General features: G+C 41.9%; 2 protein-coding genes across 4 annotated transcripts; both read right to left on the bottom strand.

The window, feature by feature from the left end:
* Positions 1 to 6,674: 6,674 nt before the first annotated feature.
* abhd17c (abhydrolase domain containing 17C, depalmitoylase) lies at positions 6,675 to 41,614 on the bottom strand. Its single transcript, XM_071920851.2, has 3 exons — positions 40,759 to 41,614; positions 22,094 to 22,273; positions 6,675 to 9,920 (listed from the first exon to the last, which is right to left on the bottom strand). The coding sequence occupies exons 1-3, from the start codon at positions 41,241 to 41,243 to the stop codon at positions 9,701 to 9,703; spliced, it is 885 nt and encodes a 294-aa protein (XP_071776952.1). The 5' UTR covers positions 41,244 to 41,614; the 3' UTR covers positions 6,675 to 9,700.
* A 23,452-nt stretch (positions 41,615 to 65,066) lies between these two features.
* Positions 65,067 to 125,339, bottom strand: arnt2 (aryl-hydrocarbon receptor nuclear translocator 2). 3 transcript variants are annotated; one of them, XM_071920841.2, is made up of 20 exons: positions 125,153 to 125,339; positions 119,149 to 119,260; positions 115,986 to 116,033; positions 114,256 to 114,303; positions 112,691 to 112,904; positions 111,188 to 111,401; positions 100,967 to 101,069; positions 95,894 to 95,959; positions 95,446 to 95,531; positions 92,806 to 92,882; positions 90,878 to 91,012; positions 89,160 to 89,234; positions 84,631 to 84,782; positions 74,918 to 74,993; positions 73,634 to 73,757; positions 73,239 to 73,341; positions 72,663 to 72,801; positions 71,938 to 72,088; positions 65,547 to 65,692; positions 65,067 to 65,279 (listed from the first exon to the last, which is right to left on the bottom strand). In XM_071920841.2, exons 1-20 carry the CDS (start codon positions 125,181 to 125,183, stop codon positions 65,181 to 65,183), a joined length of 2,199 nt encoding a protein of 732 aa, XP_071776942.1. In that variant the 5' UTR covers positions 125,184 to 125,339; the 3' UTR covers positions 65,067 to 65,180. The 3 variants fall into 3 exon arrangements, with proteins under 3 accessions (XP_071776942.1, XP_071776944.1, XP_078138704.1); XM_071920843.2 differs by lacking the exon at positions 114,256 to 114,303; XM_078282578.1 differs by lacking the exons at positions 65,067 to 65,279; positions 65,547 to 65,692; positions 71,938 to 72,088; ... (2 more) ...; positions 73,634 to 73,757; positions 74,918 to 74,993 and having other exon boundaries at positions 84,627 to 84,782.
* Between the last annotated feature and the right edge of the window lie 18,840 nt (positions 125,340 to 144,179).

Below are 144,179 nucleotides of genomic sequence, written 5' to 3'. Positions count from 1 at the left end.
TAATGACTTAGCGCTCTCCAATTAAAGTCTTGTTAACATTCAAACCCACACGAGTGCCTGGACTTGGGTATTTTTAAGCCGTGAGAACATATTTGTGGTAACAATATTTTCTGTCTTTCCATGGTTAGAGGTATGTTTCAATATTTACAAAAGAAATTGGCAAGAGAAATGTATCTGAAATCTGTATTTGAGCTTTTGGACACTGAAAATACATGTTTCCTATTGGCAACATATATATCTGCCAGTATATGTTACTCATACATTATGTCACCTAGATGTACAAATACATTTTTGGACATTTTTTGCATATTTTGAAACATATATCTAAACATCTTCTTAAATATATGCAAAATGTCTTTGTTTGAGCGGCCCAGCTTGTAATTGCACTTAGTTTTACTTTAATGAAGACAAGTAACAAGGTTGACAAGGTTCATCAAACTAGCGCCTTTAAATGCACCTCAGCTCAACTAGTCAAAAGTTGAGCCAGAGAATCCACTACAATAAACCTATAATACATTTTTGAAGAACACCCTAAACATTTAAAATATTATGCAGCTATAGAAAATCATATAATAATACCATAATAGATTAAAGAATTACCATAAAGGACGATAAAGTCACTCATTCACTACTGTCTCATTATACATCTCTATTGGCATATTATAAGCCTGGTGATTTTTCATTAGGGAAGAAACAGCATAAATTGTGGAAATTGTACAAGTTCAAATAGGGACAAGGCTCAAGAATGAATTCTGAATGTTGTAGGTAGGATCTGATATGATACGGGCTTTTGAATGACGTGTTTGGATTGAAACTGCTGATAGCTGATATTTTGTACAGATATTCAATATCATTAAAATGTACCTAGATTCAGAAAATTTCAGGGTGGAAAAGCCTCTGAAACAGCATTTAGATCATCATGAGACACTAAAAGTCGAATGCTAACGAAATTATTTGAGGTGGGTTAGCAGCTCCTTAAGGCAAGGCATCCTTTCCTCTGCCAATCTCACCATCTTTATTCATACAAGGAGGAGCCAAGGTCTTTTTTTTTTTTTTTACACCATTATCCTTCAAGCAGCGTTCACAAAGCAGGTTTGATCCGGGAGCTATCAGGGCAGAAAGAGAGACAGACTGAAGTGCAGAGAGACTGTTAGCTGCAGTCAGGCTGAGTCACACTGAGCTCCATTCAGTTCCCACAGACTCCTGAAGAGGTTTGTTGTTCTAGAGATCAACTTACCTCCCAATAGCCCCTCAACTGCATCCTCCCATCCGCTCACACACATTTATTCTTTGTATTGTGACACAATGTGTGAAGTACTAGATATTTATTCATACAACTGGTGTCAGCTATGTGACCTGTTCACACAGTGCAGTTAAAAAGAGTTAGGAAGAATTAGGAAAGATAAATAAGTCAGTTTAAAACAACATAAAATGTAAATTCATAAAGAAGATAGGCTACTGTACTACTAGCGCTACTATACACATAATAAACTTTATTTGTATGTTAACTTTTTTTAAAACAGTTCAGAAAGTGCTTTAACAATAAAATGAAAGCAAAAGCATAAAATAAGTTAAAGGTGCACTATTGCTGCTTTACTGAAGCATAATATGACTAGTAAATATCAGCAGGTGTTGCCTAATGGTAGTGAGTGAAACAAAATCAACTCACAGAGCTGCGGAGATTTCTACATTCAAAAACAGGAGCGGGCCGAGGCTGTGTTTCTGTTGTTAGCTCCTCAAGCTAACGTTATGCAGCTTTTGTGACTAGTTAGCCTTCTAGCTAACCAATAGCAACAATAAGTGGCTTGTAAATAACAATTCCGCCATTACTAAATATGTTACCTAACCTCGCTAGAAAAATGTCTTACACGATTTGTAATTCATTATTTTGTTATTGTGCTCGTTAGCCTTTGTTACGGCTAATGCCTCCACGCTGCTTGTATAGAGAACGTCAGGCCAAGGTCCATTCAAAAATCTGGCGATTTGTTTCTGCAATGCATATCGGAAAAACATATATCGGAAAATATAACTTGACAGTTTATAACTAACCAGTAGGGTGTTCTGGTAAATTCTGCATGTATGCTATATAATCCTTCAAACAGCTCGAATTTTAACAGACCGGCACATTTATGGGCCGGAGAACTGGTGCTACTCGACACACAAAGTGCCTCCTTACCTTCGATATGTTCCAAAATTCCACAGACAACAGCAATCGTGGTAATGTCAGTTTCCTAATAACAGCAAGCAATGCACTAACTCGGTAAAACACTGATAGAACGTTCTTTGTTGTTGATTCTCAGACAGTCCCTTGGTATTTGCAGCCAGTGCCACTGATTCCACGGCAGTTAGCTAACATTACCATAAAATGCAACATGCCTTGTAGCATAGCAAAGCTCAGCAAGTGTCAAATAGAAAGAGCTTCACAGTTGCAAAGCTAAACATCTGTAGCTCTAACGTTACCTTTGTAAGGACCACAGTCACAGTCAAAAACACAAGACATTGCTAAGCTAAGGCAGTATGGTAATGTAGCAATGTCTTTCATTCTGTTTTTGGCTGTGACTGTTCTCCAGTTTGTTCCTTTAGGAAAGAGTGGTGCATGTTCATAAATGTTGACTGAACTGTCCTGGGACACAGGAATAACATGTGAATTCTTACAAATTGTGCCATATTTTTTTTGGCATTTTTGCCTTCATTCGATAGTCTATAGTGAAGAGAGATGCCTTGTGTGAATATAAGTAAGTGTAAAATCCGTCATGCAAGTTCTCAGGTGTGTAGCTACAAAACCACCATCCCTCATTAACCTAGAGAAGAAGCGTCAGATCTTCTTCTTTTTCTTCTTCTTACCTCTGAAAATCAAAAGAGCACTGTCAATGCCTCAACCTACCTTAATGGAATTAACTTGAGTGTGGAAGGACTGGACAATTCAATTCCCCTGAGCAGCGGCTGCAGCAGCGCTGCTCAGGGGAACCGATGTGATGTCCACAGAGTCAGAGTCCACAGCTGGAACAGCTGGAGCTCCGGCTTGAGAGGAAGTTTTATTAACAATAATCACATTCATTATTTTTCTACTGTACAATATTGCTAAAATATAAATCACGCTCAGCAAGCGGCGATTCTTGTAACTTGTTGTTAGTGGATGCTTGCCCTGATAGTGGCGAACAAAACAGCTGCACTGTTCGCATACTATTCCTTCAAATGTTATTTGTCACAACACCATATAACAATCATGCAAATTTCTCACATAAGTGCACATACTCCCCGATCTGCTCACATTATGACCTAACTTGACCATTTCCCTCCTCTTCCAGTCTCATCTGAGGGATGAGTGGAGTGACCAGAGGAAATAATCGTACCTAATTTGGTGGCTATCACTCTGCTGTTCAGTAGTGTCCTCCTGCATGCTGTTCATGGAGGACATACGCCGAACAAAGATGGCACGATGCTGTGGTGTTGTGGAAGTTCCCTAATCCAATTATATCAAAACGGTATGGAATATCCAAAAAACTGCTTGATAACTTTTGTGCTGGACATGCTGTGTGTCTGTGGCCTATATGCGAAATGACCCAAGGAATCCAGGGAAAGTGGAAACACAAGAAGAAGAAGAATCCAGAAGAAGAAGAATCCGAACAAATACCATAGGGCTCCGGCACCTGCGGTGCTTGGACCCCTAATAATGAAGGGCGGTAGCAACAAGACAGCAACAATAAAAAAAAACAGTAGATACAAAAGGGCAAACAACAGGAATCATAATGAAAAACAAGGACATTCAGATATGTCATTAAGATGCAGGCTGTGTGTTTATTCACTCTTGTGAATGATGAAGCCTCATAGATTGTGTTCATTTATTGAGCCCTATTTGTCAAAGTGTTGTTGAGGGATTCAAAAACATGAGCAGCTGTCTAGCAGAGAAGCAGTCAGACAGATTTGATTAAAGACAGACCACAACGGGCTGTTAAATGATGGATACATACATCTCTGTTTCTGGTTCAGCATCTGCTTGACATATCACATCACAAATAATATGGCTATAACCAACAATAATTAGTGCCGGTGCGTAAAATGGGATTAAAATGAAAATGTCAGCGAGAATTGATTCTTATTCCAGTCGTCGTATCGCAGTAACAGAAGGAGTCGTGAATTATTTGCGTTGAATGAAACAAGGCACTGAAGGGAAGGAACAGACTCCTCCAGCAGATGAGAGAAATTCATTACTTTTCAATGCATTTTGGTGAGAATGTGAGCTTTAAAGGGACATTCCCCCCGGATCCTCTTACACTGTTAGATCTCATCAATCTGTGATGCTCAATGCACTCCAGGAGTTATTTTGTGATGAAGTGTTGTAATTGACCTTTTTTTTGGTGTAACCAGTTTCCCTCAACCTGCCTCATCTACTTCTACTTAAGTTAGTAATGTCCTACATTTCCCAGAATGCCTTTCGGCAACCCCCAGAGAAGGGGCGTGAACTTGTTGCTTTCAATCAAAGGTGGGCGTATGGGCATATAGCTTGAAAGTGTGATCATTCATTCAGAGAGTTCTTCCAGTTGAGAAACAGTGGAAATGGAGAGACAACAATGATGTGGTGTACAGTGCCACATTGTTCAATTCCATGACTTTCCCATGACTAAGTTGGAGGGCATCCATGACCTAAACATTTGATTCCTTCCTGCTTTGTTAATATTGTTTTTCTAAAGGGGTAAACCGTCTGGTTTCCACTACGTCGGGCTGAAAACCACCAGTTAACGCAATGAACCCACTTCCTTCTTGAGGAAAGCTACAATATCCACTACACACAGTTCAGGATCCAAGATGACAGCATTATCTATCAATGCTTCTCGTCCAACAATCCCAAACCAATGTTCTAAGGCCATATTGTTCATTAAAACGAATGAACCAGTACTTGCCATCAGATGATACTTAATTTTAGTGCTTGGAATCAGCATCGGTAATGCAAAAGTGTCATCAGTGCGTCTCTACTACCAAGTTTAGTCCAGCGTTCTTCTTTGTCCCTCCAAATGCAGGTAGAGATTCTTGGAGGATAGGTCCAGTTTAGATCTTTTTCCTGATTGTCGAAGGAAGAATGGGAAGGAGGAAGAAGGAAGAATAACACAGCAACAGTAATGGACTTGGTTAGGCATTTCATATCACCCATATTGCCTTAAGGCATTCTGAAATTATGGCCTATTCAACCATTTAATTCTCAAAGCTGAATTTATCCGAGGTTATATTTAAATGAGATAATTGCATTTAGCTAAATGGAATTAAAGGAGAAATGAAATATCGCTTGTGTCCTCTTTAGTGAAGGGAGAAAGTGGCAGACCGCCTTGATTCATAAGTGCAAGGTCTGTATTCGTTGTCTAAATAATACGCACTCAAGCACAACCACTCACTGAAGTTAGTGGCCGACAGAGAAAAGCCAGTGAACTTTGGGGGTCTAAGAACAGGCCAACAAGCTTGATGGACAATTTGAAAGCGGACATATTTCGATCAATACGGGTTTTTGAAAGCCATACTCATGCATACTTATATTACTATTTTAATACTACTACCTCTACTACTAATGTATTTATAAATGCTTGTGTGGAATCTGATCAATATGTTGTATTAGAATCAGTTCAGGTTAAGGTCTTCCCACAGACAACCAGTGCAGTATTGATCAATTCTACAATAAATATGTAATCAATCAAACTGCATCATATCCATCATATCAGAGGTGAACGACACTGACTGGACCAGATTTGAGTTTTAATAAAAGTACAATATCAACCAATTTAACAGCAAACACACATCAGTCTAACCCTAATTTTATTTGTAAGATTTGAAACTGTCAGGCAGCCGCAGGATGCTGCACCGGTTGTCTCCCTCCACCTCTGTTCCCTCCTCTCCTACCTGGCTGCCTTCTTAACTAACCCCATCTACCATCACTACATGAAGGGAAGAGCCTCACTTTCACAGAGCATGGAAACAATAGCTTCGTTTCCATCCAACTGTCAAGCAAAATTTGAGAAATGTCACAGAATTAAAAGCAAATCAGTGTGTTTCCATCGGCTGGGTTGAAGTGAATAAATCAGCTTCCTGAAGGGTGGAAAACATTCATGAGAAAAATAGATTGCTCAATATAATTAATGAGTAATTTGTTGCTTTTGTTCTGTGTTAAGCTAATGTTGGCTGTATGAAGATGAAACAAAAATGTTCTTGTAATATTTTTATGCACAAACTAATGGTCATACATTGATGATGGAGACTCTTTAAGGTTGTAGTGGACAATGAGTATGAAGCTATTTGTTGCATCATTATTTGTCTTTTCATCGCTGTTTATCTAATTTTTATTCCTATTTATTTAATTTCTTCAACTAAAAATCTTTTCTGCCTCAAGCAAGTGTAAAAACCTCTTTTTATGACATGAAATTTGATCAAATTTTCTCATTCCCATTCATCTTAATTCACACAAAAATGTAAACAGGATGACTTGGATGGAAACTCGGCTACTAACATACTCAGTAGGCTGGACAATCTCATTCATACCTTTACTGGGTGTTCCTCTTCTGTTCAGCAGTCAGGAATTTAAGAGGTAGTAGAACGCCCTACCAATACGCTGCATCCTTATTAAATGAGACGCCGTTTTCCTACAACACAGTAAAACAATAATGAGATAAGACACATAACTTCCATGCATCCTTTATTCCGTTATAAGCATTAAAACATACAGTGTGCTGCCTTTTCGCAACAACACCCACATGAATGACATTAATCTGTTTTACGGCACATTTAAGGCTTTTATTTCATCTGTTTTACACACTATTACCAAAATCTGACTCTACTAGCTTTTTCTGCATTTCATTTGCATATCGTGATTCCAGTGTTAAAATCAAGAAGACTAGAACAGCCCTTCGTCGGGGCTTATATGTATAGAGAAGATATTGAAGTATACCATTACACAGGATTATCATACAAACCAGCTTGAGAGACAGTGTAAATCTATCAACATTTATACTGGAAAACCTCGTAAAAATGTCAGTATCAAAACAATAATTAGGACTAAAGCAGGGTTTTTGTTTCCTTTAAAAAGAGGAGCTAGAGTAAATATACTAGAGATGGTCGAGGGGCTCGTCTTCCAAAAACGTTGGCCCGACATTAGCTATGATGAGAAAACACTAAAACCCAACTGACAAACCACCTCACAGCAATACACGGATCAATCAAACGATTATCACAAGTTGCTATGCAAATATCCTTCAAATACAATCCTTCTTTGAAAATGCGGTAGTGTTTCACTTTTTTTTTTTTCTTCATTTGCGAGTGGCAAAAGACAATATGAGTCAAATACAGTTGATGCGAGCTGAAATGTCCACCACTATGAGAAGTGATTTGCATGCGTTGCTTATTTCCACAGCATCCCGTTCCTCTTCGTGGTTCGTTCAGACGTCTTTGGAGTTAGAGCTGGGATGAGAGCAAACTAATACAGGGGCTCAGCGGACAATGGTGTTGGTAAAAGAGTACATCCATGGCTATTCCCTCCCCGACTGCAGACGGGGAGGGACGCGGCTGGAAAAAAGGGGGACTGACGCGTGATCAGACTGAATTTGGTTTTAGTACCTTGCTGTTGTTTCAGTATTCCCCAAACTGTCTGGTTTTCACAGTGATCGACTGATTGATTGACCGATTCCTCCAACGGATAGCAGCAGTTGTCGCTTCTCCTGAAGACCACGAGAGCCCCGCTGCGGTCGACAGGAACGTTTGGGTGAAATGTCCACAGACATAAGGCTTCGTTTGTAGTGTGAAATGACTTGATAAATACGCACACACCCGAACCCGCCGACAGCATGTTGACGCTGACAATCTTCAAATGGAACAGATTCACAGATCAATGAGGGAACATCTACACATTGCAAGCGCTCTTCTCTTCCATCCACAGGTAAGCCCAGCACCATGCTCCCTGGCTTCAGTTTACAGTACAGAGTCAAGTGTGTTTCTGTTTGAAACAGCTGTCAAGTGTTATTATTACCACAAGATCTCCAGTTAACAAGAGCATAGCTCCAATACCTGCTGTTTTCTCTTGTATGGAGGGAAAAACACGCCAAACTCCATTCAACAATTGGGCGATTAAATGTTGCCTTGCGCAACAGCAAAGGCACACACCTGGTGGAACATGACTTTAAGATGCAATAAGTAAGGTTTTACTACCCCATAAATGAGCATATCTGCGGAGGGCTGATAAGGTTGATGATCAGTAAAAGGACTCAACAATGACTTCACCAGGTGCTGAGATTTCTGGCTCTCAAAACTCACTTTCCATCCCCCTACCCACGACATTTTGTTCTCAAGCCAACAACGCAAATGACAAAGCAGTCTGTTCGAACTACCTAGCTTACTCATCTCTTTGGAAAAACGTGACTATTATTTGTGTCAATCAAAGGCCACTGTAAGCTGTGCCAGAGACCGGTCAATATTGTTGCAAGGGTTTGTTATGATCGTCTGGTAAATTCGGCATATAGATCCACCAAGCAGAACTTATTTCAATAAAATGTATTGAAATATTTCACACTGCTAACTACTGCCCTCCATGGTATATTTAGGTGAGAATAACAGGTGAACCAATTCTAAAAGTTTGAATTTGATTAAAATAAGTGCTGAGTGTATGCTGAATTTACCAGTGGCTCCAAACGATTAGTTCAAGTAATGTTCTCCCAGGTATGTGTGTTTGCCGATAAGCAAGGCAAGATTTTTTACTTTTTATTTGTTACCCTCTCTCCATACAAGAGAACAGCAGGTATCGGGGCTACCAAGAGCACTGCTACAAAGGCCAGATGCACAGGGGTGCACTCTGGGTAATGGAGTTTAAACACACACACACGCCTTCAAAAACAAAATTAGGATTTTGTTTTTCTCGCGATTAAGAAAAACATGGAATGCCAATAAGATAACAAAAAAAATCCCAACATATACATATTGAAACATAGAAAAATGATTACCTGAAAATATCTGCACGTTAAAAGTGCATTTGTTTTAATCAACCCTGAATGGTAACTTAAAAATACAGAAAAAAAGTAAAAAACTTCAATTGTGTTTCTTGAGGTGCAAAATTTGATAATTCTTCACCAGGTATAAAAGAATACAAAAATCAAGCATGAGCATTGCAAAGCCTCTCAGTCAAAAGGAAAGGAGCGATTGTGTGTGAGATAGAGGAAAGAATAAGTAAAGTAAAATCCGACAGGTTGAAACTCTGGCATCAGAGTGGGAATCCTTCGCTCCACACGGAGAGGGTGAGAGTTGGAGAGGGAGACAGAGAGTGAGGAGAGGAAAAGGAGGACAGAGAGGCTGAGTGAGCTGGAGTGGGAAATGAATCCGGATTGAGGAGCGAGTGCAATCACTGACTGGGCCCATGCTCGTTGGCAAACTGGGTCCAGTCCACATGTATGAGCACCACCCAGGGTTTGGGGAGACAAGTTGAGCCTAAGCTACACCTTGCCTGGTCTGGCCGAACCCACGGCTGCACCTCAACAATCCAAAACCACCTCCTCTTCCACTCTTTTACATTCCCACCCTGAAGTGGCTCCTAGGACCGAGGAGAGTGGTGTGATCAGTTTCGTTCCGTCCTGTCCGATCCACTAAGAGAAAGAGAGGGAGTTGGGGGAGAAGAGGAGGAGGAGGAGGCTTCCGGAGCTGTGTCGAGGTGAAGCCTGGCCCGAGTGCTGGCCTTCCCTCAGGAGGTGGGGAGCTCGAAGGAGATGAACTGTTTGAGTCTCTCCAGGTACTGGGCGTAGAGCTCGATGTCGTTGTGGCCGGCCCCCTCCACCCAGAGGGGCTCCACGGCGCGAGGGCAGCGCTCGTACATGGCCAGGCCGTGGGAGAAGTCGATCACCTCGTCCTCAGTGCCGTGGATCACCAGCACCGGCGACGCCACCTTGGACACCTTGTCAATGCTGCCGGAGGTGAAGAGAGACAGAAAGGTTAAGGTTAGCATTACTGCAGAAGAAAGAGAGAGAGAACATTCTGCTGTTAAGGACAATAAGAAGAGTAGAGTTTGACTGATGGGCTTTTGACAGCCGACAAAGAAACCAATATTTTTGGCCTGAAACTGCCAACAGCTGATATTTTGTGCCAATGTCCAATATTTTTGAACATTGGGTGGAAAAGCCTCCAGCATTTAGACCATCATGGGACACTAAAACTCTCAATTGAAACAGAGGAAGAGGATGATGCTGATAAACAGGAATGCAGGATAACACTACTACTAATAATAATGTATTCATGCATACATGTGGAATCCGATCAAAATGTCCAGTTCAGGTGATGGGCTTCCATTACGTTACAATACGTCATTTAGCTTTTGTCCTAAGCGAATTACAGTAAGTACATCTTCATTTCATTTACATTTTCTATGGCTTCCCATAGACGACCAGTGTGGCATCCTTGAATTTTATTCCTGCAATTGCAATAACTCTATAATCACACAACAGATATCAGAGGTGGACGACACTGGCTGGACGATATCTGATTTTTAATTAAAGGTCAAAATCAACCTCATATTGGACATCTAACCCTTAAAAGAGGTCTGTGGAAAAGGAGTACTAAAGAGGAGGAAGGAGAATGCAAAAGGAAACACTGGTGTCGTTAGTTAAAGGACTTCTTTCTTGGGTGGGAGTCATTGTTATGCCAATAAATGCATTTATCCATACCATATCAAGTGAAATGAGCCTCCTTTTAGGGGGGTGTGCTATCTTTCTATATTGTGGCAGTGGCACAGCAGGGCTTTGCTGCTGAAAGACTGCTTTACACAGCAGGACAAAAAGCTATTAACGATAAATAAAACCACACCTCATCACTGTCCAACAGCCTGTATGGCAGCGGCAAAATATTATAATGCACCAGCAGTTCTAGTCAACAGACAATGTCTTGGTGCAAACAACAGGAGATGGAAGTCTGAATGAGTTTATGCATAACACACACACACACACACACACACACACACACACACACTCTGAATGAGCTAAATGATGATCAGCTCTTTCTTGTTGCCTCTGTGGAGAGATCTCTATGCAAACCTCCAGTGCCTGCTATGCATACTAATTCCTTGCTAATCGCCCTAGCCCATAACTAGGTGTGGTAGCTCAGCCTCGGCGGTGCCCTGCTATTCAGATAGAGGTTAGTTGGAAGATTAGCGCAGGGAAATCATCGTGAGCTAATTGCATTCCAGATGGAATAAAACTATTATCCTGTTCACTTCACAGCTGGGATGTACAGACAGAAAGACGACAGACATGGCCGTCACATGCACAGATAATCTCTCCAGCATATGTACAAATGTGAGTGCATTCAGAGGGGGGAGTAAATTACCTCCGTCGCACACATGTAAACACTCTAGGGTTAGACTAACATATTGGTTTGCAGATATTGGCTTTTTATTAGGAATCAGATAGGGTCCAGTCAGTGTTATATGATGGAGGTTCCTTCCTGAACATAGCTAGTGAATATGTTTTTATTATTATTAACATAAAACAGTAAAACTTTTTCAAACTTGCCTTCCCCCTGTCTCCTTAAACTCTGAGCTTTATGCTTCTGTTTTGTTGCGGTCTTGCGATATAACACTTTTTAATTTTGTGCATGACTGTACAGTGTCCTTGGCTATCATGAAAGGCACATAACATAAAAATCGTCCTTTTTTTGGGGTCAAGTTGTCCAGCAGCACCATTGCTTATTAATCCACCAATCAGAGCCCATATTCCCAGAGCCGCGCTGCATTTTCTGCCGGTCCGCTCTTTTCCGCTTCTGGTCTATTTTTCCTTGGCCCGCTTGTGTCTGTGAAGCACGGAAATACACTATTTTGACTCAAACTATTCACAATAAAGAAATAGGAAATCAATATATTAACTGATCTCTTTATTTACTGTTGCAAAATGTCAGTTTCCTGATTAACCAATGAATGAATGAATTATGTATTTGCCTAAGTTTTTTTTCTCTGGGTTAGACTGTTCTGTAGCCTAGTTTGTTGTCTTGTCAGCTCTGTGCCTATAAATTAATTTAAAAAGTAACCTATTTGTTGTGCCAGGAGTTCATTTTCCTGATTGAAGCCACTGACTGAAACAAAAAACAGTGAGACCAATTAAAATATTAAAAAGAAACCTACATTCCGGTGGATGCATGGCTCACCCATAACTGAGGTAAGACAGACATATTTCCTAAATGCTTAATGCTAGACCGTCCAAACTTCACATAGCTGTTTGCAAGGGGCCCCAGAGTGCGTCAGACCACATTTGACCATGCTGAATGGTGCCACCATTAGGACAAATAGGCAATTTTTCAAATGGCAATATGTCAGGCACCATTTCACCTGCAGTTGCTGGACGGTCACGGAAATGTTCTATCTTTGAGATGTAGAACTTCTCCAAAATGATGAATCAATCTTGGACCTCACTAATGGACGCTTGCAGCTATATTTTTGGATTGAAGCTGCTGACAGCTGATATTTTGTGCCAATATTCAATGTCTTTAAATGTAACCATATTTGTGCCAAATATATTTGAAAGAATCATAAGTATTCAGTGTTTCCCCAGAATGTTATTCTTGTCTAGGGTGGAAAAGCCTCTGAAACTGCATTTAGACCATCATGGGACACTAAAACTCTCCATCTCCACTAAAAATCTCCAAGCACAGGATACTACTACTAGTATAACATATTGCATACATGCATACTTAAGTGGAATCCGATCAAATGTCACATTAGAATCAACTGACTTTAAGGTCTTCCCATAAACAGCCAGTGTAATATTGACAAATTCTATAATAGATATGTAATCAAACTACATCATATCGATCCTATCAGAGGCCCAACACACTCAATTTTTAATAAAAGTCTGCCAATATATCGGCAACCCGGTTATATTGGTCTAACCCTACTTCACAGACCATGGGTGTTGTGGCTGAAGTGCTTAAGTATACACACCTGCAAATGCAAACACACACACAGGAAATGCTGGTGAAATCTGTGGCACTGAAGTAGAAATGGAAGTTGGTGCTGGGAGGGAGGGAGATTATAAAGTAGTGTTGGAAGAATCAACATTCCCAACCTTCATCTCTCAGCCGTTTCAGCTGTGAAACGACTTACCCAACTTAACGCACACATCTTTACATCACACACAAACAAGCGCACATGTACAGTCTTATCTTACAAACACATTTTCCCCGGAACCAACACTTAATATTCCTAGCCATGCTACACTGCAGCCTACAAATCTGTGGAGACACAGCAGACTCATTAAACTTTAACATTGTCTGACTGTTCGTAACTCGTTCACACATGGGTTCTCCACTGGGGTTGCATGACACTTCAATACCGACCACGTCTCATGGTGCCAATCCTTGGCTCTGACGTAGCCCAAGTATCACAGTTCATGGCCCAAACAGGACAGCAGTTCATGCTGATGCCGTGTTTGTCATGCAAAACACGTAATGGTCCTGGTTAGTGTGGCATTTTGTGCTGTTAGCCTGCTTTAGTATCTTGGATAGCATACAATCAGAAGTTTGGCCGACAGGATCGTGCATGTGGGAATTGTGATTTCTTCCTCCACTCCAACTTCAGCGTTAGCCAATTACTGACTCCATTCCAGCTGGCTACTTGAATAGTAGTTTTGGTCATATTAACATTAGGGGCTTTGTTGTTGCATATCAGACACTTAAATCCAGACTTCAATTAATTTGGTTTTAGTGCTGCGCCAGAGCAGGAGAAAGTAGTAGAAGCAGTAGTAGTAGAAAGACTTCTAATTTGAAAACAAAAAATATGTATGCCGCAAACAGCTCAAATGTGTTTGAATGTGTGCTAGGTAGTAGCTTGACACCTGAGTGATGTGAAAAATTGCTCAACACTCAGATATAAGGTGAACATAAGTTCAATGCCACCCAAGAGTGCATTGCCTGACTCGCCAGTTTGATTCGATACACTGCACTGACTGGCAAGAATGATTAATTAAGCAATAAGTTACAACAGGTTCTGGTATATTGACATAAAATCACAGTTGAGGTGCCTTGTCTACTCGATGTGCAGATAGTCAGCTTTTTGTTTAGTTGTTACATACTGTGTTCCACTTTCCAGCATAGTTTAGATTTGTAATTCTGGTAGTCTGTGACAGAGGGTTTCATCCATCTAATGTGGTTTACAGCCTATTGTATTCATCTACCTAATACCAATTGCAGTCACTTGTTATATACCAATGCTCAACACCACAAATCATAACTAAACTGGAAAGTAAATCATACGGTTTGTGAGCTAAACATTAAAAAGTCAATGGAATTAATGCATGAAAAGACACCAAAATAGAGCTTATTCATCATAGTTTTCCTGGCTGGCTACAGTATGCTTGTGGAAAACACAGAGTTGTTGGGACGGTCAACTCTAATTGTTTTTTCCTCCATCCCTCTGCCACACCAACAACTGTTCATTGTATTTCACCTGCTTGCAGTCTTCTGTGTCCTATGTGGGTACAACAGCAAATAAATACTAACTGACATGCACCCATAACATCATAACCTCCCAGGTTTTCAGTAATAGCCTGGATTATTGTGACTAGTTAAATGTCAAATAGTTAGTTTATGCAGGTCTAGATCCAATTATGTTAAAATCAAACCTGGCAAATAGAAAAAGCAATATCAAATGTCCAAGCGCCTTTACTTTGCATTTCAGCTACAATTCTCACTGTGCCTACCTACACTTGGTCAGCACACAAATTAGGTGGGATACATAATAGGTCAAAGTGGTAGGTGTCAAAGTAGACAAAATCTAAATGAGTGTAAGAAAAAATTCAAAGCGTTTATGTCCCCATCAACCTAAACATTAAACAGCATAGGCTTGTTTACTCAAAATCCTGTCTGTTTTTCCCGTTCCCTCCGTTTACCATCAATCATCTCCACTCCACGTTCCTGTCTGCTGTGCTTTTATTGCCTCCAGATTCAGCCATCTTCTTAATCAATCCAATTCTATGGTCAGTGCCAAGTAATAATCTGACACAAACTGGGCAGTGTGACAGACTAGCATGTCGGTAGATATTTTGGATACATTTCTAGGATGTTTCCTGACAGGACGAGACGGGACACAGCAAAACGTCCTGTACTGTTTATTTAATTTGGGTTTGCAAAATTTCAGTTTATATCTCGGCCGTGGCCTTGCAAGTTCAGAGAGCTCGATAAATGAGTCAGGAGTCTGATACATGCTCGCAATTTTACATGGGCTGACTTGATAGCCAATCAGAAAAGGGTCAGGCAATGACATTTTTAGCCATTTTTTTTTTTTTTAATAGAACACAATTTTCAGGGACCCACTTTTTGCTCTAGGCTGTTGAGTTTCAGCTAGTGGTGAAAATTATTGAGAAAGTTGCCCACTGGGTCTTTAAAAAAAAGAATCATTCTCTGGATGTGTTTTTCCACCTTTATTCACACTTGACAAATGCTTTGAGACAGACATTTCTCCTGGCGGTGGTACAGTGGTAAAACCAAGTGAAGCAAAATGAGGATAGAGGTCTAGACAGCCTGTTCTCCAAGTTTTGACTTGACCTCTCCCCTCACTTTGCTTCACTTTGTTTTACCGCTGTCCTGCCTCCAGTAGAAATGTGGGTCCAGGGAAAAAAAAAAGTTATTTTAGGTACGGCACCACACACACACAAAATAGTGAGGCGTCCCAAGGCTAGAGACTAAGACTAAGGACAAGGACACGTTAAACTGGTAATCTGTGAGTTCCTATTGATTTGTTCTCCATCTTTGGTGTTAAGTTCTCATTGCTGTGGTGTTTCTGCACTGCACTGAGATCACCTTTCAATCAAACAGTGTGTCCAGTACTGTGACGTCTTTTTCCTTGGATTTTCTGTTGATGCAGTTTGAGTTTCTCTTTTCTTTGTCTGTTCAGCCATGGTGGCTATCACTACTCATGCTAACTACCCAGTTCTTCTTCTATTTATTCCAAACAAACCAGATATGTAAAACGCAGGATTTACCACCTGTAAGGTCTCAGGTTTGATCCCAGTGAGAGTTACGTGTCCAGTCCAGGTGTCCTTGAGCAAGACACTGAACCCCTAACCTGCTCACTCACTGCAAGTCAGCCTGGATAAGAATGTCAAAATAGAAACCGTAAATGTTCGGCTCAGAATGAGAATAAGACACAAAGAGAAACAAAAAGTGAGAGACAGAGTAACAGTAGTGTGGTACCCTGTTGCTTTTTCATCACAAAAAAATCCCCCACCCGCCCAACCCATGTAATCATCAGTAGAATGAGTTGTGTGAGACGAATAGTGTCATACCATTGTACTATATCGATCGGCCTCCCTGTGGCTATCATTACTCTACCTCTCACCTGCGCCTTCTCCTTTCCTCTCTGAAAACAGAAAAGTGAAAGAAAACACTACGATGTCTTGCTCCTCTTTTCCTGTAATTATTCTCTGCTGGCAGAGCGCTCCTTCCCTCAGTCAGCGGAAGAGAACGGGGTCGACAAAGCTGCATAGATCTCATACTGTTTTACTAATTGCTGGAGAGAATCGGTTCCACGGGTCCGAGTTACCCCACAAAGTTCACGAATGTTTTTGGTGGAGTGCTGGACTGTTTGGTGTGTAAGCCTTTAATTAACAAGTTTCGAAATGAGGACATTGGAGATGCATCAAAAGAAGAATAGATCAGAATCTGTACAACTGGGATTGGCAAATGAAGTTATCCCAATATTGCTGCCGTTTGTGAAGTTCATAGGCATAGCAGCTTTTGTTTATAAGTGGAGCCTTGGCTATGCAGACCAAATGCCATTCTGTTGTATCAGGTCCAACTCACCACACTGTTTTTCTGTTAACCTGCTTTGAATAAGCTGTTTTTCTCTCTTAACCTTTTCTGAATACATTTGTTTTTATTTGTTAACCTATTCTAAATAAGCTGCTTTTATCTGTCAAGCTATTCTGAATATGTGTTTCTTATCAGTTAACCTATTCTGAATAAGCTGTATTTTTCTGTTAACCTGTTAATAAGCTATTGATGCATTTGTTCCTGTAATAGTTTTATGATAGGCCAATACTAGGCAGCATGAATGACTAAATGGTACTTGCATTGGTACTCATATCAGCCAATTTACTTTACAAAGTACTCGGTACTCGTCTCGGGTATGAAAAATTGTATCTGTGCACCTCTAGAAGACACAGCTACTCAAGATTGGGGAGAAGAGGATCTTCTTCTAACGCACACACGCACACACACACACACACACACACATACACAGACAGAGTGGTTCTGCTGGAATTCCTTCACTCTGTTTTCAATCATGGATGTGAATCAATATGTTTTCACTTTGCCTCAGTTCGGTGGGAGATAATTGGGGACTGTGGGACAGTCATGCCTCTGTCAGGCTTTCACAGCAGCAGGCCTGAAATATCAAAGTGGCTGAAGTTGCTAATGGGGAGGTGTGTTATCACCTTGGCCCAGAGGGATTGTCAGACAGGCTGGGGCCCTCCCACTGAGATCCTCTTACTGATGGACACCACACACACACACACACACACAAAGAAATCAGCTGATATGGGAAAAGAATCAACCAAATTGAAAATGGGCAGCAGGAAGAGGCAGAGAGCAGCTCGAAGAGGGGGTTCAACAAATCGGGGCGTGAGATGAAGAGTAAGAAACAACCAGAAAGACGGAAGGATGCTGATGAAAAGGTAAGACTAGCATTGTCACAATAACTGAAATTTCAGTACTACTTAAATACCGTTGAGAAAGATTGATTTCAATGTTGAATTATATAAACGGTCTAAAGAGGTCTCAGAGGAGCATGCAATCCTTCAATCAATGTTAAAACATGAAAATCATCAAAATTTAAGTTACGAGGTTTTCACAGGACAACAGCAGATTGGATTAGTAAAAAGAAGGTGGCTTGGACTAAAGGACTATAGCAGTCAGAGTCAAGCAGCTGAAAACATCACAACAGCACCAAGCAGTCCACCACGTCTAGAACTGGATCCAAGTTCACCTAGAATGGTTGACAAATTGGTGCCAGGAGCCAAATATGGAACTATTAAGCTTATAGGATTGAAAAATACGGACAAGTAACTTTGCAAAGCATCTTAGTGACTGTTGTTCCATGACTGTGCTTAATGTTCTTTCTTGTTTACTGTGGTATCGTAGTAGCATTGAATTTCTAGATATTAAACTTGTGGTGTGTTCACGCCCAGCATGTTTAGAGAGGTTTATCTGAACTCTGGAGTGTTTACTTTAGTATGGTTCATTTGGGCAGGTGAGAACAATGCCATTCAAACTCAGGTGGCACCAACTAACTGCATCTGAAAATGCAGGTCTCGGTCCTGTTCAAGAGAACTGCAGTGTGATTCGTTAGGCGGGAGAATCCAAACCAACTATAAGAAATGACCCCAAAATGCGAGTTTACTGGTACAAGGAGACAGATGTTGACATTTGATAGCCAGCAGTTACTCATGCTTGGAAAGCCAAGCATAACAAAATGAACCGAGGGCAAATATTCAGATTTGTTTTGATTCCTCCCGCTGCCAAAATCTCGAACCTTGCGGGATGACAGGTTATCACACTGTCCAATACACAAGCTACTTGTGAGTCCATGTGACTTTAGTTTACAAGCCCTGGTTCACTTATAATTGGGCAGCGTGAACCTAAACAAACCAAATACAAAAATGTAACAAAGTAACCTTTCAACCCTGGTTCAGACCAAAAGAACTGTAGGTGTGATCATACACTTCATATTGATAAACTCAAATTTCTGGTACGGTGACAACTCTAGGTAAGGATGAGGTAATTGCTGCTTCCCTCGCAAAAATATGCGTGACATTGATAATGAATGCTACATGAGGCTGTCTAACATCCACACACAGATTGTGGATTTTCATAAATTTTCACAGATGGCTTAAGTGATGTAACTGATTAAAATGATCAATCCACCCCAATAGTCTACTTTGAGAACACTGTTTAATATGCAGTAACGACAGGCTCATTTTCCCAACACCTAAGGAGGAAATATGTGGAGAACAATCTGTAGCAAGATGGATTTAATTGAACAGAAGGCCCAAGATGGCCTATGTATATTAAATGCCATTAAATTGCGCCATGTGGGCTATAAATTCCATAACTGCACAATGGTCTTGGACAGTGGCCAAGTCCAACCAAAATGATTCGACACTTTTCTGTCCTTTCCTAACAAGCTGAAAAAATAAATCACAACCCTGTAGTTTGAAGTGAGTACTGACAACATTTTTTTCCTTCTTCATCACAGACTATCACAAAAGTTAATGTTTTTCCAGTGACAGCGATGTTACCACAAATCATCGTAAAACACTTGCACAGCACTAGCACAGGGGCAGGCATGAATGAGGACCAGTCATAGGGTCTGAAGTAAAGACTGGAACGAATCGCAGGAACGAATTAACTTTGTGCTGAACCAGAGTTAGCTGGATGAAAGGGTTAGAAAGAATGAGAATGAATAAAAAAAGATGATTAAATCTGACAAATTATTCTACCAACTTAACCAAGAACACAATTAAATCAAAGTTTTTCTAAACATCTGCAGGGCTTGACATTGCCATTTGCCCGGAGGCATATTTCTAGACCTCCGGGCCAGTAGATTAACCTTTTAAGTAGCCTGGTCCGGCCAGTAGATTTCAAAGTCCTAAACGGACAAAACACATATCTCGCATAATTTTCTTGCAGTAATATAGTGGTGCGTTTTCCATAAATATTCTGTGGTTATTGCAAGTTTTAATCGCTCTTAAAAACAGTTACATTTCAAATAAAAAACTTTTGGTACCACAGAAAGTGAAAGCATCAGCACTTTACCTTGCTTTATTGGTTTAGGATCGTCCCTAATAGTGAATGGATGCCATTGAAATTGATGCTGGATCTGGCTGTCTCCAAATTGGTTTGTTGCTATTGTCATTACCATGTGATGACACTTCACAAATGTTTCTTTGAACGAATGCTTGTGCACCGGTAATTGAAAGCAAAGGCGGACTGGCCATCTGGAGTAGGTTGACGATAAGTCCAGCAACACCGATACAAAAAATAAAAAAGCCAAATGCTGTTTGGTCGTTCTGCGGTAGACGGGACGGCTCCACAGAGGTGTGTGGGGGATCATAAGCTTATCACATCTCATGAGTCAATCTTTCTCCTCCAGCCAACTTTACATAGATGCGCCACATTCTACTTTTCATACGCTGAGCAGGCAGCAGACTGATTGTGTTCTGCATAAATTTGTGATCAAGTCAACCAAACAAATGAACATTATGATGCCTTCAGGCGCCTGTCGGAAATATCAGAATTAGGGGTTGAGCGTGCATGAACAATATAAACAAGGGGGTAAATATAACAGGATAAGTCGGGATTTTCTATGATCTCCAAGTTGACGAAATAAGAAGTTTATGAGCAGAGAGCATGGAAACCTTGTCATGATATTTTGAATTAAAATCTATCACCCCATATATGAAATCTAAGATTCTGAAAAAATAGGCTATATCTCTAATAATGTGTTGTTTTGCATGTTTCCATATTGTGAATCTGTGTATCTGTGGGTGCAGTTGTGGGTCAAAGTTCCAGTCCAACACTGGTTGAACGTTATGCTACAGAGACTGGAGAAACATTTGTTTACTTGGTTTACAAATAATATTTGTTAATCATTTAACTATTTTTTTTAATCACACCTGATAATTTTCTTCTTTTGTCGTGGTCAGGTCAATTCTTGGTGATTTGTGTTGGTCGAGTCAGAATTAACTAATATGTCACTGAGCCAGAGGCAAATTTACCTGAATGTCAAGCCCTGATCTGTCTCAATTATTTGTACTTAACCATACCTAAATAATCATATCCATCTCTCACTCAGTCACACACCTTGCTGCCAAATAAACACACGGCTGCCAACTAAAACATTGCTTTGCATTCCAGACATTTGCAAGCAGTAAACAGCTAGATGAGAGTAGTGTATCTGCCATCTGAGCGTGTTAGAGAGCCTTAGATGTATGACAGAGATACGCCAGTATCAGCACCTCCAAATAATGTATGGGTGTCAGTGTTACAATCACAACTTTTTGCTGGCAGAGTGTAGGTTCAGATGAAATCTGTTTACGGGTGGGGGATATGGACAAAAAAATCATATCACTATTTTCAGGTATTTTTTGCAGTTGAGGATGTTTTTCATTTGCCTTTTTCAAGGCTAGGCTGCAAGGTACTGAGAACTACAACCTAAATGGTAACAACACAAGAAAAAAGTTGTCAAACTTGAGTTTATTGAATGCAAGTACAAGAATAAATTAACTTTAAGACCAGGATCTGTGAAAGGCAGTTTTCAGACCCATTTTAGCAAAATGTAGCTTCAAAAGGTAAACAAGCACTGCACAGCTGCAAATCTAGTCACAAATGAAATTAATAATTAGACTCATGGAACAGTGGTTTCAGTAAAAACAGAGGTTTTTACTGAAACCACTGTTCCATGAGTCTAATTAGAGACCTTCGTGACTAGGGTCAGCAACTATGAGCATCCATTGAAACTAGTGCTGAATGATGAAATGATATTGGTAATTATCTAGATAAAATGTTCCTCAATTTCCAGCTCAACAACTTTTGATAATGACCACAGCAGTCACTCCTGCTTGTTGTTTGTTTTATTATTGCTCCCCATACATCAAGGATGGGCAACCATGTGCCATGGAGGGCCAACAGTCTGTACTACAGCAGGTGATTTCACTAATTAACACACCTTCAACCAGAGGACCTAGTCAGTGAAATCACCTGCTGTAGTCTTTGGCTGGAATGAAAACCTGCAGAGTTTTCGGCCCACCTGGGCACATGGTTGCACATCCCTGCCATACATGTTGCCATGATGCTTAAATATATTTCTGTTTATCTTTTCATGATGAAAACTATTAGAAATGATAAATATTTTTCCCATTTCTACAACAAATTTCCCAGAAACCTTATAATTCCTTTGTATTCTGTATTTATGTCCAAGGGTAGAAAGGCACCAAAAACAGCATATAAATCATGTGACACTGAAACCAGTGAAAATATGACACCGGTGGGTTGGCAAGGAGACTGCTGGTGCGTGTGTGTGTGTGTGTGTGTGTCTCACCTGGGGAAGGCATCGAAGCAGTAGGTCTTGCGTGTATCGGGGAAGGCCACCCGTAGCCCTGACATGAGTGGAGAGTGCAAGATGACGGCGGCGCATTCGTAGCGAGCGGCCAGGTCGACGGTGGGCACCGTGCCAATGCTCTGGCCGTACAGGATGATGTTCTCTGGTGTTACGCCGTACCTGCACACAGACAAGACATATTCATTTGTACAGGGCTTTCAACAAAAACAAGTTTAAATGTGGGTGGAACATGCTGGAACATGCTGTTTATCATCAACTTGTGAAGTCTTCTTCTTGCAAAATGATAGAGTTAACTGCCGATCACTTGTTTAACAGGAGTTCTTATTGATTTTCAGTTATTTGTGTGTGACCCATACCATGGCTGCCCCCGTACACCCCTAGTACCCTGGGTTGTGTAGCTTCCTCCATGATATAAGCCCAAAATTGGCGATTCTCTGTTATCCGTTTCTCCAGTAGAGGAGATCGGAGAATTGCGTTTTTTTCTCTCTCCATTCACTGCCATTGTATGGAGGAACAGGTCTGAAAATCACACTTCTAACACATAAAGGAACGCAAACAAAACAGATTCTGACAATATATATAAAGAAATAGTCATTCTGCTGATTTTTTTTTTCTGGAAGAATTTCGCTGTTACACTCGAACTGAAAGGTAGAATGAGGTTGTGATACTGCCCACTCCTACATGTGTGGGTATAAACGAAAATGAAATGTAGAAATAAAACATTCCCAGTCGCAAGTGAGGGGGAAATTGTTTCACAGCGGTGCAAGTGAGGGATCAACAGTACACACTGCCTCTGTTCCATTCTTTGGGGATAACACCCTGGAGAGCTCTATAGCAGCACCATGGCAGGTCTGCAGGACCACAGTATAACAGACACTAGAAAGATGCGCTCATCCAGCAGGGAAGCGAAGGAAGGGAACGACTGGTATGATGAGAGATTTAAGGCTGCTAGGAGACAGATAAGAGAACATGAAGAGGGGTAGAAGTAGAGATACAGGCAGACAGGGAGGAAGACAAGAGGTGAGGGGAGAGGAAAAGGAGATGATTAGGAGCGCTGTATCGCAGCGATGCAACTCTGCCGGCGTCAAGGCGGAGACGATACTCCCCCCATAATCGGCTGGTGTTGACAGGCGCGGCTATATAACCCCAGAACAACGAGCCATCTGAGACGGACAGACTGAGATAAGGCCGATTCCCCCTTTAAGAAACGCATGACACAATCTCATCCGCATCAAATCAGGCTGTGTGACATTAGATAGCGCAGATGCTTATGAAGCTGTCAGGACGGGTTTGGGAGGTTTATGGTGAGGAGGAGGAGGACGGCGGTTGTCTATTTAGGTTCTGCATCTGTGGTGGGAAGAGACAAGGATGTCGGGTCGGGAGGTGGGCGGGTGGGTTGGGGAGGGGTCCCGAGGCAGCCCGGCACCTTAACAGCCTCCTTTTTATTTGACACTTGAAAGCAGAATGACGAGGAGCCTGGCTGTGACAGCTGTCTTACTTTTACACTGACACACAGATTTCAGCCATCAGTTCTGCCTTATAAAACCCAGTGAGAGACGGAAAGTCAGAGAGAGAGAGGGAATGAATATGTAGGGAAAAGCACCGATAAGTGGAAGTTTTTGAAGGGCAATACCGATATTTTTGAATTGAAGCTATCTTTCCTAACTTATTTTTATGTAAAACCTGTCCAAACGTGGTCTAGGGCGCATACCATGTGGGCGCGGCGACCTGGGTTCGAATCCAGCCCGGGACCTTTGTCGCACGTCATCCCCCTCTCTGTTTTTTATCTCCATTTCTGTCATCTGTATTGCTGTTTTATTATTGTACTGCGCCTTGTAACATTTGTTTTGAGAGGCGCAATATAAATCAAGTTTATGACTCTTCCCCCTGTTTCTACTGAGCCCAATTACTGACATGTCTACACGGTGATGTACGGATTTTCTCTGGTCTTAATACGTTTCATTGTCCTACATGTGTTATATTTTGTAAATGTTTTGTATATAGCCTATTTTTCATGCGAATAGTTTGGCCTAGTGTTTGTCAATATGTACCTCTATTGCTGTGGCTTTGTATGCATTAGATATTGATTTTCATTTGTTGTTCACTTGTCTTTGTCACGCCTGCCCTTGTCATGCGTTTCCTCCACTTTGCACCCTATAGCTGGTTCTCCACGGCTCCACGGAGTATTAATAACAATTTTTTGCGATGTAGGCTTTTGTGATGAATTTCCTTGCTTTCTACATCACAAGTGGTTTCCCTCCTCCAATTATTTTGCTTAGTATTTTGGCCAATTCAGGAGCCCTTTGTTGTTGTCCACCTTTTACCAGGTTTTACAGACACTGCTGAAGCTGTTGAGTAAAATACTGCCACACCGCACTGGAATGATTTCAATCATACCTCCAGCATATTGGCAGTTTACAGCAGTGACTGGCTGATATCCAATTTTCAATAAAAGGCCCATGTCGTCGTGATATATCTGTCCAAAAGGAAAGAGAGAGCGTAGGCAGGGAGCAGAAGCCGCTTTCAGGTTGTCAAGACACAACCTCCCGCACCCGCCTCACACCCCCTCTCTGTTTTGGCAGGCTTCCCTGCTGCGGTCAGCCGCGGCCGAAAGTGATCCTCTGAGTGCCTTGTCTCAGGTATGCACCGGGTGGTACACAAAGTGGAAAACACGTTTGATATGTGACCTGGGCAGTGGCGTGGCTTTGCACAGGGCTCTGCGAGGTGAAAGGCAGGGCTGAGACAAAACAGGCCTGGCTAGAGCCCGACAGAGAGAGAGAGGGGAGGAGGAGGACGGCATGTTCCCTTGCCAGTGCTCATAATCTGGGGAGGAAGCTTTCAAACAAACCCCCCCCGTCTCCTGACAGTGCTGGGAATGCAGAGAGAGGCTGAGCAGACGCGCTCGGCAGCCCTCTGCCACCACACGCACAAAAGGATCCGGCCCGTGCTTTACAGATAGCCATGACAGAGGATTTGGACGAGAGGTGCTGGGCTATGTGTGTGTGTCCTATGAAGTGATGCCATCATAACAGCTCTTCAGATAACAGCTTGGGTGTGACTAATCTGCTAGCCTAGACAAATCCTGCCACTGATAAGCGTCAGAGCACTGAACAGTCTTCCTGATAGCAGCTTGAGATACCTCACATTGACGGCTGGCAGCCCGGTCTCTCACGAAACCCTGAAGTTCCACGCCTCAGAAACACTGGGGACACACTACACGACTTTGAGGTTGATTATAGCCATGATTTGGCATCACGACTGATTTTCAAGATCTTGCAGTGTGTGAGGGTACAGGACTTTAATCTCTTGCCTCCCGATCCTGTCGGAACCATCGCCATTTTTTTCAAACATGTTTGATTTTTATGACTTGAATTTGGACGCCATCCTCCTGTAACGTCAGCTGATTAACCAATCAAATCTGAAAGGAGAATGGCAGCAGCCAGTGAGTCCAGGGGAAGAAAAAGTAAAATATATATATATATATAAACAGGTAGTGTGGGAAGAAAAATGGTCAACTTCCATGTTTGTTTTGTCTTCCTGTAGAAGCACGAAAGTTCCTGTTTACACAAGATTTCGGAGTTGCATGGCGATCTTCAAACGCCAGTCACTGAGTGTGTGATGTCCAATCTTTTCAGTCTGTTCAGTCGTGTGATGTGTCCCAGCCCACCTCATCATTTTCTATTTTAGGCTTTTAGCTGATGCTCATTTCCAGAACAACTTACAACAAATGAGCAGGTAGGGGTTCATTGTCTTGCTCAAGGACACTCTGGCAGGACACTGGCAGCTGCTGCAGGGATTAAACCGTTATGTTTTGAGGTTAAAGGTAACAATGCGCATATGAGCATTGTGCACATATTTGTGCATATGCAACCTCCATCTGTTAAACTGCTAATCTTAATATGAACTGCTTACAAACATATTTGCATGACTGAACACGTTTTGTATTCATCTTCTCCCACCTGACCACGTGAATATCTAGCAATGCACACTTGCACGTCCACTTCAACCTGTAAGTCTGTCAATAAAGATGCTGTATCTTTATCTCCATTTTCAAAATGTATTTGTTTGGTTGCTATTATTATTTTTCTATGATTAGTATTTTTTTTTAACTTTATTTTCTGTCACAATTTCATTACCAGATAGACGTTTTAATTATTTGTCTTTAATATCTTCAGTACTCTGTACTTGTCTTATCTGTGAATTATTCTCTTCATTTGCGTCAACAAACCAATTTCCCAACAGGGATCATTAAAGTTTCATCTAATCCAACCACTGCCCCTCCCTGCCGCACGTTATAGTATCATTGTTGCATTTTAAGCTCGGCCTAAATGTAAACCATGTGAATGTGCATGGGCATGAAGGCATGTAGGGTTAATTCTGAGCCCCCCTCAGAGGGAAAAGGCTTAATGGTGATGGGTCATATACAACCTGCTGGGAGCAATTGGTCAGGCCATTGCGATGTTGTGTATAAAAGGTGACAACCACTCGGATTGGCCTCATTTGGCCCTCCAAGGCCATCACGGGGTGCACTGCACACTTGCATTTTCTCCGCCTCTTCCCTTCTGACTAGAATGAATGTCAGGATTTTGTGGAACAGTCAAGTGTGAAAAAAGTAATTACATTAAACAAGGAGGCATTGGTCTGTGGTGATGTGCCGGGTTGGGAGGCTGACTTTCAAACTATAATCCTCTCCAGATCACCTGCTTAAAACTGAAATGCTCAAACTCATTAACAGTCTGATTAGTTTCAGTTAGACTGAGACTACACAGTTAAGTCAACAATTTATTCCACTTTTACAGCCTGTATTGTGTTATCACCATACAGCTACCACCATTTCAAGTAGTGTAAATTTCCCTTAGTCTCCAACTTACAATTTTATTGCCTTTGTTCCTAAAAGCATGTTCAGGAGAAATATGGCAAGTGTCTGATTTCTGGGTTTGTTTTGTTTTTCATTTACAGTAGCTGCAGGTCTCTGTTTGTAAGTTTTTGTTGTGAAAGAATGTTTATGTGTGACAAAACCTCTCCTATTCAGAGCACCTCTAGTTTATGTCATTGCAGCAGTAAACCGCTAAGGTAAAGAAGAGTTCACAGGTGCTTTCCAGCAGGCAGGACAAGTTGGCAACCCTAGAGCATTGTCGTTTTTTATGACAAAACTTGTCTCTTTATTTTAAGTGTTGTGTTCTTCTTTCTGTTAGGGATCCGAGTTTTTTTTTTTAAATCATGAGTTTGTTGAGATACTTCCAGCAGAAAAGAAAAGCCGACAATGCTGAATTGAAGCTGATGGACAAGACGGCAAGGTTGCACAAACAATGTCTAAATGTTGCTTGATATAATTTAAGTTGACTGAGGAGACTCTGGACGGATCGACAGACAGATTTAGATACTATATTTATCCCAGAAGGAAATTGTGACATTAGCTCTACTGAATCATAACAAGTCTCTCTACATAAATGATATTTAATGGAAGTGTTTGGGTGCTTTTACCTTTGCAGACAGAAAAGAGAACAGAGAAGAGATAACAGCTTTGGGTCAGGGACAGAGCAGACAGATGAGAAAAGAGGAGAGAGGAGTGGAAGGTAGAGAAGAGGGAGGACAAGACAAGATGATTTCAGCGCCAGAAATCTGGATAGAATCCTAAGCAACTTGTCTTACCAAGACTCAAGCCCCAATTGTATCATATTTAGGTGACAAAGCAGTACTTAGAGGCTAGTGTTTAAAGTGTAAACAAGATACCATTGCTAAGGTAAGATGAAACATATGATCCCCGTGGGGAAATTAAGTTCATTTTCCATACGATTGCCTAAAAAATGAAAAACTTAACTTTTCAGTGTTTTCACAAAGATGTAGCCTAATTCCAGGAGAGCACAGACTGACTTATATAGATGCACTTTAAAGAAAATAAACGCATGGCCACTATTATTGATAGCAATCTAAATTTGATAAGCTAATACAAATATTACCAACGCAAGTGATCTGCCATATGAATTGTTTGTAGTGCACAAGGTCTACTCAAAGATAATTACTTGTCATTTTCTGCAGAAGAATGAGTTGAGAGAATAGGTGACGCTTCACAAACATTTCTCCATGGGGAACAAGCCCCTTTATATGCCCTAGCAAATACCACCCACCACCACATGTGCCCAAATACCCCAACAGCCATTACTTAAATTACTGAAAAGTAGTGGATAAATTACCAGTTTTTTTGTAATCAAATTACTGTAATCCTGTAACATATAATCCATTATTCCCCTGAATTTGGTGATGGGACAGTAGGAAATCAAACAGTTTAAATCAAGCAGAGCAGAGAGTACTTAACGTAATGATGTCCTCATGAAAATGGACCTAGTGATGACAAACAGAACCAGAAGCTCAAGGTCAATGCACTGGGGGCAATGAGACCAGTAATGCCCCACCTGCTTTATAGCTCTGTGGGAGAAGCCAGTGACTCCATTATACACAACTAGTGCCTAAACTAATGGTGGTCACTAATGGCCATCATGTGTGGGAGAGAGAGAGACAGAGCACAAAAACACAGCGCAGTGGACAGGGCAATGCAGGAAAGAGACAGACCGAGGGGGAAAGTGTAATAAAAGATGAGTCTGCGAGCCTGTTTGACCGCAGACCCAGCTGGAGTGAGTGAGCGCCTTCCTCTATTTCCATCGGCCACGAGCTGACTGCGCTTTAACAACATCATCCAAAGCCAAATGTCAGCTTTTTTCCAAACGAGGGGAAGTCAGATGGTTTGGCCATTCGTCTTGTGGTTAAACCTAGCGCTTTCAAAGATGACACAAGTCCATCTCCCCATTAATTCTCCTTTCTAAAGACCCAGACCCAGATGTAGGCATTTTTCACAAAAATTTCTACAGCTGTTCTATTGTTGGTTGTCTAACACAACACTCCTGGTCCATGTAACCTAAGAGGCCAGACAGACCTGTTCTTCTGATACATTTTGTTTATTCTGATGCCGATTCATTTACATTGATTATATTCCAGCGCAAGTGTAAAACAAATGGCTGGACCGCCATGTGGGTCTCGAGGGATTTGGTTCTTGCTGTTTGAAAGAAGAGTGCCAAACAAGTGCATGTGTATGACTTTAACTGGGCTATGATTTAAAATGAAGAGCTAAAAGGAAATCCTCTTCTTTTAAGGGGAAAAAGCTTGAGTGCCAGCAAAATAGACCGGGGGGAAAAAAAAGAAACATGTTTGATGTGAACAAAACAAGGCTATTTTCTCATTCTGGGCTAATCAGGGAGTCAATCGTAAAACTCCCTGTTGGAGGAGTGACATTATTCCGAATGAGGGGAAAGAGAAGCACGATGTTTAGTGAAAACACTTGTCCAAACACTTGAGACTGTGAATGGAAAGCTACTGACACACAGAGAGAGAGAGAGAGAGAGAGAAAGCAAGCATGCAGTGTTTCCATATGCAAACTCAGGCCAGTATGAAGTGGCCTGTCCAAACATCCCGTGCTGAACTTCCATGGAAACAACACCAGGGCTAGCACGACATGGCGACCTTGAAGGCAATGCCAATGCTGAACCAGCTTCAAATGGAAGTAGTAGTAAAAGTTTTTTCCAGTTGAAAAGCAGCTAACAGGGCAAACTACAGGCAAAGACGGTGTTATTACCTTGGCCCATGAGACAATACACAGTTAGGGTTAATGAATTTAACTAAAGGGTGGCTCTTGATAAAAGCCATAAACAGTTGTTGGCGTTCTGTGAAGCACTCCCCTGTGCCAAAACAAACATTGGCAGATGTTTTCAGGCAGAAATTTCTCCTCATCTGCCAACCTTTACTGTTCATCCTGAAAATAAGTTCTGCCTTTCAGCCCTGCCTCACTCCGGACATAAAACCTCATGAAACCAATCATATTTCCAAAACGGGAACAAACAGGAGCTCAGCATCTCTGAATGCTTTGCCATGTGCTTTATCTGAATAAACAATAATTTGTTGATGTAGATGGAAAAACCCCCAGGTTTGTTTTAACAGGTCCAGGACGAGAACGCCTGGCTTATTATCCGCGGCATCCAGCCTCTCTGGAAGAACCCGGGAACCACGACAGCATCTCAATGAAGAAGAAATAAATTGCCTAGTCCCTTTAGGTGAGCATTAATTCTGCAGACATTATGTCACTCGTTTCCAGATCGGCGCTGATAAAACCAGACCATTGTTATTCAGGCTGCATGGTCGCTCAGAGATGGAGAACACTGCACATTTTGCTACATTCATTCAAACCCAAAGAAAGGCATTCCAGTAGTTTAGATTTTTCTATCATGATCCATCACAAAAAATGTTTTATTTTAGGATCATGCTACTTCAATAAAACCTTTAGGGGGGACCATATGAAAGAGATTGTGGGGAAAAAAACACCTGACATTAAGGAACACCTTTGATTAAGGTGAGTAGATAGGGCTAGCCAGTGGGTAGGCCGTTAGCGCGATGCCAGAGGCGTTCAGGTGGACTGCCTAGAGCAACGTTACGGAGGATGAAACGACAGAGAGATTTTCGGGGCTGTGAAGCCCACTCCAATTGGATTTCAAACAACAGAGTCTGCGAACACAATCATAAACAAAACACCGGGCAACTCTGGCAGCTCATCATTACCCCAAAAAGAGAGAGAGAGCAGAGACTCAGGATAACCGCATCTGAAAACAAACGGCAAGTACACGGCAAAACATGCCAGAGGGGTGCCAGTGATGCTGCTGAGGCTGATAAATGAAGCTGAACCACCAGGAGAGGAGGGGAAGTGGAAGGGAGGGACAAGGTGAGGACATGGGGAGAAAGTAGGCCGGGTCAGTAAAGGTCCAGGTTTTATGGAGCACATTTACACTTGACCAACCTTGTAAACATTTGACCCTGTGACCCTGTTTGTCCAACGTAGCCCTGAAAACTAGGATGAGCAGTCATTCAGACCTGAAAGAAGGCCAATAAACATGGAACTAACTGTCTTTCTAGGAGCAGGAGGTGACGCCAGAGCTGGTGGAGAGCAGCCCTGGGTCCCTATAGCACAGAGGGACAATCAAGCCCCTACAGACTCCAGGAACAGGACTGATCTGATGGCCTGCGCAAAATCCTCCCAACGTGTTTCTGCGGCTGGGAGGCCGGGATTATAACTGGCCGTAACAGGCAGAACAGATAGTTCCACAAGCCTGTCAGATTAGCCTGATTCTAGCAATTATTTTCAGTAATAACCAAATCCCTACTGGATATGTCTTCAATGTTCTTGCATGCCTTTCTATAGGCACAATAGGAGGGCAAATTAATTTAATATAATTGATAAAGCTAAGCCTCCAGCCAATGAATAACTTACTGTAATGTAATTAACTGCATGTACAAAGCCAGGACACAGAAGGCTAAACCATTAGCATAAATGTTTAGACTAATTTGTAGATGGGCAGCCTGCACATTTAGAGAGGATGCAGACTGCACTTATATTTCAAATTTGAGGGAATGTTAATGCCCTAGTGCACCTGTTGCCTCCATGTAGTGAGAGATGGACTTTGACTGATCTAAAGCCTGTCTCTGCTGAGATACCCTAAGTCTTTCAAAAATCCCCACAAAAATGTGGAGAAAAAAGTGAGCTCAGTATGCTACACACTGGGCAGGAAGATGAAAGGGGAAAAGAGAGGTCTGTTGAAGTTCTAGAGTAGTGAAAGGTGTGCTTTACTTCAAATTTCTCATTTTCACCATTTTCACCAACAGCAACCAATAGTTGTTCTCAACCCATGTTGAAAACTTAGGAATAGTAATTACTAAGCCTACTTTATGTAGACAATTCTTAACTCGCTTCTTATTCCTTAATCCAACAAAAAAAAAAGCAGCATCTCAGCAAAACAGGATGAACACTGCTGTCTAGCCTCAAGTTTGCATAATGAAATCTGAAATCTATCTAAAAATTATCAATCATAGTTTAAAGCTTAACTCTGGCCATTTCCGACCCGGACCCCATTTTCCATCATACCGATCAACTCTGACTTGAATCTTGTGAATTGCTTCACTACAGAGTAGAGGTCTTCACAGGTCCAAAATGACGGACCCGAACCCTAATGGACCCGGGAAACTCGTTCCGAGATCCGATTGGACCCGATAATTTTTAAAAATATATATGTACCGACCCGTTTTTGCCCGAGATATTACAGACCAGACCCGGTGCATGTCCGAGAGGAGAAAGACCCGAGGGTCTCGGGTATTTTATGGACCCGACAAACCCGGTAATTAAAATTGCTACTAAAAATGCCGTTCTACTGCTAAAAACGTTTATCATGTAGGATACAACATATGGTAGCCTAATAAAAGGAGATCAAAATAACAGAAAGACTTGGCAAGTTGTGCCGTTCTACAGTTTGTCCAGTAGATGACAGTAGTGAGACTCCATAATGGAATCCAGCAGCTACGTACTCAGCCTAATCATCACGTTACACAAGTTACACAGCGCTTCCATGCGTTTCTCGTCTCGTCACGTGATCAGCGCTGATCACGGGTCTTCTCGGATCCACTCGGGTATTACACATAATGATAAGCAGACCCGGGACCCGCGGTAATAGAATGGGACCCGACCCGGACCCGATTGACCATAATAAAACGTGGACCTGAACCGGGTCAGGTCTCGGATCCTAGGGTCTGGGTAGACCTGTGAAGACCTCTACTACAGAGCTACTTACATCTTGCTTGCCAGGGTGTGATCCAAACAAGCCAATGGACAATTCAAACAAGGCAAGCAAGTAGCTCTATAGTGAAGCAAATGATGTTGGTCAGAATCAATTGGTATGATGGAAAAAGCTGGGAAAATAGTGGCCAGGTCAAAAAATGGTTGGCATTATGCTTTAACTACAGGCTATGCAAAGAAAACACTACAAATCTTTATCCAGGCGTGCATCACTATTGATATAAAACAGACTTACTGGCACCTTTTCATTCAAGTTCAAGAGTCTCCAAGTCTCTGGAGCATGTGTCTTCTGATCAAGGTCCAGTGTTGGGCCTGACAGACGCAATAACCTCCAGTCCAGAGAGATATACAACTGACATTACAAGCCCATAAAAGGCCCAGCCGTCCACCACAGCGTTCAACATGGAGCTCAGCTCTCATGTTGTTGGTGTTAGGAGGTCACAGGCCACACCATTACATCAAGACACAACTACATCTAGACTTGTTCTTCAAATAACAGGAGCAAATCATCAATCAGGACTAAAAATTCTGTCTGACCGATAAAAATAGATTAAATAATAATAGTAACAACACTGGACTGGTATGAATGATCCTTGTGTTTTCATGAGGCACTTGTAGGAGCTAGTTTCATAAAGATAAAGCCTGGGCTTGGACTTAAATCCAACATTAAGTCAGACTTGCATGAGCATGGTTTCCACTAAGTAGCATTTTGTTGTGGCGGCCTGCCACAGCAAAGTACCAAACAAAAACAAAAAAATCTAAAATCTAAAACTAAACATTTGATATTTTTCTGTCTAAACGAGAGGTAGGGAAGATTATTTTCTCTAATCACGTATCAGAGACTTTTTATGTGTGCAGCCTAGTAGAGAGAGGTAGCACTGCAGTGCAAACCTCATCAACACTGTGTAGGCTCTCAGGTGCAAAATTTGGAAATGTAATAAGGAGCCACTGCCAAGGAAGTGAAGCCATCCTTGCTTTTGGAAAGGTCAAAAGGATACATTAATGCCATGTTACAATTATGAACACGGTTTTTGTCAATGTCTCAAACATAATTTAGGTGAGGATCCCAGTGAGGATAAAAGCCTGTGCTTTCAATACATTAGGTTATGTGTAACTAGGCCAATGTAGGATGGCCATTGTTATCCTGATTAGCGGTGCTCATGTTGACCTTTTCCACAAAGCAGATCCCGCCTGGCCTTGCCTGTGGCAGGACAATCTCTCTTGTACCTTTCAACATAACTTAACCTGCATTTAAATAAAACTTGACACTTGAAACTTATTTTAGTATTCCATGATGGTCCCAGCCTGATGAAAATACAATTCTGGGGGAAACACTGAGTCCTCGTAATTTCTTTTGGCCTGAAAATTGACAAATTTAAAGATATTAAAAGGGCCCCTATTATAGGAATTCAATTTTCATCACATTAAGGAGGTTTCATTGTGACTTTAAATATCAGCTATTAACAGCTTCAATCCAAAAATATCATATCGGCCTTCAAGAACCCATATCAGTCCAGCCCTACTTTCCACTCATCAGTCCTCTCCTCTCTCTGGGTTTTATAGGCCAGAACTGATGGCTGAAATCTGTGTGTCGGTGTTAAAGTTAGACAGCTGTCACATCCGAGCTTCTCATCATATTAATCATCGCCATAATCATCAAGATGAATATCAGCACAAAATACCAACTATTGGCAGCGTCAATTAAAAAATCTGAACATCGGCCTTTGAAAACCCCTATTAGTCACGCCCCACTATCAGTGGTGTTGTGGGGACTGTCTGAAGAAAGATGATGTCATGATGCTGGCATTTAGATTAGGGGAGTCTGATCACTTAGCCTTCCCACAAGAGAAAAACAAACAACCAATGTAGTGTCTATGAGAGTAATGCTATATTTTGATTGGAATTATTTCCATTACTAAATCTAGATCAGAGACCCTGGGAAAAAATTCTGCCCCTGTAGATTCAGTCGGGTCCCAGTATTCATCTCATGGACTGTAATCTTTGCTCAGGGCATTTGGGAAATCACACTTCATCGATGCAGGGTTGCACTGCCTGTCGTGCCAACACTAAACACACCATACACAGAGGAATGTCACACTGGACAGAATGAAGCCCAAGCTCAGAGGCGAGACATTTCCTTTTTTTTTTCTTCATTTTTATCCTGCAATAAAACCGGAGGAATCTCGGCCTAGACTGCGTTCAAAATAACCGCAAAGCCCGCATCCTCACTGATGTGGTGCGGCTTGCACATCGCTAATGAAAGAAACTGATGCTCATATGAATTGGCTTAGTGCGAAATCCAACTGAGCTATGATCTGTTGAGCCATCCAAATGGTGACGGGGGTGACCGATTACTCCAGTTATTCCTTTAAAGCCTCGGAGGGAAGAACACACACGCATGCACACACGCGAAAGCAGCAGTGAAGGACTGCATCAGGCTATACCCAGAAGAAATGTAATGTCATTTCAAAGAGGGGGGGGAACAGGTATAATAAACTCATTTAGCAATTATCAAAATGTCAAGCCAACTAGTCTTTGTGCAAACTAATCTTTATCTTCAAAGTGTTTCTAGCTGGTCCAATTCAGCAGAGCCCCAAAGGCTGAGTAATAGGCCTACCACTATGAAATCAAATTGGTGTTTTAGGGCGCAGTCTTAATGATTTTTCACAAAATGTAATTAAAAAGATATTGAATAAACATAAACCTTCTCCTCAGGTACTTAGCCCCCCTAAAGAGAGCCTAATGATTAACAGTGTTTTACGCTTGGGCAGGCAGCTCTCTAAAGGGTCAGGGCATAATGAAATGTTTCATTTTTAATGCTGGGTGGGAGGAGAGGCTCAGGCTCTCCTTTCAATGGCATTTAGACTATCTGTCAAATGGAACATTAATCTGAGGCATGTTCGGAATGAGAAATCCACTCATCTGCTTAATTTTATACAAGTAACGATCAGCCCTCGGCCTACATTATGGTATGACAGGAGGGTGACAATAACAATAGGCCAATAACACTGAAGGCTCTATATCACTGGGTCTATATTAACTTCAGTGTAAAAACATCACACACCCCAGGGAGGCAATGTGATGGACATCAGGCCACCACCTCTATTCACTCTGGTACCTGGGATGTTTGAAAAACAAGGAGAAGCTGAGTAAATTGTGAAGTTTTACTCTTTCTTTAGCACTGAGATGTACCGTCAGCAGCTTGTGAACGGCATAAATCCCCTTATTTGCGGTTCTTTAAAATAAATCTTAAATATTTGGGGAACAATCAGATGCAAAATCCTCTCTACACCTATTGTTGATGCTTGGAAAAGTAGCATAGGTCTGCACAGACAGCGCCTTCATTGTTGTCTTTGCTACATTTACATGGCCGTCTTTATCTCATCTATCCAGCTTGTGCACATCCATTCTTTCTCAACAAGAGTCAATGGCAATGAGTGGAAACATATTTAAGTAGCTGAGTCAGTGTTGTCAGCATTAAGCATCTTCACTAAGGCAAAACAAGGGAGAAAAGTAAGACGGATACAACAGTGTAGCTCTGTGCACTGGCAAGCTACATACATTTTGCAGGTAGATCCGTCTGAAGTAAATTGTTAGTGAATGGACAATAGGGTTGGGCAGACTCCTGTCAATCAATTGTCATGTATATTGCAGATCCCCGATGTATGACAAAGACAGACAGACACACACACACACTGTGTGGGGAGTAGGCGTGATGACTCAGTTTGTGCTGCAGCTTTTAAATTGGCAAAGGAAGGGACATTCAGGTGGAGGTGCATTCCCAGTAGGAAGCAGTAGTAAAAGACACTCGAATGGGACAAAACCAGCACAGGAATGCACAGGTTAATGTCGGCTGTGTTTAAGCACTAAATAGGGTTTTAGATCATCGCGAGTCTAATTTTTCTCCCTGCGTGTACTTCCACATTTGAGTGACAGTGGTAGTCAAGGTTAAGTAGCTGGCTAACCAAAATAACTAAATAAATAACGTGCACACGTAACTACAACACTTCATCACAAATAACTCCTGGATTGAACTGAAAATCACAGATTGATGATAAGTGTAAGAGTGTCTAAAGGTGGATTTTTCCTCCTTTAACAAACACTGTAATTTGCCCTCCTGCTGCACATAGCCTAATGAAATGGCTGCCTGCAAGGTCAGCCTACACTACAAACGCAACCTGTAGAATACAGTTCAATAGCATATATTGTGGACCAAATTCATACTTCCAAATGGAGCTACAAGTGCAGCTAGTACGTGCAAAAACATACAGAAAGGAGAGGATGGATATTCAGCTTTTTATTCGCAAAAAAGTGTGTTACATAACAGGTGATAATGGCCAATTAACTGCAGGGTAATTAGCCTAATGCTTGGAGCATTTTATTTGTGTGGTAGCTGGGGAGTGTGTGTGTGTTTTATTATGACAGAATGAAGATTTCCTGTGGAGCTGTCAGCACTAGAAATGTGGTGATGTCTGCTCCCCCGTACACAACCTCATTCTGCTTTTTTATGAGGGCTGCAATGCCTTGAGAAAGCACAATAAATCAATACCTTTATTGATACAGTTCATCATTTTATTGTAGGCTTAAAGGGCTGTCTCCATGTACGACTGACACTTGACTGCAAATCAAGAATGGTTCACATGGCTGAGTGTTAGAGTCCAAGTTCATAACTCTGCATATCAATCAATAATCTACGGAGATTTTAGTGACTGCAAAGCTATTTCCCTGCAACCCTCCGCTCAGAAAAAGACATTTTTTGTGCTTTTTTTCTGCAGAACAGCCAAGCAGCGTGATAACGGATGTGTGTATTTTCACCACCATGGACGGCACAGCCTCAGTTATGTGCAGAGTAGAAGTGGCTGAAAACAACTACGCTTGTGTGATTGACATTTCATTAAATTGTGAAATCCTACAGGAGCGGTGGCAAAAATGTAGCGGAAACACTGTTATGTTGTAGTTCTCAGTGGCTGCTAAAGTACTTAAGTACTCGGTTCTAACAAATGGGTATCAGTGCACCTCTACTTTTACCATCAGCTGTTGACATGGCTTCCACTCTCTTCGCCCACGTATACTCCACATTTCGGCAACTTGGAGAAAATCCAAACTTTCCCAGATGTGTAAATTAAGCACTTTGTTGGGTCATTCAGGAGATTCTTACAACACTTGTGTCTTCCATGCTAACTATGTGTTTAAAGTTGGGTAGTACAGCATCCCACCAAGAGGATGTCTTAAGACTACAGACCTGTCTCTTCCTGGAGTCATAAATTCACTCTGAGTTATGCAATTGTCCGGATTTAGTTAAGGATGGAGTTAAATTTTAGTTTGCGTTAGTTTGTTTGTGTCCATGTGACCAATATTAAAAGAGGAAGGCAAAAATGCATACAGCTGGAGAATTACCTCAGGAGTTTCATGGTATGCATCAGTGTAATGTTAGTAGATAAAGCCAAGCTTTTACTCATTTGTAGACACTTCTCTCTTATATTCCACCCTAAATTGAGCTTTGACCAAAAGACTTAAAACTGACACTAAAATGTGAATACTTTTATTTCACTTAGTTTTGGAGGCTGATCATGCCAGGCGACGCCATTTATATATTCGACAAATGCGTTTCCATTTATTGCCTAATTTCTTTAACAAAAAACCTTTCCGCCTCAGACGAGCAAAAACACTTTTGTTAAAGTGAAGATTTTTTTTATCAAAATGAATCTAATACATACAATTTCACATGAAAATACTTTGAAGAAAACGTGTAATAACCATGGTACGTTTGGTATAGTTGCCATGGCAACCCAATTGTCCTCTCAAGTGACATAATTTTTCAGCCCAAATAAGGGATTCCGGATATGGCCCCTTTCAGTGTAACATGAAAATGAGTTGGGGGTGTAAAATGACTTTAACTACATCCAATGCTAATATGACTAGGCTAATTTCTGTGTCAAGGGTTCCTCTATTATCCATTTCTGTATTTCTTGAGATTAATTCTGATGGTGTTTTGCAGCTGCAATGAAAATAAATGCTACCTATACTTAAGCTTAGCGTTCTAGCATGTTGTGGCTTTGTCAAGCAAAGACAATGCAACATCCACAGATCTGAAAGCCCCAAAATGACAACACTTGAGAGGTAAAGCAGAAGTCTCGCTAGAATCCACATCCACTATAGAATAGCTAGCTAAGCTGGCACGGCTACCCATTGATGCCAAGAAATACATCCTCATACAATCAAATGGCACAATACACTGCTCTTAAACCTAGCTTGCTCCACATAAACAAATTCATGATGTGTGACTTTCTGCCGTTTTTTCCTAAAACACCATAATACTTGCACGCTCACAAATTTATGTACCGTAGGACGCTAAGTTACAGCTTTGTCAGCCATGCCGGAAGTTCTCAGTTGATACATGCTGGGACGTACCAAAACTCTATCGTCCAGGTTGCTATAATATTAGGTAGATAGGTGAGGGGAGAATTACTATTGACATGGTGTGTTTTGAACCTTGTATATAATGCAAAAAACAATTGTTTGTTTTACTGATTGCCATCGGATGTCAAGGAGAGGAAGAGATGGATGTGTCAAGTGTATGATGGGAAATGAAGCATTTCCATGACGTTCAAGACATCAAAATATGTTCCCTCAAGTGGAAACATATCCCGAAATCCTGTGACATGTTGGGAAGCCGTAATGGTACATCTCATAGGTTGCTTATATTTTGTAATTTATACTGCATTAAGTAGGAGAGTCTATACCCAATGCACCGTTGACTTTAGCTCCTATAGGCAGAGGTTGAGGATAAGAAAACAGGAGTCTTCTAGGTAATCTAGGCTTACTGATTGATATGGGAGTGACTAATAGCAGCCTGGTTCTACCTGATAAATATAAGGGAGTGCTGGCTGGCTAGGTGAATACTGACTTGCTGAGGACAGTGAATGATGTCAGAGCTAGTCATATACAAGCCCCGATGCCTGTCGTTCTCTCGCATTGCAAGTAACGTTGCACCAAAATCAATTTAAAAATGTGGCAATTTAATGTTGCCTTGTTTATAGATTAAGGTACATATCTGGTAGAATATAATTTAAGGGCTTTTTTGAGTTGGAGCCACTCTTCAATTGTGCAAACATCAAATAACACTTACTTCAATTAAATCTCAATTTGTATTTATTCGTTGGCCTGTTACTCCTACAATCTTCCTCCAGCAAAATAAACCGTGGTGGGCGGCAGCAAGCAGCGTGAACCAATTCTAAACAATGTTATTAAAATAAAGTCTTGCATGGTTGATTATATGTATGCTGACTTTATCAGAACACCAGGGGCGGACTGGCCATGTGAAGTAGTGGGAGTTTTGAGTGAGTCAAGCAATACCAATATGAAAAGTTTTTAAAAAAAGACCCCATGCTGTTTGGTAGTTCTGCTGTAGACCGGCCCACAGACTCCATACAAGTGTGTGTGGAGGGGAGATCACAAGTTCATCACATCAAGAGTCCCATGCTTCTCCCCGCAACTTTACTTATGTTCTACCTTCATTAATACGCTGAGCTGGCAACACAGACTGGTTGTGTTGCGCATATATTTGGACAGAGAGGACCTAACAAATAAACATTATGCTGCCTTCAAGGTGTTGTCGGAAATTTAAGAATTACGAGTTGGGCGTGCATGAACAATCCCCAAGTTGGCGAGATGTGATGTGGGCAGGGAGCATGTAAACAACTGATGGTAAAAGGTTTTTTTATTACATTTTAAAATATATCACCCCATGCATAAAATTCCAACTTAATTTTAAAGATTCTAAAAAAAAATAGGCTATTATAATTATTTGTTCTACATGTGCCCATATTGTGAGAAACAGGGTGGAGTATCTGTGGGTCAGTTGTGGTGGGCCAGGAAACATTTAAGTGATCAATGTTTGAATGATAAGCTGCTGTAGCCGCTGATCCTAAGCTAGCCCAACACATTAGCTAGTACAGAGCCTCTCGTTCATACTCACTTGTTCCTCAGCACCTGCCAGGCCGCCTCGATGTCCGCATACAAGTTCTTCTCAGATGGCTTTCCGCTGCTGACCCCGTAGCCTGAGTAATCGTAGGAGAACACGTTGCAGTTGATCCTGGAGCCGAGGCCGATGTAAAAACTGCACATCTGTCCCAAGTCCACGGCGTTACCGTGGGAAAATAGCAGCGTGTACCGACTGTTCGGGGCGCAACGCACAAACATGCAGCCGACCCGGTTACCCCGACTGCTTCTGGTGCTGAACACCTCCACGGCATCCAGTTCTCGTTGGGAGTACTGCCAGTCAGCCCGTTCGGTTAGATGTAGGCTGGTGGCCCCGTTAGCATCCGTGTGTACCGAGTACGTCGGCTCCGGGGGGAGGAAAGCTAGCTTGGCCGCGATGCGACTGGGACAGGGTGGACAACAGAACAGCCAGCACAGTTCACCGAGAGAAAACCCATTCATCCTGGGGCCTTGTTCGGGCATTTAGGCGCGGAGTTACCCGGTTAATTACTTTCTTTAGAAACAACAAAAGCAATTATCGTGTTCTTTGAGGTCTAAATTGTTTCACATTAACAAGCTGTAGCGAGAAGAGCTGGGATGACAGGTGGCTCGGGCTCTCGGCTTTGCAGCTAGCTAGCTAGCACGCTAGCCGGCTGGCAGTTAGCTCGCAGTAAAACTCACACTTCATGTAGAAATGTGGATTATTTATCTGACCTTAAGCGCGATATTGATGTTCATATTATTTTACAGCACAAGGTAGCGCAGCGAGTGGTCTTGAACGATTCCGCCTCTATCAAACATAGCTTGCTGAGCGCCAAGGTTTGTTGCTAATGTAGTGTAAGAGTGTGAGCGGCCATTTCTCTGGACTGAGACCCGACTAGGACTTCCGCCACAACCGGATATCCTGTTCATGTCACTTGATAGAATAAATTCAATATTTGAGATTGATTAAATTACATTCAATCGGCATTTATTTTGTCTTTTTAACACATTTATTAAAAAATAAATTCACTAAATTAAACTACTTATGGCAAAGTACAGCTAAAGCCAACATCATGCTGATTTATAACTTTGAGCTCCTATTCTAAAATATTACATAATATTATTTCATGATGCAAAAGCCAAAAAGACCTAAATGGTTCAATTGTAAATATGGGAAAAACAGGGAAAACAGGGATGTAAAGTAATCACAGACATAACCTGAACACAGATACCTGAATTCCCCCCAGGGGATCAATAAAGTGCAAACTTATCTTATCTTATCTTATCTTAAATGCTGTACTTTTGTTTCAGCAAAGGCTTACCTTAACTTTACTTGAAAATTTACTTTTTTTTTTACTTCACTGCATTTGAAAGTGAACATGAGTCACTTTCAAGGAAAACTGTTTGCATACAAAACATGATCAGTTCATGAAAATGATACAGTCTTTGGAGTAGAATCAGCCAACATATAGAAGAAACAACCACAGCAAGCACAACTGATACTAACTGAGGTTCATTTACTGAAGACAGAACACTTTCAAGCATTGAAGTACCAGGGCATCATATTGACAATGTACTTTTACTTTTTATACTTGAGTTTATATATAAGCTTCTATACTTTTACTTATTAGTAAATCTGAATGGAAAACATAAATGTCCTCTTCCACCACTGTTAATGGTTTTGTGTTCAAAAGATTGTTTATTGAATTGTTTGCTGGATGTTATATGCGCTATTAAAGCTAATATATAATATAGAAGGGTCTAATGGGCAAGTTTTCTACTTCACCCCCCTATTGCCAGAAACAAGAGAACAGAGTTTAATGAGCTTCAGTTGACCGTGTCACTGCTCAGGATGATTGTTAGGGAGTTGGTATATATAATATACTGTATGTGGGAGTGCAGAGCCACATGGGATTTCTCTCTGTTTATTGTACTGTTGTGCTGATCAGGGAGTCAAGTGAAGGCACAGCACTGGAACACATTCTGAACAACAAACAATAACACAGTGGACTAAGGTTACTGTAGAATTGATCTATACTACACTGGTTGTCTATGGGAAGACCTTAACCTGAACTGATTCTAATGAGACATTTTGATCAGATTCCAAGCATGTTTTGTTATTATCCTGGGTTTCAATGGAGAGTTTTAAAAATTTGAACTTCAATACCCATGAATCATGTGAAATGACATCAGTAAACACAACACGCTCATGTTTACCAACCCAGCCAGTCTGTGAAGCTTTATACCAAAGAGACGAGAGAGGAAAAGATCTAACGTTGGTGAGTCCAGCTTTCTATGGACGAAACGCCGCTCACTGCTGTTTAGGAGACAGTTTGGATTTCACTCTGAAGTTTGGATTTGTCACATCCTGTGTTCTCTGCTGCAGCCCCACTTTGTGATTTAAGCTGATAAGATGAGTGTATTTTTACATACAAATCTTAACTGGTGCTGCTTTAAAATGCCCCAAAAAAGTATTTTTAGAGGATATCTCTTGTCATGAAGTCATCATTAGTTGACATCTAGGTTGCTGAAGCTCTCCCACTTTCCCCCTGCTCTTATAAGCTCCTTTTTGTCTCCTCCATTTTGCTTCCTGGTAAAAAAACAGTGTAAAAATGTTTCCCACAATCACGTCAAAGAGAAACAACAACTTAATTTAGGGTTTTAATGGATTGGATTGAATCAAGTTTAAATGTGTTCTCAATGATGATGATGATTTGTGAAGAATTGTCTCCGCTTTTCCCTGTAGGATACACCCACAGACCTTGAATGGATACAACAGTCTTACCCTCTCCAAGTCAACGTTCCTGGACGGTCGGAGCGGCGGCCATTTTTATGTGTACGGTTGGGCTAGCTAAACTTCGTATGAATTACTTAAGCTGCTGAGGCGAGAGGTTTTGCAGCAAGAACCAAAGCAGCTTCTCTGTCTCCTTGCTGCCATGGATCGCTAACATGCTAATGTTGACTAGAAGAGCTAGAGAGAGAAGTAGAGTCTTTGATAAAGCTACGTTAGCCTCGTCGCTAACGTTACGCTTTCAGTTGAGTTTTGACAGTTTGCTAACAGACTCATCTGCACAGGTCTCAAGCAAGTGTGACAGCCTTAAAGACGAGATGAAATGAAAAATGCCTTTTTAACCCTTTTAGATCACATCCCCGGTCATACTGTGCACCTATTTAACAATATATGCCAAAAAAAATACCAAAAATCAATTTCATTGTATTCTTATATCAAAATTCAATCATGTTTTCTTCCTGTAAAACAAAATATGCCGTGTGCTTACGTAAGCATGCCCGTAACTAATTTCAACCAATAATATCATGACATCCACCCATCAATCAATCTTCAACTTTTAGCGCACAGAGCTAAGAGGCTAAGATTCATTAGTTAGCTAGCTAGCAACAGCACACCCACTTTTCAACGTTCAAATCAAATTCCTCCCAACGTTATGTCCCGCCTGTCTTTCCTGTTTCACTCGGAAATACGTCACGATACGGAAGTTAGATACTCTCGAAATGCCGTTTCATCTCGACTTTAATGTCTGGACTTGTGTTGTCACCGTAGCAACTAACCCTTAAAATGTATCCTGTACTAGCCAAATTACCATGGTAAACATTGGAAGGAAGTTCTGTGGATACACCATACTGTAGCTGCGTGGGTGCGGTGTCTTTACCACACCTATAAACACACACACACACACACCCTGATACACACAGAACACACAAGAGTTCTTGTGTCTCGTCGTCCTTATTTACCACAGTTGATAAGTGCAGCACACGCAACAGTTGCTGTGCATCCCAAACAGCAGAGGCGCTTAAGCCGTTTCCCGCCGAAAAGCCTGCATACCACAGAGACTCCAGTGACAGGAGAGAGCACTTCAACCCACCTGAGAGAGACAGAACAGGACTGGCTTGGCGTACACATTTCAGCGCCGTCACTAATAACCATATGGAGACGGGACTCAGCTGGATTTGTCATAGCCTGGAGGAAGAAGCCCATTACTAGATAGTCTAATGTGTTCAGATCTAACAGACTGCAGAAACGCGGCCTGGGATTAGCTTGCAAGACGAGCTCGGCTACATAAGAAATGGACCAGAAAAAAAACAAAGCGCCCATCGCTCAAGACCATCTGCTTAATATTTGGAACAAATAAGGAAAAGTTATTTTTTTTCCCCCAAGCATTAACTATGATATTTTATGAGTCTGGCACCTAACGCTAAGACGACTTGCCCTTACAAATGCACTGGATACCGCAGAGTTTGGAACAAAGCCTCTGCATGGGCACGTCGAGCTATGCACTTTACTGTGTTTCAACCCAGCGCTGGCATTCGGCTCTCCGCTGTTTCTCCTTATGGTTTCTAGGCCCCCTCAGACACTCCAATATCCCCGGTTTGTTTACATGAAAACAAGACGCGCGTATGGGATCGCGACCTTGCCAGCATCAAACATCTTAAGTGCAATTAAAGCAGACCTTTCACTTTTTCTATTTCTTGCACAACTTGTCCCGGCACATGCTGCTGATATTTGGTGCTAATATTCAGTATCTTTAAATTTGACCATTTTCATGTAAAAAAAATCTATGTATTCAGTTGTAAATGCCTCTGAAACAGCATTTAGACTATAATGGGCCACTAAAACTCTCCATTGAAAGCCATGGTAATAATAAGAAAACATTCTGATGCATACTTGTGTGGAATCTGATCAAAATGTCTCATTAGAATCAGTTCAGGTTAATGTCTTCCCACAGACAACCAGATGGGTATTGATCAATTCTACAATAGATATGTAATCAAACAAACTGTATCATATCCATCCATTGGTCTAAGCCTTTCTTGACTGGCTGATATCTGACTTTTAATAAAAAAAAGTTCAGTATTGGTCCCAGATACTGGTCCAACCTTAGTTCTCATCCAGAGAACCACAGTACTACCTCAGGCTTAACTCTATCAGTGGATCTCCAGCAGTCATTTCTGATGTTGTCACAGCAATCAATTGGAAAACACTGATGACTGGAACCAGTGCTGCTTCCAGTGAGTTACGTAAGACGACTGCAGTTATGAAATAGTGTCCTGATGAGAGGGGGGGGGGTGTTCAGTCTATGAGGGGAGACAGATGATCTGATGATGAACCCTGCCGAACCCCTACCACCCCCCCTCTCCTCTCTCCAGCAGGGCGGGTCATGACACGGGCTTTAGCTCTGGCCCCCCGGGCGTCCCATAACGATATCAACCCTCTGACAGATCTCAGGCCTGCCCCGGTCCGTCCGCCTCTGTGTTTTGGTTTCAGATTTAGTCGGAGCTTAAGCCGATCCCCAGTCGAACGCCTGAGGGGAACTCGTATCTGGAGAGAATGTTTTTAGAGATTAGATCCGGCCAAGGATGTTTCCCAGACGGGACACTGGGAGGCAGGATGCCGAGCTCCCTGCATATACTGGTTTGTCTGGAGGCGGGGACCGCTGAGCGCCGGGGGCTGGCTGCGGGCCAACTGCTCCGGCTCCATAAGACTCTCCTCCTGAAGCTTCCCCTGTGTCTCGCATCTCCGCCAGCTTCTAAATCCACTAATTATGGGCCCGGATCACACGACTGGTTACTGTTAAACACTCATAAATATGTAGAAATTCTGAAACGTGGCAAGGCTGGTTTCTGCCTCTGTGCGTCTTATAAATTGAGCAGACTGCAAAACACTTTGGAATGAGAATTTCTTGTCCCCCTCTATGATTTTTAAGGGGCATTAAGTAATCCATGCCTTTTATTGACCTCTAGCAGCGACCAGCAGGAATTGCAACAACATCAATGGGTCTCTGGCACAGGGTATGGTGGCCTGTAATTGACATAATTGGGTGTCTTGAAATTCCACAGGGTGGGGAGTTTTTATTCCAAAACAGAGCACAGGCTGGAAAGTGAGATTTGAGAGCCAGAAATCTCAGCAACTGGCCAAGTCATGATGATGAGTCACTGATCAGCAGCCCTAGCAACCCATACACACTGCCAGTCAAGTCTGGACACACCTGAACGAAGGTACTTAAAGCATTCTCTTAAAGCCATTTTGATCTAAAGGCTTGTGCTTAAATGATTGAAATTTGTTTCTTAGACAAATATAAATAGTGAAGTTGATCCTATGTATGAATTTCTTTCCAAAGCCTTTGCCTTTCCATCAAGGCAAAGGGCGGCTAAAATATATAATTTTTTGGTCAGTGCATAATTCCATTTGTGTTATTTCATGGTTTTGATGTCTTTACTATTATTCTAAAATGTGGAAAATAGTAAAAATAAAGAAAAATGCATGTCCAAACTTTTGACTGGTAGTGTACACTCACCGAGCATTTTATTAGGAACACCTTACTAATACTGGGTAGGTATCAGCTTTCAGCTCAGTGTCAACCGGCTACCAAAGTGCCATCTGCCTCCAGGTTCGACGTGTTGTGCATTCTGAGATGCTTTTCTGCTCACCACAGTCGTAAAGAGGTTATCTGAGTTACTGTTGCCTTTCTGTCAGCTCCAACCAGTCTGGCCGTTCTCCTCTGACCTCTCTCATCAACAAGGCGTTTCCGTCCGCAGAACCGCCGCTCACTGGATGTTTTTTGTTTTTCGCATCATTCTGTGTAACCTCTAGAGACTGTTGTGTGTGTGAAAATCCCAGGAGATCAGCAGTTTCAGAAATACTCAAAGCAGCCCGTCTGGCACCAACAGCCACGCCACGGTCAAAGTCACTGAGATCACATTTTTTCCCCATTCTGATGTTTGATGTGAACATGAACTGGAGCTGCTGACCTGTATCTGCATGATCTTATGCATTGCACTGCTGCCACATGATTGTCTGAATGGATAATCGCATGAATAAGCAGGTGTACAGGTGTTCCTAATAAAGTGCTCGGTGAGTGTACATATACACATGTAGTGTATGCATACATAAACACAGACAACTACATGTATACACATATCCATACAATTATATAAACAGTACATTAATACGAATGAGAAAGGCAAACATTACACCTTCAGTTTATACAACACTCCTCTCCTCATTTCCTAAGTGTTCTGCCGTCTGCTAACCCAAATATTACCCAACTAAAAATGTATTCACCTTGCCAAACAAAATGAAGTTGTTTACTATAATAAGGGAAGAAAAAAAAAATGGACTTGATTTTCATTTTCAATAAGATGACTGTTTGTCCCGGCACCTATTGCACGCCCAGCCGTCCCAGTGGGGGATTCCTCTTTGACTTCATCCATTTGTGTCCTAATAAGGTTATGTTGGGAGTTGGCGGGTCTAAGGTTGGTGGTGCTGGGTATGTTAGGCTATGTAGAATAGGTATAGGCTTGCTAGAATGTTCTTGTGCTTTGTTCTGCTTCCTTGCATTTGTGTCACATCATTCTGTTCTATGATTGATCGTTTATCAGTTAGATCTAGTTTGGCTCTTTCTCTGTAAAGTCCTTTGAGACGTGACGGTGATGAACGGCTATAGAAATAGATGAACTTGAACTTGATGTGATTCTGTCCACCTACGTACCGGTCTGTTTCAATATGGAGGATATGGAGATACCTGATCTATACTGTCCACACACACTGATCTTTGCTTCTTGGGCAGGTTGGACAGGACATTATATTCAAGCGCTGGACAAACACAAGCTTGATCAAGTTTGGAATATGTATGGACACCAAGGCCTCACCTACTTGCAGATTCACCCAGAACTGCAGAACCTTTTATGAAATTCATATGTTCATCAACAGAAAGGCCCCACATATTTGTCATATTTCTGCACAATTCAGCTTTTTAGTGCCCAAACAAAACTGAAAGTTGCTGATAGAACGGCGGGGATTTTTCCTAAAAACGCACGACTCCGGTTTTCTTCTCATTTACGGTTAACCTCCTTTTCTCACGCCGCTCGTTTGCAAGAGAAAGCAGTTTTTGCTGCATCTTCCGTTTCGGCGAGTGTGAAGTAATGTCGCCGTAACCCTTTCCTCTCCGCACCTCACTCCACGTTCTGAGGGTTTAATTGCAGCGGCAGAACATTAATAGAAACTGCGTGACGGAGCGACTCGCCGCTTAACACCAGAAGGGGCTGGAAACCAGTTGGGCAGAAACTCATTAACTGACGCATGCCTGCTGATGTTTGTAATTGCTTTTTATAATCTATGTGGCTGATTTGTGCCATGTATTCCCTTTTCATGGCTGTTTTTGTTCTCAGCTCTCTCTTGAAAGACAGATCAGGATCTCGGTGATTAAATAAAGTCTCAAATCAAGAACAACAATCGCCGGCTCGGATATCTGCATGTGCGGCCGTTTCTGCAGCCAGACACGGCGCACAGCAATCCGACACAATATTATCTCACATCCCAGCATTTGAATTCCGCCTGTTCACTTCTAGACACAGCAGCGACTCCAGAGACTTAAATCTGCAATGCAAACCAGCCGTAAAAAAAAAAAAAATCAAAGCGAGCTGAATAATATTGAAAATAAGCAGAATACATTTACATTCTTTTATTCAAGCCCTTTTTTTTTCTTTATTTTGGAGGTGAAGGCCTGACTCCGCTCGGCAGAAACGGCCACATACTGGGCAGCTCAAGGATTTGATAACAATCGCCCTGCTACCTGTTACTGCTGTGCCGCCCAAATTAAAAGAAATGTTATCTTAAAGTTCTCCTCCCCTTACAAACGCCTCAGCTGCAACTTTAGGGTTCTGAAATGACTCTTAGGAAAACATTATTTTAACACTGAACCTGCAGCGATGTGCAAAAACGTGTCTACAATGTGTCTCCCTCTTAACCAGAGAAATATAGGAGGCTGTGGAGAACAGAGAGAGTTCAGCAAGAGTTTATTTGAGGCTTACAAGTAAAAGCACAACTGTCATTGAGATTGACAGCTATTAAGATCGCCTAATGAGAGAGAGAGAGAGAGAGAGAGAGAGAGAGAGAGAGGATAGAGAGAGGGGAGAGAGATAGAGGAGAGAGAGGAGAGAGACAGAGAGAGAGAGAGAGGAGAGAGACAGAGAGAGAGATATATTTGGACAGTCCTTTCCTTACGTCACACTCACCACTACCCACAGAAATAACCCAGACCATGTTGTAAACAAAACTGGAAAAGAGTTAGTGCATCTCTGTCGCTCACTAGGTCTGTATATCAGTGCATTCACTGTCAGACCACAGACCCCACTAACAGACCACTGTCAGTTAAACATATATCTAAAAGGAACTGTACAGCAGAAAGCAATAGAACCTGAACCCTGTAAACTATACAGACTAAACAAGTCATATAAATGGTCTCCTGACTGTGAGATTAAATTTAGAAATATAATCAGCTCTCCAGATATCATACAGCTTATTAACACTTTCCTCTCAGTAGAGTTTAAAACGAATCAGTTTGACATAAACATGGCTGTAACCAAAATCAATAATATTTATCACAAATCTGCCAATAAAGCAGGTCTCATTAAAAACAGCCCTACATGTAGACATAAACCAAAAACAGACGTGTGGTATGACAAGGATTGCAGAAGTGTCAGGAAAAAACTAAGACACCTGTCCAACCCAAAACACCGTCAACCACAAAACACAGACCTGCGCCAAAACTATGTTGAAACACTAAGAGAATACAAACAGATCCTAAGACAGAAGAAAAGAGAGCATTAAAATCTGAAACTAAGAGAAATTGAGGAATCCATTGATCAAAATCAGTTCTGGGAGAGATGGAACAGCTTAAGCAACAACAAATCAGATAATGTAGCCTTACAAAACTGTGGCATTTTGAAAAACTCTATGAGCAAATTTCGCCCGACAGTCTAAATCATGAACAAAAACAAATCCGAGAAAAGTTGAGAATAGTTGAATCAACGATCAAAAACAATCAGAATCCACTTGACTACCCAATCTCAATGAAAGAACTAGAAGATAACATCAGAAAAATGAAGTCTGGCAAAGCATGTGGAGCCGACAGCATCAGGACAGAGATGCTCAAACACAGTCAGCCCCCCCGAGCTGCACCAGGCCCCGCTTCAACCGTTCAACCTAATCCTTCAGGCCGGCTGCTATCCTGAGCTCTGGAGCCGAGGACTTGTTTCCCCAATACACACGAGTGGAGATAAACTGGACCCAACAATTACCGAGGCATCTGTGTAAGCAGTAACCTGGGGAAGGTTTTCTGCAACATTATCAACGCCCGAAATTGGCTTCCTACCAAATAACCGCACTACTGACCACATTTACACCCTACACACTCTAATTAACCATCACATACACCAAAAAAATAAGGGGAACATTTTTTGCATGTTTTATTGATTTTAAAAAGGCATTTGATTCCATTTGGCAAGAGGGATTATATTATAAAATTCTCCAAAGTGGCATAGGGGGTAAAGTCTATGACATAATAAAGTCAATGTATGTCAGTAATAAGTGTGGAATAAAAATTGGAAACAAAAGTACAGATTTCTTCACTCAAGGGAAAGGAGTGTTTCAGGGAAACAGCTTGTCACCAACTCTCTTTAACATCTACATCAATGAGTTGGCAATGCTGCTGGAACAGTCTGCTTCCCCTGGCCTGAGCCTACACACTAAGGAAGTTAAATTCCTGCTCTATGCTGACGACCTGGTGCTGTTGTCACCAACACAGCAAGGTCTACAGCAGCATCTGGACCTGCTGGAGCAGTACTGTCACACCTGGGCCCTGACAGTGAACTACAACAAATCAAAAAATAATGATCTTCCAAAAGAAGCCCAGATCTCAGGAAACCAGATACACATTCAATCTAGGAAATACTGTACTGGAACACACTCTACACCAGGGCTATTCAATTACAAATTCAATTGGGCCAGATTTTAAAACCAGGAAATGTAGATGGGCCAGACATTTTCAGCAGCCTATTTAAAACCTTTTTTTAGCTTTTGGTAATGACAAATTTTAAACAAACACAAATGAATGTAGTAAAAAATAGCAATGTTTATTGTTTCACTTTTGAAATAAAAAAAATATTTTTGGTCACATATCTGACCCAGGCACATCACAAAGTGCAGAAACAGAATAAAAAAGAGCTATCAATCATAACAAGTGGCAATAACAGTAACCAATTACACACTCTATCTCTCTCTACCAGTATCTCCCTCCCTCCCTCTCCCCTCTCTCTCCCACACACACACACACGCACACACAAAACACAATGTTTATTGTTTCACTTTTGAAATAAAAAAAAATATTTTTGGTCACATCTGACCCAGGCACATCACAAAGTGGATACACGAAGGGAAGCTGCTGTAGCTCTCTCTTGGTCTGTGCATGACTGCACCAGGGTAATACGGCTCCGATCGTAAGATGCAATCAAACTCTGCACTTTAGCGTCCCTCTCCTGTGATCCCTCGGGAAAGTTTGTCCGGAAGTTTCTCAATGTGGTGCCTCCGAATATTATATAACTACCGCAACGCACTCATTGCAAATTAAACACATTGGTTTGGTGTTTGGAGATGGCGGTAAAATAAACAAGTATTTGCCAGTCCAGGCAGGGTTAAACCGACAGTTTTCATTGTCAATTCTACGTTTCAGGGTTGACAGAGACATATTTTCAGAAAAAAGTGGGGGTCGTATTCGAGGACTAGACAAACGTGTTCACAACATCAGATATTCTTTTTGAATGGATAAAGTACCGGTGTAAAACCGACTCCTACACGGAGTGTTGCATTATGGGTTGTTTGTAGCCTTAATGTTGCTAGGCTAGCGAGTGTCTTAAAGTCTGTTTATAGTGAGTCTGTTAGAGTCAGTCAGCCCCAAAAGTGTTTCGTTAGTCCAGTTTAACCTGCAGGAGTTTCTGAAGGCTTGTGTACCATGTTTTTCTGCCACGGAGGAAATAATTCATGACGAGTGAAAACGAGTCCAAATTTTTATAAAATAATATTACAATTAAAATATTAAAATTGCTATTAAAATAGCCTATAATTCAAGCTCGCTGGGCCACTCGGAGGTTGCTTCTGGGCCGGATGTGGCCTGCGGGCCGCCAATTGAATAGGCCTGCTCTACACTATGACTACCTGGGACTCAAAATCAGCGCCTCAGGTAACTTTGGTCTGGCAGTGAATGCGCTGAAAGAAAAGGCCTGTAGAGCCTTTTATGCAATTAAGAAAAGATTCCACAAAATAAACCATTAGAAATACCAATTAGAATTTGGTCTAAAATCTTTGACAGTGTAATCCAACCCATGGCCCTTTATGGAAGTGAGGTTTGGGGTCCGCTCAGCAAACAGGACTACACCAGATGGGACAAACATCCTACAGAGGTCCTGCATGCAGAGTTCTGTCGGACCATACTAAACATCCACAGAAAAACACCAACCAACGCATGCAGGGCAGAACTAGGCCATTACCCACTGATTATAAACATCCAAAAAAGAACTCTCAAATTTTGGATGCATCTCAAATCGAGTCCCCAAGACTCTCTGAGATCTCAGGCTGCAAACCCAGGAGCTGAACCCCCTAAAGAGCAGACTGAGACTGAGTGACCACAGTCTGGCCGTAGAGAAAGGACGACATAAGGAGTCCTGGCTACCAAAAGAGGAACGAATATGCGGTCACTGCACAACAGGTGAGGTGGAGACAGAAATGCACTTCCTCTTGAAATGTGACAAATATAATCTAATTAGAGCAGAATACTTTAAGAAATTTGAATGATTAATCCCCAACTTCACTAAACTGAATGAAAGTGTCCAGCAGCAGACAGGCAGCAGGTCCTGCTGGGAGCGGGACAGGCAGCAGGTCTAGCTGGGAGCGGGACAGGCAGCAGATCCTGCTGGGAGCGGGACAGGCAGCAGATCCTGCTGGGAGCGGGACAGGCAGCAGATCCTGCTGGGAGCGGGACAGGCAGCAGGTCTAGCTGGGAGCGGGACAGGCAGCAGATCCTGCTGGGAGCGGGACAGGCAGCAGGTCTAGCTGGGAGCGGGACAGGCAGCAGGTCTAGCTGGGAGCGGGACAGGCAGCAGGTCTAGCTGGGAGCGGGACAGGCAGCAGGTCTAGCTGCACAGTGACCGCCTGTCACAGACTGAGGGACGGCCCAGAATGATCATCTTGACCTATCTTACTCACTACTGTTTGTTTATTGTTGTATTATATTATTCTAACACTGTAATTATTGTTAATAATATTGTCATAATTTGTAGAATTATAATACTAGTACAATTACGTATTGTTATAATACTTATTATTTTAATACTGTTCTTGCTTTGTCGGTATCTTATTTGATTTATTTTACTAGCAGAACTGATTCTGCCTTATTCAGTAATGTATCCTCTGTTTACTCTGTTGGATCCTTTTGTTGACTGACCTGAGACGCTTTGGCAATTTTGTTGTAATGACATTCATGCCAATAAAGCAAATTGAATTTAATTGAAATTGAAATTGAGATAGAGAGAGAGAGGAGAGAGAGAGAGAGAGAGAGAGAGGAGAGAGAGAGGATAGAGAGGAGAGAGAGGAGAAAGAGAGGAGAGAGACAGATAGAGAGAGAGAGAGGAGAAAGAGAGGAGAGAGACAGATAGAGAGAGAGAGAGACAGAGAGAGAGGAGAGAGAGGATAGAGAGGAGAGAGAGAGAGGAGAAAGAGAGGAGAGAGAGAGAGGAAAAAGAGAGGAGAGACAGATAGAGAGAGAGAGAGAGAGACAGAGAGAGAGAGAGGAGAGAGAGAGGATAGAGAGGAGAGAGAGAGAGGAGAAAGAGAGGAGAGACAGATAGAGAGAGAGAGAGGAGAGAGACAGATGGAGAGAGAGAGAGAGAGGAGAAAGAGAGGAGAGAGACAGATAGAGAGAGAGAGAGAGAGACAGAGCGAGAGAGAGAGGAGAGAGAGGATAGAGAGAGAGAGAGACAGAGAAAGAGAGAGAGGATAGAGAGGAGAGAGAGAGAGGAGAAAGAGAGGAGAGAGACAGATAGAGAGAGAGAGAGAGGAGAAAGAGAGGAGAGACAGATAGAGAGAGAGAGAGAGAGAGACAGAGAGAGAGAGGAGAGAGGATAGAGAGGAGAAAGAGAGGAGAGAGACAGATAGAGAGAGAGAGAGACAGAGAGAGAGGATAGAGAGGAGAGAGAGAGGAGAAAGAGAGGAGAGAGACAGATAGAGAGAGAGAGAGAGAGAGGAGAAAGAGAGGAGAGAGACAGATGGAGAGAGAGAGAGAGAGAGAGGAGAGACAGAGGAGAGAGATAGAGAGAGAGAGAGAGGAGAGAGAGGAGAGACAGGAGAGAGATAGAGAGAGAGAGAGAAAGAGGAGAGAGAGGAGAGAGAGAGAGACGTACCTACACACGCACAAAATTGTTATTGCAAGGTGTGACCGACTGTTTCACATTATTATAGATATCGGTGATTATGATCATCCCTATATGGTTTGAGTGTTTTTTTTTTAAATGCACAGTTTGTATTTAGTTTAAAAAGGCAGCTCTGTGTATGCCAGGCGCTCCACAGCTGTCATCATGTGTGCGTCAGCAGAGGCGGTCTGACAGGGAACCCAGCTTCCCCTTCAGCAACCCCCTCTCTGCTGCTCATCCCACTGTGGGTTCAACCCCCTCCTGTGTTCCGCTCAACTCCCAGTGTGACAGTAACCCCCCCCCACCCCCCCACCCCCCACCCCCCACCCTCTTCCCCTCTCCTCCGTACGAAACCCTGACGTCGATTCCCCCCCCCGATCACTCAGCGTACAGCATTGTAAGAGTAAATCTGCTGTTATTGCCACAGCGCCAGCCTCTTGTATTAGCATAATAAGATGAAAGCCGAGTTGGCCAGACAGCGCAATAAAAGCAGCTTTAGGTAAACGGCGGCGAGGCACTCAGCGGCTTACGGTCACAACAGAGCCGGGGGCTCACCGGGGGCTTTTGTTCACGAGCGTCACAGACACCAATAACAACGTCTCTTCATCCGTCGGAGTGGGTTAGATCAACAGCCGGGGGAAGAAAAGGCAGAAGTCAAAAGAGTGAAATGCACCTGAGTCACTGTTGCTGGGAAGACAAGCTCCTCCATCTCTACCCGGCATCACACACTAACACAACAATCAGCTGTTCTGGAGAAAAGGATTAACACTGCCGCCAGGGAGTGTTAATCCTTTTCTCCAGAAGTGTGTGTGTTAATGTGTTTGCTGTGTATGCCGTCCACGCGCTTCATCCTCCCTCTCCCTTCTCTCCATCCCATCTCTCTCAGCTTCAGTTCAGTAACTTCACTGGCATGGAGTGTTTATCAGAGACATTGCTGCCAACGCAGGATACAAAATGTCAATTGTGGAAATGCATCAAGCGGCGGTTCATACATTCAAACCACACCGAGATGATGAATTATTTGGTTTGAAAATGTCAACTACACAATGACACATTGTTATCACCGTCTGTAATAATGCAAAACGGCTCCAATAATAGAGAACATGCCGTTATACAAATCAGTCAAAAGCCGGTAAGAGCACATCAGACATGGTAGGAAACATTGTGTGTGTTTGTGTGTGTGCATCTCTCTCTCTCTCTCTCTCTCAAACACCGACCGTCTATTTTTCAGTTGAGGAGGTTTTATTGGGTGCTGAGCATGATGACAGTAATGCTTTTACTTGTAAGCCTCAAATAAACTCTTGCTGAACTCTTAAAAGAGAGTCACTGTTCTCCACAGCCTCCTTTACTTTTCTGGTTAAATGGACACATTGTAGACATTTTTGTGGCGATCACTGCGGCTTCGACGTCAAATTAAAGTGTAGATAAGAGTCATTTTAGGACCCTAAAATTGTACATAATGTATTTGTAAGGGGAGCACATAATAGTATATGGTTATCAATATCTATAATGAGGTAAACATCTCCAAATGTGCGGAGATGTGGTTATGCAGATGGGTCAGGTTTGGACAGATGGGGGACAGAGCGGCGCTCCTGCCTCCCAGCCTCCGCTCCACAACATCCTGTCTTTTCCCATGATGCTCGCTGTCATCCGAGACCCTCCATCCCTCCCCTCCATCGTGTTCGGCGTTATTACAACGCACAATTTCATTCACACATGCCAGATTATTGTAGAATTGATGGAGCACGCATGAACACGTTTTGTTATGGCCGTCATCCTGGGTTTCAATGGAGAGTTTTAGTGTCCCATGATGGTCTAAATGCTGTTTCAGAGGCTTTTCCACCCTGAAGAGATGACACTATGGTGGAAACACTGAATACTTGTCAGTTTTTGTAATGTTTCGGCGTGAAAATGGCCAAAATTACACATAAAAAATATCGGGTATCATCAGCTGCAATCCAAAAGGATCGTTATAGGCATTCAAAACCTTTATCAATACAGCCCTAAACTCACACAGACACACACACACACACACACACACACACACACGCACGCATCAAGGACCAAATGCATGTGGAGATGTCTTTTGTGGCGTCAGCTAATAATTCTGTTTGTAAATTCAGGCTTTACACACGCTACCTAAAGCATAGCCGCAGCAAAACAACACAAGTACTCTAAGACCCTTCTAAACAGCAAGATGACGTTACAGCCAGTAAGAAATAAACATGGTGAGAAAATACAGTGGGGAGAAAGTGGCCTTTTCATTTCCTCATAAAGGCCATTACTGAAGCCCCACTCAGCCTGGTGGCAGAAAATGCCTCAAGGTCCTTCTCAGCCACTTTCTAAGGAAAACGTGTGGGCTGACTAAAAGTAGCCATTAAGTACCATAAACAGTGGTGTCTTAAGTAAGGATGGAATATAAGAACTGCATTCAGATCCAGAAAGCCAGTAGTTGGCAGTTTGAAAGGTAATGTAAAACTGAACTTGGATATTTGAAAGACGTGAGAGCAGGTACTGTATGTCATTGGGCTCTTCTCATCATAGATGTTTGATGTTTTCAATGTGACCAACAGTAGGTTAAAGGGATGGCTGACCCTCTGACCTTGAAACAGCCCCCTCAGCAGTTCAGAAACCTAATTGTACCAAAACTCAGTGGGCAAAAGGACAGCTGACCCTTCTGGTTTGAAACAGACAGCTTATCAGTTTAGAAACCACGTTATACCAAGAGTTAGGGACCAATAGGACAACTGACCGCTGACTGCCAGCGATAGACTTAAAAGATACACTATGAAATGTGGATTTTCAATCTATGAACAAGAGAAAATCCACCCATAGGTGAAGCAAGAGGCCCCCTGGTTTGGGGGAAAATGGAAACACCACAAAGAGTAGCAAAGCATCAAAACTGAGGCAGAGATGGCTTCTTTTTAAATGGGCAGGTAAAAAATCTCTGATCTTAACCAGTTATTAAATTGCTATCAATCATTATTAGCAGTTTGAATATTGGCTGTGGCTACGTCAGCTCAGTTACCATATGGATAGCTTTCTGCAGATTGTCAACATCACTGAAGCGACAGGGAAGGATTCATGGGAATTGGAGGCAAAAACCACGGAACAGTTACCACTCGCGGCCACAGGTGGCACCAAACTGTACAGAGAGCAGCTTTAATGGTATAAAAAGAATGACACCCGGAGCTGTGGACAGCGTACGACTAGTCGTTACTACCAGAGCTACGCTATTATATATTAAATTACAGCTCCTCGCTTTGTCCTGAGATAGATTCCCATATTTTGGATTCCAACTGGTGTCTTTTACTGTCAACTGCTGCCTCTGTGGCCTTCTGTAATCCCTGACCATGGATCCCTAACTCCCAGAGTAAATTGCTGCTGGATGTAGCTACAAATCCACAGCAGCAACTTCCACAGGGCGCAGCCTGGCTCTCCAGCCTCAGCTGCTTACTCGCTTTATCTAAGCTTCCTCCTTTCATACAGGCACAGCGAGCTCTGCAGAGTAAACACACCGCTGAGTTTTGGTCTACAATAACATAACTCTGATGACTATATAATGTTATCCTATCATGCCTGTCTGTTGGAACAGCATTTCTAGCACAAATCCAAAAAGACTGCCTCGCATTCATTTTTTTTTTTTTCAAAATTAAAAAAAAAAGCCCATAACTAACAGCTTAATAAAGTACAGAGCCAATTAGTGTAAATTTCAAGATGCCAGTACACAGTGGTGAGAGTGGTGAGCATCGTTCCCCCAAGTTTCGTTAAACACCGATCTGCGTCGCCTGACATCACCGCGGGGGTCACGAACTAAAAAAGAAACACAGAGTTAACATAAATCCGGAGTAGCGGTGTTGGTCTCCGCTGACAGCCTCACAGTTATTGGTTCAGAAACCCATTATCAGAAAGCCACAGCAGAGTAAACCTGATGACGGAGGTCGCTAACACCGGGTATAATTGGAGGCCCGAGGAGCCGTCAATTGAACAAGGGAGTCCCAGAGCTCTAAACCAGGCATCAGAACATAGTCACAGTGAGAGAACAGTGAGGCCAATTTTATCGCTTTTTTTTTCTTGGTCTCAGAAACCATTAGTCCTCTGACAGGAGGCCCGTTAATCATAGCCAATTAGCTCTTAAGGCTCTGGGGATGGAGAGCGAAACAAGCGGCTGCTACCGTTTTTATGACAGCCTCGCGGTCCACAGGCCAACGAGCGCTGCAGCACATTACCTTCCCTTTGTAATATTATAATTGCTATCAGTTAGATGCCTTTCTCCAACTCTCACTGTCGCCGAGATCAAACTTCAGGGTCAGCGAGCTTTCTGTGACAGAGCTGTGAAAAAGAAATAAGTATGAGAGCAATAACAGCAGTGGAATTATCTGACTGAGCTGGACTCAAATAGAACAAAATAACACTACAACAGCTCGTCAATAACAAAAGTTATAGTGCTTGCTTCTCTTTCTTTGAAAGAAAGAGAGAATGTGTGTGTTAGGGTTAGACAGATCGATCGGTTTGTTGATGTATATGATGAGGTTTTCCTCATTCCACTCACTAAAACCAACTAGCCCACATAAAAAAATGTCATTAGCCCATGATGGTCTACATGCTGTTTCAGAGGCTTTTCCACCCGATTTTTTGGGCATGAAAATGGTCAAACCTTTAAATACTGAATATTGACACAAGTTCAATCCAAAAATGTCTGTATCTGCCTTGAATAAAGCCTCCAGTGTGTCTATGTGTGTAAAGCCAGTGTTCACCAAGAAACAAAGCCCAAAGCTGAACCGTTGTCTCCTCTATAAAGGAGACGGTGAGAGGAGCAGGACAATATGATATGTTGTTCTGGATGAAGAGACGGGGTCTATTTGTTCGCCGGCTTCAGGGACACCTGAAGTCTCACCTGAGCCTCGGCGAATTCACGGTCCTGCCGCCGCTTCATTCCCCCACCTGATCCACGCCGCCTCGTCTTCAGAGGCCCCGTGGTCAGAGAGCTCCCACATCCAGCCCCGTATCAAGGCTGTAGACAAGGAGCGCTGCCTGAACATGACGGGAATATGAAGGGAGGAAGGACCCAGGCGGAATATAATGAAGTCGTGTCGAGCTTGTGTGTCTAACTCCAGGTAAACAGGCAGCGGTGTTGATGGGCTCAGCGGGTTGTTGTTTTTTTTCTTTCTGTGGTTTGAATGCTGTTGTCAGTGTGTTTTGAGGAGATTCACGGCAGCATGATTTAAGATAGACCTGTCAGCATGGAGACACACACAGACCGCAGACAACCATGCAGCCATGCTCTGGCAACCACAATGCACACACACACACAGCATGGCAGAACATCTCAGTGGCTTATGCAAATTGAACTCTCTATCTCTCTCACACACACACACACACACAGCGTGGTGGAACGTCTCGCTGATGGTTTGAGGGCCCGAGGCGAGGCGCTGTTAAAGGCCAGATGCCATTTTGAACGCCATTTACAACACTCGACTCTTTCAAATAAACACCATCTTCGGCGTTATCAGCTAATGACAATCAGGCAGGATAGGTCAAGTGGAGCCAGACAACGGCAGCATGTAGATGCAGCACAAAGACGCCCTGAGAATGAAGCGCTCCTCTTATTCCTCTCCATCCCCACCTATCTCGCCTCCCTGCCAGTCCATCACAGACGCTTCAGAGCTTAGCAAATGTCAGAGGGGAATTTAAGAGGCTAATCAGAGTGCATGTTGTGTCAGGCAGGAATGCAGGAAACTATTTCATTTCAAATTGCCTACCCGTTTATTCAAGACCCGGTGTTAAAAAAAAAAAAAGGTGTTGAACTGCCAAGGAGGAGTGATGCCAAGGAGCTGCCAGTTGCCAGTTTTATGTTTATGAGAAAAATACATCGAAGCTTTGGCATTCCACAGATATTAAGACACGCTTCACAAATGTTTTTCTAACTTGTATGTAGTCAGAATGGGACTAAGTGGGACAACTGCAGGTACTGGACATTCATATTAACTGTGTTTTAAAGAACATCTCTGATGCCATTTAGGTGCTGAAAAACCCCAAAACACCAAGTAACAGGTGAGAAATAAGAGAATAGGTCAGGTTCTTTTTGTTTGTTTCTTTGTTTTTGTCATTTCAACTGTACTTCACACCAGTGGACCCCAAGCCCATGACTTATCTTTTTTACAATGATGTTATTCCTCATTTGACATAGTAAAATCCCTCTTAGATACATATACTATTAATTATGTCCTGCTGAAACACACAGGTGAAGATGGGGGACTTGGCCTGGATCGGTCAATTTTGCTTATATACACGAGTGTACATGACTAGGTACCTAAAATAGTTTGTCCTACTGAGTTTATAGGATTGCCTGACCAACATAAGTTCGATCTATGTTTTCTGAGTGCTGATATAATGCATCATTATGTGTTCCTACATTGTCATAAGACATTAGGAGTGCTTTTTAATTCCTTATGAGTGCTCTTATAATGCTCGATCCATATGGCAGTCTGTAAATATTTTATGCTTCTTTAAACTTGTTTTTACTTGTGTACATTTTACATGAATTCTTATAACGATCCACGGCTGTATTGGCAACACAAACTTGATTCTGGCTCTATTTAACAAGATGCTGTTACATGGATGTTGGTTAAGTACTGTACTCGTCTCTATCTGGGGAATCCCCCCAAAGAAAACATGAGCTTGTCTGTGTGGTGTAGAGCTGTATTGTCACTCCTATAAATCAGATCTCCTATAAATCAGAGCTTTCATTTCGGATGGACAAACCCTTGGACATTTCACCCTGGGAGCTCTGGTTCAGAGCCCAGCCCAGCGCCTCCTCACGTCCACCCAGCTTCCTACCGGAAAGGAAGGACATGGTGATGTTACATTTGGCACTGCAACTGGGTCTGTAGGTCCTAGTCTCTCTCTCTCTCTCTCTCTCTCGCTCTCACACACACACAGGATATGGAGTCACCAACAGACAAATCATCCTCTTATCCAGCATCTCCATCTGGGCTGTGAACCAGAATTAGACCGATATATGGGACTGATATTGGCCTTTAATTAAAGCCAGTGTCGTCCACCTCTGATGTGATGCAGTTTGTTTGAATATGTATTTATTGCATTGGTTGTCTATGGAGAGCCCTTAACCTGAAATGATTTTAATCATTTTAATCAGTATGGATAAATATGTTAAAGCATTATTGTGATTACCGTGTGTTCACACTGCGACCAACACGATCAACCAGGCACCAAGTCCATTCATCTCCTACACAGCTGAGCGACCAGGGAAACTCGGCCGATGTGTGAAGAGTCAACAAGCTTGTGGTCCAAGAACAGTTGGCCACGGCTGAACTTTTCATGGTCATCGGCCATCAAAAGCAAATCAGATATCCCACTTCCTTGTCTCCCTGCTGATGTGTTTCATGAACAATAGTTCCACCTGACAAGTGCAAAATGGACAAGAAGCTCATGAACTTTTATTTGAAAGACCACAGGAATAAACATCTTAAAAACGATGCTCAGAGAACGGTTGTATCCATCGTTGGGTTTGATGAACTCGAAGGTAATTTGACTGAGGTTTTTCTGTTCATACTCAATTAATGCTAGCTATGTTAGCTCATCAAAACAATGCAACGTTATACCAAACCAGTGAAAAAGTGAGTTTCAGTGTCCCATGTTCTAAATCATGTTTCAGAGGGTTTTCCACTGCTAAAAATAAAATATAAATTCTGAGGGAAACACTGGATACTTGTAATGTTTTAACATGAAAATTGTCATATTTAAAGACATTGGCCTTCAAAAACCCATATCAACCCAACCCTACTATGGGCAGCTCTAAATCTCACTGTCAGTCCAATATTTGTGAAAACTGAAGACTAAAACAACTTTTTGAACGGAAGCCACGTAACCAATAAGAATTTATTGTCACAAGCACAATTTGTTACACAAAAATAATGGGTCACATTTACACAATTTATACAGGTCTAGAACTCAATGTACAATTAACAGACTAACTAAATACGATAGTTAAATATGTACTCACATTGCACACAATATCATTAAAACCTACACAAAAAACATGTACTGTGTGAAAGTAACACGAGTCGACATAAAAATCACATTATTTACAAAAAAACATCAACTTGAGATTTTTAGCAAAAGGACTCCAATGTCGGTTCAAGATTCTCCCATCGGTCTTGCCAGAGACATTATACAATCTATCATGTAAAAGCTCCCCCGCTATAAAGTATTATTCAGTCTCTTAATAGTCGAAAAGATTATAAAGTAATAAAGTCAAGTAGCGAGAGCTGAAGAACACCGAATACACTAGTAAATACTGCGCATTGCTTGGACGGTATGGCGGTTTTTCCCTTTTTAAGCAGGCTGGTGAGTTAGCGATTAGCTTTTATGAAGTGCACTTTAAGCCTTAGCTTAGCGACTCGGTCTGCAATGACTTTTTTTTTTGTTCGTTTTGTTTCATTTATACATAGAATCCTTTTATACTCGTGTCAGGATTTTCTCTAGGGTTATGGACATCACTACATATAGTTAGAATTTACACAATAAGCTTCATGAAGTGACTGAGGAGAGCAGCAGGTATTGATCAGCATGTACAGCATCTCTTTCCCTGGTACCGTTTGGCAGAGTAAAGACTTGGTCATGGTGTGCAAGTAGATCCACAAGGCAGGGTGGAGGTGCACATCTTCAACGCTCATATCCCACTCCCTACGCGCATCTATGTAAACAGATAGTGTTGGATTTTCTTGGCAGACAGATCGATAGTTTTGTCGATTTAAGCCCTCTCCGGACAGCATTAGGATCACCAGAGGAGGTCTGGTGATTGGTTATTATTACCAATCATTATCTCAGGACCCCAGCAATTTTATCCTGTCCAGAACAAACATGTGCACCCAACATCTGGATTACAAGGTGGTGGAGATTTACAAAGATATGGAGCCATATGAAGAGAGTTTTGCTGTGCTGTGAGTGACGTTGTGGGACACGTTGTGGGACACGTTGTGGGACACGTTGTGGGACCTGTCCCTCTATCACCACAGTCCCCGAGTAAATTCATTTACCAGATCACTGACTGAAATTTCCGATGTGCATGGACAAAAGTCCTATCCGCGCTGCACTAATATTACCTGGGGACGTCCAGTGATTTGTAATAATTGCAGAGATCGTTGGGTGCTTTTAATCCTGTGCGAATTTGCCATGACCTGTAATTTGGAGAGTAAAAATTCCAGCGCAAATAATCAAACTCTCTGTAATTTCAGCTATAATTTGTTTTTGGCACGCAATTTCTTTGTCTTCTTCTTCCTCTAGATGCCCGATTTCTATCTTCCTGTCATGAAAAATGGAGGCAGCAGTGGAATCTACAGAGGTTTTGAATGCATTTTCAGCTCAAGTTTTGCTTTGCTAAATTAATTCAATTCAGTTCAATTTCATAAACTATTCATCGTCGAGGGGCAATTAGATTCTGGGTACTCATCAGACAGACACAAAAATGACTAAGAACAACACACAATACTACCACAGAAAATTATGAACTAAAAAATCTTAAATAATAATACTAGTTATACGAGTCTAATACTAATACCAGTCTCTTACGAATAGGGCTAAATTCAAATGAGTGACTTTCTCTGGTCATAGCTATGCTGTGCGGAGAGAGCTCAACTTGGGATTCTTCTCTAAACGGGTGTAGTGACCCACTGAGGGATATGAAAGTCACGGACTGCACCTTTCACTTCGCCTGCCGTTGTATAAAGAGCTAGAGAAAGCGGCCATCACTGCGACGAATGACGGACAGAGATGAATAAGAAAAGGGCCGGTACACGTCGAATCATGTACCTTCCATTTGACAGCGACGAGGTATGTGTGTGTTAAAGATACATACTGCAGGCCTTGGCGCCCAAAGACAAGGTGATTGCGTGTGTGTGGGTGTGTGTGTGTGTGTATGTGCGCAAATGACGAGTGCACCCAGACATTCACCGTGCTGCGTTGCACGTGTGCATCAATACATTAACTCTGTGTGTGTTTGTGTTCTAGAGAGCAATACAGAAAGAAAAGAGAGGATGAGAGCCATGAAAGATGAATGCACAGATCTGTCCCTTTTTCTTCCACTGTCTGTGGTGTTGGGGCCAAGTGAGAGAGACAGAGAGAGAGAGAGAGAATGAGAGAGAGAGAGGGGGGGAGGTTTTACTCGGAGAAGGGTGGGAACATGCCGAGGTCAGCGAAGTCCTCAATGTTGTAGTTGGCTGTTCCCTGGGTGGGATCTCCAGCCATGGGCAACATGTCCTGCAGAGAGAGAGGAGAGAGAGACGGGGGGGAGGTCAGAGGTCAGAGGCTGCCGAGGACGCACAGTCTTTATCAGCCACATCGCTGTGTACACTGGTCACCGGCCAGGACCTGGACGAGGCTCCCAGGCACTACGGCAGCACCTCTGCCTTCACTTTACTGCTGCTCAATCCAACTCACTTGCATTGATCTCAGTCCAAAACCAGCACAGTCTTTGTCTGAGAGGGTTGGGGTGTGTGTGTGTGTGTGCTTGTGTGTGTGTGTTACCTGGAAGACCTCTGTCTGGCTGGGGTTGGGATGTGTGTGCTGTTCCCCGGCCTGCTGGGAGTGATGCTGGTTTTGCCACTGGGACCAGACCTCGCTGGGACGGCCCTGGAACTGGGCTCCACTCTGGCTGCTCTCCCCCGACACATCTGAACACACACATTTCAAATAATCAGGCTTGTGACTTCAACGGAGAGTTTTAGTGTCCCATGATGGTCTAAATGCTGTTCCAGAGGCTTCTCCACCCTGACAAGAAAAAAAGTCCGGGAAAACAGACTTTGTTGGGAATTTTTTGAAGTGAAAATGGTCAAATTTAAAGATATTCAATATTGGCACAAAATTTCTGCTATTGGCAGTTTTAGTCCAAAAAATGTTATGAGCCTTCAAAAACAGATATCTATTGAACTGCAATTGGCAACATTCATATAGGAAAAACTAGAGAAAGAGCCATTTAGTCAGTTTGTACCACTTGCCAGTTTCTGTACAATACCAGGAACAGCTTTAACCTTTAAATATTAGTTTGCAGGGTTTTTTTGTGTGGTATTGTAATACTATTTGGTGTTATACTGTGATACTTGGTTCTATCCTTAAGTTCAACTGTGGTACTATGACAACCCAGTGCAGGCATGACTCTAAATGTTCAGAATGCAGATAAGTACATCAAAAGACGAGTAAATTGCAACACACCAACATACACACACAAACTGAGTAGTTGGCAGAGGCACAAATACTAATTCCCCAATATTCCCCAGAGGGCTATCTGGAGGCTCGAGATCGTGTTTGAGATGTTTATGGAGCTCTATTAAACTGTCACTACTTACATACCATCAAAACTACCCAAATACACGACTACATAAAACTCCTGCATACCACGGGCGGGGGAGAGAGTTAACTGTTAGTGAATACATAAGTTAAAGGAGTTGTTCTCCCATGCTGGCAGATGCATAAGCCGTCGTTAGAGGTGTGACACAACCAGTCGATAAATCCCTTTCTGTGGAAGGACGGGGTTTCTCTTTCATGCTCTGCCGGCCGTGGAGGGGCTAAGGGCTGCCTTCGCCGTTTATCAAATATTCATCACTGGTTGCTGCTGCTCTCGCCTGATTCACAATATCCCAGCTCATGAGCTGGATGGATTTGCTGAGTGTTGAACTTTTACACAAAGGCAGCACATAATGACACTTCCATGTTAGTGTTGCTAACAAACTTGGCTTAGACCGATATACTAGTTTGCCAATATATCAGGCCGATATTAAAAACTCAGATATCCGCCTGTCAGTGTCGTCAACCTCTGATATGATGGATATGATGCAGTTATTTGATTACATATTTATTACAGAATTGATCAATACTACACTGATTGTCTATGGGAAGCCCTTAACCTGAATTGATTCTAATATAACATTTTGGTCAGATTCCACACAAGTATACCTAATGTTTTATAACATTATTGTTATTAGTAGTAGTAGTAGTAGTAGTAATAGTAGTAGTAGTATTAGTACTATTATCCTGGGTTTCAATGGAGAGTTTTAGTATCCCATGGTCTAAATGCTGTTTCAGAGACTTTTCCATCCTGAGCAAGCCTTAAAAAAATCCATATTCTATAAGAAACACAATTTGGATAATTCAATAACAATTTTACTACTTTATTCTTGCATCTCTCTCACTCTCTCTCTCTCTCTCTCTCATACACGCACACACACATACCAACTTTCTCTCAAAACACATGACTGACAATGCACAGCGGCAGCTATATGCAGTTTCCTGACCTCTGCACAAAATATGGACACACACACAGGCATACACGTAGGCGCGCACACATAAACACACACTCTCCATGTCTCTCCCTGCAGCGCTGTTTTGAGGGTCTACTGAGTACATTAAACAGAGGCAGATTGATAAGCTGTCTGCCTCTCCCTGCAGAAGGAACATTCCTGCTGTTTCACAAGAAACACTTATGCTTCATCTCCGCTCCACTCAGATATACAGGCAAGCGGCTGAACCACTGACGGATGGAGGAAAGGGCGCACATGTAAAAAAAAAATATATAGACGGAAAAGTAATTAGCCAAGCACATAGGAGGCTGATTGCGTGTACATGGAGTGGAAAGCAGGCGAGATAAAGAAAACAAGGGCATATCACGAATGAATATGGCAAAACACATGCAGCAACAGAGGAAATTAAAGGCACTGTCTGTAATTGACTTCCATCATTCAAATCTGAGAGAGAGAGAGAGAGAGAGAGAGAGAGAGAGAAGCAAGACTGGTAAGAAAAAAAATGGATAAACCGCAAACATTAAAGTTAAAAAGGGGCAAAAAGAGGGAGAAATAAGAATGAAAGGAAGAAGAACAAAGAAAGGAAAGAGAGAGCTGAGAAACGGGACAATAGAGAGAAAGAGATAATCCATTTGGCTAATGTGTGTGTCCATTAAAAGGCCATCAGATGGCCATTGCATAGGCCAGGCTGCTTTCCTACAGCCAAGTGGACAACAAACAGTAGGAGTCCTGAGGGGGGGACTCACTATAGCAGCTGGCTAATGTGCCATTGCTGACCGAGGAATGCTAAACAGGCACACTGGGAAACACACACACATACATGACGACAAAAACATATGAGCACACACTTACACACACACACACACACACACACACAAATGATGTAGGACAACTGGTTTGCATCAGAACCCAAAAGTGAATATCAAAATTTAGTGACTTCAGAAGGTATTCAACCCAATTGACTTTTTCTGCATGTTGTGGTGTTGCAGACTGAATACAACATGGATTAAATTGGGACTGAGAAATACTGATCTAAGGATTATCTGATCAATCGGTACTGACTGATGAGCATTCAAAAGCGAAAACAGAATTTCCCTATGGGGATCAACAGAGTGTCAGAAACTCTATGAAGCAGAGGATGTGAGCCAACTGCATCCTGCCTCAAATACACAGTGTGGTGCACTACATTTAATCTTCCACTAGAGAAAAAAAACACCAGGTGTGCAACTATCTATTAGGGGTGAAACGGTTACCGAAACAGAACCGAACCGTTCGGTTCGCGACCCACGGTTCGGTCCGCGCATGCGTGCCGTGGTCCATTCGGTTTTGTGTCCCCATCTCCCCAGAGAGTATCTGTCCAGTCAGCTGTCAGAATTACATGTGAATCTATGATGACATCACAGCTGGGTTAGCCTACTAACAGGAGTAGCCTATGGGGCAAATTGTGGAATTCTAAGTTTCACTTTCAGGCTCTGCTGCTGCTGCTGCTCTGCTGGTCTCTGAATCGCCAAATGACAGACATGACGTGATGCGCACATCGGCGCATTAGAGATCAATTTGGATCAATTTCTATAGCCTACATTGACCAACTTTTGATTTTGCGGCTTCCGTGTCGATATTGCGGCAGTGCGCCGCAGAAGAGCCCGACGTCACTCAGGAGAGGAGGAGAAGAGCCGGTAGGACCAAAACAACTTTTTCTTCCCGCAGCAGCGATTTCTCAGTGCGAGTTCAGACAGGCACACAGCAATAACCAAAACAGCAGGGGTAGTGATGCGAGGGTCAGGTTTTTTTAACCTGCGACCGTCCGATCCGACACATCAACATCCGAACCCGCCCGTTCGTTCTCAATATTATCTTCAATCGACCCAACCCGCCCCACCCGCTGATAAACCTGCGGATCAATATTTGGGCTGTTTATAGCAAAGATTTGTAGCCCCTACATGATTTAAGTTGCATTTTATGTTGATGCCCTGGAGTAAAGCCACTGAAGGTTGCATTTTATGTCGCAATTTATGTTGATGTTGGCCTACGTAGCCTACAATGTGTTAAAATAACAAAGAGCCAGTATTTACTTTACTTTTGAAAGAAAGTCTGTTGATTTTGTTATACTGGACTTTAATTTTCAGTGAAAAAAGTTTTAATTCAGGAAACACTGTGTAATTTGGAATTTGCAATTGTAGTCCCCCTCAGCACCAGATATATATATACCGAACCGAACCGAAACCGTGACCCCAAAACGGTGATATGAACCGAACCGTGAGTTTTCTGAACCGTTACACCTCTACTATCTATCACTGCAGCATCTTATTCATCCTCTCACATATTGATTCAAAATATGCATTTAGTCATTTAACTGTTTAAACTGCACTACAAACTGCACAAATGTATCTACAAAGGGCAAACAAATGCATGAACTCAAATTCTGAAACAATAATTCTGAATCAAATTAGTATTGAACTGTTTTGATTTTTTTTTTTCAATAATACAAAAAGTGAGTGAGAAATGTCAAGCAGAGCAACCTGAAATTATCACACAAATTAGCCAAAGTCATATCCAAAGTGTTATGCTACAAGATGTTTCCTATTTGCACCAATAGACCTCTTAAACTATTTCAATTATTTACACTGGATCATCATTTCCCTTCAGCTTCCTAATTAGGACAAACTAAAAAGTGTTACATGGCTTTCCATCAGTGTGTGTGTGTGTGTGTGTGTGTGTTGCCAGGTTGTCACAATTGTCTTGTCTTACTTAGCATATTTGGGATCACCTCAGTCCTGTGTAATGCCTGAGGGATGGAAATGCTCAATTCAGTATGTTAAATGCATGGTTGCCCATGTCTGTATGTAATATATCCCTTTCATGTAAGGGAAAAGGTTCTTTTTTTTTTTTTTCTTCCTTCAGTCAGGCGTTGAGACAAAATGCATGGAAGATTAATTAAAAACTACTGCTGCCTGACGGAATGTGAAGTAACACACCGATGTGTGTAAGATTAGTGTTTGAGTGTGTGTGGGAGGTTGTGTATGTTTAGATTAATGTTTCCTCTGGGGCAAAAGCAGATTTTGAGCTTCCCAGGTGTCGACCTACGTCATCAAGCACTTCACACAACACTATGGTGTAATATATAACCGTAAACCCACACACACACACACACACATAGTGGCATAGGTTAGTCCTGGACAAGAACACATCTGTATATAGTTGTGTAAAGTAGATTAAGTGCACATGATTTATCTTAACGGACAAGATAAATTGTCAAAGTAAACAGTGAGAGGAACTAAATCGAGCACTCCTTGTGTTTTATCAAGTAGTATTTATCAAGTATTATTAATATTATTATTATTTATTTGGATCTCCATTAGCTGATGCCTCAGTGACTGCTAGTCTTCCTGGGGTCCACAAAAAAGACTTTGCAACACAGCTGACATCACACGATTCATACTACAACACGATCAGCATCGCTAGACGTACTGTAGATATTAAAATGTAAGAGTTTGAGTTTTCGACATGTGTGAGACATCTCATAAAATTGATCTACATTAATAATCATTATGTATGGAGGATGAAGGATAAGTTAAGAACAGGTTAAGGCCAAGATGTTAGGCATAAGAGGTTTGTTAAATGTTTTCTACTTAGAATGTTAGACATGTAAATGTAATTTCAGATGCTACAGATGCTGTAAATAACGGTGTATCTAAGGAGACTTGTTTTTGATCTAGAACGAACCAATTGACCTGAGCAAGCTATTCAAGTTTGATAATGATGCATGTTGTTAGTGTAGACTATTTGGTCTAAGAAGCAGTCGGGTTTTCTGGATGTAATTATGCACTCAGCACGCAAACAAATCACTGCAGGCACAACCTCATTTCTGTCAGTCTGACGGTGTCAAATGGAAGAAAATACTTTTTCTAAGAAGTGTTCAGAAACTTGTCAGACAAATTTGCTGTGCTATTCATTGCACTCATACAGCGGTTGTGTGAATGAGCTGTTAACACTGCATGAGGTGAGAAATAAGCTTTCATGGCCATAGCAAATGATACATGTAAGTGGTGGAGGGGCCCCTTAATGGGCAACTTCAACACTGTCTGGTTTGGTTCCCCATCCATGTAATTACCACTGTACCAGTATAACAATAAGCCACTAGGCTTGGAGGCTTGGAAATGGGTATCTCAGCCTCATTCAAGTTATAAAACTAATTAAACTTATCATTAAACTTAAAAAAAGAAACATGCCAAGATTTACTTACTTGAAACCTAGTCCGCATTGAATTTGCTCCATTATATACACAAATGTGAAATTCTCAATTCTGAAATCGGTCTTGAAGTTGATTTTTCCCTTTTAATGTGCCTTCCCCTGAAGTTCCTTTGTGTATTTTTACAATGCCAAGATGCACTTGAGCTGCCTAATGTCCTGACATTTTTCCCAATTAATATGCTAATTTAGCTTCTCCAAAATGTACTCTATAGGGGGAACCTGTGGAAATATGAAGTTTCTATCATGTGTTGTTCTTGCGTTATTGTGTTCACAAGGATATGCCTACAGACAGACAGACAGACAGACAGACAGACAGACAGACAGACAGACAGACAGACAGATGGAGATAAAAGACAGGGAGATGGTCTTACCAAAAGCTGTGCTGCGGTTGGTCAGTCCTGAGTAGGCGTTGCCGCTGGGGGAGGAAGTGGCCGGGGACGACAGGGGGCTGTAGGAAGCCGGGTCGGCCTGATAGCTGTGGCCAGAACCAATACCAAACGGACTGGACTGGGTCTTACTGGACTGGAGAGGAGAGATATACTGGTTAGATCTACAATATATGTGCATCTGTTCTGGTAACCCATTTTTGTGAGGGCCAAAATGTCCACATAAGTATACAAAAAATCTTGCCTAGTGCGGCTTTACAGGTTCTGGTTAAGGTAACAGATATGGTGATGCATTTGGTGGTTACAGGTCAAGGTTAGGGGAAGAATCATACTCACTGGAATGAGCTGACAAGTATAGTGGCATAAGTGTGTGTGGGAGTGTGAGTGTGTGTGTTTATCTCTGTGCATGCTTTGCTGAACCAGGAAAAGGAAGACAGATGAGCCTGTTAAGAACCATATGCTCAACACAGTCCCCTTAGTATGATCACACACACACTCACACTCACACACACACACACAGACACAGTCCACCCATTATAAGGCACCAGAGATGGGAGTCTTGGGCACAAGAGCTGGCAGAGAGGATATGTTTGGCAAACACGGCAACGAGGGAAATGGTCAAAGTTATTAGTGATGCAGAAGGCACTGCTTCCACTTCAGCACCAATCAACACTTATCCGTGTGTGTGTGTGTGTGTGTGTTTGTGTTACCTGTCCAGAGAAGGGGGGTCGGTTGCCTGACCAGGCCACCTGACCTGGGTTGAGCTGTCTGGAGATCTGAGCTAGATTCTGATTGGATGAGCCTGATGGCTGGATGTCGTTCACACCTGGGACATGGATCACTGAGGAACTGCTCACACACACACACACAAAAAAAAGAAGTGAAACACGAAGCTTAGTCAGGTTTCACCTTTATTCATAGAGACATATTTATATCATATCAGAGGCCCAGCAAAGATAAACAACACGTTTAACTGCTCACATCTGTCAGCTACACACACACACACACACACACACACACACACACACACACAGTCTACCACCTGCAGTCTAGTCATCCCCATAGCTTTACTGCTTAAGACATTTTCATTAACGCTCTGTTGCTTATCACACCCTCTAACTCTGAATGTGATAATGATATGTTGGGTTGCAGAGCCCACACTGGGATATAGCATGCACACATTTATGCAAATGAATCGCATGCACACACACACACATATATATATACTGTATATATACACACACACACACACACACACACACACACACACACACACAGATGTGTACCTGAAGCTTTTGCCAGAGTGTCCCTGCTGGAAGGGAGAGCTCTGGGAGTAGAGTTGCTGTCCTCCAGCTGTGGAGGAGGGAACCATCATCTTCTTATCCCCCGCTATATACACACACACACACACACACACACACACACACACACACACACACCAAGGTCATCATCATAGAGGATAGAGAGGGGAGACAGCATGTGATAAACAACAAATAGACCACCAAAGCAAAACAGCCACTACTTCACAACTGTCAGCACAAATGTTGCACTGGTTAGTGTTTGTGTGCGTATATGTGAGTGTGTGTGTGAGTGAGTGTGTGTGTGTGTGTGTGTGTGTGTGTGTGCGTGTGCGTGTATGTGAGTGTGTGTGTGAGTGTGTGTGTGTGTGTGTGTGTCGTACATCCAGAGATGCCGGTGTACATCTCGGCGAAGCGTGGGTCTCTCTCCTGGGAGAACAGGGCCTCTGTCTTGTCAATGTTCTTCCCCGCCTCGTGGACGCCACTGCCGACGCTGGCCACAGGCACCTAAGGGTGGGGGGGTCAAAAGGGTGGGGGTGTTGGGAATGATTAGAGTAGGGTCATACAATAGTAAACACACACACACACACACACGTATTGAATTCTGATAGAACTTCAACACTCACTTGAGATGGAAAAGTTTTTGGTCATGGAGAAATAATGTGAGAAATAGTAATGGAAACCCATTTGTTCCATTTCTCTCATTGTGTTTTCTGATGTAGCTCCATTCTTCACTCAGGAAGTCTGTTTATTCACTTCAATTCAGCTTACAGTTTGCAACATTTCGAAAGTGTGCTGAAAGACTCTTTCCATTTTTCTCATGAATATGGAGTTTGTTTGACATTCAGGGAGCCTTTGTACTCCCCTCAACTCAGCTGATGGAAATACACCTAATTCGCATTTTATTTTTTTGCAATGTTCTAAAGTTTTGCTTAAAATTAGCTTGACAAATGGATGGAAATATAGATACTATAACTGCCTCAGATGAGAGATATATCTTATGCAGGAATTGTGATAGTTTCCAAGATTTTAACTAATTGATGGGGGCTTGATTTATCAGCCAGCTGTCAGCTTTGAACATGAAAGCAGCACTTGCGAGTTAAGTGGACATTTAATCATGTCTAGTCTTTATTGAGCGCTGTCTAATTAATAAAAGGAAGTAAAAGTTGCATTTTTGTGAAAATTTAACTCAATTTAACTATAAAATGTAACTATAAATCTTCACATCTTTGCTGCAATTTTTCACACAACACCCATAATCCTCTAAATTTCACATGATGTCACACAATGGGAAAATAAACTTTATTCACCTATTAGTTTGCATGGACTGCTGCTGTACAGTATAGTACAGTTTGATGATGGTAAGATAACATGAACTCATTTCATAATAAATTACTGTTTTATCAGCTGTGCTTTATGCATGTATGTAATATGCCATAAGCTATTATTACTATTAGCTGTTTGCTAAAGTCCTTGTATTCTCCATAGAAGAGATGATAGCAGCTGATCAACTAGAGAGTCACAGAACTAAGATCACATTCAAATAAATGTATAATTTAATAATTTGGTTTTTTGAAAATTAAATTCAAAATGTTTCCAACTAGAATTCAGCCCACGTCTGGAGGCAGCTTGGTGAGCAGCTAAGTGGAGTTGAAGCAGAGGGTTACCTGGGAGAGATCGTAGGCGGTCAGTCCATCTCTCTGGTGAACCTCCAGCTCTGCCTGCTGCTGCTGCTGGAGCTGCCTGCAAAGTACAACACAACACAAACACCATCAGCACCTCAAACTACAGTTCAGCCAGTATGGGTTTTTGAAAGCTGATTCTGATAATTCTGGAATGAAGTTGCCCATAGATGATACTCAATAAGGGATGGGAATTGCGTTAAATGAAAGTTATATAACTGACTACCCAATTAGGCTAAAACTCACACACTCAAATACTGCTAATCTAAGTTTCCCATTTAAACACTGAATGTAGGCCTATACGCTCAATTCGCAAAAACACATGGAAACTAACCCGGGGCATAGTAATGCTAAAGGCTTATCATTAATACTTTTAACCTACATTTTACCATCTTATGTCGCCTTTACAGAGCTGACCCAGCTAAAAACGGCATAGCAGAACCAGGATAGAATTAATCATGAGCTCAAGGACACTTCAACAGGCTGTTACTGGAATCAAACCTGAGACCAGGATAGTTTAGGCTATCCTGCTGCTGCTTTGCCACTCAGTTCTAAACCTGAAGGGGTGAATCTGGACAACATACTTATGAAAGAAAGCAAGAGTAAATTAATGTGAGAAAGGCAGCGACCAAATTCCTCGAAATGTCTTCACAGTGAATGTGGTGGCAATTAATTTGTTTGTTATCCAAGAGCAGTTGTTATCGACTCAAAACTTCTTCCAGCAGCCATTTCGCTCGCTCAGGTTATGGACCATTAGTAGCTTGGCAACAAAATATGCTCCAGAATTGCATCAAATCCATTTGTTACTGGTACATAGAATGGCTGCACAAATTAAGCTAATTCAGCCACTTATTTTCAAAAGCCTTGCATTGATTGCCTTTTCTGAACAGTCCAGACTCCAGACTGAAATTTCCTATATAAGTTTTATCCTATTCACAAATGAGATACTCTGCTGTTGTAATACCTTTGGTCTACTACAACACTACAAGAGGAAAATAGTCTAAGTGAGGGCTTGAAGTACTCCTTCCATGGACTTGACATACAGCTCAAAGCACCCTCTTCATTCATCAACAATTGGAGGCTAAAGGTGGCTATTTGCTCGGCGCAGAATGAGAGAAAGCCAGTCTCTTAACCACTTGCCTCCAAAGAGCACCTCATTCTTTTTGCCGGACATTCTTTTGCTCTCACTGCCTTTGCCCATTAGATACCAGAAACTCATAATTCTCATTGCAAGAAAGAAAAGAGACAGGGGAGGAAGGATGGGGAGGGTACGTTCGAAAAGAAACAGAAAGAAACAGGGATAGAAAGAGACAGAGGAAGCAAGACAGACAGATAGAAGGACTTGGAAGGAAAGTACTTGTTCGCTCATTTCAACAACTTGCAGGGGTGTCCTGCATGAGTGGGTGTGTGCTGTGTAAACCTGTGTGGGTCTTAACTTGGTTTCCCTGCTGCCAGAGTGGATTAGAAGTCAGGCTCTGCTGGCGGCCCTAATGCCTGCAACGCGAGTCTTTTACAGTGCTGTTGTACAGGGGCTGATCCAACAGGACGGTCAGTGGGAATCAAACAGGCCAGCAGAAGGAAACAACTCCAAAACCACGACTATGTCAGCAACACATAGACCGCCCTCTTTGTTTTCTCTCTCTCTCTCCTTACAATGAGAGGTGACTGATGAAGGACTAAAAGCAGAAATGAAGGAATGAGTACACATGAGGGTCTTTTGTTTAAAATCTGATATCAGCCAGTCAGTATCTTCCACGTCTGATATGATGGATACGATCAGTTTGACTGATTAATATTTATTGTATAACTGATAGGCTAAATACTACACTTGTTGTCTATTATTGCCTTGATGAAGATTTTAATGTTGAAACTCTGGATTAAATAAATTATTGATGCATCAAGGCTATGAGTCTGCAGCAACTTTTTTTCAACGTAGTTTTTTACCCACCGTGATCCGCACCTCTGCAATGCCAGTGTGCATTGTTATGGAAAGACGATTCCACACAAGTATGCATAAATGTATGTATCATCATCATCATCATCATCATCATACTGGGTTTCAATTAAGAGTTTTAATGTCCCAGGGTCTAGATGTTGTTTCTGAGGCATTTCTACCCTGCCAAGAATAAAATATAAAATTCTGGAGGAAACACTGAATATTTTAAGTTTGTGGCATGAAAACTATTAGCAGTTTCAATCCAAAAATATCAGATGCATATTTGTCAAACCCTAGTACTCATACACAAAACACACAGGCTACACCTGGAGCGCTGGTGGAGTGTTGAGCCCCAACCACACAGCCATGCCAGAGGATGTTAATGTGAATTCTGTGGGAATCTGGGTCCACAGCCAGCTCCAAGTTTTCCAAAACAACACAACTCTCCAGTGCAGTGTTCTCATGCACTCAGTATCACATGACCATGAGGAAAAATTATTCTGAAAATGAAACCCCTTTACTTTTTTTATTTCTTCCTCTCCGTCTCTGCTGTGATGGGGCTCAGGCCGATGCAAATGCAATGTTGTATTTGGTAATTTGTTATTTCTGCTCCAGCACCCTCGGCTAAGTGCTATCTGCATTCTACAAGCCATGGAGATGAAGAATGGTTTCATCAGGGCCTCCACAGCCCATATGATGTGCCACTGCTGGAATGGCAATGGTGCTTGTGTGTGTGCATGTGCGTGTAGATATGCTTGTGTGTGTACATTAATGCCCAGTGTGTCCTCACTTGTCTCCCAACACACACACACAGATGTGATTTGACAGAAAGTAGTGAGTGCAGCGGGGCATGTAGCCACAACAGTGATTTACAGCATGTTTGGCTCCACGGCATCATCTTCTACTCATCCTCCACAGCCTCTTCCTCAACACAGCAGAGCAAAATGGCCTAGAGCTTTGCTTTTGGAAAGGCTTGCTTCATGGTCAGAGATGGCAGAACCAGTTTGCCAGTCGCTGCTGCAGATGGCGGTTTGGCCTGCGGTCAGGCGCCACACAGAGATATGGAAACAGCACCGGACAACAGACACACACACGCCATGATTCCAACTTATCAAATCAACAGCTAGCCACTTGCTGTTGAACTGATAAGATTGGCTTGGTGTATTCGGGGGGAAATTGTCCCATTTGGCTACCAGCTCGAGTTTTACTGACTAAGAGGTAGAACAGAGAAGCACAAATGTGCCTTATTAGAAATTCCCACTGACAATACTTTCATAGGTAGTCACAGTAACAATTGTACCAGCAACAGGGATTAAATCCAAATCAAGATTTGTTGTCACGGCACCAGGGGGAAAAAAACAAGCCTACCTGCAGGTAACCAGGAGACTCTGGACTCTAAGCACACAACCATGCCTCTGCCAGCATCCGGCAAAGTAAATAGAATCAGATCTATGTGGAGGGAGCCAATGGAAAAACTGCTGCTATTTCAGGGCAGTAGGGAAGCGCAGGAAGCCATCCGTAGCTCTGCACAGAGCAAATACACTTCTACCACTGAGGAGAACTGCAGAAGAAATGAAATCAGCGTCTCCCATTCTAATAGTGTCAATCTTCTATGATGACAACTCATAGGAGCTACCGTTGACAGGCTGTTGGAATGACATCCACCATAATTGCTGTTTCTCAAACTCTGTTTCTCTCTGCATGTCTTGACTGTGAGAGCCTCATGCCACTGTGGTAAGCATTTTCCAGGGTTCCTACACATTTTCCATTTCAAAATTCCATACTTTTGGCTAATATCAATAAAGGATCCCATTACCTGGTTGGCTGAAAAATTATCTAATGTAGGCCTACTCCATTTTAAATAGTTGCATTTGTCAAACAAATAACTAACCTGTATATATCTAAAGTACTTTGTGTCAAAGATAACAACTTAAAAATATAAAGAGTGCTACACTGTTCTGTTTGTTGTTGCTTTTTTCTACAAGGTGAGGAACAGAAATGAGACCCCTTTTACAGAGAAATCTGCTTTTCTGCCCCTCTGCATCTCTCTGTGCTCTCAGTCTCTCCTGTATCTTTACATCGTTACATTACTAGCCTTTGACATTATTATCTGCTCTGTTTTACTGCTTAGCAGCTCCTCTGGTCCAGACTGTCTTGTTCCTCCTCAGGACCAGTCCTTTTCCTTCTTTGAAAATATTTTTCAATATTAATCTGGATTGAGGGAGCAAACATTCAGAGTCAGAGTTAAAAAGTTAATATTAACGTTATCAGTCCACTCAGTGGATACTGACTAGCAGCTAGGCTATACAGCGTGCTAATCTCGGAAACTCAGCTGTATTCCGAGTAACGTTAACTGTTAGTTCTTCTTTTCGGGAATTCAGTCGGCCGTCTTCTTGGCATGGAAAAAAAAATCTCCCTCACGCGTGTGCAGTGGGAGGCGAACAGACGGGTCCGGTGAGAGAGCGAGTGAGCGAGAGAGAGAGCGAGAGACAGAGAAAGAGAGAGAGCGAGAGAGAGAGATCGCGTGGAGCAATTAGGGGCTGAGCGAATCAATGCGCTACACGCAGTTCTACGATTAAATAGTGAAAAAAAAGAAAATTTGTGGCGGTCAGTGGTGATATTGTGGCGGCCCGCCACAAAGTTTTCTATGTGTGGGAAACCCTGGAGGGGGAACTTAGAGCGAGGGGAGATTGTCCACTAGTTAATCGATCACGGATGGCGTCGTTCTCTCGGACAGATAAAAAGATAAAAATAAAAAATGCTAAAATGGGTCGCCAAATATACTTTGGCTGTTAATATTGCTGGGCGGCCCGCCCAAGTAAAGTCTATGTGTGGGAAACACTGTTACATTCTGACTGTATGCTATTATGCTGTATGCAAATAATTGCCAGAAGATTGTAGCTAGGTACTGTAGCTCATACAAATCAATTAACACCAAACCCAGACAAGTTCAATGCACAGCATTTTCTTCAATCTATCCGTTTACTTTTCTGATAACTACATCACTGCATAACTCATAAATGTTCAGACAAGCTTAATATTTGGTTATTTGTGATGCTATGTATATATGCAATTCAAATATATTGCCGCATTTTCTTTCAAACTAATTTGGTCGTGGATGTCCAGATTTGGTACAGTTGTAAGGCACTTTGGGCAGAGCTGTTCTGCAGGCCGTGACGTACAGGCGTAGAGGCAGCTCTGCGTAGGAGTGTGGGTTCAGTCGCACGCCATACTTCTTCCTTTGCTTTCGACGACATCAAGCTCGCTCTGGCCCGCGCTCTCTCACACAGGGGGAAACATTTTGGCTGCGCTGGCTGCCTGCTCCAAATGCCATGAAAAACACTCTGCTTGTATGATCAATTTATTTTTAGAAATTCTGAATTTTATTTTTAGAAAACAGAATAGGGGCAATAGTCTGGAAACACAAATCTTTTTCCATACTCTCTTTTCTTTTTTCCATACTTATCCAGACCTGGAAATTACATACTTTTCCATACTTTTCCATACTGCGTAGGAACCCTGATTTTCCAACCATATGTACGACAAAAGTTAAGTTCTCACAATCAGGCCAATAATTCAAAAGAATCACAAATCCATCTGGCCAATAACCTGTTAATAAGGCTCTGGTGTACCACCAAACAGTAAACAGTCTACATCCAAAGCTGATTTAATTATTGATCAAAAGAGCAGAAGGTGCAGAACTAAAGCACTGCGGAGGGTGCGCATGATAATCACTGCCTATGCTTCCATCCAACTGTCAAGCTAATTTTACACAAACTTTTGAAATGTTGCAAAAATAAAATCCAAATTAAGTGTGTGAAATAAATTGGCTTCCTGAATGTCATTAAACGCATCCATGAGAACAATGGAAAGTCTTTCAATAACTGATTAGTATTATGCAAGTTATTTTTTATTTTGTTTGGCATTTTTCATGCTTTATTCTGAAGATGAAAACAAATAAATATACTTGATGATATTCTAATGTACCAACTAATGGTCATACAACCACAATGGAGATTTATACATGTTAAAAACAACATGTATAATATTTGTGGAGGTTGTGGTGGACAGATATTTTAGTTATTTCAGTTATTTCAGAAAGTCCAAAGCCCTTTTGAACTGCAGTCAAATGAGATTGAACCATTCGTCGGGCCGATCATGCTAGACCTATGTTGTTATTTATTCGACAAAATGCATCTCAGCCACTATTTATCGCAGCATTTCCTTATTGATGTGATAAAGATAGTGATATTGAGGAAATGTAATAAAATTTTGCCATTTCCATTCAGTCCGTCTAATTCAATACATCATAATTCACAAAAAACACTTGGATGGAAACCAAGCTAAAGGTTGCATGGAGCCTCACGCCACTGACATTAGCATTTTCCACATGAACCGATTAACGCACACATTCACCACACAGTTGGTCAATGTACACACTGACTGGCTCTTGTACACATTCATCATGCAGTTGGTCAATGTATACATTGAACAGTTAATGTACGTGTTTACCGTGTTCCTACTTTGAGCATAACGTATACATATTCATGTGTGCACATGAATATGTACACAAACATATACACATGCAATATGCAGGTATTCCTCATGCTGTGAGGAACTGAACAAAGTCATAAGCTTCATAACTCTGTAGTGCTCTGATAAATGGGATTCCATTTTTTTACTGCGACCTCATAAATCTAACACATATTCTGCTAATACTGCGGCCTCTGGCTCTCACCTCAGCCGGAGAGAACTCTGGCAGTGATTCATGCACGCAACACACACACACAAACACACACACACACACACGAACATCCGCTATAAGCAGGGAACCCCAGGCCTAGGAGTGTTTACATTGCTAATCTGTTCTGCTCGCGGCAACGGTATGCTAGAGTCTCCTTAACTCATGATGATGGCTGGGAGGAAATGGAGGAAAAAAGACATCTGAACGCTGCTTTCCACTCATACAAAAACACACATGGGTGGAGAGAGAGGAACCCTGACAAGAACAATCTGCCCATGTATACCTAATGGAAAACAGTGAGTCAGCAAGCCTCTGAATTGATCAGTGCCGAGATAAGGGATAGTGCCCATTCACTGACTGTACGCCCAATTCCTTCCCTTAGCTTGGGCACAGTGTCAAAATCAACAGTGACACCACTGCCCCCTACTGCCAAACACCTTTCCCTGCCACTGGGCATGCGGGAATAATGTATTGGCACGGTGTCAACAGTCGTCCAAGCTAAAATTCAATTCAAAGTTGACATCTTTAAGATAAGGACCAACATACAGACACATAAAAACATATTTGGGTTTAAAAGCCCTGACAAGTTAAACAAGATTATTTGACTATGCTCTTCCATTAGTGGGCTGGAGTTCAGGCAGACAGGGTCGAGATCCTTTTTTCTCATTGAAGCAGTAGGAGATAAAGCTGGCAGGTGGAGGATGAGGCACATTATGAATATAGGCTGTAAATTCACATATTTGATTTATTCATATTCTCTCTCATTTGTGTCTCATTTTGATAATTTCTCTCTTATTTCATAGTTTCGTTTTTACTGTATATTTGCCATACATATTCTCATTCATTCAAGTATGTATATTCAACTACTGTTATTTTACACACCCTCATAATGCAGCAACTCACTCTTCTCATTCATACATTTATATTCTGTTCTTGATTGTCTGTTGCGTTAGGTTTAATATTCCTCATTTGCTATATTCATATTTATTTTAATATGCTGCAGCAACCCAATTTACATTTTTAACTTGATCATTAAAGTTTCATTTTATCTTAATCAAGTTGGTTGAGCAGTCTCACAGCAGAGAGATCTAATGCTATACTGTAAACTCTGGCTGAGGTCCCACATCCAACAGGTATGAGGTGCTACAGGGACCAAGAACAAACAAGAAGCAGCTCAGCAGAGCAGAGCAGCTACGTATACCGGGACTAAGACTCCACACCTTTCACTTAACACCTTGTTAACAACACGCAAATCAATAAAAGTAGGTAAATATTATCCCAGGTAGACAGATCTCAGACACTGCTCCCATTAAAAGGTTTGGATAGTATAAATATTATTCCTTGCTAGGTAAGGCAGCAGTGTGCTTATATTCAGAGCGCAGCAAGGTGGGGAATGTGTGTCGTTGGCATTTGGGGGTCGAATCAGAGCAGGGGTGAGTCTAATATGCCACCTAAGGATATGGCAGAATTAGGGTTAGACTAATATACCATATTTCCTCTAATAGTGGCCTGTAGTCAATTAAAAGCCGGGTCTCCGATAATGGCCGGGGCCGTCGTCGACACGAACAAATAAAGGCCGGTCTCAAATACAGGCCGGGGGAGAAAACAAAGGAAACAAGACTAGGTCAAAACCTAGTATATGGCTGGACCGTGTCCGTCTCCTCTCTCCGCCGCTGCCTCTCCACCGCGCCCACGGCCCGCATTGATCCTCCCGATCCGAGCCCCGGACCCACGCCGAAATCTCGGCCGGATCACCGGGAACACATCGGCGCCCAGGTTCAGTTAGCTTCAGTTAGCTTCAGCTTACGTGCAAACAACGGTGGATACCGGTAAACTCCTGGTGCCTGTTTGTAACTGTAGTTTGTAGTAACGTACAAGTGCCACAAGATGGCTCGGCCGGCGGAAGTCTCTGGAACATGCCGTCGTCGATTACCGTAATTATCGTAATGCATTGCAGTAACAAAAAAACGTCTACCTAACGTACCCCGACAGAAGCAGATCAGAAAACAAGCAGGCTTCGTACTAAAATATGAGCAAATATACTTATCAAACAGAGGGAATTAGAAATAAAGGCCTGTCTCTAATATAAGCCTGCTTCCAATAAAGGCCTGGTACCCTCTGCAGTTGAGGTAAATAAAGGCCCGGGCCACTATTAGAGGAAATACGGTATTGGTTTGCTGATATTGGCTTTTTATTAAAAGGTGCTATGTGTAGCATTTAGACATCAATATCTCATCTAATTTTGATACTTTGGTATAATTACCATAAATAAATGAGGCCGTGGTCGATACAACAGTTAGCCTCTATCTCTCACCGTTAGTATCGTTAGCACAGGTAACAATACTGTAATAGGCAAAAGCTCACTTTTTAACAAAAACAAAACATATGATCAAGCTTTACATCTAGAGGAAATACTAACTGGGTGGTATTAAATTCAATTCGCAATTGGAGCTTTCAATCATTCACTACTCTCCATAGGGCCCCATTCTATCTGAGAACACTACCATAATTGACCACTAGGGGGCAAAGGTGCATTTATCGAGTTGGATGTCTGTGTAACCCATATAAAGTCTGTGTTGTTAATGCTTTCTCAAAATTGGGACCACATTTCCCGTAAATCCCATTGCTTCTTGTCCACCCTCCCCGGCACTGTTGACTTTACTGCAGAGGATAAACATGGAAGTGATTTTTCCATCGGCTTTTCACTCTGCCACTGCCAGCACAATCTGCCATTGCCAGAAACACATAAAGTTTTAGCTCAATTTGTGGTGGAAGAACAGCACCCTCTTCCTGTTTTGTGTCGTAAAGCAATATCCCTTTGTGCCATAAAGCAACCTGGCGGAGTTTGAATCAATGAATACTTCATATTTTTTGGGAAATGTTGGGGGCATGAAAAATGGTCAAATTTAAAGATAGTGAATATTTACAATCGCAGCTTCAATCCAAAAATATTAGTGTTAGCCTTTAAAACTCCATGTCGGTCAAACTCTAGCTTCAATATCAAGGTGTAGAACCTACTTGACGTTGGTGTTGGTGCAGATGATGTACTCGATCTCGTCAGAGTAGGGGTTCTGGAAGGTGAAGCTGCTGGTTCGGATCAACATCCACTCCCTGTTCTTCATACGGAAACGATACATCACCGACAAAACCTGGCCCTTCAACTTCACCACCTGCACGGGAGGGAGAGAGGAAAACCAGAGAATGACAGGGGTGGTCAGAGAAAGAGAGATGGGACAGGGAGGCTAAAAGTGATATTTCACCTCGGTAGAACAATTTAGCAGCAGTAAATCTCATTAATGCCAGGTACCTGGAAATCTGCTGCTGCAACCAGCAACAGATTTTGGCCGGAAGCCTTTTCCTTATCGTTCGATATTAGTAATTAGGCTACACACAGACATCATGGTTTCTTGAAGTGTAATCCGAAATACAGAACAAAATTATATTAACTAGATTTTACTTTTCTTTATTTGTAAATGTATTGAAAGTACAATTTTTAGTCCAGGTTTTTAAAAAGAATATTTGAAACTGCCGTGGTTGTTGACCAGTCATGACTTCCTATAGAGTATGTGCACTAAAACAAGGGAAATGTTACTTTAAGACTTCTGACAAACAACAAATGAAAAACACAGAGTTTCTATTTATGCAAACAATGCGTACGGCCTCTGCACAAGATCTTATATTTTTTTTAATTTCAGTGGAAATGGTACAGAAACTGAGCTCATGCATAACAAAAGTAATTAAAATAGCTTATGGAAGACAATAAGTCTTAATTATCCGCCTGTCTCTGGAGATGAAAAGAGTGGCAGGGAATTCAACTACAAAGACAATATCCCTATAATGCTTACATTCAATTAGCCGTATTATCACATTTACAGTAAAACATTTTGGCAGACCAGTCCTCCCAGCGTCGAGAACAGGGTGATAACTGAACAAACAGAGCTGTTTATTCCAACTCGTCGACAAAACCAGTTTCATTTGGGTAGAGCAATTGTCTTTACAGAGAGATTAGCAGCCGTTTGAAGTGCTGTGTGTGTATATAGTGCTGGAGTTGAGCTGTCAGGTACATTGTGCATTCTGGTGTATTACGTATTCTGTGGCTGCTGCTGGTACCAAACCTGGGCTCCGGATATTCCTGCTCCAAGCCTATCGCTCAGTCGACTGTCAGTCTGAGTAATGAAAGCACCACTTTCCATCCCAATATGAAATGGATCTGAAATGAGTTTGAAATAAGCTGCTGAGGGAAGCCTGGGCAGCCGATCGCACAGATATGGAGAAGCACTTTTCTGTTCACGCAGAGGGCAGAGAACAGAGAGGGAGAGTGAAGAGAGAGAGAAAAATAATAGGTTCCTCCAGTGAAAGAAGCAGAGGAGTGAACAGTAGAGATGACCCGATATATTGTTTTGCCGATATATATGGGGCCGATATTAGACTTTTATTAAAAGTCAGATATCAGCCAGTGAGTGTCGTCTACCTCTGATATTATGCAGTTTGTTTGAATATGCATTTATTGCATAATTGATCAGTGCAACACTGGTTTTCGATGGGACGCCATTGATTTGATTCTAATGTGACATTTTGATTAGATTATTATTTATAGTAGTAGTGGTATCCTGGGTTTTGTGCTCCATGGTCTAAATGTTTTTTCAGAGGCTTTTCCACCCTGAGAAGAATACAATTCTGTGGGAAACGCTGAGTTTTTTAAAATTTTTTTTTTTAAAAAAAGATGAAAATCAAGTTTAAAGGTATTAAATATTGGCAGAAAATATCAGCTGCTTCATCCAAAAATATCGGTATCAGCCTTGAAAATCCAGTATTTGTCATATTCTAATGTAAAGTGGTGGAGAAAAATAAGTCTTCTGATGCAACACTGCCCAGGGAGGAGCAAGAGCTTCCTATTGGGCAGGGCAGCTGTGACCTATAACCAGAGGAACAGGAGGAGATAGGAAGGCAGGTTGTTATTGCTCCCAGCATTCCCCTCAGGCACAGGAGCCAGGGCCGGGATGCTGCAGCCAGACACTATTACTCTCAGATAGACCAACCAATTACTCCAATATTACTACTCCGGCAAAAATGACAGCCTCCAGTGTCAACACAAGTACTGGAAGAGAGAAAGGGCCAGTATGAGAGAGGGAAATGAAATGAAGACGCAAGAGAGGGAGAGAGAAAGGAGATAGAGGGCTCATTTGTTTATGGGCACCCGGTATCCTCCCAGTGACGCGCTGGCAAGGATGTGTACTGCCGTAATCGATGGCACCAAGAACAACAAACCCGCCCATAAACATGACGGAGTGAGAAGAGGAGCAGCCGTGTCTTCACTCACTGAAAGAGAGTTGTGGCTGAATGTGTATGAAAACATACCTTAAAGATGAACTGAGTAAGGTTTTTCACTGCTCCATAGCACAAAATGACCATAATATATCTGTGGGGTTTGACAGGGTTTTTGATCAATAACAACAACTCAACCATTACTTGGCCAGGTGGTGAGATTTCTGCCTTTCAAACTCCCGTACTCTGTTTTGGAACAAAAACTCCCTGCTCATTAGCATTTCAGAACACTTTCATACTCCTCTTCACAAGATGTTTCTCTGCTCTAATTAGGTAGCTTGCTCTAGTGTGAAAATGTCACATTATTGTTTTTGTCAATTACAGGCCACCATAGCTCAAGGGTATGGGAGGGGTGTGCGTGCAGGTTTAGATGAGACAAGTTCTATCAATGTTGCTGCAATTGCTACTGGTCACCAATAGCGGTTCATAAAGGTCAAAGATTACTTAATGCTTAAGTGAAGAGATGAGGAAATGTTCTTGGACTGAGTGTTTCTTTTATACATTTGACCAATGAATTGCGGAGTGCTTAGTGCTCAGATTGTGGGTGTCTGTTTTGGTTGTTGGGTGGATTTGGGTGCTAATTTAGAGTGCCCAGCTGCCACCAGGAGGACAAACTCCACCCAGCCGGTACGTCAGTGACCGACCTTTAACAACCCCCCCGCTCCCTGAGACATGAAAACAGAGAAACAAAGCAGCAGGAGCAATGTCTTTAAAGGTCTATCTTTCATAACTTTCTGTGGGAGGGGGTTGTGCAAGCTATACAAGTGCTGCTGTGTATTATTAAACGCCTGTGAACATGTTAAATGGATTAGCCATGGAGGACTGGGAGACACAAAAAGTTTTTTTTTTTTTTTAATCACTCAATCAAGCTGTGAGTGTTGCACAATGCTACGCAACATTTAAGAGAATTGAAGATGACACACTTGTCGGCAGCCAAATCCACGCCATGTGTCTGCGTGTAGCATACTGGACTCTAGTGTTGACTGAGGAGGCTAGATGTCTGTGCACATCTACAGACAGCCGAATCAGTGAACCCAGTCGGTAAATCAGCCAGTCAGTCAGTCAGCCAGACAGTTAGTCAATCCAAATGGGTGTACGTGCTTGACAGAGGGTAGTATGTTTGCTAAGATACAAGCCACTTGTGGAATATGCTTGAATAATAAAGGCGTTGATGGATTGTGCATGTATGTGTGTTTTCATGCATGTGTGTATGAACTGGATGAGAGCCAGATAGATAGTCAACGTTAAGCAGCAGGATATGTCTGGGAGGAAAAACATTCCTGGTGCTGGTGAACTTTCTCCCTCTGCAAGCTTTACCATCAGGCTGCTGAGAGTGACAGCTAAGTCTACTGAACCACAGAGGATAAATACCTGGTTTCTCTGTTCCTAGGACAGATTCATCCCCATCTGAAACCATCCTCATTGCAGCCTCGGCTCCAGTCCAGCTACTGAACTTTACAAGACTGAGAGGTTCAATTCTGACCGAGCTGAGATCAATTTTCACTCCTTTTCCATCAACCAAAAGTCTACTGTATTTACCTCTCCAGCTAGTACAAAAAACAGTAGCTAGGATTTTAACTGATACAAACAGACAGAATCATCATGTTTCTGGCATCTCTTCATTGGTTCCCTGTTTGGATTGTAACTGGTTTTACTAATCACTTTTAAAGCACAGGTAGCTCTGAAACCACCAGGTGATCAGGTTTTTACCATTTTCTATCACTACTACTGTTATTAATGCTACTACTATTACTGCTGCAACTACTACTACTACTATTACTGCTACTATTACTGCTACTACTTCCTACTACTGCTGCTACTACTAATACTAATACTACTGCTGCTACTTCTGCAGTGCTACAGTACTACTACTACTACTGAGGAGCTTAGGCTATCAGAATCAGTATCATCTTTTAAATTACTTCTTAAAACTTATTTTTATAGACTTGCCTGAGTAGATTTTTATTTTATTATTTTTATTTAAGCGTTAAAGCACTTTGTAAACTTTAAATAAGCAAATACACAAATAAAGTTTATTTACTTAACCCGTCCCTTCTATTTGTCTACAACTTTTCTCATCTATTCTCCCCTTAGCGTTCCCTTCTTCTACCTTTCTTTTCTCCAGTTTTAACCCCATCATCTCCTCCTCTGCGGCTCCTCTCAGTTTAATAAAGAAATAGACCCTTTAAAACCTGTTAAATAAAGCTGGAGTCCAATCATACCTGTTGGAAACTTTCTCTCAGGTGACTCTGGTCTTCAGGATGGCAGAACTCCAGGATGTCCTTCCCCAGCAAGTCCTACAGGACAGGACAGTGTTAGTAAAAACATGACTATTACATTTATCTGACTCATGAATCAATGACACAACTAGTGCCATGAATCAGACTGCAAAACAAGGCAGCACCATCTGTTTGGCACATTGGAGACATCAGATTTGAACTTCAAACTTCTGTGGTGAGTTAACAGCGATATTCCACCTCAGTCTTTTTAGTAGTTTTTTTTTATTTCACAATAAAATGAATCATTCCTCAAGTGGTCAAATCGTGGGAGGAGAGGTCAACGGGGGTGAGACATTGATTAAAAGACTATTATGCAAAACCTTTTTCTTAAAGGTGACAGGTTATTGCGGGTGTTAACTGCAGGTGTTATCATAAATTAAATGTACGGCATTTAATTTAAGATATACGGTAAAAGTAGTGGAGTAAAAGCCAAGAAAAGTTCTCTACGATATTAACACAAGTACAAGTACCTGAAAGCTGTGCTCAAGTACACAGAGTTTTTCCTGCCTCAGAAAAGGGCTTCGGTGTTACTTATGCAGGCCAGCAAACGGTGGCTTATTTAGACTATCACAGGAAAATATTTGTATATTATAGTTTTTGTTGATTAACTATATGATTATGCTAGCAAGTGAATTTTAAGTGGTTCAATGGGGGGTTTCCTGTATTCTGATTATTTTATAACAATTAACTAATATGAAACTTGTGAAAGCAGAATTGAACCAGGCTCTCTCTCTCTCTCTCTCTGGCATCTGATGTTTTTGGTGCCCGCTAAAAAATCGAGTACAGCATCTGAATAAAATTGCTAAGTTACCTTCCACCTCTGGGAGACAAGATATCTGAATTACAAACTTCTACAGCAATCCAATTCCCACTTAATATTTCAGGCATGTTTTCTCATAAGCACATAAAGTGAATTGGTAGGAACAGAGGTCAACAAGGTGAGAAGCTGACAGGCCAAACGCATGTCTCTAACATACCATTCCAGGGAACAAATGTTCTTTCAGTCTAGCCTGCTTATCTTTCCTGTCAACGCAATAACTCACATGCACAGTTGATAATGCAAAGCTGTGCAAAGCGATAGGACGTCTGCAGAACATGAGGAGTCAATGTCAGAACATATAGACTAAATACAGAGGAGTTGGGGAAACAAAGAACACTTAGTTCCAAAATTATCACGACTGGGTTATTGCAAAAGAGTATTTTATCATGACATAAACAGACACACAGCAACTTAACACAAGGTTAGAGGTCACAGAATGCTATGCAGGGATTCACCTTCCCTTGAAAGGACGGGTTTGGAATTTACATTAGAGGCACATGAAAACATTGGAGGTGGTCATTTCACTTTCTTTGAATTTTTAAATCTTTGGTCTAAGGAGTTAAATCTAAGGGCACTGATGCTACTTTGTCTGATCACTGATATCCTCAAAACGGGAAAGGCTTCATTTCATATATCTCTACATTAAAATTAAACTGTGGGCATAAAAATTCATCAAAAGCTCCTGAAAGGTCAATGTTACCAGCTCAGATATAAATATGTTCCAAGGATAAGTCAAATTTTCATTATACATAAAATTGAAAAATACATGATAACACACTATCCCCATTATGCATTTTCATGACATTCAAACGGCAAAGTCCCTATAATCTCCTTAGCTAACCTGAGGTTGATAACCAATTACGTTGATGCAGCGGGGGTCGACGAAGGTGATGACACCGTCAGAGTTGTGACGTGACAGGAACTCTGTGGGCACTGACAGGCCGTTCATATCCATAGAGACCGGAGAACTGGTCACCTGAGGGAAGGCAGAGGCATATTAAAGAACAGCAAATTAAATGAGGAGTGATAGATGGATGAGAGAGGCAAAATGGAGAGAAATAGGTGATGAGACAGGCGTATACCACATGAAGACGGAATATTTTATCTCTTATCTGAGACAAAGGAGGCCACAGAGGCACCATGTCACTGCAATTCATTTGCATTGTTTTGCATCTCGAGTCTGAACGCCGACAGTGTAAAATCTTGGAGGAATTGTGACCACATACCACGCAGCAAGAAGGGTCTGATCAACAACAGCTTCTAATGCAAGACATTCCTCCTTGAGCATATACAAAACAGATGTATGCAAAAATAGACACTAACAAGTTTGAATTTGTTGTTAAAATCAACAAACAGACTAATCCATGTCCAAGTCCACAAGTGCTGTTTTCCACAGCCTTGTAGAGCCTGCTTTGCCTCTAGCAAGCACAGACCAAATGACACTTAGACAAACATTAGTCACTGCTAAATTATTAGTACACATGAAATCTGAATGATTTGCTTAGTTGCACTTCTAATACATCTTTCCAAAAGCTGTTTTGCGTGTAAATTAAAAGTAGCGCAACAGAGGGCTTACAGCTGATGCTGTAAGTTGTAAAGGAGTCTCAGTGGATTGTGGCAGGTAGTAAGATGGAGAACAAAACAACATGTATGATTAATTAATATTTACATTTATGTGGTATGGCTCAGCTTGTGGTAACATTTACCCATAAAAAGGGGAAAACAAAGAATCAAACGAGAAGGAAAACAGCTGTTATGGAGGCAATTGTGGTAATGTTTCCAAAGCCAAGCTGGGCTTCAAATACCATTGTATGGCAGTAATTAGTGTTAGACGGATAAATTGGTTTGCCGATGCTGGTCTTTTGTTAAAAATAAGATATTGGCCAGTCAGTCTTGTCTGACCTCTGATATGATGGATATGATGCAGTTTGTTTGATTACAATTTATTAGAGGATTGATCAATACTACACTGGTTGTCTTTGGGACAACCATAACCTGAACTGCTTCCAATGCAACATTTTGACATTTTGATTCCACACATTATTATTATTATTAGTTGTAATATCCTGGATTTCAATGGAGAGTTTCAGCGTCCCATAGTCTAAATGCTGTTTCGGAGGCTTTTCCACACTGACAAAAACAATTTTGGGGGAAACACTGAACAGTTGGCATGAATAAAAAAAAATTAAGATTCAGTGTGGGCCTTCAAAATCCCATATCGGTCAAACCCTCGTGCTAATGCAGTTATTGTTGCAGCCCTAGTTCCAACTGCCTGTTTGCTCCTGCATGGCGCTGAGTGGCGACGACATTGTCAGCGTCTCCACCTCAGCCTCGATAAAAGCCAGCCAATATGCCTGTGAGGACAGGTTGTAGATGGGAGTTAGATTACTAAGCAGTAACACTCAGAGTGGCCTAACACCGTCTGGGCAGACATATAAGGTGTAGGTTTAGACGAGGGCCAGGGGAGGTCAGGTTAGACTAGTGATATGAGGAGCGAGGAGCATGGCAATGAGATGGGAGGAGATATGGGGAAGAGATGAGGGAAGGCATGTTCCCTCCGTCTGCTCCACTGCATTGATCCTATAATCCTGAACGAACCATCTTCCCTGCTCATCTCAGGTCAAGCAGACACACACACACACTCAGAGGCACACACACAGAGTTGTGTTTTTCTCATTTCTTGAGGGGCATCAAGGTGGTTCAATTGATTTTGCCACCTTTTATAGCACTGGGACAGGAGTGTGACAACACACACACACACACACACACCTGCAGTCTTCCGATGGCCACTAGGCAGTATTTGCCGGTCTGACCTGCCTCTGTGTCTTCTTCTGGTATAGTCATACCTGAGGGAAAGAGAGGGAGGGAGGAAAGGAGGAGGAGAGAGAAAGAGAGAGAGGGTGAGAATACAAGGTGATGGAGAAACAAAGAGGGAGATGAGTACAGTGCAATACAAGACATCACATTTCCCATAAAGTGTAAACACTTATTTCTCCATTTGCTACTTGAACTTTGCGGTGTTGAAAGGTAATCTACTGCCTGACACAGCCACTACTCTTCTAAAATGATGTATGAGTCATGTTTTTCCCATCAAGCCTCCACGCTGCAAGATAAATTTCAAGCACACTGCCAATCCCCCCTCTCACACAATTCACTCAAAACAAATATTCAAATACCGCTCTTCTGTCCAATAAATTAATCCAGGGAGGGAGGACAGAGGAAGGTACAGAGAGACAGAGAGATGAATCAATTCCATTTTGATAGCACTTCTCCAATAATAATTCTTCCACTGTTTGCTCTGCAGCCCTTGCAAAAGCAAACACACAGTATCTCAATAACTCTTGGTCACAGTGGGAATGTCATAATCCATTGCCAGCTATCCTGTCACTGCCTGAGACAGCTCTCTTTTTCATCTCAAAGTACATTTTTATTAAGGATTGGTGTGACATTTCATATTCAAGTAATAAAGCTGGGCGGTGGGAGAGACTGCTGATAGGATCTGCTGGCCCTGCCTTGGGTACAGAGATCTGTATGGGTGTCTTAATCACTGTCCAGTTCTGTCCTGTCTCCTGTTATTTTTCCATGACAGTTGGATATAAATATGTATACAAATTGGATATCAGCCAATAGTATCGTCCACTGCCAATATGCTGGACATGATGTAGTTGATTACATACTTATTATAGATTTGATCAATACTACACTGGTTGTCTATGGAAAGCCCTTAACCTGAACTGATTCTAAAGAGACATTTTGATCAGATTCCACAAGCACGTATGAATATGTTTTATTAGTAGTAGTATTAGTATTAGTAGTATCTTGGGTTTCAGCTTAGAGTTTAGTATTCCAGGATGGCGTAAATGCTTTTTCAGAGACAAAGAAGGCATAAAATCCTATGTTCCAATCCAGTGATATAGGCATTGGCCTTCAAAAACCCAGTCTAACCCTAGTCTGGCAAGTGATACTAGTGATATGAGGCAAAATCCACAGCCCATCCAAAGGCCACAGGGGTATTGATAGCATATAATCACAACAAGATCTGAATGGTGAACAGCATGACCTGCAGTGATTACAGACCCAATTAAAGGGAGGGTGGCATTTCATTGTGCTGAATTTTCTTACTAATTAGCATCTCTTCTTTTCCTCCCCCTAATGATGCTCCTTGCTAGATGCTGAGGCGCTTTATCATAATGGCAATAGGGACCAGATGAGCTGTGCTCCACATGAAAATAAGATGAAACCCAATTCTCATTCGTGGCTACATTCCTCTCTTTTAACACCAATTCAGTGACCAGATGGTCAGAGGAGCGGCTGCATGGGTGTACAGTATGCAACGTATCTGTGTTTTGAACTTGTGTGTGTGTGTTATAGTTATCCATCTGCCTTTTATGAGTGTGTGTCCGCCTCGTCTTATGACCATTCGCCAGCCGCATTCTGTCCAGAACATTCCAAAGGAGTATTTTTAGGCTCAGGAAGTGAAGCATGTGTCAATGATTTTGACACACATATGGTGTGTGTGTCTGTTTGTGTTATACCTGGAAATGTTCCAGTGTGACCTCAAAGCACTATGACTGGATTTAATTCTGTGATGCTTGATGTTGTTCAATTCCATCGCCCCAATTCACCGCATCACCCAACTAGACACCTGGTTTGAAACTGATGAATTCCACACCAAGGGGGGTGCATACCGATCCCTGTAAACACTGTGTGTGTGTGTGTGTGTGTGTGCGTGCCGAAGTCAGAGAGTGCATCTGAGGCCTTGTCTGCTCTCTGAACTGGTGTGCCCCAGGTCTGCTGTGAACTAGGTTTAGACCGATATATGAGGCTGATATTGTCCTTTTATTTAAGATCAGATTTCAACCAGTCAGTGTCGTCCACCACTGATATGATCAATATGATGCAGCTTGACTGATTCCATAAATGTCTAGTCTTGTTTATTTATATAGCTTAACCTGAATTGATCAGATTCCACACAAGTATGTATTAATTATTCTGTACTTCTGTCCTTTCATTGAATTCAGTCGAATTCAATGAAATTAAATATCAGCTAAAAATATTGGCCTACAAAACCTTTTATCATTCAAACCGTAGGAACAGATTCACTCTGATTCTCAGAGGCCTAGAATAGGAACGTTGGCTGAAGCACCTCAGAGATAAATATTGGACCGTCTGAGCAAGAAGCCTTTCACTGGGCTGATCTGAGACGTGGATGGGACACCAGACCCACGCAGCCCGTCCTATAGCTGTGATCAAAGCCTGGTCCTGATCCAGAACCTTCTAGGGACCACAGCTGCTTTAGGTTAGACTAGGCTACGCTCAGTTAGGATATGGCCTTGTGCGGGGCGGGGGGGTTAGAGGCAAGACCATAGTTGTGAGTTTAGGACCTGTGTGTGTGTTTTGAGTATTTACCTGCAGGGGGCCAGGCTTTGATGTAGCCGGTGCAGTGCACCACAGAGTACTGAGCCTCTCCTTCCTTTGAGGGTCCAAGGCCATTCCTGTCAATGAAACACAGAAACACACACACACACACACATCATCAGTTTGGTGCCGAGACACAGCTGTGGAAGCCACTGGGATGTCAACAATCTTTTTTCCCCACAAAGAAACACAACAGCCATATTTCAACTGACTTGTTTTCAGAGAAGACACACAGGACGATGGGGTGTTACTGCTTAAGATTGAGGGATGCTGGAGAGGGGAAAGGCAGAGGAACGGAGGGGAAAATGTCATGAATAGGAAGACCGAGGGACAGATAGAGAGAGGAGAGAAGGAAGGAGAGACAGAGGGAGATGATGGAGCAGGAACAAATGATAATGGAAGACAAACAGGTTTAAAGAAGAAGTTTCTGTAGCTTCACCTGTATCTCTTCCTCATGTTGGACAGACGGTTTAGGGAGATGTGATCCAGAGGAGCACTGCCGCACCTGGACACACACAGACACACACACACACACACAAAGAAGACAGCATCCATTATTAATCCAGAATTATCCAGTTTTACTTTTTTTTTTTTGTCAAATTATGTTTTTAAGGTGATACACAGTAGGTAGCATTTATAGATGCGAAGCAACTCATGGACAAAGAAAGAAAGAAAGAAAGAAACTCAGACAGACAACACACTGAACCAGGAACAGTGAACCATTCACTGGCCTCCTCTCTGCAATACTGTTGAACTGTGTAGGCTGCTTCACATCTACACAGTGTCCTTGTTAAACTTCAATCCAGAATTGATGTTAAGCTTGTGCCAGTGTTTCTCAAAATTAAGAACACTTTTTCATTGAACCCTGTTGCTTCCTGTCACAAAAAGAATGTTTCTTCTTCAAAGGTTTGCTCTTTGGCTTTCCTGAAGAGGATAAGCCTGGAAGTGACTTTTCCATCAGCCTTTCAGTTCTTCCAACATGCCATTGTTAACTCTTTAGCTCAGACTGCGCTGGAAGAAAAGCACCCTCTTCCTGCTTTGTGCTATAAAGCAAGGTCCCTTTGTGCTGTAGAGCAATCCAGCAGATTTCCCACCAAATCCGACAATCCAACAATGTATATAGAGGCCGGCAGCGGCTGCCAATGTTCTTGGCGATGCTCTCGTTTGTTTACAGTAATTATGCTAATGTCTCAAAATGAAAGTGGTAATGCTTCATTGATTTTAAAATGCTACACATAGCACCTTTATTGGTCCTTTACTTCATGGGCTAGTTTCAAGATCCTACAAATAAGGAAACCCATTTAAACCCCATTATAAAGCGTTAAAAAAATAGGGTATGAATGAGAAAACAAGACAGCTTTTTTTCATTTCTTGAAAAGATGACTTATGAGACTCAAGGCTTTTATCCAACAGAAGTGAAATGTCATTTAAGATCACAACCCATAGACATGGTAAATGTACAACTGCTGTCTAACAGTGATGCTGTGTTGGGAGTTGTGCTGGCCTGGCATTTGCCATCACACTGTTTGGAGTAGTGTTTGGCTGGGTTACCATGAGCTGTAGAGATGCATTTCCTCAACTCTGAGTGATCAATCTGAAAAATGTGGCCTGATTACAGGTCCTCCCTGCTAAATGAAACCCAAGTCAAATAGGTTACAGATTGGAGTTTGTTCACTGGAGGCAATGATCAACAGAATACAGTTGGTGTTTTTCCATGGAAAGCCCCGTCTTGTGGTGCAATGGACAGACGTTGAGCATTACATAAGAGGGCTTGGAGCTAATAATGGCTTCCCTGAAATGTTGTTGGACTGCAGATCATGCTGTGCTCTCCTCAACCATGTTTATGTATGTGTCACAGCGCTGGTTGTGTTTCACTGCTTGCTAGCAGTCTCTTTTAGACAGTCCCACCAGCATGCTGTTTTAATTTTACAGAGAGCCGCAAATAGAAAAAGAACACAAGAACATACCGGTCCTACAAATTCCTAAGAGCATAACACACTCTGGTTATCCTGCAACTAGTGGGCCTGTGTGTGAGGGATCCAGACAAAACAAGCCCCAAACAGCCCCTGATGATGCTTACACAGCATTAAGAATGCCAGAGTGTCTCTGGAAAAAACTGGGAAATGCATGTTATTTTGTTAAGCTAAACACAAGCTCTTCCGACCGTTCAAAACAGTCTCACTATCAAAGCGGTTTCTATGTAGTTTTGTGGCCAATGAGGGATGTAGGGCAGATGTAACATCCTGAAACATAAGAAAGACAAAGACAACAAAGATAACAAAGATCAAGTCTAATTTTGCAAGAGACAGGGTTTGCAAGGGTCATGGGCCAAGGAGTGGATATGGAGTGATGCGCAGGGGGCCGAACTCCCACAGACGGCAACAATTATCCTAACATAAATGGCAGGCATGAGGCATACCAACTATAATTATCTATGAAGTATGGAAACATCAGTCATTCAACCAATAAACGCTGGAGAGCAGAAATATTCAAGTCATCACGTCAGGGTGAAAAAGCATATGGCTTCAAATTCATGTGGTGTGAAATAGGTTATGGGTGCACGAACATCTCAATTTGAAAAGCAGGTATGAGTCATATACTGCATTATTGCCTGGTGGTATTAGGGTGTCTGGTGTGTGCACGTTGTCACGGCTGTCTAGGCTCAAAGCTAGTGTTCCAGAAGAGGGATTCTGCTGTGATGCAGGTTTGCACACAAGACTGATGCTAGTACACCATGTTGACAAAATACATCAGGTTCCCTTAAAGCTGTAACTAGACAAAATCGTTATAATACAGCCATCTTATCAGCCTAAATCACACAGCTGGGCTGCAACAGAGAAGTGCATCCAATCTCCCCAAATTGAGACGCCACAGATTTGCCCTATTTGCCAAAATTAAATTCTGGTGCCAGTATGGACATTGGCGGCAAATCTTCTCCACACAGAAAGCGATAAATCAAAACTCAAAAAGTATCTCCTAAACAGCAGTGAGTGAGCGCTCTGTCCAAAGAAAGCTGGACTCACTAACAATGGCTGAACCTCTTCACCACCTCCACCTCCATCAGGCACTCAGAAGAAGACATTTAGTTTACTGGCGTCCAAAAATTCAAATAGTTACCTCTCAGTGCCAGTTTGCGCTGCCAACGTGTGAAGTTACCCAATACAGCTTTAATATCGTGTGCAACTTTAAAGTAACACTTTTTTTTATTTTTTGTCATAGATTATATCATCCTTTCACACACCTGCATCATTGCCTTTACTTTGGCAGTTTGCTTACAAGCATCAGTCTGTTTCTGTTTTAGAGGGGAAGGAGGGAAGAAGTACTGGAGTTTCTGGTGACTTGTGTTTCCACTATAAGTCGGAAAACAGGCTTCAGTGACTGTACAGATAGCAAGCTCACAGCATAAAATTGAGGAGACTGACTTCATGGGGTTAGCTGCTTCAGTGTTACAGAGAGCGAACTCAGGTATATCTAGCTTTCTACCTCTGTAAAATATACTCTGCACTGAGTCAACAGACACCACTTACTGCTGGGTGTAGGCTTTCATTTTTGGAGACATGTCATGATTCCCTTACAACCTAGCTAATTAGCAGGGCTCTGCAAATGAACAGTATTTACACTCAAGTCAAGTGTTGTTTCTGCTCTGGCATTTATTTAATGCCGCCTTCAAGTGCTGTCAGAAATATTATAATTACGAGCTGAGTTGCACATGAATGACTCAACAAAGTGGCAAATACGACTGGGAAAGTTAGGATGTTTTATACCTGAATTGCTGAGATGTTTAGAACACAGAGGGACTGGAAGCTATGTCAACAACTGATGGTAAAAGTGATGTATTTTATCATAATGTGGTATTGTTGGGCATTCTATGTGCATAATTAGTATTATTGGATTCTGGTTTCTATTTTTACTGTGTTTAACATTTCCATTGTCAGTTCTTTTTGTCTTTAATTAATTAATGGAAACATCAATTCCATGACTGATACACATGTTCACCTCTTCATTCTGCCACTGCACCATAAAGTAGAGCTGAGGTGCTTGAATAATTAATTAAAACAGCAGCCTACAAATAAATTACTTTTATTTCACGGGCCATTTTGTTCTTACTTCCAACCCAGAGCACTTGAATATGCATTAAGTCATAACTTTGACTTGCAAACTCTAGCAGCTAACAAGAAGCACTTGAATGCAGCACAAGGGCATCTGCCACTTTTCTTAAAGCTGCAGTATGAGATTTTCCGACCACTAGAGGGCGACAGAAACCGCAACACATTTGTAAATAAAGCACAGCAAAGCTGCTGGACTATGGAGGCCCCAAAGGAGAACCCTAGCTGACTAGTGCATAAAGGCTAATAGCTAAGCTAAACGTAGTTTCAGGATTGGTTATAAGGTCTGATATCATTTATTGCAGGTTTAACTCCACTTTCATGTCAGTGGATATTCAGTTAATGTGACTAAGGACCACTTGCAAAATTTTCAGGCTCTACTTAAAAGACTGGAGACTATGTTAGGTTACTGTATCGATTTCACACAGACAAATGATGAGCACACAGACAAACAAACACACAAACACAAACACGCACAGCTCAACTCTCAAGTCACCTGTGGCGCGCGTTTTATTTTATCAGTTGCAACCACTAACATTGAAGCTCTGCCCTACAGTAAGTAGGGAAGTACGTGGAAAGCATAGTGGGAGTCTCATACTGGTTGTAAGGAGTCTTTCACAAACATCATGGCCAACCCTGCTCTTAGCGTCTTTTTTACCTGCCCTACAATCTCCCAAGTAAATTGCTCTTCTGTCCTGCCTCTCAATCTTCCATCTATTTTCAACTTCACGACAGTGATATCTTACACTGCGCTTGATTTTGCTGCACCAGCCTGAAAATTATGATTAATGGTGGAATAATAACCTAAAGATTGCAATCAATCACATATGAAACACTATTCTAGGAGCATCTGTGTGTGGTTAATTAGAGAGACAGCTCAGCAAGACACTTGAATGCACTCTGCAGGCAGGAGCTGATAAACAACAGTGTAAACAGCATCAGAAACAAAACTGCCATTTATGCCTTTGTAAATCTTCAATGGTTGACACTTTATGGAGGTGGCTGTCTCATTACATAAACCCCTACTGTTTACCATTTCAGCTAGTTTGCATGTTTGCACTTCAGAATCAAGTTGGACTTACAAGTGTCTTTATTTTATGTTTATTTTTCCAGCTGCTAAGGAAGGCTGGATCAGCTTCTACTCACATGCATCGCCAGGAATAGCAAAGGTGACCTCATATCAGTGATTCAGTACATTTTTAGCCAAGTCTAAATTTAACTTCCTCAATTATTATTTGCGTGTATTTGAACAGCATCATTGTCACACTGCTAAATAGATAATGCTGTTGAAAAATTATGTTTCTGGAGAGTGTATTAATGGTGTCTGCAAGTTCCATCAAGTAAAATTTAAGACTTTTTAAGACATTTTTAATGGCAGAAATATCAGACCACACAAAAAAACACACCTCATGCGGCAGATGAAGGAGCGTCGGGAGCCCATGCACATCCTCATGGAGGACTGCTGTCCCTCCTTCTTCACTGTTCCTGTCTTCAGGTCCAGGATTCGCCCTGTTAACACACAAGCAACAACTCAAATTAAAGCACTGCATCAGAAATGGACACACAACAACAAACAAATAGACCCGACAGAGCAAGTGCTTCACCATCCACCAAATGTCAACAAATAGCCTGTTATTTCTTAGGGCCCTATTTTTATTACGAGCCATTCAGGGAGAACAAATGGCCGTAAATGTGTTAAATGGGCTGAGGAGGAAGAGAGAGTCTCAAGCAGAAACACTAATTCAATTGAACCTAAACAATTAGATTTTTTTTTTCCCTCCGGACACTTAATCAGGATCAAGGGAATTAAATGATGAGGAAAGTGCTCTCCGGCCCGGCAGGAGAGAAAACAGAAGCCGTGGTTTCGCAGCTTTGGTTTTGTCCTGTTTTGCTGGTTTGCCGGTTTTGCTGACTGCTAGTGTATGTCTGTTTTTTTAAGGCCGGTGCTGACATTTTCGGATTGAAGCTGCTGATAGCTGATATTTGATGATTCTAATATCTTTAAATGTGACCCCCGAAACAAATTTAAAAAAAAATACAAGGATTCAGTGTGGGCACTTCACTAAACATCAATGAAGGCATCAGTCAATACCACTATTTGATTTAATTTGATTGAGTGCATTTATCATTCTCAATAAAAAATAAACCTGGTTTTTACATGGTGGAAAATATGGAGACCTATAATAACTGCATTTAAGATATTTAAATACTTTATAGATAACTTATTTTGAGACTTCAATCAAAATGTCACACAAGTCAAGAACGAAGAGAAAGAAGTGTAGGGTTGATCAATTCTACAATAAATATGTAATCAATCAAACTGCATCATATCCATCATATCAGAGGTGGACAACACTGACTGGCTGATATACAATTTATAATAAAAGGCCAATATTGGCCCCATATATCGGTCTAAGCCTAACACCCTATCGCCGTTAGCATGATCTAAGCGCTCAGTCATTTCCACAAACAAATTATGGTCATTGCTGTCCAGACGGGACGAAAAGAAAAGAGAGGAATTCCTGTGAAGGCCCGAGGAGACAGCTGATCGCTGTAGCTGCCAAGGAAAAGAAAAGTTCAATACAACGGAGCCTCCTGGGAGCTGGAGAACACTGCTCTGGCCCACATTTGAGACAGACACAACGCGATAGGCCTCGACAAGACCAAAGGGATGAAATGTAGACCTATGCGCACATATACACACACATGCAGGCACACAAAACCTCAGACCACACTGGCAGTCAAAAGGCATTTCAGACAGATGTAGTAACGTGCGTGAACTCCCTCAGTGAGAGCAGTCTGGTCATCTAACTTTATCCTGGCTGGCTGGAGGATAAAGCTGAGCAGTTCTGGCAGTTAGTTTTCATATTTTGGATCCTTAAAAAAGTTCAGAAAACCATGAAGTAAATGGGAAGGCTGTACATACACTACCAGTCAAAAGTTTGGACACACGTGTGTCCGAACTTTTGACTGATAGTGTACCTTAATGTGGACAACTGAATTAGCAAGCGATGGTCAACTGCATCTCCGCATCAACCTCTAAATCTGTAAGTTGAAGACACATCTTTATCCATTTATCTGCTGTATTATTTAATATTTTCAGTTACAAAATAGCTTCCCATCGTGTGCAACCACCCCATATTTTCAATTCATATTTTCAGTTACTGTAATTAGATTTTTTTTTTTATTCTTATCTATATCCTATTCTCTGCTGCTGTGATTTCCTCATCTAATCTAAAGCCCAATTCTGACCTTTATTCATCTAAATCAGGGCTTCTCAAACATTAACCCTACACCCCCCCCCACCCCCCCCCACCCCACACACACACACACACACACACACACACACACACCCTCAAAAGCCCCTGTCTCTATGATAGTATGTACTCAACTAAAATTTGATGAGAAGTCTAAAAAAAAATTGTTGGTCAAAAAAAAAGTTGGCCAAGTGGTTTGTTTTAGTATTTCCTGGTAGAATGTTGAATTAGGGGTAATATTAAGCTTGCGTGAGAGCTGCAGAGCGGAGGAGAATGGGAAGGTGAGACTTCATAGCTTTACTTCATCACTACAACCTGGACAATTAGTCTCCATTATCATTAGAACAGAGCTGACGCATTCCAGATGGGAAAGGAATTCTCAGCATCTTGCAAATATAAAGGTGACTGGAGCTTTACACACACATACACACACACACTCACGCGACAGTGATGTGTACTTTGAAGCAGATGCATAGAGGAGGGATGATGACCGTGGACTAGAGGTATGTATGATAAACACAAAACAGACCAAGTTACATCACCGTCAATTTGCCCAAAGAGCACAGAACACATACACACACACACACACACACACAGGCATGCACAATCACTGTCACACATACTCTCACACACAGTCACACATACAGCCACTGCCTGCGAAACCCAAGCAAACCAGGTCCTTTGTGACTGTCCAAGTTTAGAATGTCATGTTCCAGTCGACAAAGACGTCAGGTTTGGATTGCCTTCTAAGACATCAGATTACATATGCGTGCGTGTACACACACACACACACACACACACACACACACACACACACAGGGTTCAGGTTGCAGTGACTGAACTGATGAAGGTTGTTTATCATGGAATGAATCAGATGTTCCCGGTCTCTGAGGATGGCTGTTGAACTAGCATGGTGTTGTAAAATCTGGATCAGAGGACCTTTTGTCCCAAAAATAAGGTGTATGTTTACACAAGTGTCTAACAACAGTGAGTGTGTGCAAGTGCTCAAGTGATGAGTGTGTGTGAGTGTGTGTGTGTGTGATTTTCCATTCTCTATAGCGCTGAATTAACCTTTGCACTATTTCCATCTGTAAATATAAAGGGTTGTTAGCTAGGAGGCAACCAGAATGTACACTACTGCTGTTAGGAGGAGGAAGGGTTAGCCTATATCACCCAAACTACGGAGGCGGTCAGAGATGCTTTGGCCTCATTAATAACAAAGTGTAAATGTAATGTGTCTCAAATTCACATGTAGCAACTACGTAAATGGAAAGAAAATTCAGCACATGATCCAACAAGGAAGCAAATGCAAACCAAGCAGATGTCAGGCAGCTTAGAAAGTGATATACTTGTCAAAAATGGATTGTCAGAATTCTGGTGGATGAGGAACAAGCAAGACGAGGTGTTTACTGTCAATTGTAAAAGCTGCTTTTTGGCAAGAGAAAGAGAAATTTAATCGCACTGTGTATACCAGAGATGCATTTTAATGTTGGGTAAATCTAATCCAGTTAAATTATATGTAGACACAATCCGGATGCAAGAAGCATGTTAATGCAGGTGGAAATAGGGCCCAGGTAACACTATAGCATAGGAATTCAAATAGCATAGGAATTCAACTGTGGCGGTTGAAATTTGATTTTCCACCTACAGATCTGCAATGAACCAGTTTTTTTTTTTTTGTACTTTTTGCTCTGAACAAATGCAGCAGTCATGTGTTAATGCAAATATCAAAACAACATTAACATGTCATGCATAGTGTTTACCTAACAGCTCGTACATTTCAGCATCTTCTGCTTTCAGCTAACACTGACAATAAGAGTTTGCCTCAACCTGTTCTGAAAGAATATTAATGCAAACAACAAAGAATACCAGAAAAATCAGACATTTTTCATCTGATATGGAGATGACTGCAGGCAGGACCTTACTGTGTCAAATCTTTTTGAGTAAACTATCCCAACTAAAATACATCCATGTGAACCCGAGTTATTAGGGGAAATCACAGTACTTGTAACCATGTAAATGCTTTAATGGAACAATCACCTTAATCTGATGATTCACAAGAACCGGAGTACCCTGTGTGTGTGTGTGTGTGTGTGTGTGTGTGTGTGTGTAAATTTCTCTTTCTCCCAGGGACGAGCTCTGCAGGTCCAGTGTACTCTGGCACCAAATTACTTGGGAAACACCACAGGGTGGAGGAAGACAAACATTAATAACACCGATATTACACTTCCATCCAGCAAAGGCCTGCGCAGTTTGTGAATGCGTCCACATAACACACAGCGAGTTGGCTAGCGCAGCTCCATGTCAGTGTTCTCCAAAACAACTTAAGTGAATTGGGATTGGTTCTTTAGATTGTCAAAAAGGGCAAATGACCAGAAAATGACTCCAAACAGCTTGTGCAGCATAATCCAAGTGTTCTGAAGCCAAACGGTTGCACTGTGAGTCCACAAGGCCGCCATTTAAACCAGCATTTAGCACAAGTCTTCACTAAAACTGTTGTTTTCAAAGCATTGACACTTGCATGCACCCACACGTCATGTTTTAGCATCGAGCAGAGCAACACTTTCCCATTTCGGGAAAGTGTTGGGTCCCTCTGTACAGAGATCTGTACAGAGATCACACAAACAGAAAGATCTCTGTGACTTATAACATAACGTGTGGGTGTGCGGAAGCATGAACGCTTTTGAAAACAACCACTTTAGTGAAGGCTTATCAGTCTTTTGGACTCACAGTGCAATCGTTTGGCTTCAGAACACTTGGAATATGCTGTACGAGCTGTTTGGAGCATTTTTATGATGAGGATTTTTTTTACCCTTTTAGGAACTCTAAAAAACCAATTCCTGCATGTCATGAGGTATGTAAATTAGGACAAAATTTGCATTTCATTTCTGGGTGAACAACTGACTTCTAATCTGTTGCCATGTCAGAGAGATACAAAGAAAACCAGAGAACATGAGAGAGAAGCTGAAGAGTAAGCCAGACATAGATGAGGATATGAGTACAGCTTTGGATAAACAGACTATTCAGCAATGGTGCAGCAGGACTGGAGCCGTTTTGCTGCGTTTGGAGTTTCAGCTACACATGAAAATTTGTCCCCTGCTGTCGTCTCACAATAACCAGACACAAGCCTGAGCCAGGAGCCAAAATATCACTCCATCTCACCAACGCCATCCATTCATCCTTCCATTCATTCCTCCCTGTCTACACACTGCTATCCATCTGTTCATCCCTTTGCAGTAACAAAATATGGATCTCTTTCCATCTGTTCATCTACCCGCATATTTCCTGATTCTTCCATGTCTTTCTGATGCAGGAGGAAAAAAACTGGAGAGATGAGATGGCTCGGTTATGGTTGCACCTCGCTCCTTTCCAGGTCATCCATCTTTCCCTGCATCCTAGGCCTGAGACAAAGGGAGAGTCCACTACCATGGTGTGTTATTCAGAGAGTATTCTTCATTACCTGCAGCCTTGAACCAACAACTCTTCATCCATTATGGATTCTATTACTCAGCCATTCTTTAACCTGCTCGTATCACAGCTCATTAGGAACATAACAACAGGTGACTGACAGGTTCATTCTACTGGTAAGGAATAGGGTTAGACCAATATATTATTTTGCCAATATATCGGGCCAAGATTTAGGGGTGGCAGTCTGTAAAACTTGCTTTGAAACCTTCCTAATCTTGCCTTAAGGAGCTGCTAACCCACCTAAAAGAATGTCATTAGTCTGGCTTTCAATGGAGAGTTTTAGTGTCCCATGATGGTCTAAATGCTGTTTCAGAGGCTTTTCTACCCTGCCGAGAACAAAGTTCTGGCTGCAGCAGGGTGAATGGAATTTCTATTGGAATTTTTGGCATGACAATGGTAAAATTCAAAGATGTTGAATATTGGCACGAAACATTGGCTATCGCCAGCTTCAATCAAAAAGATTGGTATTGGTCTCATGCTTCAAAAACCCCTTATCAGTCAAATACTAGTAAGTAATGTGGCACTTCATGAGATCTCATCAAAAGGCGAGATCCCTATTATAAAACGATGGTACACGTTGAGGATAGCCCCTCAGAAGTAGGTTAAAACAGTAAATTCCTTCCAAGAGTCCAGACTAAACTTGAAATTTTTAGTGGCACAATCACATAATTCAGTTGAAATTTTAGTGGCACAATCACATAATTCAGTTGAAATTCTAGTGGCACAATCACATAATTCAGTGGTGCACTGACACCAAACCTATGTCAGCATAAATGTACAACAAATTCACATTTTTTCACTTCAACTGCGTTTACGATTATCCTAATTGTTTTGGTAATGAAATACAAAGACGTACATGCACTGAAGTAGATACTTTCTTTTATACTTTCATTATGTTTCTTTTCTTTAAATATGAATGAAGTGCTTTTAGAATGATAAACTGTACAAAGTGGCAAGGTCTAGAACAGAAAAGCAATCAGACCCCTTATCGCAAAGAACTAAGCCAAATTCTATCTCCTTCCTCTTCCTTTAGTTTGTAGCCCCTCATCACCTGCGCCTGGCTCCCCCTCCCCCTCTGACCTCTCTTCAGTGACATCACTGTTTTACAGCAGAGGTGACATGGGGTCAGGGGCATTTCACTTCTTGAAAAAAATCATCTGTCTATGATTCAGTTTTGTTTCTCACAACATGTGTGATGATTGTAACTGCATTACCTTTTTTCTGTTTTGGTGATTGGCCTTTCTGTTTAGCAAAACCCTCAAATTTATTGCACATGCTGGCCACTCTTGAATAGTTTTATTTTTTCCCCAAAAAGATATTAATGTGTATTAATTACACCCTGCACTCAATGTCAGTGATGTAGATCTATAGTATCCAACAGTGGTGTAGATCTATACTATATACAGTGTACTTAGTGTGTCCAAAAAAAATATTCCATTAACTATATTAGTATTAAAAATGAGTATCTATCAATCTCATTAGCAATCTTAACCCTTACTTCGTCAATTATTATAAACATTCAGTGAGGCTAAACCATGCAAGGAAATCACAACTCAGCAGAGACATGATTTCAATATATTTTGTATCACCCTCTGTTTGTTTCCATCTCACCGTTTTTTATTCATTTTGACGACGCCAAGCTCTTGAAATGCATGCGACATGACGTAATCACTTTTTGATCTGTGGTGGCAGCATTTTAATGGATACAGTTCGGAGATTTGAAGCCTTCATTTACATATTAGGAGATGAGCAGGTGAATCGTGCGCAGTATTGACAAGTGAGAAGAACTCCTCTATAATCGTTCTGCACTCTACTTTAAGTGAGTGTAGATACGTCCGTTTTTCCATAATGCGTACAGCGGCGAGTGTGTGCTTCTCCAGATAGAAAACAGGCACTCTGTACGGACCCTCAGGCTAACACACTTGCGCCACTAGAGTTCTTCTTGTGCACACACAGGGATTATTGTCAGTGTGAGATGTTGTGGAATTACAGGGTCAAGGAAGGCAATATAAACAACAATTAAAAATGATAAAAAAATTGCGACGTATCATTTTTTTTTACTCGCAGTCTAAATGCAGCAATTTGGGAAAGGAAGGTGAAGGAAGAAAAAGGGAGGGGATGTGTTGGACTTGAGGTATGGAGGCTGGGGGGGAATCTGTCAGTATCTGTTTGGTAATGTGATTTGTTCCGGTAAGGATGATGAGAAGAGATGGGAACATCCCTCTGAGTCAGAGTAAAGCAATGTGAGTTTTCATGGCTGTTGGATGAACGAGTCAGCCTTCGCTGCCTTCTTCAATTACACACCATATCAACAGGTGGAGGAAGAAGTGGGGGTTGCAGCAGGTAGCCATAACCTGTAGCAGTGGCGGTGTGGGGAGACATCAGGGATGGATCTAAAAGTATTCACAATTAAGTATTTAGAAAAGCAGCATTTCTGAACATTGGCCATAAACTTGCTGTAAATTATAATTATACTTTTCTGTGGCAGTGTTATTGCAGTAGCAGCCCTCATTACAGAGTTAAAGATGACCAACAGAGTTTTTGGCCACTATTGGCACTAGTGAGCAAAGTAGGTCCCCATACAACAACAAAAACACTTATTATGTGGTTTTCCAGCACATGCACGAGAACTTACGAGCCCGCCACGAGCACAGAGGTTTGGAAGAGTAAAGAAACAAAAACCTGATCGTAATGAGAGGTAGAGAAAACTCAGGGATAAAAGGAGACATCCTATTAATACTGGAGAAGCTTTTGATCGGTGGAGAAAAGTGAAGTTAGAAAAATCATTTTGTACCGACGCAGATTTAGCATTCTTCTTACTCGACTGTTAAGTTAGCTTGCTAGTCTAGCAGTGTTATTAGTGTTACAATCTTATAGTGAGCTGGAAATTCTAGTCAATGATGTGCCGATGGGTGAAGTAGCTGGTGTGGTTACCTGAAATGCCTGCAATTTTGGCCGTAAATCAAATGAAGGGGTGGGAGCTTCCTCTCCAAGGTGCTGCACTGAGATCCAGATTTAAACACTGTAGCCTTGTAACCATTAAAAATTAAGACTTTCCGTCTTTGATGGTAATAAATGTATTTAACATAGTCATTGCGGTCAAACGACATACTCTCTGTCTGTGCAAGTGCAATTATAAATGTAAACAAATCCATGTTGTTTACATGGAAAACTCTTGTTCATCTTTAACTGTACTGTAGCCATAAAATGGTCAAGACATCAAGGGAAGGCCTTGCATCTGCAAACTACTAGGAGGCACACATTGAAAAAATATCTGCATGGTGAAGACTTACAGCAGAAAGTTTATTGAAATATTGCATTTTTCTACATGTAGAATGGAAAAATGTTTTCAGATGCCAAGTTCAAAGTTCAGGTGCACTCACAGAGAATTGCTTAGAGAATGTGCAACTCAACACACTAGTAATGTCTCCAATGTTAGGCTGACCCATATTTTCATCCAAAGCACTAAACGGATCACTTCTCATTTGTTACTCCCACCACAATGAACTACAGACAGCAACAACTGGCCTGCAAAAAACAACCACTTTTTCCACTTGTGGTTGGTTAATGCTGTTCGGCCCGTCCGTGTCAGCTAACGGGCAAAACATGTAGTACTGGTACATGCACACAACAGACTTCAAACGCCAAGCAGCAAAATAAGGAGAAGGAGCCTCCAAAACATACTGCTTTAGTTCCACTGACTTTCACAGAATGAAATTTCACACCGAGAAATGGCTTGAATGCTATGACTTCAAAGGGCACGTATGTGCATGTGTTTGTGTGTCCGATGTGTGCGTGTGTGTGTGTGTGTGTGTGTGTGTGTGTGTGTTTTCATCTGCCATAGTTCTTCATGGAGATTACTGTGTTATGTGGATTACATGCCCCTGCTGGGTAATCTGTGTGGTTCAGAGGGCTGGCTGTTGTGGAAGGGCCTCCGGGGTCAGATGGACAGACCAAATGTACAGAAATACAGAGAGCAGCAGATTTCTCAGTGAGGAGATGCTGTGGGGCCTCTGGGTACCATGGGGAACAGGAGATTTAACAAGACAATGATGCCCTCTAGTGAGCACTGCGAGGGATGTCTGACATTTTTCCATTTTAGGCACTTAGCTGTCAGTCTTACCCAGTGTCTTACAGCAGAATATTCCTGTGAGCACAGAATGATCATGTAAGAGCAAAGTGCTGGAAAAGAAATAGAAAAGAAGATAGGATAAGAGCTAGGGAGAGAGATTGAACTGATTTTTAGCTGCGACCAGCAGCTCTATAGCTCGCTCTGTCGGTTGGTCGGTTGGTCCACAAAAATTTCCCCACGCGTGTATGCATGCGCGTACGTGGTCGCAGCTATTGCGAATTCGCGCTTGTTTAGAGAGCAAGTAGAGTGAGTACAGAGGGGAAATCATTTGGTAGGAAGAGGGCGATCATCTGGAAACATCTGACTCGGCTCTGAGGGAGATATCTGACATCAATATGTGGGAGGGAAGCAGACAAAAGCAGACTATTCTACTTTTTTCAAACTGTCAGCCCGGTTTTGTCATTCAAGAAAAAGGAGAGCAGCCGCAAGGTGACGAGAAAATGGCAATTTGGATAAGGATGCTGTAACTGGCTTATTTTAGGCAGAGCGGAGGAGATCACATGACCTGGACCAATGAATCACAACGAAGAGGAAATGGGATTTGGTGCAACAACAACCAGAATAAAAATGGAGCAAGTTGGATAAGTACTGCTTGCTGATAGTGGCCACTACTCCAGTGAGTCCTTATAGAAACAAACCCATTTATCATTATCAGAACAAAATGTGGTTGAGGCAGCGATTTTTCTACAATAAAAGCAGAACAACATGAACATGGAAAAAGTGAATGAATATTTCCCATTCCTGGGACAGAATTGCCAGCATTCCTGTACCTGTCATGGAGTTTTCTGAGGTACTGAGCTGTTCCCTCAGCTTGTCCACGTCATCAGGGTGGACCTGCTCGTACAGGGTGCTGCCGAACCACTCCGCCTGGGGATGGTTCAGCACCGGTGTCACCGAGTCTGACACGTAGATCACCCGGCCCGTCTCCGCCGCCACCACAAACAGGAAGCCGTCTGCCGCCTCCAGGATCAAATGCTTCAGCTCCTACAGCAGGTAGAGAATGCATAAAAGAATATCTTAATAATTTGACTGTATCATGCTATTGATTTGACAGTTTTTGTTGATTAACTGTATGATTATGCTAGCAAGTGAAATTTAAGTGGTTTAACGAGCTTTTCCTCTATTGTTTTCCTGTAAGTGTTTTACATTCACAAAATTATGAAACAGAAAAATACAAAGTTTGGATAAGCACTTCAGAAGTACTTAATACTCTCACTCTCTCACTCTCACTCTCTCTCTCTCTCTCTCTCTCTCTCTCTCTCTCTCTCTCTCTCTCTCTCTCTCTCTCTCTCTCTCTCTCTCTCTCTCTCTCTCTCTCTCTCTCTCTCTCTGCAGTATTTACAAACAGACATGTCTGACTGGCTTGCCTACCAGTTAGCTTTGCTCTTGCAGTCAGAACATGACTTGGCAGATGAGTCTGCTATTTAACTTTGGGCCAAATTTGGGTAACATTTTTGTCTCGCCAGCATCTTGTTTTGAAACGGTAGTTTCACGTATTTCACTGAACACTGCTAGGTGCTTTCACTCTACTTACACTGCATAGCGAGAGTGGGTACAACAGCACTCATGACTGTAGAAGGAGAGGAGAGGAGTACCATATAGCAACCAAAAATAGAACATGGGAAAATCTCACTCTCTTTGAAGGCCAATACAGATACTAATATTTTTGGAATTAAGTTCATCAGATACTTTGATGCACAAGGCAGACTTCAAACCTGGCATTTCTCATTGGTGTAGTTTTCAAAAGACATGTTTTAATGCTGTCAAGCACTAAAAATGTGTTAGTGAACTAATCCAACTATAATTCATTGCACTTATCACAGTGCATGGTGTTGGCCAACAGTCAGTGGTACTTCAAGAGCCAACGCAAACTAAATATAGAGGCAGGTTAGAAGTGTAGCTTACACCATTTGTTGAGGAGGTTTTTTTTTCTATTTGTAATCAGCTGTATGTTGTATTTGCTTCATCAAGTAGTGACAATCAGGAGTATAGCCTAATACTCAGCTAATGCTGCAGTAGCAAGGTAGCTAATGCTAGCCTCATTAGTTTCAACTATTTTAATTTACAATGGCTTTGAACTCGACTCAACCAATTAGAATTAAGAACCGGGATTATCAGTTTATAAGAAACATTGTTTTATGTACACTGGCCACGCCCTCACGGGGGCATGAGTAAGAAATCGTAACAAATCTGGTCATCATGCACCAGTTGTTATATATTATGTCTATAGAGCTATGGAAGGCAATCTAACTGGGTCTCTGACAGTACAGTACCTGTTCGGTGAGGAAAGAGGGCTTGTAGGCCCCATCAGTGGACGTGTTGCCGGTACCCCTCATGGACTTCATATGGGAGACAGCCATACGCAAGATGGTCAGCTTGTCTGGCTTTCGGGCCAGGGCGCTGCAGGTAGGAACCATGTCGGACAGCTCGGTGATGTACTGGGTCATTTTGTTGCGCCGGCGTCGCTCAATCTCGCTGTGGTTCTCTCTAAAACAGAGAGAAGAAGAATTAGACCCTTGGAGAGGCTCGAGACTTGGGGAACCACAAGGCAGCCATGCTAGAACGAATGGAAGCTGATAAATGGATTTGCTGTGTCTGATCATCGATCATTACACGCTTCTCCAATCATCTGAATTTGCTTTACAATGGACTTTGACAATTTCATTCAAGCATGGCCATCAAACAGACTACAATCTGTTTTTGTTGTTTCCCATATTATAATTCAGACGCAACAGGACTGCTTCTGTCTATACAACTCACTTATCACGAGTGGCAATATATAGTTTCCTCTGGAATCTGTAATAAATTGTGGGGTAGAACATTTTAGAGGAAACACTGATGCAAAGTAGCTGAATAGGATACATACTGCTTGTCATCTGCTCATGGCAAAACACGTATTATGCATAAATGTACAGTACTAGAGGGGTGTTTTACGTTGAGCTTCTTTTCTCTGAGTTTGAGTTTTCCTCTGAGGTTGTAAAAATATATTGCTTATACGACAAAGCTGATCAGTCAGCAAGTTCTCTGTTGTGAAACTTAGTTTGGTATGAAGGGATTTTCCTTTGGATGGCAAAGGCAACATGGGAGGTTAGGCTAAGCAAAAGGCCATTAGAAGCTATTAGACTATAAGATGTATTCTGTATTTGCCTCTGTGCAAAGCTCTCACCTGTTATTTCTTGGTCTGGGACCAAGTCAGAAAGCTTCTGTTACCCTACACTTTATTAATATACAAAATTACACTTTGACTGGGACTGAAATGTTATGCTTTCAGATCCCACCTAGGGTTCAATCAGTATGGGTTTTTGAAGGCTGATGCCGATATTTTTGGATTGAACAATGGATGATATTTTGTTTGACGATTTTGTGTGTTTCTCCCAGAATTTTATTCTTGTCAGAAAGCCTCTGAAACAGCATTTATACCATCATGGGTCATTGAAATTGTTCCTTAAGGCAGGGTGGGACAGTTTTCATTGCAGGTTTTACAGACTGTTGAGTAATCCTCCCAAGTCACAATTGAAAGATTTCTCTGGTCAGACATCTGATATAAAAATAATGATAATAAAACATATTTAGTTGTGGTCAGGGAGGAACCTCCATTATATTAGAGGTGTACGACACTGACTAGCTGATATCATGTTTAAGAAAAGACCACTATCAGCCTAATATATCGGTCTTACCCTAATCCTGTCCTCATTTTTGTAGCACCACTTGTTAGTATTTCATTTTGCCAAGATTAGAACAGGTGTAAACTGTGCACGGGCGCACAGTCTGTTGATGCTTAGCACAAAGGTCCCTGAGCCAATGGAAATCCTCTATGGCCCCTGCTGGCTAGGCCTACCTGGCATATCTCTCCTTATCCCCACCAGGAATCTGATCATCATCATACCTGCAGACCAGAGAGGAAAGAGTATGTAACACAGAGTATATATAGATGAAATGCATTATTTTGCAGCATCACTACCCATATCCCTCACATACAGTGGTCCACACTAATGCATGATAGTAGATGGTTGAAAGTCTGATGGTAACAACATGGAGGGAACTCAAAGTTGGGAAAACCAGGCTGCATATGGCTAGCGCAATGGGTGTAATGACAAAAAGGCCACGTATTCTGTCCTCCTCTGAATAAGGATAGGTTAAAATATAGGCACACTAGTTAAAAAGAATCAAAACGCATTTAACTTTATGTGTGCAGAGTAAGTAAAAGGGGAATACCACTAAATTTAAGAACGTATGAACATGAACAACTCTGAACCAAAGTTAGAAACCAGAGAAGTCTGTATTCTGCGACGTCCTACCAATGTGCATCCTGGGGCTTCTACACTGACAATGAATGGAAAACTAATGCTGTGTTTGTCTGAATTTTTACATCCAAGCTGGCCCTATATCATGCTGATGATAGATAGTATCAAGTTATGTATAGTATCTGGCTACGGGAGAGAGTAGTGCATGTTCTCTGATATAGGAACAACATGTTTCCAGGGTATATATTCAGTGCTACTCTATTTCAAAGCAGGGATGTGGAGCTCCCCTGTGACCATGGAAATCTTACATTTGCCTGGTATGCCAAGACCTGTATCAATTATTAAACATATTAAACTTTGTCTTGACATTATGCTGCAGGTCCAAACATTTCCAAATATTGTGGTTTGTAAAGTAGGAGTTTGTGAATGAGCACTGCTCTATTCCATTAATAGGAATGCTGTTTATGGTGCTGCAGTTCCTCCTCTCTTCAGCAGAGAGCAGCGCCTCCTTTCCACTGCCACTGCTCAATTTTATAGAAATAAATCCAGTGTGTGTTGTCAGCTCAGGACATAATGGATTTACATCCGCTACTATAGAATGTGAGAAGGAAGAAAAGAAAAACAAGTTGAGGTAAACAAAATATGAGAGAACGCCTGAGATGCAAGAGAGAGAGAGAGAGAGAGACTGGCTGTCAAAAAAAAGTCTGAAAGGAATACAAAATAGCGAGGAAAAATTATCCAACACTCAAAATATAATAATGGGTCGTAACTGCACTGTATTTGTGATGGGGTGAATAAAAAGTGAATACACCAGTGACTGAAAATGACTGAATCATGAAGTAGTCATGCAACAGTCAATGTTACAAATACAGGGTATCTGCAGGTTTCCAAAAGACAAATTTAAGACTTTTCAAGACCTATTTGATGTAACCTGGAATTTAATTTAACACCAATTTTAAAAGCCAAAAGCCAGAAGCAACGCTGACAAAATCAGCCTGTTTCAGACTGAACATAACTAATGAAAGTTCTGAGAATATACATGGGCAGGAAGAGAAAAGGGACAACAGGAAATTAATAGTTTAGGGACATGAAGTCCAGTTGTGCTTAGTAACGCAGATAGGATGCGCGTCAGTGCAAACCTGGTTCTACATGAATCTGGATTTTTGAGTACAATTCAAGGCCTTAAATTAAGATGATTTATTTTCAGACATTTTAAGGACCTGCAGATACCCTGAAATAGGAACTGTGTGGTCTTTGTGAACTAGTTCTAAAACAGATAATTATTTTACACAGAGCTGTTGCCGTCTCCTTTCAATTTTCTCACCTTGAAAATTTGCTAGGTCCCTCTCCATCCTCGTCATCAAAGTCCATTCTGAGAAAGAAAACACAGGAAATCACTGTTACTACTGTCAGACTATGGGCTGACAGCAGCTTGGATTTCCTCATTGCTAAGTTGTCTGTGTTTGGTGAAAAAAATAATGTAATCCACACTGATATCTCTGTGTAGACATCAATTTGGGGCGAGAAAGTAAATCCCGTGGCGCACTGCAGTTTTCAGAGCTCTTCCCCATTTGTTTCTGCTGCTGAAAGTGACAAACTTGTGTTTACTGACAAATAAACCAATAGGTCAATCTGTTTCTCCGGCCAGCAGTGGATGGTTCCTCACTGCAGTGCTGATGCTTTCATCTCAACACATCACCAGAGGCACAAGTGATGAGCCATTTCTTTGCTCTGGCTGGCTTCCAGATGCACTGGAATCAAATTGGTGTGTCACAACATTGCGTAGGTTTGAAATCAACCATCTGTAATACGATTCTTAGCTATCGTGTCATGATGATGGGTGAAATGGCTAGCTTCACTACGTCTGATACAATCAATTTAGGAGCAGGCATGTACCAGATGGAGAAGAGAAATGTAAATTGGCTCCGATGACGAAAAATTGTGCCATTATTTGGTTTTGCAGTATTTTGAGATAATCCAAGGTTGCCTGGTAGAACATTATTAACAAATGTGTCAACATGATGTAATGAGAAAAAATTACAGTGCGTGCAAATGTGTCATCAAATCATCCAGGCTTTTTTCCCCTTTTATACGACTAGCTGTACTCTTGCCTCTCCATACAACATCCACATGTAGAGAGAGAGTGCCATGAAAACATGGAAAGAGCGATGTTCAGACAAACCATCCTGTACAATTGCTATTATGAAGCCACTTCTCATAGGAAGTTGAGAGGTTCAGTTGTAGAGAAGGTCACCGACTGCTACCATGACTCATCCTCACCTTGTTCACCTTTTTTAACCCTAAAACATACTAATAACAGTGCTGTCGTGTATATGTGTTCAACAAAAGGAATCAAATGAAACACACACCAGTGACGAAACCATCGCTCCAGCCAAACCAACAAATTTACACGATTGCATAAACTGCTTGGACGCTGTCGTGACAAATAATTGACCGATCATTTCCACACATCGCAGACCACTGTGTGTTGATCTAACTAAATCCTGACTCAGGGGCTTGGCAGCCTGCATAGTGTTTCTCCATATCCTCCCATTTGCCAGGACAGAGTACTAATTACTGTGATATTCATACTTGACATATGGAGATGGAGAGAGGGAGACGGAGCTGTAGAGTCTCATTGTGTATTGAGTGGTAGCTCTAAGTAATCATAGATAGCATAACACAATAGCATGCTCATTAATAAAGCAAAATGGTCCCTCTTACCCTCTCTCCCCTGTAGCAACACTGAGGCCAAATGAAAGCCTTGCCTCTCGTCTTCTGTCGTCTCTGTACTACACCCCCCCCCCCCCCCACTCAAACCCCACCCCAAGGCTGCCTTGTCAGAATTGAGTTTGTATGCATGATTTACCTGACGGCTTAACGCACCATGGGAGCAAGGCTGTCTGTATGAGTGAGCGCTGGTGAGGATTACTGTGTGTGTCTGTTGTTGTCTTGGGATCCTCTTACTGAACTAGACCCTAGCTCTCTACACACACACACGCACACACACACACACACGGTTAAATAAATAAAGTAACAATGGATAGACAAGACATGTCCCTCTTGCCTCCCTGTGCCATGTTTATTTGCCATATTGCCTAGATCCAGGTCTGTATTATTTATTCATGTTTGTGTAGGCCTAATGCCTGTGCATGGAGTAAATACGTTGCTTTGCCCCCTGAGGATTAGGTTTACATGGTATTGAACTCATGCAGAGCAACCCCCACCCGGCCCTTCCAAACCACACCCCGTTTTTCCATTTTCCATTTTCCATTGGATCTGGAGTCTCCTTTCAGCAGTGTTCAGCTTTCAAGTTCAATATTTGTTGTGACTCTATAGGCCATTGTGTTTGCAATTGCGGATTGTTTTGTTGATCCCCCCTGACCTTACAGGACAAATTAAATGATTCAATTCAATCATAGCTGAAAAGTCCCTTGGGGTGTTAAGGCCAAGTTATACTTCTGCGTCAAAGTGCCGCTGTAGCTACGCCGTAGGTGTCTACGGCAGTGCCAGCATTTATAGTTCTGCATTGGTGATCCTGTGCATAGACCGCTGAAATGCTAGACTGCAGTGGCATGCGTTTTCAGCACTTAAGTAATAACAGAAGAAGTAATAGTGTACATTCTCTGAAACCCATTTTCTTGAATATTTCTCACCATGAACTCAGTGACATCTGGTAATCTTTATCATTTGAAGATGAGGTGTCCTACAAATGAATATATATGGGAACCTCCTCAGCTAATCTCTACAAAGCGAGCCAATCACAGTTGTTGCGGTCTTGTGTCGCCCTACGCACAGTTTTGGAGAGGTGCACATGAGCTACGGTGGCAGCCTCTGCAGGCTACACTGGAACTGCAAAGACCTACAACGTAGCTACGGCGACACTTTGACACAGAAGTGTAAATTGGCCTTTTCATGCCAGTCTCCTGAAATCCAGGAGAGGTCGGCCACATAGGGCCTGCTGCCGTCCTGCTGCAGCTTCTTTGACAGATATCTCAATTCTTATTGCTTCGTCTATACAGTCACACACCATTCCCACAGACCAGTGGTTCTCAAACTGCGGTCCAGGGACACGCAGGGTGCTTGAGGGGGTCCCAGGTGATCCCCAGCAAATTGAGGAATAGTTTGATTTTACTATAATTCAATTCAGAAATTATACCATTTAGAGATTGTGCAAGAATGACTATTGTAATCATAGGTTTCATGTCACCACTGTTACCTCCCCACATATAGTGTAGACAGTTTAACAATTCAATACTGAATCAACAACAAAAATCTTCCCATATGAGTCCCTGGGACTAAATGTTATCAAATGGGGGTCCGTAACAGTATCTGCAATTAATTAAGACACATTTTACCGGCATCTGGTGATTGTCTGTTATTTTCAGACCCTGCCATGACATGAAAATGTTTTGAACCCCTGCCATAAGAGAAAGATTATTAGTGGTGGTGAACTTCCACGGCAGACCAGCCACGGGGATACTCACCCTCCTGACCTCCTCTTGCCCCCTCGGCCTGGCATGGCTCCACCCATCCTCACCTGGCCTGCCCCAACTGCCCCAGGCATCGCTACCGTCCCCGGCAACTCGCTGCCCATCTCTGGAAGACACAACAGTAACAGCAGGTCAGTTAGTACAGGCAGCAGCCTACACAGGACTAATATTAGGCTACACTTCAGCAGTGCAACAGTCAGTTACTATGTTACCATGTGATCGAAACATCTAAACAAAACACCCATCTCATAGACATATGGATGCAGATATTAGGGTTAGACCAATATTGGCCTTTAATTAAAAACCGGTTATCAGCCACTCCATCTTGTCCACTTCTGACATGATGCAGTTTGTTTGATTAGGCTAGAATTGATCAATATTACACTGGTTGTCTATGGGAAGACCTTAACCTGAACTGATTCTTCTAACATTTTGATCATACTCCAGCCTGACAAGAATACAATTCTGAGGGAAACACTTGCACTTGTTTCTTTTTGGCATGAAATGGTCAAATTTAAAGATATTGAACATTAGCACAAAATATTGGCTATTGGCAGCTTCAGTCCAAAAATAGCCTATCTCTATCAACAGTCAAAAATCCATATTTGTCAAATCCTAGCAAGTAGGCTACCACTTTTTGAGTACTAATCCAACACATATTTTTACCAAACGGCATACACTTAGCCCATTAGTTTGGGGTTGCTGGATAAAAACGTTTATACCACAGATATAAAGTATGTTTCCATTGGAGAAATCTAGTATGCTTCTAAAAAAAAAAAGAATTAAAAAAAGCTGAAAAACAAGTTTATCTACCTCTCAGACTTGTTACTTGTGACGCATGGTGTTGGATTTTAGTATTGGGGACTCTCTTTGACTCTGAAAGCCTATTTTAGTCTGATGTCAGCACTATATTCCATGAGTATTGGTATCAGTGCATCCCAAGAACAATCAATCAACACAGGCCTACATACTGTAGCCTGAGGCTCTAGTTAGCATCAGCCCAGATATCAAATCCTATCAGATGATATTTTAGACCTACATACAAGTTTTTTTCCACAGGTCCTTCAGTAAGCTTTTATTCAGTAATGAACCCAATAAAGTATAAAGAGAGATCATGTGCTGGCAGTTTCATTCAATATCAACCCAGTCTGCTGTGGGACATAGTCATTATGGTTGAGAGGAATTATATTGCGTGCCAAATCAGCCTCCATCTTCCTCTCTCTCTCTCTATTATTCTCTTCCTTGCCTATCCACAAATTCATTCTATTTGCCTTGCTGTTTTACCCTCCATCTCTCCGCTCTATTCACTCACTCACTCATTCAGCCAGATGCAATGGATAGGCCAAACAAACCCTCCGGTATGCCCCAGTGCACCCAGTAACACAGTTAATATTTGATACAGTGTGCATTCCCCTCCCCATGTCTTCTCCTCCAGCTCCTCCAGAGAAACATACACACACACACACACACACACACTGTAATGCAGGGCCTTGCAAAGAGCAAGCCTTCAATCATTCATTCATGAAGTGGGTACAAGTAAACACACACTGCTCTAAACTAATCTGAGGAAGACGCTATTTCATCTGAGAAACAACCAGATACTGTCCGGTCGTTCAGTTTGGCTGATAACACCACAGACAAAGTGCTGTTTTTCTCCTACGAGTCAAAATTGGTCCTCTAATAAAGGACTGATGTCTAAGCTGTGCAGCCTATTACAACTCCCAATGTTACAACTGAGCCTTAAAGGAATACTGTGATTATTTGGGAGATTGTCTCGTTGGTCACCTGTTAAGAGATGAGAACATAGACACCAAAATCATCTATGTGTCCCTGGTGGATCACTGGCTCGGGTGCTTCATGCTAACACTTTAGCATACACTATGTTGAGTGATACTAGGCTCCATGCCAACACTTTAGCATACAGTATGTTGGTGATAGATGGCTCCATGCTAACACTTTAGCATACACTATGTTGAGTGATAGATGGCTCCATGCTAACACTTTAGCATACACTATGTTGAGTGATAGAAGGCAACTAGCACTATTTTAGAAGTGAGAAATTTAGAACATGCAGCAGTTTTTAAGTTAAATGGTAATGATATGTGTCTGTCAGTTTTGTATAGGAAATTGGCCAAATTTTCACAAAATATGATACTTACTCTTTTGAACTAGGAGGAACTACTTTCTCTGTGGAATAATCTGAAATTAACTTGTGGCTCACCCTGCCAAGGGCTGCTAAACTAAAGAAATATAGAAATATGTCATCCTACCCATTTTCAGTGCTATTTTGTGTATAGAGTCAGGTGCTTTGTAATTCACCATGACTGTATCGAAGACTGTATAAAACTGAGACATTCAAATTTTAACATCTCAAAAAGTTCCCAGCCAGTGTGACAGGTGATTCTATTTTATCTGCCAAAAAAAATTCACCAGTATTTGGTGCTTGGCAGGTGGTAATTTCAGACCCTGTTTAATGATATTTCATTTTTAAATATTAATGTACAGGCCATATAGGCTAATAAAACCCAACAACTTTTTATTACTTAAAGGTCAGTCTCCATACTTTGGATAGTACTAATGGCCTACTATCACTCATCATAGTGCATACTAAAGGGTTGCATGGAGCACCAGAGACTATGATCTATCAAGGACATATGGATGATTTTGGTGTCTATGTTCTCATCACTTAACAGGTAGGCTGACCAATGGGATAATCCCAATCTACCAAAAACTTGGAGCATTATTTTAAGTGCATGTAAGTGTACTGGTTTTCTTGGGCTGAGTGTGAGGGAAACGCTGGCACAGTTAATCGTATGCCTGGTTTTCTCCACCAACTCAATCACATCCACATCTTTAGTCAGTCGCTAAAAAGCCCTGAGGTCAAACGCATTAATCAGAGAGTGTTGTGAGACCAGGGGGAATGCAGCGTACTTTCTCCTTTTCAATCACTTCACTCCCTCAGACAAGGTTGTTTCTCGCTCTTTCTTTCTCTTGCCTTCCCTCCTTTCTTTCCTCCAGACATCTTTTCCCCAGCCGCCGAGTCCGTCAAACAGCCTCAGGACATTTACCATTCTGTTTAAAGACCCCAAAAGACATCACACACGCATGCATACACACACACACACAGATTTATAGCCTGACACATTTATAATCCCCAAAAGCAAAGGACCTTTTTATATTACCACTTTTCCAAATACCTCACTAACAATCAATGTCATTCAGTTTGTTGTAAAGAAGTGAAATCCTTAAGGCACAGCAGCATCCTACATATATACTGCAGAGGCAAATCTAACACGGTCACAAAGAATTATGGTTGATGTCAGGGAGAATAATGCTATTGCTAATTTCGCTACACACACACACACACACACACACACACACACTTTGCTCTACTTAACTTCAGGAGAGGTCTATCCCTGAAACAGAATAGAGCCTTAATGTGACAAAATGAAGGAAGTAGATTGGCCAACACCACTGCAACAAACTGTTTTACATACATAAGACTGTGGCTGAAGAATAGAAGTATCAGCATTGCTATTCATACTTATGTAATCTAGTATTATCAGATTTACACTACTACAGCCTAATCACTTGCAAATACTATGAAGATTTGATACTACACCACTAGAGAGCTGTGCTAACTGGAACTTGTGTAGTTGACAAGATGGCATTACTATGTTTTATAGCTGAAATCATCTTTGTGCTCTGTAATCACGCAATCCTCATTAGATCATTCCCCTTGCCATGTTTCACATGCTCTTACACCAATTGGATCTCAGCCAGCTTGAGATAATCCTGCAGTGACACAGCGTTCCCCACTTCCCCGGGTCCCTGGTCTGGAGTCATTGCACCTGACCTTATTACCATGTGAGGGGAAAGGGCAACACTGATCACAGATCAGCAGGCTAACTTTGTCCTCCACTGGCCACAGCAGCAGCAGCATTAGGCTTGACTTAATGCTAACTGGGTGTCATCACCGGATAGAGAAGCTGCACATAGCCCTTACTGCACGCTTCCTCAAACCTTCTCTCTGGATCATTACATTACAACAACCACAACATACAGGGGATTAACGCATATCCTAGAATCAGACAAATAGGTCTGGTGCAAGCCTGGAGGGTTTGGTCATGTTTGCATACAAGATACAGGGCTCTCATCTATAGTACAAATGGCTGGCAGATTGCTTGTTCTCTCAGAAAGGGAATGAGACAAGGTTTTCTTTTGTTTTCTCATAGTGCCCTTCTATTATCTGGCAGGGATATTTTCTCATTTGTTGATTGTTCATTCTAACCAACGCCTCGTTTCAAGACTCTGTATGCAGCCAAGGTGCTAATAACCTGCAAATTCTTTATTTATTTCCTCTTCATTTACATTGCCAATGAGGTGACACAGAGAGTGGGAGAGAGAATGGTTGACCTGTTTTCATCTGGAGGTCTCCAAGCTCAAAGAAAGTGTCTTCTAAACCAGAATAATTAGTTTACCGCGTTACACAATTTGGACATCCTCTATTTTACAAAATCTTTTTCCCTCCAAAAAGTCATTAAGTTACATTTGGGGAGTGTGTAAATACAGGCTGCCATGTTTCAAGCCAGTAGCTATTTACTTTACCCAGTGGAATCAGCCTCGCCAACTGTCTTCCTAATATTTGCTGAGGGAGAGTAATTTTAGGCTACCTACAATAAGGCATGATTAGGAAGTATATAACAATGTGTTAGGAGTTAAATGGAATTCATTTACTTCAAAAGTTACAAATTCAAACCAAGATCTATGTAACACTAGTAGTACAGTCACAATGTAACAAGGTAAACCAGTGGTGACGTTAGCTATACTTACAATCTAACTCTGATGGTAACAACGAGCATTAATGTTTATTATACAGTATTTCGCGAAAATGGAAATAAATAATTGCAACCCTCCATTACAATAGCCAATGCACATGAACAAACCACCTTGGTCGAGCCCTGATAGGTTCTCTTCTACGGAGCGAAGATTACTCCAAATGGCATTCAAAAATCTGTCAATTTAAAGTCACCTTGCATATCAGCAAACGTATATACCTGATAGAAAATTGCTTAAGACCGTTAACGAATTACGATAATGTTCTGATGAAGTCGGCATACAAGTGATCCACCATGCAGCACTTTATTTCAATAAAATCTAAACTTTTAGAATTGGTTCACGCTGCTCGCTATCGCCCTCCGCTGTTTATGTTGGTGGAAGAAGATTTAGAGAAGAACATGAGAAGCAATTGTGAAAGTTTAATTTTATTGAAATAAGTGTTGCTTGGTGTATTGGATGTATGCCGAATTGAAGAATAGTTCATAAGGATTCGTAAGATATTTGAAGTGATGTTCTATCCAATATGTACTTTTGCCGATAAGCAAGACCATATTAAATTGACAGATTTTTCATGAAGTTTGGCATTCGTTCTCTCCATATAACGGAGAGCGACACGACTCTCTCAAGCCTACGCAATATGGAATCAACAGGCTAGGAGGGACTGCGACCTACAAATAACATAAGTGACACTGCCAGCTGGCCTCCCTGTTATGAATCCTACCGTTAAAATGACCCGACTCAGAGATAACACATAACATCTGATGCGCTGTAGGGCAATGATATGCAAAGTAGCCTTTTGTATCACGGAGAATTGGGAACGGAGAGGGTCGGGGACATCAACGCACGTAGCTAGCTTAAATGAACTGGAACCGGAACCAAAAAACACGACAACAACCGAGCCAAAATAAAAAAATGTAGACAACAACCGAGTCGTTTCGACATGCAGCTAGCTAGCCTCAGCGCTGTGAAGAATAGCAGTGTTGTGAACGGCGGTTCAGTGGGGGAAGGGGGATGGATGCTGGAGCCAGGCTTCGGCGGCCTGGCGGCGGCTTCAGCCCTCGTTACTGACCGTCTAAACAAAACGTAGTTTATTTTTCTGTATTTTAACACCGTTAAACCCTCCGTTTCTTCCCCACTAACAGACCGAGTACTGACTTACCGGACGGGTTGACCGCGGCGGGAGTTGCCATGTTTCCTCAACGAAAAAAAAAACAACAAAACGGCAGCGATGGAGATGACGCACAATACGGCTCGAGAGCCCCGCGAGAGACCGTGTAACTCCGGGGGTTTGGCACGCGACGCTCGGTCCAACCACCTCACATCCGCTAAACTGGAGTGGAAATAATCCGAATTAAAACGGACAATAAAAGTGTATTTTCTGGACTGAAAGCGACAAAAGTGTGCTTATTTAATAAGAAAATCCCTCCTAGACCAGACTTATCAAAATGCAAGATGTCTGAATGGTAGCACCGCGAGATTTTAGGGCTACTTGAATTAATTAATATTGTACAGTCTGACTGGTGCAGTGATGAATGTAATGTCATGTAATGATGAATGGTTAAGTGTTTTAAGTTTCATAGATGTCAGCTGGGTATATTGGCACTTTGCCATACCTAAGTGAGTCCAAAATTGATCTAGTAGTTTTTATCTGTTATCATCTATTGATTTCTGTCCAGTACAACCACAGTCTTCCACTGTTGGCCACTGTGCACTTTACTGGAGCAGGTGGAGATTCAGTGCCTTGCTCAGGACACATCATCAGTAGTTACTGAGGGACTGGACATATGAAGCAGCAAAAGCATTCATGTTTTGATCCCCTAAAAGACACTATCTTCACATAACTTACATCAGTTATATACTATACTTACCATGAATACAATACATTTATGTCTTAAAGATTGATGTCAGCCTAATTCTGCAAATAAAATGGGGGGCAAACTGAGTCTCCACTTATTGTTGTGATTCCAGGGGCTGTTTATTAAAACTGTGAAAACAGCCCCCCTCTTCAGCACTATATCTTTTTCAGTGGTTCCTAAAGCAGGGTGCAGGGGCAGCTAAGGGTCACAAGCAAATATGAATAGTTTAATTTCACTATAAATCAAGATGAGAGAATGTATATGTTTCATACCTTACAATACAGACAGTTATATTATTCTATACTATATGTAACAATAGAAATCGTCTCAGATGGGGTTCCTTGAGACAAAATCTTATCAAATGGTGGTCTATGGTCTGTTTGAGGGGGAAACACAATATGAAAAAGTTTGGGAACCCCTGCTGTAGTTATATTGATATGAAAGATCTACAGCATGTTGTTGGTTAAATAACTCATTAACAATTCATAGAGAAAGAGTTTGCACAGGTTAAGTCCAAAAAAAACGAATACTATGCAATTCATAATAACATGGAATTCATATTAGGAGATGGTTGAATCCATCTCCAGTCTCAAAACCACAAATCATGTGCCTGCCCTGGCAGCATGATAGACAGCAATATTCAGTGTTTTCCCCACAATTTTATTCTTTATACAGCATTTACACCATGAGACACTAAATCCAGGATAATGATAATAATAATCATAATAATCTTAATCATAATAATGAATTCATTGATACTTGGAATTCTAAAGTTCAGGTTAAGGTCTTCCCATAGACAGCCAGTATAGTATTGATCAATTCTACAATAAATATGTAATCAAACAAACTGCATCATATCCATCATATCTGAGGTGGACGACACTGACTGGCTGATATCAGATTTTTAATAAAAGGTCAATATTGACCCCAATATATTGGTCTGACCCTTGCGGCCATATCCTGACAGATCTACAGCTGAGACAAAAGCTGTTTGAAAGGGGCGCTTCACCAGAATAGAAAACAGAAATATCAACCTTGATCATTACATACATCATCTCACACTTGTTGTAAACCTCTATACAGAATTGTACTATTTTCTTTGGTTTGAGAAGGAGTGCATGCATAATTGGTCCATAGAGGCCTGGAGCCCCCGGCCATTGGCCCTACTACTCACTAAGTGCCTTTTTAGAATACATTTATTCATATACTTATTATATAAGGATTTAATTAGCCATTATCTGATGGGGGAAATGGCCCAAAGCCTCAATGAGAGGTACTGATATGAAGTCAATACATTCTTTTAAACTCTTAGAGGAGCAAATGGGGTTTTATAGGAATTCAAATTAAAAATTAATCGAAAGAAACTATGGAACTACAGGTCTGAGCATTTTTTCCTGGGGGAATTGTTTACACCCAGGAAAGAGGCAAAGTAGAGGCTGTAATAGGGCGTCTGAAATGCTCCTCAAAGACAATAATTAGATGGGTGTATATATATATTACCAAAGCACTGGTGCATCCACTCTCATTTTTATTACTTGATTGCTTAATGTGTTTTTTTCTTGGAGCTGCCTCTTAGACCTGGCCTGAGTCTTGTATCTTATCTTCTTTGTCCTTGGCCAAAATTGTTAGCAGCCTGGTCAGCAGACTGCTGGGTGATCTAAAGTGATCTAAATGTAAGTCCTTAAAGGATAAGTTCAGCGATTTTGGACCTATATATAATTTGTCTCTTACATACCTGCAGTACTTGGACCCACAGACAATATTGATTCCAGAGTCAACTGTCGGTTGAAACAGCAAGCTCCATTACCTCTTGCTGCTAACAATGAGTCCAAATGGGGTTTGTCAACATATCTCCAAAAAAGCTGTTTCTAGGCTCCACAGAGGAGTTAAGAGTAAACAAGACACAATTCTGCCATTACACACACTTTCACTAATCAGATCACAAATCACTGAACTATTTTTCTCAGCTGCAGCACAGACTGCTGTGGGGTGAAAGTGCATTACTGGAGGCAGTTTGGTAGAAGTTTGGTAGAAGACCATCCACTGAGTGGAAATGGTGCTGAACTTATCCTTTAAAAAGTTTCAAACTGTCTTAAATCCAGTTATTAGAGGCCTAATTTCTTCACCAGGTAATGCCATGTTTCATTGTCCACTCCATGATTGCACTGTGGGTCCAAAAATCCAATAAGTACCTAATTCTCTCCTATATTTTCCTCCCTGACAATACTGGTTGTGTGTACAGCCCACAGCAGCAAGCAGAGTCTTCTGCCAGGGTGCTGCAGGCTGCATGCGACCAGAGCATCGTCAGTGAGGAAAATCTATGAGATAATGATGTAAATATTTGGACTTTTGGACTCGCAGTGCAATTGTTTGCCTACAAAACACTCGGATTATGCTGCACGAGCTGTTTGGAGAAATTTGATGGACAGTTTATGCTTTATTTGAGCTGTAAAAAGATGGCCTGTTCACTTCAATAGTTTGGAAGAAGGCTGAGATGGGTCCACATGGGCTAACTCCCTCTGTGTTTGGCGGTCCTACAAATTTCAATGGAGTTTCGACTGACATGGGGGTGAGTAGATAATGCCTGAATTTTCATTTTGGGGTGAACTATTCCTTTAAGCTTAACCCTTTAAAAATGTCCTCACTTTGGAGGATTTCCTCATCTTTCTATCCTTGTGAGGACATTTGGTCCTCACAAGAAGTAAAAACACACACACACACACACACACAAACACACACTTGGTTCATTTTGTCTGTTTCTCACAGGGATTCTTCTTCTTACAGAATAGTCAGTAGAGTATCTTTGATGTGACAAACAAGCAGACATACTTTTTACTGGTTTTGTTTGATTAGCCCCAGTTGGCAACTAAGCAGACAACCATAGGCTGATGGCATACACACTTGCTGCATCTTTCTTATGCACATGTATGTACACACACACACACACACACACACACACTCAACCAGTCATATAGAGTGTAGCAGGAGCAGGGATGTGTGTGCTGTGCTGTGTTTGTGGGGCTCAGCATGCAGAGAGGGGATGCAGCAGCAGCCGGCAGCGACTCTCTCTCTCTCTCTGTCCGTCTACCCCCTTTCTCCCATCTGTCCTCCCTCTCTTCAACCTCTCCTTTCAACTTCCCACCCTCCCTCAACTCCTCTCCTATACCTCCTCCCTCTGCCCTCCTCCCTCTCTCTCTCTCCTGCCTCTCTCTCTCTCCCTCTCTCTCTCTCTTGCAGCGCTTCCTCAGTGCGTACCAGGAGCCGTCCTACCTTCAGCAGCAGCGCAGGATGTGAGGGGAGCAGGTAAGAAGCAGATTCTTTCTTTCTTTCTATACCTCTTTTCTCTCTATCTGTCTCTCCACTGCACCGGCAACAGTTCTCCATGTGTGAGGGCATGCTGTGATGCAAGGTGTGGTGATGGATTGCCGTCAGTGAGGCTTTGAAAGTGTGTGTGTATTTTCTAGTAGAAATGGGCAGGGGTAGAGGGTTCGACAAGTGTGTTTTGATGATATTGGGTTTGTGCAGCGGACTCAACGATAGCAAAGTAACTGCATGAACTCTGTAATTGTGGGTGCCCATGTGTGCTTGCATACTATCTTTATTTTCTGAGTTATTCTTTAGTTAAGTGCCACCAAATGTCCTGTTAGTGCCATGGATTGGATCAACCAATTGTGTCTGTTCTGGGACGGAATCATGTGGTAACTTTGCTCTGATTTGTTCTGACCTCAGAAACAGATCAAATACTCAAATCAGGGTTCAAATCCCCTCCATCTCCATAGTTTTTGGGCAGTAGAGTGGTGTAGTGAGTTTGGAGATCGTCCTGCAGCTGGCAGACCTGAGTTCAAATCTCCATTTTGGCAAACATCCACCCTGCTGAAGTGTCCTTGAGCAACACACTGAATCCCTCCCAGCTCAATTGCGCCTGTTCTGTAGCTGTGCCTGACCTTTGACCTCCCTGTGCAAGAGAAAACATAGGTTCCCTTCATATTGCATATAGTGGGGTCATGGAATACAATATGATAGATTTCTAATAGAGTGCAGAGCAGAGTTGAAATTGACTTCTGCTCCCTGTGGGCGATCAGTCTGAGGGCGGGGGGGGGGGGGGGGGGGGGGACTGAAGCAGCTGTGGTTACGGTGGCAGCCCATTCTGAATGGGAGCGTTTGAACCCCACAGTTTTATCATTGCAGTGTCTGCACTTTAGTTTTCCTCTCAGTGCAGCCGTTAAATATCCTTTTAGACTGCCTACTGCGTTATCTGCTTCATTTAAACCCTGCATTCTTCTCTTCAGGAAACTTGCTGGGTTTTCACAGCAGAGTTAGAAAGGTGGAGAGAGGATGAGAGCCAGAAGTGATGGTATTCTGTTATCTGTTGCTTTTTAGTAGGTTAGTATTGTTCTCTCTATTCCTGTACACAATTAATAATAACACTGGTAAAAGAGCAGAGTGGCTGATCATGATTCCACAGCAAAAACACAATGGCACGTGTCTCGTCGGGTTTGTTTTTGGGCTCGGATGTGAAGCGTAAACCTAGAATGGAAATCATCATTCAGTGCTGAGGAAGATGCTTGGAAGTCTGACTGCATCCTAGATGTTGCAGTGTGTTTACACAGAGATTTGATAGTATGGATTAGAAAATCCTCAGTCTTTTGCGGCATTTTGATGAATTTGGTTGCTGATATATCAGGCCGATGCTGGTCTTTTATTAAATATTGGATATCTGCCAGTCATGTCGTCCACCTCTGATATGATGGAGGTTCCTCAGCGACCGCAGCTACAGAAAAACAGTCTGGAATGTTTTAGTGTGGAGAGTTTTAGTGTCCCATGATGGTCTAAATGCTGTTTCAGAGGCTTTTCCACCCTGATAAGAATAAAATTCTGGCGAAAAGACTGAATACTTGTATTTATTGGCATAAAAATATATCAGTATTGGTACTGGCCTTCAAAATCCCTTATTGGTCCAACCCAAATCTCTATGTACTCGTCTGTCTGTGGAATCTGTCTACTGTGGCTATGGTCTACTGCTTATTGCTCAAAAAGCAGCTCAACAGCTCACAGCAATATTGACATTTCAACTTCACAAATGCAAATCCCCATCGTCTGAAGATTCTTGCATTCTTGCATCAATGCATTTTGTCTCCTGTGACTTTCTCACAGCGTAGCAACTTATCTGAAACCCCAGGCCGGCTACGGTTGGATAGGCAGCGATAGAATATTTTGATTGACTGGACATAGCAGAGCCTCTCCATCTGCCTGATAAGGCCGGCTGTCTGAATGAACAGAGGAGAATGAGAAGAGATGATAAAGCAGTCCGAGAAACTTATGAAGGGTTCATTAAGCCTTAACAGAGAGGTGGGAGTTCCTGTAGTGGAACGTTTCCTATTGAGCATTGAGTCTTGAATCACACACACACACGCACAAAAACATTGCATGCAGGCCTGCATCTGTGCACAACATTGCATCATATCCTCCAACTGACAACCTTGCAAAAATATTTTTTCAGCTTTACTATTTACTGTTTATCAGTGTGTAGTATTTGTGCACGCATATGTTGTGTGTGTGTGTGTGTGTGTGTGAGCGTGTTGTAAGTTAAATATCATTTCCCGGAATAGCTCGCGCATAGAAATGAAGTCAGATTGCAATAATTGCCAGGGGCAAAGCTGAGGTTCAGCCTTCCATTTGAAATGCTGTACCTCGTCACAGTCAGAATCTCCTCCTATAAATTATGGAAACAATAAAATTCTTAATAACTTGGTTGAGGCGGCTGGCACAGAGACTGACGAGCCTTCTACAGTGAAGTACGCTTCGGAGGAAATCCTTCCTCCGAAAAGAACCCCGCTGAAAATTAATTTAATATTCACCATCTATCATTATGTCAGTGGAGGTAAAAACCCGCTTCACTTTAATCCAGCATGAGTGCAGCTGGTTGAGAGTCACCCACTAACTGGGTGCTTGTACTTGTGAGAGACCGCAGACTAGAATGCAGTTGTGGCAGTAAACTCACTCCTCTGGTAGACATATTACACTGTTCTACTTTTGAATTGACTCAGTGTGTAGCATGCTGCTGGCAGACACAGGACTCTTGGATTTGAGGAAGACTCTCCTTAGGGTTAGACCAATATAGCAGCATGTTGGTCTAAAAATCAGATCTGGTCCAGTCAGTCTCATCCACTTCTGATATGATGGATATGATGCAGTTTGATTGATTACATACTGTAGAATTGATCAGTACTATGCTGGTTGTTGGATTTCACATGTATGTATGCATTCAGCATGCATCAATCATCATTATTAGCAGTAGTAGTAGTAGTAGTAGTCGTATTCTTCTGTGTTTACTTACTGGATGATGGCTCCACATACGCCAATAGGCTTGTGTTTGGTGATTGGCATTAATATTTTTAGTTTTCAGTGGAGAGTTTTAGTGTCCCATGATGGTTTTAAACGCTGTTTCAGAGACTTTTCCACCTTGACAAGAATTAAAACTCCGGGGGAAACAAATTTTAGTACTGGTCAAATTAAAGCTATTGATAATCAGCACATAAAATCGACAGCCATAACCCAGCGTGGCTTAATCCCTGCTGTTTTCTCAGACTGGCCTGATTTCTGGCCTGTATTGAGATCTGATGTCCCGGGGGGGTGGGGGGGTGGGGGGGGTTAGTGATGAGACTGATAGTTGAGAAGACTGCTGGCAGCCAAACAATGTCTCTCCATCGGGATCAATGACCTATTTAGACATGATTACCACTATCAGAATTGGCATGAGCGCTGCTTGATGGTACTTATGGAGAGCATCGCCTTAAATCTGATCTGACGTCGGCTTATACTACACAGCCCAGTTTATTCTGTCCAGGGTTTTACCGCTCAGTGTTATCCACATACGGCTTCAGGGAAATGTCTACAATAGATATGAAATGAAGCATATTTCAGCATATTTCAGTGTCATCACAAGGCACAGAACCTACAATGGAAATATCAGTACACAGCTCAATAAATAAGTAAACATAGCGGAATATGATTCAGTTTTTTCAGTTGGGGTTTGACCTGCTGTTCACTGACCTGTGAGTCTTTTTCAATTGCAGAACTGTGAGTGAGTGTGAGATAAAGTCGCAGCTTAGCCTGACTGTTGGTTGGGAATGCTGCAGCAGTTTTCCACCAGAAGGACAAACTGAAGTGGACTTTTTGTAGAAGTTTCCCTACTGTGTGTCGACCCTCGGCAGCATTTCTCTGCTTGAGAGAGCGGGCCACTTCATCCTCTTCTGCGCATGAGAAGGACTCCTCTGGATAACACTAGCACCTACTGTCATTTTAATCATTTTCTACTGCTAATCTGCACATAGAGGCTGATATAAGCTATTCAGACTATTTGTATCCTAATGCATTTTGCACATCAGTCATTTGTGCATCTTTTTCTATTCATCAGCCTAGGTGAACTGAGTAGATTTGTCACTCTGCTGCACAGGCAGATCCTTCTCTTGTTGTTTTGCGTCATCGGTGCTTCGTGGCATTTTCAGATCGGTCTCATTCTGTTCAACCTTTTCATGACTGTGAGCCTGTGGCACACTGGACTGCTGCACTGCTGGACTCACTACCCCCTTTCATTACTGTTACCAAAATTGGCAAGCTTGGAATTACAAGCTTCTATCTGGGAGGAGTGCAGTTCTGAGATATTGAGCATCAAAGTTTTGACATGCCAGCTCCAAAACTGTGATGCACTTTCTATCTTTTTGACCCAAAAAGGGGTTTAACAAAACATCACAAGCATAAAGTAACATTCAAACATCATGGATATGTGGATAACTCAATTTTGATTAAAAGAAAAAGATAGAAACCTTATAATTCCAAGCTCATGACATGCATTTCGTACATCTTGTCTGCACTATGCATGAGGTCCTCTTAGGTTTGTCCTGCATCTAGTGTGTTAGTCCCTTATTGTGTTGCTGTCTTGTAAAGAGTCAGCACCAGTTAAACAGGTCAAACTCCTCCTGCACCTGTTTGCGCCTGCTGTACTCGGCAAATAAAAGCGACGTGAAACAGTTCAGTAGCCTATTTCCTACAGTAGGCATTCCTTTTGATATTCTGGATTTTAGGATTCAATTCACTTACGTTTATGTATAGAGATAGATAGATAGATAGATAGATAGATAGATAGATAGACAGACAGACAGACAGACAGACAGCATTATTATTAAAATGATTGTATTGTGTCCATCATGATGCAGCAGACTCTATGCAAAATGGATGAAACACATTCAGTGACTGTGCCTTCTGGCATCAACTTACTACATATTCTCTGTTCTGCATCTGCCTTACTGTCAAGCTTCTGCTGTTATGCAAGACTGTAAACACCAAACCATTTGATATTTTGGCTACTATACTGAAATTTGCTGTAATCACTGAAGATGAACTAATTCCATAATGTTGTAACACACAAGATTGACTCAAAATGTGTACATTCATATAATGTTAAGTGTACAGTGACCATGTCTATAACAGCACAATACTGTGAGGTTCACACAAAACAGAAACTCAATACATTACATTATTTTACAGTAACAGGAACCCAAACAACTCAAAAGTAAAAATCGTGTAAGTAACCAAAATAATGCTGTTACTGTTTTAGAAACAGCAAATTGACAAATCAGTTTGGCTCTTTGCATTGAGAGTTTCCTGTGAAAATATCAATGTGAAGATGTTATTACATTTTCTGGCAATTTATTACATTCACAGGTTTTATTACATTTTCAACCCATATAGAGGAATGTTTTATTACATTATCAGTTGCTATGCAGGGTGTCTCAAAGAGGTGCCGGTGTATCTTTCTTAAGAGGAGGATGAAAGATGAAAATAGTTTTTCCAGGTTGGAGGTGAACTGATGGAGTGTGTAAGTCACACCGACTGCTCACTGTTCCACCCCACTGTGTCAGTGTGTGTGTGTGTGTGTCACTGTATGAGTCAGTCTGATTGATAAAAGCTTAGTGACACTGCCCACTGCTTTTCCTACGAGCGTCTTTGTGTGCATGATCCACTAGTGTGCATGTGTATGTATGTGTGTGTGTGTGTGTGTGTGTGTGTATGTGTGTGTGTGTGTGTGTGTGTGTGTGTCCACTAGACACCTCAAGGTGCTTCTTTAAAGCCAGTCTAGCCAGTCTTTGTCTCCCAGGTGTTGGAGGTTTTCAGCCTTTGATTTCACAGCCTGATGTTATTTGCTGTCTGAAGGCTGCAGCTGATCTGGAACTGGATGGAGCTTACGTGGACTAGTTTAATTTCTATATGATGAAACTTTAAGGATCTCTGTGGGGAACTTGGGTTGTTGTAGCAGCAAAATAGCACTAGGATATAAAAATGGAATAGGAATAGAGCCACTTTGTGATTTAGACAGATAAGATGGGTGTGTTTTTACATAAAAATACAAAGTACAAACGTGTGACTGAAAAGTATGAAAGAAAAGTATGGATTACAGCATTATGGGTGTACCCAGCAGTAAAACATAGCCACAACATAGGAAATATGTCCAGAAAATGCAATATGTGCAGTATGAAGTACGTGAAAAAATATATAGTAAATGCAATATATAATGAATGAGAAAGAATATGGGAATATAACAAAAACAATATGTGAATTTACAGCATACATGTGCAAAATGTGCATCGTATGCACATTAGCAGCTCTACAGAAGGCCACACATATACATACAGAAAGTGTCAAGGTGTGCAGACTTGCTTTGTAAAACAAGCAGACCCATGGCGCGTGTTACCATTAATAAAAAAAAAAACATGTTCTGTGCACATAAACCTTCACTTTATTGTAAATGGCCTAACAACAATCTGCAGGTCAACACAACATAGCAAGTCTTTCAACAGTAGCATGCATTCTCTGAATTTCAATATTTTGATACTTTATGAGTGCAATGATTAAGATAAACATGATTGAATCTTTGACATTTATAATGAGATGCCCAGGAAAACACCTCTAATGCCCAACATGAATTTTATAATTTCATTGCACTTTCACTGCTTTAGACTACAGGTTACCCATAACTGCAGGAATAAAGGTGTGTTTTGAAGAAATGTGCAAAGACACTGTAACAGTAGTGTGCAAACAAATGTATTTGAACAATATGATTCAGTTGTTCATTTCAGTAAAGTAGATAGGAAGATGACAGGAGTTCAGAAGTGGACTGCAGGTGAGAGGGCAGTCAAGCAGGGCTTTGGCTCATCTGCTTCTGTCTGGCAGGTCTGTTGGAGTGGCGTCTCTGCTGTTGCAGCCATGTTGTCAGCAGATTTCTTGTTCTTCCTCCGGAATATGCGGGATATCCAAGAAAAGAAGCCACGCTTCTTCTTCTTTGGTTTTGTTGACAGGCTGTCTTTGGCACTGGAACTCTGAGGTCCTGTAGGTTCGACCAGTTGGACAGGTGAAAGTGTCTCTTCCAGGGTCAGACAGGACAGATCCTTGGTGTCCTTGGTGTCATGGAACAAACTGCTAGACGCCTTGATGTGAACAACAGCCTCACACACACAGAGAAGAGTGGATGAACATGAAGCTTCAACCTCTTGAGGAGCCTCTGACTCCTGAAGCAGATTGGTTGATCCGTCCTCAAGCAGGTGAATCGGGGTGTATTCAGCAAGAGAGACGGGGAGAGCCTCCTCTGAGGTGGAGTTATTGTCAGGTCCAGCAGAGAGGACAGTGACTTTTGTTCCCTCACAACATTCAGGTTGATGCAGGACGGTGACAGAGCTTTCAGCAGCGGCCTCAGTCTGTGCACAAAGGCTGACCGTTTCCCTCTTGATGATAAAAGGACATTGTTCTTCCTCCTTCTCCAAGTCCTGGAGGAGCAGCATCAGTTTAGAATCAGCTCTGACGATTGGCTCCCATTCATCAAGATTATCATGGAATGGAGCGTAGGCAGCCATAAATGTAGAACTCACTGTTGAGGAAGCATTCATGTGCTTTTGATCAAGTTCCTCCTCCTCCAGGAGGACTGAGAGGAACTGCATCAGGTGAGAATCAGTGCTGCTGACAACAGGTTCCCATTTATCAAGCTGGTCCAGAGTCGGCCCATGCTGTGGGGAGCAGTCAACTACAAATCTAGAGAGATGTGATGAAGCGTAGAGGAGCTCCTCACCAAATCCCTCCTTCTCCAAGTCAAAGTGGGATTTGACCAGTGGCTCCCACTCATCCAGGCAGCCCAGAGTGGATCCACAGGGTGAGCAGCAGTCAGCCATAAATCCAGATGTGTCACCTGGGGGAGCATAGAGGTATCTCTTTCCAACTGCCTCCAGGTGATAGTCATCGTCAAAACCAAAGGGGGAGTGCTGAAGCTGCCTCAGTCTCTCATTGAGTTTGATGTCATCAGTCACTGGAGCCTCAACAAGGCGGAGCAGGTTGGATTGAGCCTCAACATGCTGAGCTGGGTGGATGGATGCTCCAGCATTACCTAACACTGTGTCTTCAGACATGAGAGGAGACTCTTTCTCTGTGGGAGGAAGGTCTCCTTTGTCCATATCCAAGAGAAGTTTGTATGCTGATGAAGCTGTGCTGGCTATTGGTTCCCATATATTGAGGATCTCAAATCCACAAGCAGGTTTGGAGCCGAGACCAACAGCAGACTGAGGTGAAAGGTCACAGTCGAGCTCAGCAGGAACTCCAGAGAAACTGGAGGCTTCAGCATAAAGGTACTGCTCCTTATTCAGGACTTTCGCAAACATGCAGTTGATGTTTTCATGGCGATCGTCATTAAGGGCATTGAGTCGAGCGACCATTTGCAAGGATGCTGAAAGAAATGCAATGGCAACATCTTAATAATCAAATAACCATGAGGCCACCTGATGTAGCTTCAGTCAAGGTCAACATGCTTCATCATAGCTTCATCTTATGCCTTTCATCATAGTTTTGTTTCAACAACAAATCTAACTGTGAATTTACAATGTAAATCAAACTAAAGAATAACTGAACACAAATGCAAATCCTTCAACACAAACGATTAGTCTATCCTGGGTTGTCTCTCGTTTACCTCTTCAGCAAAATCCTCTACTAATCTTTTTATGTTAAATAATCAAATTAAAAATACATGTGGCTTACCAAGATGGAAATCACTCTCCATGTTTTCTGTTCTAAACAGTAGATATTGTTGTTGATGTTTCTCCAAATGAATGCAACGTGAGTTTTCTGTCTCAATTTGCAGGTGAATAGCGATCAGAGATGAAACTGTGAGTCTGAGTCTGTGTTCAGGACAATCGCTCCTTTATGACACTGACATTCTAAATTCTATGAACTCTGCTGCATTCTGTCCAGCTGCATTATGATTCATCAGATGACGCTCAGGCTCCAGTAAACTTTGATGACAGAGATGTCTCGCTTTGTAGGCCCCTTATGCTTTATAACCTAAACATGATTAAACAAGCACAGATGCACTCCACTAACATTACTTAAATACCACAAGATAATAACATTACCTTCTGTTAAAGTTTGTAGGACAGCAGAAGACGTGTTACTGTCTACAAATCCCGCTACTAACACAGGCGAGATTGGAACAAATTGTGGAATGTTAAGTTTCACTTTTGTTTTCACACCAGGAGACTCTGGATTGAGTACAATGCTGCTGGTCTGCTGCCTGTACATCTCCAATTTACAGACATGACGTGATGTGCATGTGAGGCATGTTAGAGATCGATTTAGATATATTTCTATACACTGACCAACTTTTGATTGTGTGCCTCTGTATGGGAAACACTGCATCTCACAGTCAAGACGCCCTCTAGAGGCCATCTGACGAAGCGCATCATCTCACTAAGCCACAGATGACTGACTGACTGACTGCCTGCCTGACCTGAATTTGCCTTGTGATGCCCTCAGCTGCGCCATGGGAAAAAATATTCAAATTATCACAATATATTCAGTTTATAGGTGTAGAGAACATGCAGGTTTGGCTTATACGTGCATTACTAGTAGTTCACTTTATCAAAAACTCCAGATGGAGGAACCACATGTACATCTTGGATCCTAAGCAATTATTTTACAATATGAGAAAGATATAAGAAGGTGACAGGTATTGTTAGGCAATACATGATACTAACCCAAACAACACACACTACATATGGCTGTTGTCCTGGAGTTGTAATTATATGCAAGTATGAATCTGAAAATATCCTCCCATGTGGAAGGTCAAACTGCTGGATGATACTTTGATTTCACAGCCTTGTGTTTACCAGCAGTCCCACCGGGGTTGAATCTGGAGCGCGTGTGCACACACACACACACACACACACACACACACACACACACTCCGTCAGCATCGTCCCTGAGAGGCCTTGCACGCACAGTGCGGAGAGAAGCCGGCTTGTCAAAATCATGGCGTTTCCTCCTGCTGAGGTCACATCACAGAGTCCTCTCTCTCTCTCTCCCCCCTTCTCTCTCTCTCTTGTTGAGTCTGTCATATCATAGCAGGGAGTCGGACTGGGTCAGGTGGCCCAGTCTAAGTAGTACAGCAGTACACCAACTCCGCAGCACTGTTGTACCCGATAGATCCTTGTTCAAACTGGGCCATGTGGTGGAGCTCAAGGCGGCTGGAGTTTATTTCTTACCCGGCCAGATGGAGCTATTGCTGGGTGACCTGATGCTGAACCCCTTGGGACAATGTCATTTTGTTCTATCAAGACTGTGATGGTTAGGACTGAGCTTATTCTGTCACTCATCTCCGCCTATCCTAGCCCAGACTCACCCCAACGGTCTGCATGGTCCAGTCGGGCTTACAATCAATTGTCTAGACCAGTGGTTCTCAGTCTTGGTCCTCAGGAGCCACAGCCCTGCTGTTTTTCTATCCTACCTGGTAGTTGATTACATTCACTTAGTGTAATCAGGGGCTGAATGACACCTGGGACACCAGGTGAATGTAATCAACTACCAAGTAGAGTAGAAAACCAGCAGGACTCTGGCTCCTGAGGACCAAGACTGAGAACCACTGGTCTAGCGTGATCTAGCTTTTAGTGCCTAGGTACTCAATTCGGGTCCTTGAGGGTCGGTATCCTGTAGGTTTTTGTTCTAGTTAATGAGCCAACTTACCTATCAGGGAAACAGAAACCTGCAGGCCCCTGGCCTTCAAGGACTGGTTAAATTGTCTCATTAACTATCAGGGAGGAACAAAACCTGTAGGACACCGGCCCTCAAGGACCAGAATTGAGTACAAGCTGAGTGCAAATGTAAATGTAGTGCAAATGTATTTGGAAGCCATAACTAAAAAAATAGAAGAAACAAAGAACATCATTTCAGGATCAGTGTTTCCTCTATTGTGATAGTTTGGTATCCTGCATCTAATAATTTATCACAGTGGTTCTCAATCCTGGTCCTAAGGTCCAGAGTAAACTGCCTACCAGCTAGGTAACTGCCTTCACCTGGTGACCTAGGTGTAAATCAGCCCCTGATTAGATGGCTAGAATGAAAACCAGCAGGACTGGTCTGAGAACCACTGATTTATCACATTGACCAAATAATATCTTGTCAGTCATCAGTCATTGCGCTACTCTGTCCTCCAATTCAGTGGTTTAAGGCAGGTTTAGAGTTTTTTTGTAACACTTTATATCAGATGCTGAGACTTTGCCATAGCTCAGGGGTATTTTAGTGAACTTACACCTCTACTTTAATTTGTCAGTGAGTCCAGTGTGGGGGAGCTGTGTGGAATCAGAAAGCAGACCTCCCTGTAGGTCTATTATCTATAATCTACTTCTGTTGGCCTGGAGCACTGTAGCCTTGCCACTGTAGCCTTGTCTGTGGGAATTACAGGGCAGGCTTTGTCATTTTCCTCCCTCAGTTACCAGCTCTGCTCTGTTCAGCCTTAAGAAGAGAGAGAAAGAGAGAGAGAGAGAGAGAGAGAGAGAGAGAGAGAGAGAGAGAGAGAGAGAGAGAGAGAGAGAGAGAGAGAGTGAAAGGGCGACTATGTCGATCCCTGGAGTGCAAAGCAAACACAGCGTTGGCAAGAGAGGGGGGGGGCAGAGGGAAACTACACTTGTCCTGCTTAAGGTTTTCTGTCCTCCCATCTGGCTCTATTGAACACAATGAAGAGAGTCAGTGAATGTAGCAAATACAGCAGATGTGAGCTCTGTGTCTTGCCATACGTTTTCTATTTTGTTGCAGACATTCACACCTAAGTAAACACTGCATGTATTTCCACCATGTTTCACCATTTCATGCTGCATACATATTGATGATTTTTAGTGATGTTATATTTTTATAATGCTATCTTTATACATACTTATATTTATACATAGCACATTTTCATATTTAGTAATCCTTACTTAAGCAAGCAATCAGTACTTTAACATTTGTAAGTAACAACTGTAAGTAAATAGTGGAGGGTAAGCCCACATGAACTCAGTTTACTATGGGTTTACCCACCTTTTTAGTTATCACATTGCTGACAACTGTAAGTAAATCCATACATGTAAGTAATCCACACTCTTTCCCATACATTCCCCAGTCTCACAGTTTATGTAATGTGTTTAAATTATTGGCCGTATATGTTTTTGGTGTATTATTTACGTGTGTAGATTTTTTATATTCTATTTTTATGTTTATATTCTTTTTTTTCTGTATCTTGTTGGTGCTTGCTGCTGTAACAACCCAAGTTCCCCACAGGGATCAATACAATTTCTTGCCAGTCTTTCTCTCCTCTCTGCAGTCAACTCCCAGACCTTCTCTCTGTCTTTTATAGTTCAGTAATCCAAGCCAGGGGAAACTATTTCCATATTTCCCTCTCTGCTCTCCACTTATTTTTCAATCTTTTATTCCTAAGCCCCTCTTTCCTGTGCCTCTCCCTGTCCTCTCTGTTTTCTACCCCCTTATTTCTTTCCCTTTCCCCAGGCTGGCAGATGGGCTGTGATGAATGGGAGCAGTGGCCACAAACTTTCACCCCTGTGGATCACAAGAGAAATAGACAGGGGGGAGGGGGGCACCTTGGAGATTACTGCAGCACCCAAAGGAACCTGACCCGAACTAAGATCCATGCTGTCAAAATAGTTAACACAGCCATCTAAACCTTTGATATTTTTTCATAACTAACTGCACATTTTTATTGTTTTCACGCAAACTCACACCTATAGTGGCAGCGGGTGGAGACCGTCAGACTGTAGCCTACTGATCCTCCACCTACAACTAGTGGTGGTAATGCTAATGGTAAAACATTAGTAGTCATCTAGCAATACCCAAGCAACCAATTGTAATTGCCCAGCAACCACCCAGTAATACCCTAGCAACCACAACACCCTAGATACCACTAGTAATAGTGACCACCCAGTAACTCTAGCAACCACCTAGTAATCCCCTAGCAACCACCTTGTGACACCTTAGCAACCACTTAGTAAATCCCTAGCGACCACTCAGCCTAGTCTCCTGAAGTCTTATAATACAAACACATTCTCTGTGCATAAAGAGTGAGAGAATTACATGTTCTCACCACAAAAGGGTTACATGGAGGAGACACGACCATAACCCTAACCTTAACCAAAGCTGTTTTAGTTACCTGCTGACCTTAACCATAAACTTAGCCCTAAACTTAACCAAAGTTGTTTTACTTGCCTAACCTTAACCGTTGGCCAATCTTTAGGTGAAAATGCCATGTCCAATTTGTGTTATTGTCACAGAATCCAATTCATGGTGGAGGAACGTAATCTTCACATAACTCGTGTCCACAGCACGAAAAGTGTTTCAGACTGTGTGCTCATTTCATGAATATTTATGAGATCACCACCTTGAACCATCTTGTGACACCTTAACAACCATCTAGTAACATCCTAGCAACCACTAGAAATTTTCTAGCAGCCACCTCGTCAGCGTGACTGTTGCTTGTTCAGCAATTACACTTACATTTTCTTCAGAAAATGTACTTAATCTGTGTGCATATGGCTGAATATGCACACATGATCTAATCAATAGATGATGTGTGTAGTTGTGATTTTAATATTTGGTTTCTATAAAGATGTTATCTGAAAACAAAGCAGCACTTCACTTTGCAATGGAATTGGGCTGTTCGTCAAAATGAGAATCTGTTTCAAAGGCTGTTAACTGTTTCAAAAGCGTGAACCAGCTTGGAGAAATATGTGTCAGATCAATTGAGAAAAACTGTAACACAACAGTGAGTCACAGTACTGGACACACTGTTTGATTGACAGGTGATCTCTGGGAAGAGCAGTGCAGAAACACCACAGCAATGAGCACTGAGCAACAAAGATAGACACACAATTAAAACAATGACGATCTTGGAGATTCGGCTTACCACTTAAAACACAGAGAAACAGCAATAAGTCAAGAGACGTTTTTTTTTAACCTATTTTAATATTAAAACAAACCGACTGTCCTATTTTCCTGCATCGTAGGCTTGATTGAATTTGGCCTGAGGAAATAGTTCTGAGCCAATTAAGAATTCCCAAAGTCAGACTTTTTTTCCAGCCTTGTCTCTCTGCCTGTCTGACACACTCTACCCTCCACTTCCACTGAAGGGCCTTTATCACTGTGTGTGTGTGTGTGTGTGTGTGTGTATGTATGTGTGTGTGTTGTAGCTAAAATGCTCGTCATGATTGCAGCTTGTTAATCACTCCAGTCAATTATAAGAAGGCTGTGCAGTGGGTGTCACAGTATATTACAGCTTAAATGATAACACAGACAGGAGGCATTTATCTCAGTCCACAAGAGTCAGCTTTACCGTTTCATTCTCTCTCTCTCTCTCTCTCTCTCTCTCTCTCTCTCTCTCTCTTCACCAACTTTCCCCCCCAAATTTCCTTCACACTTCACAATCTCACCTCACCCCAGACTCATGCATGGGCACATTTATGAGGACTGTCGTCACATTGAATTACAGGAACCAAACAGCACAAACTGAATCTGCTCCCATTGTACAGGCAGGGATGCGTAGGCCCAACAAATCCAATGAAAGCGAGATAGGCTACAAGAGGGAGCACTCTATCCACACAAATGGAAGAAAAATAAATATAACTTCTCAAACTGACTTGCTTCAATGCAAAGTTGACGTTGCACTTTTTCACTCGAGCACATGTCACTGTATTGGTCAGATGTAGAATAAAATAGAAACTTTGCATTTGAACGTGGTAAATTACAGGAACACACATTATTAAGGCACAACACAAACAAGATAAATATAAAAGATTATTGTGTCCGGAATGTAAAGCAAGGAAGTAGAGAACAATTCATAGGAAGTACATAGAAGTAGTAAAAATGGCCCAACTGGAGCAGCTCACCTCCCTGTTCACCCTGTTTTTGCACTTGTTGCTGAGTGTTGTTTGTATTGTAGGATCTTCCAGGGAGGCCTGGTGAGCCAAGGTAACTGTA

Source organism: Centroberyx gerrardi, chromosome 1, assembly GCF_048128805.1.
Source record: "Centroberyx gerrardi isolate f3 chromosome 1, fCenGer3.hap1.cur.20231027, whole genome shotgun sequence".
Classification (NCBI taxonomy): domain Eukaryota; kingdom Metazoa; phylum Chordata; class Actinopteri; order Beryciformes; family Berycidae; genus Centroberyx; species Centroberyx gerrardi.
The sequence above is the reverse complement of the archived record's forward strand: the minus strand, read 5'-3'. Positions and strand labels throughout refer to the sequence as shown.

What these genes read in the sequence shown, in the direction of transcription:
- abhd17c (XM_071920851.2), bottom strand. Translation starts at nt 41,243, where the DNA reads ATGCCCGAACAAGGCCCCAGGATGAATGGGTTTTCTCTCGGTGAACTG. An exon ending in TGGCAGGTGCTGAGGAACAA is followed by an intron (nt 22,274 to 40,758) that starts GTGAGTATGAAC and finishes GTCTGTGTGCAG; the next exon opens with GTACGGCGTAACACCAGAGA. An exon ending in TGCTTCGATGCCTTCCCCAG is followed by an intron (nt 9,921 to 22,093) that starts GTGAGACACACA and finishes CACCTCCGGCAG; the next exon opens with CATTGACAAGGTGTCCAAGG.
- arnt2 (XM_071920841.2), bottom strand. Translation starts at nt 125,183, where the DNA reads ATGGCAACTCCCGCCGCGGTCAACCCGTCCG. An exon ending in GATAAGGAGAGATATGCCAG is followed by an intron (nt 112,905 to 114,255) that starts GTAGGCCTAGCC and finishes TCTCTGTTTTAG; the next exon opens with AGAGAACCACAGCGAGATTG. An exon ending in AACATGAGGAAGAGATACAG is followed by an intron (nt 95,532 to 95,893) that starts GTGAAGCTACAG and finishes TTTCATTGACAG; the next exon opens with GAATGGCCTTGGACCCTCAA.